Here is a 144179-nt window from a genome sequence, read left to right as displayed (position 1 = left end):
TAAAAACAATAGCACATCAACATAAAAACATATAAACATAAATCTGAAAGCGTTGCTCAAACTCCCGTAACAGTCCAGTTATTTTATCTTTGAACCGCTTCATGTCTGCCACATGTTGGGTCGCGCACACATTTTTCAGACAGGGGAAGTGAGCTGCATCACCACCGGCAGGTTGCGTCTCCCACAATGACAGCTTCAACTTGAAAGAACGTATGCTGTCATAATACTGCGTGACAACTTTGTTGCGCCCTTGCAGCTGTTTGTTCAAGTTATTCAGGTGCTCTGTAACATCCACCATAAATGCAAGGTCCGGCATCCATTCTGCGGAATGAAATTCTAACACTGGTTTGCCCTTTTCTTCCATGAACTGTTCAATTTCTTCTCGTAAATCAAAGAAACGCCTCAGCACAGCACCTCGGCTTAACCATCTTACCTCAGTGTGGTATGGCAGGCCATAGATGTGGTCTTTCTCTCTGAGAAGGCTGTCAAACTGACGGTGATTCAGGCTTCTGGATCGGATGAAATTAACAGTTTGGATGACCACCTTCATGACGTTATCCATCTTTAATGACTTGCAACACAAAGCCTCCTGGTGCAAAATACAGTGAAAAGTAAAAAAATCACGTCCTCCATTTGCAGATTGCACTTTCTCTCTGAACTTTGTCACAACGCCTGCTTTTTTCCCGATCATTGAGGACGCACCATCTGTAGCCAGGCTGACAGCGCGGGACCAGTCCACTCCGACCCTGTCCAGCGCGCCGACGAGTGCGGTAAAAATATCAGCTGCTGTCGTTGTATCTGTCATCGGCACCTACTCCACGAACTCCTCGGTGACGGTCAATGTGTCATCAACTCCGCGGATGAAAAAATTGCCAGTTGTGCAACATCTGTAATGTCCGTGCTTTCATCAATTGCAACCGAAAACGCAATAAATGACTTTACTTTTTGCTTCAACTGGCTGTCCAAATCCACTGAAAGATCGGAAATCCTGTCTGCAACTGTGTTTCTTGTCAGGCTGATATTTGCAAAAGCCTGCCGCTTTTCAGGGCACACAATCTCCGCTGCCTTCATCATGCATGTTTTTACAAATTCACCCTCACTAAATGGTTTTGAAGCCACTGCGATTTCATTAGCAATGAGGTAGCTAGCTTTCACTGCAGCGTCACTGATGTCTCGGCTGTGAGTAAACACAGACTGCTGTTTCTTCAGACCCGCCAACAGTTCATTCACCTTCTCTCATCTCCGCTGTCCTTGAAAGTTGTCATATTTGTCGGCATGAAGACTCACATAGTGGCGACGAAGGTTATATTCTTTCAGCACTGCAACATGCTCTGAACACACCAAACATACAGCTTTCCCATTCAATTCCGTGATTAAATAGGATGACCATTTTTCTTGGAACACTCTGCACTCTGCGTCCACTTTTCTCTTTTTTGACAGAGACATATTGGGGCAATGAGGGTGCCAAAGCACATAATGTTAAAAGTAGAAGCCGTAATAAATATCGCGGGCAAAACAAAGTAGCTCATTGGCTGCACGTGCTTGACCTACTTGCTCTGCCCCGGTATAAACAGTTTTGCCAGTGGACGCAATTGGAACAGCAGTTTATTTTATTGAAAAATTGCCGCGCATTTTTATACTTAAATAAAATATATATATATATATATTTTTTTTTTTTTTATCATCTCGCGGGCCGGATTAAACCCGTTTGCGGGCCTGATCCGGCCCGCGGGCCGTACGTTTGACACCCCTGTTCTAGACGATTCTGTGCTTCCAACTTTGTGGCAACAGTTTGGGGAAGGCCCTTTCCTAATTCAGCATGACAATGCCTCTGTGCACAAGCGAGATCCATACAGAAATGGTTTGTTGAGATTGGTGTGGAAGAATTTGACTGACCTGCACAGAGCCCTGATCCCATCGAACACCTTTGGGATGAATTGGAACGCCGACTGCGAGCCAGGCCTAATCGCCCAACATCAGTGCGTGACCTCACTAATGCTCTTCTGGCTGAATGGAAGCAAGTCCCCGCAGCAATGTTCCAACTTCTAGTGGAAAACCTTCCCAGAAGAGTGGAGGCTGTTATAGCAGCAAAGTGGGGACCAACTCCATATTAATGCCCATGATTTTGGAACAAGATATTTTCACTACCAAGCTCTGTACAGTCTGCCTCTTTAGGTTACAACAAGCTGTTAAAGGTTAAAAATGACACCTGTGAAAACTTGAGAATTGTGGCAAAGGGATTTATTTACGCCTTGAGATAGATCAGAAGACAAGGTTTTATATTAGTTCAGATATTGGGCAAACTGCCAGAGAAGACAAGGGAAAAGGTATACACGTGTTTCATAGATTTTATTTCACTTCCCTAAGGTTACATAGGATGGGATTTGTGTGTGTTGGCAATGTGAAGGGGCAAAAGGAACCCTCCTACATGCACTGTGGGTTAGCCTGGTTGTGCACCCCCTATGGGACAAAGCCTTACAGTGCATGGCAGATGGCGTGTGATCCCAGGTACCTAGGTCACCAAGACTGTGTCTGTTGAGTGACAAGTCTGAAATAAGAGGGATTAACCAGACAGAATGTAAAATATAATGTTGAGGTATTGTGTTAAGGCTGGTCTGAAACATTGTGTCTGTGTTAAGGCTGGTCTGAAACATTGTGTCTGTGTTAAGGCGGGTCTGAAACATTGTGTCTGTGTTAAGGCTGGTCTGAAACATTGTGTCTGTGTTAAGGCGGGTCTGAAACATTGTGTCTGTGTTAAGGCTGGTCCTGAAACATTGTGTCAGTGTTAAGGCTGGTCTGAAACATTGTGTCTGTGTTAAGGCTGGTCTGAAACATTGTGTCTGTGTTAAGGCTGGTCTGAAACATTGTGTCAGTGTTAAGGCTGGTCTGAAACATTGTGTCTGTGTTAAGGCTGGTCTGAAACATTGTGTCTGTGTTAAGGCTGGTCTGAAACATTGTGTCAGTGTTAAGGCTGGTCTGAAACATTGTGTATGTGTTAAGGCTGGTCTGAAACATTGTGTCTGTGTTAAGGCTGGTCCTGAAACATTGTGTCTGTGTTAAGGCTGGTCTGAAACATTGTGTCAGTGTTAAGGCTGGTCTGAAACATTGTGTCTGTGTTAAGGCTGGTCTGAAACATTGTGTCTGTGTTAAGGCTGGTCTGAAACATTGTGTCAGTGTTAAGGCTGGTCTGAAACATTGTGTCAGTGTTAAGACTGGTCTGAAACATTGTGTCTGTGTTAAGGCTGGTCTGAAACATTGTGTCTGTGTTAAGGCTGGTCTGAAACATTGTGTCTGTGTTAAGGCTGGTCCTGAAACATTGTGTCTGTGTTAAGGCTGGTCCTGAAACATTGTGTCTGTGTTAAGGCTGGTCCTGAAACATTGTGTCTGTGTTAAGGCTGGTCTGAAACATTGTGTCAGTGTTAAGGCTGGTCTGAAACATTGTGTCTGTGTTAAGGCTGGTCTGAAACATTGTGTCTGTGTTAAGGCTGGTCTGAAACATTGTGTCAGTGTTAAGGCTGGTCTGAAACATTGTGTCAGTGTTAAGGCTGGTCTGAAACATTGTGTCTGTGTTAAGGCTGGTCTGAAACATTGTGTCTGTGTTAAGGCTGGTCTGAAACATTGTGTCTGTGTTAAGGCTGGTCTGAAACATTGTGTCAGTGTTAAGGCTGGTCTGAAACATTGTGTATGTGTTAAGGCTGGTCTGAAACATTGTGTCTGTGTTAAGGCTGGTCCTGAAACATTGTGTCTGTGTTAAGGCTGGTCCTGAAACATTGTGTCTGTGTTAAGGCTGGTCTGAAACATTGTGTCAGTGTTAAGGCTGGTCTGAAACATTGTGTCTGTGTTAAGGCTGGTCTGAAACATTGTGTCTGTGTTAAGGCTGGTCTGAAACATTGTGTCAGTGTTAAGGCTGGTCTGAAACATTGTGTCAGTGTTAAGACTGGTCTGAAACATTGTGTCTGTGTTAAGGCTGGTCTGAAACATTGTGTCTGTGTTAAGGCTGGTCTGAAACATTGTGTCTGTGTTAAGGCTGGTCCTGAAACATTGTGTCTGTGTTAAGGCTGGTCCTGAAACATTGTGTCTGTGTTAAGGCTGGTCCTGAAACATTGTGTCTGTGTTAAGGCTGGTCTGAAACATTGTGTCAGTGTTAAGGCTGGTCTGAAACATTGTGTCTGTGTTAAGGCTGGTCTGAAACATTGTGTCTGTGTTAAGGCTGGTCTGAAACATTGTGTCAGTGTTAAGGCTGGTCTGAAACATTGTGTCAGTGTTAAGGCTGGTCTGAAACATTGTGTCTGTGTTAAGGCTGGTCTGAAACATTGTGTCTGTGTTAAGGCTGGTCTGAAACATTGTGTCTGTGTTAAGGCTGGTCCTGAAACGTTGTGTCTGTGTTAAGGCTGGTCTGAAACATTGGAATAGCTCTAATGATGCCAGTGTTCACGGAGTGGATGAATATGTTGACAAAAACAACATTGTATGAAATCATGTTAGCGAAGAGGCAGGAGAAAGATAATAGAGACTCCAAAAAGATTGTGTTTCCTTAAGGGCACATTAAAGAATATCAATGCCATGAAATAGCAGATCATTTATCTGGAAAACATCTCTGTATGTATTCCTGTGTTTTGTATTTGTGTTTTTTTTTGTTTGATATGTTGGTAGTTGTTTTGTGTTAAAGATGAAAAAATTAAATTAATTGTCTACCCATTTAAAAAATATGTATTCCCCCCCCCCACACACACACCTCTCTCCTGATTGGTTCTAACCTTTTCTCCCTCTACTGATTGGTTGTAACCTTTTCCCCCACTCTCCTGATTGGTTCTAACCTTTTCGCCCTCTCTCCTGATTGGCTCTAACCTTTCCCCCCTCTACTGATTCACAGGTGCTGAATCTGGTCCAATCGTACGTGACTCTGCGTGTTCCACTGCACGTGTCATACGTGTTCCACTCCCCGGTGGGTGTGGGGGGGTGGCAGCATTTTGACCTGCAGTCGGAGCTCCGCCTCACCTTCGTGTATGATACAGCTCTACTGTGGAAGGACGGCATCGGGAGCCCACCGCAGGCTGAGTTACAGGGTGAGAGGAGACACAGGGGGAGTGGTAGAGGGGGAGGGAGGGAGGGAGGGAGGGAGGGAGGGAGGGAGGGAGGGAGTGAATGAGTGAATGAGTGAGTGAGTGACTGAGTGAGTGAGTGAGTGAGTGAGTGAGTGAGTGAGTGAGTGAGTGAGTGAGTGACTGAGTGAGTGAGTGAGTGAGTGAGTGAGTGAGTGAGTGACTGAGTGAGTGAGTGAGTGACTGAGTGACTGAGTGAGTGACTGAGTGAGTGACTGAGTGAGTGACTGAGTGACTGAGTGAGTGAGTGAGTGACTGAGTGACTGAGTGAGTGAGTGAGTGAGTGAGTGACTGAGTGAGTGAGTGACTGACTGACTGACTGACTGACTGAGTGACTGAGTGAGTGACTGAGTGACTGAGTGAGTGGAGGAGGGAGGGAGTGAGTGAGTGAGGGAGTGAGTGAGACAGAGAGAGAAAATAAAAGGGATAGATTATTATTATTATTATTCCAACATCAAAGAAAGTATTAATAACAAATCTAAAAGAAGTGTGTCATTCTGCATTCTACAGGTGCCCTGTACCCCACCAGTATGCGTATCAATGAGCAGGGTCGTCTGGTGGTGAACTTCAGAACCAAGGCTCACTTCAGAGGTCTGTTTGTAGAGGCCCACTCTGGACACAGGATCGAGAACACAGGTGACACACACACACACACACACACACACACACACACACACACACACACACACATACACACATACACAAACACACACACACACAACATATGCATGTCCATAATATTGTATCAGTCAGTCTATATAATGATTTGTATCAGTCAGTCTATATAATAATATGTGTCAGTCAGTGTATATAATAATATGTGTCAGTCAGTCTATATAATAATATGTGTCAGTCAGTGTATATAATAATATGTATCAGTCAGTCTATATAGTAATATGTATCAGTCAGTCTATAGAATAATATGTATCAGTCAGTCTATATAATAATATGTATCAGTCAGTCTATATAATAATATGTATCATTCAGTCTATATAATAATATGTATCAGTCAGTCTATATAATAATATGTATCAGTCAGTCTATAGAATAATATGTATCATTCAATCTATATAATAATATGTATCAGTCAGTCTACATAATAATATGTATCAGTCAGTCTATAGAATAATATGTATCATTCAATCTATATAATAATATGTATCATTCAGTCTACATAATAATATGTATCAGTCAGTCTATAGAATAATATGTATCATTCAATCTATATAATAATATGTATCAGTCAGTCTACATAATAATATGTATCAGTCAGTCTACATAATAATATGTATCAGTCAGTCTACATAATAATATGTGTCATTCAGTCTATATAATAATATGTATCATTCAGTCTATATAATAATATGTATCATTCAGTCTATATAATAATATGTATCATTCAGTCTATATAATAATATGTATCATTCAGTATATATAATAATATGTATCATTCAGTCTATATAATAATATGTATCATTCAGTCTATATAATAATATGTATCATTCAGTCTATATGATAATATGTATCATAGTCTATATAATAATATGTATCATTCAGTCTGTATAATACTATGTATCATTCAGTCTATATAATAATATGTATCATTCAGTCCATTTAATAATATGTATCAGTAAGTCTATATAATAATATGTATCAGTCAGTCTATATAATAATATGTATCATTCAGTATATATAATAATATGTATCATTCAGTATACAGTGGGGGAAAAAAGTATTTAGTCAGCCACCAATTGTGCAAGTTCTCCCACTTAAAAGGATGAGAGAGGCCTGTAATTTTCATCATAGGTACACGTCAACTATGACAGACAAAATGAGAAAAAATTATACAGAAAATCACATTGTAGGATTTTTTATGAATTTATTTGCAAATTATGGTGGAAAATAAGTATTTGGTCAATAACAAAAGTTTCTCAATACTTTGTTATATACCCTTTGTTGGCAATGACACAGGTCAAACGTTTTCTGTAAGTCTTCACAAGGTTTTCACACACTGTTGCTGATATTTTGGCCCATTCCTCCATGCAGATCTCCTCTAGAGCAGTGATGTTTTGGGGCTGTCGCTGGGCAACACGGACTGTCAACTCCCTCCAAAGATTTTCTATGGGGTTGAGATCTGGAGACTGGCTAGGCCACTCCAGGACCTTGAAATGCTTCTTACGAAGCCACTCCTTCGTGCTTTTGGGATCATTGTCATGCTGAAAGACCCAGCCACGTTTCATCTTCAATGCCCTTGCTGATGGAAGGAGGTTTTCACTCAAAATCTCACGATACATGGCCCCATTCATTCTTTCCTTTACATGGATCAGTCGTCCTGGTCCCTTTGCAGAAAAACAGCCCCAAAGCATGATGTTTCCACCCCCATGCTTCACAGTAGGTATGGTGTTCTTTGGATGCAACTCAGCATTCTTTGTCTTCCAAACACGACGAGTTGAGTTTTTACCAAAAAGTTCTATTTTGGTTTCATCTGACCATATGACATTCTCCCAATCCTCTTCTGGATCATCCAAATGCACTCTAGCAAACTTCAGACGGGCCTGGACATGTACTGGCTTAAGCAGGGGGACACGTCTTGCACTGCAGGATTTGAGTCCCTGGCGGCGTAGTGTGTTACTGATGGTAGGCTTTGTTACTTTGGTCCCAGCTCTCTGCAGGTCATTCACTAGGTCCCCCCGTGTGGTTCTGGGACTTTTGCTCACCGTTCTTGTGATCATTTTGACCCCACGGGGTGAGATCTTGCGTGGAGCCCCAGATCGAGGGAGATTATCAGTGGTCTTGTATGTCTTCCATTTCCTAATAATTGCTCCCACAGTTGATTTCTTCAAACCAAGCTGCTTACCTATTGCAGATTCAGTCTTCCCAGCCTGGTGCAGGTCTACAATTTTGTTTCTGGTGTCCTTTGACAGCTCTTTGGTCTTGGCCATAGTGGAGTTTGGAGTGTGACTGTTTGAGGTTGTGGACAGGTGTCTTTTATACTGATAACAAGTTCAAACAGGTGCCATTAATACAGGTAACGAGTTGAGGACAGAGGAGCCTCTTAAAGAAGAAGTTACAGGTCTGTGAGAGCCAGAAATCTTGCTTGTTTGTAGGTGACCAAATACTTATTTTCCACCATAATTTGCAAATAAATTCATTAAAAATCCTACAATGTGATTTTCTGGAATTCTTTTCCTCAATTTGTCTGTCATAGTTGACGTGTACCTATGATGAAAATTACAGGCCTCTCTCATCTTTTTAAGTGGGAGAACTTGCTGTCAACGGGTGCTGAAGGTGGGTGTGGTGTATGAATCATGCGCAGGACGCAGAGGCTCAGTCCAAAGGCTTTAGTGCAATATTCACAAAAGACAAAAGTACAATAAGCCCGAAGGCGAATACACGGCACACACAGGCGACAAAACAAACGGCGCACAAACATGTGCAAAATAACCTCTCCAAAACACTGGAGGGAAAATGTAGCTCCAACACGAAACAGAAGCGCAATCACACACAAACACAGACACACACAACGAGAACTAAATAGAACACTAACGAGGACTAACTAGACACAGGTGTACAACATCAAGACCAAACCAAACGAACATGAAACATAGATCGGTGGCAGCTAGTACTCCGGGGACGACGACCGCCGAAGCCTGCCCGAACCAGGAGGAGGAGCAGCCTCGGCCGAAACCGTGACAGTACCCCCCCCTTGACGCCGACCCCGGCCTCGGGGACGACCAGGAGGACGCGGAGCAGGGCGCGTGGGATGGTCCCGGTGGAACTCCGACAGGAGAGATGGGTCTAGGATGTCCCTCCGCGGCACCCAGCACCGCTCCTCCGGGCCGTACCCCTCCCACTCCACGAGATACTGGAGACCCCCCATCCGGCGTCTGGAGTCCAAGATGGACCGAACAGTGTACGCCGGAGCCCCCTCGATGTCCAATGGGGGCGGAGGAGTCTCTCCTATCTCATTGTCCTGGAGTGGACCAGCTACCACCGGCCTGAGAAGAGACACATGGAACGAGGGGTTAATATTCTTATATTCAACAGGTAGATGTAACCTATAACACACCTCGTTCAATCTTCTCAGGACTTTAAAGGGCCCCACAAACCGCCGACCCAGCTTCCGGCAGGGCAGGCGGAGGGGTAGGTTTCTGGTAGAGAGCCAGACTCGATCTCCGGGTGCGTACACCGGCCCCTCACTGCGGTGGAGATCGGCGCTCGCCTTGTGACGAAGGACGGCCCGCTGCAGGTGGACGTGGGCAGCGTTCCACGTCTCTTCCGAGCGCCTCATCCAATCATCCACCGCAGGGGCCTCGATCTGGCTCTGCTGCCACGGTGCCAGAACCGGCTGGTAACCTAATACACATTGGAAAGGGGTTAGGTTGGTAGAGGAGTGGCGGAGAGAGTTCTGGGCCATCTCGGCCCATGGAATGTAACGCGCCCACTCCTCAGGCCGGTCCTGGCAATACGACCTCAGAAACCTACCCACATCCTGGTTGACACGTTCTACCTGCCCGTTACTCTCCGGGTGGTACCCCAAGGTAAGGCTTACCGAGACCCCCAAACGCTCCATAAACGCTCTCCACACACGGGAGGTAAACTGGGGGCCTCGATCAGACACTATATCCTCGGGGACCCCGTAATGCCGGAAGACGTGGGTAAATAGGGCCTCAGCGGTCTGTAGGGCAGTAGGAAGACCCGACATAGGGAGAAGACGACAGGCCTTAGAGAACCGGTCCACAACGACCAGGATGGTGGTATGGTATTCCCCTGAGAGAGGGGAAGGTCTGTTACAAAATCCACCGAGAGGTGGGACCATGGTTGTTGTGGAACGGGTAGGGGCTGTAACTTACCCCTGGGCAGATGTCGGGGCGCCTTACACTGGGCGCACACCGAGCAGGAGGAGACGTAAACCCTCACATCCCTAGCCAAAGTAGGCCACCAGTATTTAGTGCTAAGGCAATGCACTGTCCGGCCAATACCCGGATGTCCAGAGGAGGGTGACGTGTGAGCCCAGTAGATGAGTCGATCCCGAATCTCGAGCGGAACGTACCTCCGACCCTCAGGACATTGTGGAGGGCTGGGGTCGGTACGCAACGCTCGCTCGATCTCGGCATCGACCTCCCACACCACCGGTGCCACAAGGCAAGACTCTGGTAGTATGGGAGTAGGCTCAACGGACCTCTCCTCCGTGTCATATCGCCGGGACAGTGCATCTGCCTTACCATTCTGGGACCCAGGGATGTACGTGATTTTAAATACGAACCTGGTGAGAAACATACTCCATCGAGCCTGGCGAGGGTTCAGTCTCCTCGCTGCCCGGATGTACTCCAGGTTCCGATGGTCAGTCAAAATGAGGAAAGGGTGTTGAGCCCCCTCAAGCCAATGCCTCCACACCTTAAGGGCTTGAACTACAGCTAACAACTCCCTGTCCCCAACGTCATAGTTACGCTCCGCCGGGCTGAGCTTTTTGGAGTAAAAAGCACAGGGGCGGAGTTTAGGTGGCGAGCCGGACCGTTGAGAGAGAACGGCCCCTATACCAGCCTCAGACGCGTCCACCTCAACCTGAAAGGGAATTGTGGGATCCGGATGCGCCAGCACCGGAGCCGACGTAAACAGGTCCTTCAGTCTCCCAAAGGCCCTGTCCGCATCAGCTGACCACTGCAGGCGCACCGGACCCCCCTTCAGAAGGGACGTGATGGGAGCTGCCACCTGTCCAAAACCCCGGATAAACCTCCGGTAGTAATTTGCAAAGCCCAAGAACTGCTGCACCTCTTTTACAGTGGTTGGAGTTTGCCAATTACGCACAGCGGACACACGATCCACCTCCATTCTCACCCCTGACGCGGACAACCGATAACCCAAAAAGGAGACCGACTCCTGGAAAAACAGACATTTCTCTGCCTTGACATATAGGTCGTGCTCCAACAGCCTCCTCAATACACGTCGCACCAGGGTTACATGCTCGGCTCGGGTAGACGAGTACACCAGAATATCATCAATGTACACGACCACCCCTTGTCCCTGCATATCCCGGAAAATGTCATCTACGAAGGATTGGAAGACTGATGGAGCATTCATCAACCCATATGGCATGACAAGATACTCGAAATGACCTGACGTGGTACTAAACGCTGTTTTCCATTCATCGCCCTCCCTAATGCGCACCAAGTTATACGCGCTCCTGAGATCCAATTTTGTGAAAAACCGCGCCCCATGCAATGACTCCGTCATGGTCGCAATCAGAGGGAGTGGATAACTGTATTTCACAGTAATCTGATTGAGACCACGGTAATCAATGCACGGGCGCAACCCTCCATCTTTCTTTTTCACAAAAAAGAAACTCGAAGAGGCGGAGGAAGTGGAAGGCCGAATGTATCCCTGTCTCAAAGATTCGGCTATGTAAGGCTCCATAGCTTTTCTCTCCTCTTGAGACAAAGGATACACATGGCTCCGTGGGAGCGCTGCTCCTGCCTGGAGATCAATCGCACAATCCCCCTGTCTATGGGGAGGCAACTGCGTCGCCCTAGTTTTGCTAAACACAAGAGCTAAATCCCCATATTCAGGCGGAATGTGCAGTGCGGGCACTTGGTTTGGACTTTCCACCGAAGTCGCCCCCACGGAAACACCCAGACATCGCCCCTCACACTGAGCAGACCACCCATCGAGAGCCCTCTGTTGCCACGAAATAGCAGGGTTATGGGTGCTTAACCAGGGAATTCCCAGCACCACTGGGTACGCAGGAGAGTCGATCAGATACAGCTGTATAGTCTCTTCATGACCCCCCTGCGCACACATCCTAAGTGGCGCTGTGACCTCCCTGATCAACCCCGATCCCAACGGGCGGCTATCTAAGGCATGAACGGGAAAAGGTTTGTCAACAGGTAGGAGAGGGATCCCTAACTCTAAACAAAACTTTCGATCAACAAAATTCCCAGCTGCGCCTGAATCTACGAGCGCCTTATGCTGGGAATGAGGTGCAACCTGTGGAAAACCAACAGGTATACAAAAGTGCGCAACAGAAAGCTCTGGGTAAGTGGGGCGTCTACTCACCTGGGAGGCCCCCCCAGTGCGTGGCCTGTTGTCTTCTCCCCCGGAGAACCCTCCCCAGCACCTGGCCGCAGTGTGCCCTCCACGACCGCACTTGGTGCAGGAGACAGGCCCCCTCGGGCTCTTCCTCCTCCGTTCTCTAGCGCCGGCACCCCCGAGCTCCATAGGGCTCGGCTCGGAGGTGCCGGAGGGCGGAATGGACGGACCCCCCTCGGGACGTCCACGGGTGGCCAGCAGGGTGTCTAAACGGATGGACATATCGACCAACTGGTCGAAAGTCAGATGGGTATCCCTGCAGGCCAACTCCTGTTGAACGTCCTCCCGGAGGCTACACCGAAAATGGTCGATGAGAGCCCGTTCACTCCACCCTGCATCCGCCGCTAGAGTCCGGTACTCTAGAGCGAACACCTGAGCGCTCCTCCTCCCCTGTCTCAAATGGACTAGACGCTCCCCCGCCGCTTTGCCCTCAGGTGGATGGTCGAACACGGCCTTGAAGCGGCGGGAGAACTCGGCGTAGGTGATGGTGTTGGCGTCCATCCTCCTCCACTCGGCGTTAGCCCACTCCAACGCCTTGCCCGTGAGACAGGAGATGAGGGCGGAAACGCTCTCGTATCCCGAGGGCACCGGGTGTACAGTGGCCAGGTAGAGCTCCACCTGCAGGAGGAACCCCTGACACCCGGCAGCTGTTCCGTCATACGCCCTCGGGAGCGAGAGCCGAATCCCCCTGGGTTCCGAACCTGGGACTGGTGGACCGACCGATGGGGTGGGCAGGGTAGGTGGAGGTGTGGGTACCCTGCTGGCCTCCCATCGGTGCAAGGTGTTGATTACCTCCTGTAGAGCGGTCTCCAGTTGTCTTATCTGGCCCTCTTGCCCACGGAGATGCTCCTCGAGCGACACAGGCGTCTCTGCCGATCCTGCTGATTCCATTATGGTGTGTGATTCTGTCAACGGGTGCTGAAGGTGGGTGTGGTGTATGAATCATGCGCAGGACGCAGAGGCTCAGTCCAAAGGCTTTAGTGCAATATTCATAAAAGACACAAGCACAATAAGCCAGAAGGCGAATACACGGCGCACACAGGCGACAAAACAAACGGTGCACAAACATGTGCAAAATAACCTCTCCAAAACACTGGAGGGAAAATGTAGCTCCAACACGAAACAGAAGCGCAATCACACACAAACACAGACACACACAACGAGAACTAAATAGAACACTAACGAGGACTAACTAGACACAGGTGTACAACATCAAGACCAAACCAAACGAACATGAAACATAGATCGGTGGCAGCTAGTACTCCGGGGACGACGACCGCCGAAGCCTGCCCGAACCAGGAGGAGGAGCAGCCTCGGCCGAAACCGTGACACTTGCACAATTGGTGGCTGACTAAATACTTTTTTCCCCCACTGTATATAATAATATGTATCATTCAGTCCATATAATAATATGTATCATTCAGTCTATATAATAATATGTATCATTCAGTCCATATAATAATATGTATCATTCAGTCTATATAATAATATGTATCAGTCAGTCTATATAATAATATGTATCATTCAGTCTATATAATAATATGTATCATTCAGTCTATATAATAATATGTATCATTCAGTCTATATAATAATATGTATCAGTCAGTCTATATAATAATATGTGTCATTCAGTCTATATAATAATATGTGTCAGTGTCTATATAATAATATGTGTCAGTAAGTCTATATAATAATATGTATCATTCAGTCTATATAATAATATGTATCATTCAGTCTATATAATGATATGTATCAGTCAGTCTATATAATAATATGTATCAGTCAGTCTATATAATAATATGTATCAGTCAGTCTATATAATAATATGTATCATTCAGTCCCCACTACTTTACTTATTCCCTTTCTATTTCCCCTCCCTCCCTACCCAGCATCCTCTCTGTCATCCATGGTGATGTGTGAAGACCACCCTGGCCTGACCTTTAACCTCAGCCTGGTGAGGAGTGAACCCATCTACAACCAGCCTGTCCAGCAGTGGACATTCACATCAGACTTTGCAGTGAGTATATAGCCCAAACCCAAACCCTAACCCTGTCCTTAACCTTAACCCTAGCCCAACCCTATTTTGACCCAGTTAGTTGGGTTGTTGGGATTACCCACAACATGGGTTAATCAGTTGGGTATTTTTTACTCTCATGCTAGGATGACCTAGCCGCTGGGTCTTTTTTAACGTAATCCTTACTTTATTTTCAGGAGGCGGGGTTTATCAGGGGTGTGGCTTTCAGCTAGATCTTTTTGTTCACCCGTGAGAGTAAATGTCATTCCTGTTCATCGTGTTTAATTTACATACTCCAAACGTTTATTTAAAAATAATATTAAGATTATTACATATTATAATAAGGTATAGGCTTTTAGGGAACTCATACACTTCTGTAAGCCTCCCTGTAGCTACAAAAATGTAAATGTTCAAACATAACGTGTTAACTATAGAACAGAACAACAGAACAGATGAACAGGAATGACATTTACTCTCACAGGTTACGAAAAATAACTATCTAAAACCCACGCCCCTATTAAACTACGACTCCAGTCTTCTGATCTCAGCTTGTTACCTGTATAAAAGACACCTGTCCACAGAAGCAATCAATCAATCAGATTCCAAACTCTCCACCATGGCCAAGACCAAAGAGCTCTCCAAGGATGTCAGGGACAAGATTGTAGACCTACACAAGGCTGGAATGGGCTACAAGACCATCGCCAAGCAGCTTGGTGAGAAGGTGACAACAGTTGGTGCGATTATTCTCAAATGGAAGAAACACAAAATAACTGTCAATCTCCCTCGGCCTGGGTCTCCATGCAAGATCTCACCTCGTGGAGTTGCAATGATCATGAGAACGGTGAGGAATCGGCCCAGAACTACACGGGAGGATCTTGTCAATGATCTCAAGGCAGCTGGGACCATAGTCACCAAGAAAACAATTGGTAACACACTATGCCGTGAAGGACTGAAATCCTGCAGTGCCCGCAAAGTCCCCCTGCTCAAGAAAGCACATATACATGCCCGTCTGAAGTTTGCCAATGAACATCTGAATGATTCAGAGGAGAACTGGGAGAAAGTGTTGTGGTCAGATGAGACCAAAATCGAGCTCTTTGGCATCAACTCAACTCGCCGTGTTTGGAGGATGAGGAATGCTGCCTATGACCCCAAGAACACCATCCCCACCGTCAAACATGGAGGTGGAAACATTATGCTTTGGGGGTGTTTTTCTGCTAAGGGGACAGGACAACTTCACCGCATCAAAGGGACGATGGACAGGGCCATGTACCGTCAAATCTTGGGTGAGAACCTCCTTCCCTCAGCCAGGGCATTGAAAATGGGTCGTGGATGGGTATTCCAGCATGACAATGACCCAAAACACACGGCCAAGGCAACAAAGGAGTGGCTCAAGAAGAAGCACATTAAGGTCCTGGAGTGGCCTAGCCAGTCTCCAGACCTTAATCCCATAGAAAATCTGTGGAGGGAGCTGAAGGTTCGAGTTGCCAAACGTCAACCTCAAAACCTTAATGACTTGGAGAAGATCTGCAAAGAGGAGTGGGACAAAATCCCTCCTGAGATGTGTGCAAACCTGGTGGCCAACTACAAGAAACGTCTGACCTCTGTGATTGCCAACAAGGGTTTTGCCACCAAGTACTAAGTCATGATTTGCAGAGGGGTCAAATAGATATTTCCCTCATTAAAATGCAAATGAATTTATAACATTTTTGACATGCGTTTGTCTGGATTTTTTTGTTGTTATTCTGTCTCTCACTGTTCAAATAAACCTACCATTAAAATTATAGACTGATTATGTCTTTGTCAGTGGGCAAACGTACAAAATCAGCAGGGGATCAAATACTTTTTTCCCTCACTGTATCAATGATGACAGTAAATGTCCCACTGTATCAATGATGATAGTAAATGTCTCAATGTATCAATGATGATAGTAAATGTCCCAATGTATCAATCCAAGATGGCGTAGCAGTGCGGTCGTGTTTTTTTCTGTGTCCTTTTGTAAATAGCCCGTTTATTTTTTATTTTTGGTCTATTTTATATATATATCTCAATTTTTACTTTTCATTCTTTAACTAAATATACTTTCCTGCAACCCGCCTCACCCAACATGGAAAGGATTCTATTATTTCTTTATAACTTTTATCAAGAACCTTAAGCTGAAACTAGTCTAGCTGCAACCGAATGCTGTGGTAGCCAGCTAGCTAGCTACTTGCTATTAGCCACCGTTAGCGTCTTCACCATTGTCCGTGGCCTGCACTACCCACCAGCCAGCTCTAGCTCTAGCCTGGACAATTTGTCGGCCAGTCTGCACAGCGTGCACAGCGTGCTATCGACCCAGAGCATACCGGAATCACTGGACCCTAGCGCCGGATCATCGCAACCAGCTAGCTGCAACCAAATGGCTGTTGTTGTTGGCTAATTACCATTACCCCTTAGCAAGCACCAGTTAGCCTTGAGCTAGCCTCGAGCCAGGCCCATCTCCCGGCTATCTACCTCTCTGTCAACCGGACGGGACCTCCTAGTGTTGACACGGAGCCCCGCCGATCCAACACGACTGGTTTGCAGACGAAATCGTCTGATGTGGTTTCAACAGGCTTCCCCTTACGACGTCGACCACGAAGATCCATCTGCTAGCCCCGGCCCACTAGCACACGGAAGCCAGGCCTCTTGCTCGCCAGTGCTGTAGCAGCCCCCGAACTACCTCCGAACTCTCCTATTGCTGTTCACCGGACCTTATGATAACTCAGCTATACAGCTGATGCCTGCTGGACTGTTCCTTTATACGGTACCACATCCTGTTTATGTTTAGCCTCAGCTCAAACTTTGTTGCCATTACCAGCTGTTGTCTTAGCTCTCTCGAATAACACCTATGATTGCTTTATGCCTCTCTCCCATGTCAATATGCCTTGCCTATTGCTGTTTCGGTTATTTCTTATTGTACCATTTCACTGTAGAGCCCCCAGCCCAGCTCAACCTGCCTTAGACAGCTCCTTTGTCCCACCCCCCATACACGCGGAGACCGACTCAATCGGTGCCTCCAGTGATGCTATCTCTTTCATCGTTACCCAACGCTTAGGTTTACCTCCACTGTACTCATATCCTTCCATATCCTTGTCCGTACATAATGCCCTGAATCTATTCTACAACGCCCGGAAATCTGCCCTTTTTATTCTCTGTACCCAATGCACTAGAAGACCAGTTCTTAAAGCCTTTAGCCGTATCCTTATTCTATTCCTCCTCTGTTCCTTTGGTGATGTAGAGGTTAACCCAGGCCCTGTAGCCCCCAGTATCACTCCTACTCCCCAGGCGCTATCATTTGTTGACTTCTGTAACCGTAAAAGCCTTGGTTTCTTGCACATTAACATCCGAAGCCTCCTCCCTAAGTTTGAGTTATTCACTGCGTTAGCATACTCCGCCAACCCTGATGTTCTAGCAGTGTCTTAATCCTGGCTTAGGAAGGCCACCAAAAATTCAGACATTTCCATCCCCAACTACAACATTTTTCGTCTCGATAGAACTGCCAAAGTGGGTGGGGTTGCAATCTACTGTAGAGATATCCTGCAGAGCTCTATCATACTATCCAGGTCTGTGCCCAAACAGTTTGAGCTTCTACTTCTAAAAATCCACCTTTCCAGAAATAAGTCTCTCACTGTTGCCGCTTGCTACAGACCTCCCTCAGCCCCCAGCTGTGCCCTGGACACCATATGTGAACTGATCGCCCCCCATCTATCCTCAGAGTTCGTACTGCTTGGTGACCTAAACTGGGATATGCTTAACACCCCAGCCAACCTACAATCTTAACTAGATGCCCTCAATCACACACAAATTATCAACGAACCTACCAGGTACAACCCAAAATCTGTAAACATGGGCACCCTCATAGATATCATCCTGACAAATTTACCCTCTAAATATACCTCCGTTATCTTCAACCAGGATCTCAGCGATCACTGCCTTATTGCCTGCGTCCGTAATGGGTCCACGGTCAAACGACCACCCCTCATCACTGTCAAACGCTCCCTAAAACACTTTAGCGAGCAGGTCTTTCTAATTGACCTGGCCCGGGTATCCTGGATGGATATTGACCTCATTCCGTCAGTAGAGGATGCCTGGTTGTTCTTTAAAAATGCTTTCCTCTCAATCTTAAATAAGCATGCCCCATTCAAAAAATGCAGAACTAAGAACAGATATAGCCCCTGGTTCTCCTCAGACTTGACTGCCCTTGACCAGCACAAAAACATCCTGTGGCGTACTGCATTAGCATCGAACAGCCCCCGCGATATGCAACTTTTCAGGGAAGTCAGGAACCAATATACACAATCAGTTAGGAAAGCAAAGGCTAGCTTTTTCAAACAGAAATGTGCATCCTGTAGCACAAACTCCAAAAAGTGTTGGGACACTGTAAAGTCCATGGAGAATAAGAGCACTTCCTCCCAGCTGCCCACTGCACTGAGGCTAGGAAACACTGTCACCACCGATAAATCTACAATAATCGAGAATTTCAACAAGCATTTTGCTACGGCTGGCCATGCTTTCCACCTGGCTACCACTACCCCGGCCACCAGCTCTGCACCCTCCGCTGCAACTTGCCCATGCCCCCCCCCGCTTCTCCTTTACACAAATTCAGACACCTGCTGCTCTGAAAGAGCTGAAAAATCTGGACCCCTACAAATCAGCTGGGCTAGACAATCTGGACCCTTTCTTTCTAAAATTAGCCGCCGAAATTGTTGCAACCCCTATTACTAGCCTGTTCAACCTCTCTTTCGTAACGTCTGAGATCCCCAGAGATTGGAAAGCTGCCGCGGTCATCCCCCTCTTCAAAGGGGGTGACACTCTAGATCCAAACGGTTACAGACCTATATCCATCCTGCCCTTCAAAAGTTTTTGAAAGCCAAGTTAACAAACAGATCACCGACCATTTCGAATCCCACGTACCTTCTCCGCTATACAATCCGGTTTCCGAGCTGGTCATGAGTGCACCTCAGCCACGCTCAAGGTCCTAAACAATATTATAACCGCGATCGATAAAAGACAGTACTGCGCAGCCGTCTTCATCGACCTGGCCAAGGCTTTCGACTCTGTCAACCACCGCATTCTTATTGGCAGACTAAATAGCCTTGGTTTCTCAAATGACTGCCTCGCCTGGTTCACCAACTACTTCTCAGATAGAGTTCAATGTGTCAAATCGGAGGGCCTGTTGTCTGGACCTCTGGCAGTCTCTATGGGGGTGCCACAGGGTTCAAATCTCGGGCCGACTCTATTCTCTGTGTATATCAATGATGTTGCTCTTGCTGCTGGTGACGCTCGGATCCACCTCTACGCAGACGACACCATTTTGTATACATCTGGCCCTTCATTGGACACTGTGTTAACAAACCTCCAAACGAGCTTTAACGCCATACAACACTCCTTCCGTAGCCTCCAACTGCTCTTAAACACTAGTAAAACTAAATGCATGCTCTTGCGCTGCTTGCACCCGCCCACCCGACTAGAATCACTACTCTCGGCGGGTCTGACCTAGACTATGTGGACAACTACAAATACCTAGGTGTCTGGTTAGACTGTAAACTCTCCTTCCAGACTCACATTAAGCATCTCCAATCAAAAGTTAGATCTATAATCGGCTTCCTATTTCGCAACAAAGCCTCCTTCACTCATGCTGCCAAACATGCCCTCGTAAATCTGACTATCCTCCCGATCCTTGACTTCGGCGATGTCATTTACAAAATAGCCTCCAACGCTCTACTCAGCAAATTGGATGTAGTCTATCACAGTGCCATCCATTTTGTCACCAAAGCTCCATATACTACCCACCATTGTCACCTGTACGCTCTTGTTGGCTGGCCCTCACTACATATTGGTCGCCAAATCCACTGGCTCCAGGTCATCTATAAATCACTGCTAGGCAAATCCCTGTCTTATCTTAGCTCACTGGTCACCATAGCAACACCCACCCATAGTCTGCGCTCCAGCAGGTATATCTTACTGGTCATCCCCAAAGCCAACACCTCCTTTGGCCGCCATTCCTTCCAGTTCTCTGCTGCCAATGACTGGAACGAACTGCAAAAATCTCTGAAGCTGGAGACTCTTATCTCCCTCATTAACTTTAGGCGTCAGTTGTCAGAGCAGCTTACCGATCACTGCACCTGTACACAGCCCATCTGAAATTAGCCCACCCAACTACCTTATCCCCATATTGTTATTTATTTTGCTCATTTGCACCCCAGTATCTCTAGTTGCACATAATATTTTGCACATCTATCATTCCAGTGTTAATACGAAATTGTAACTATTTTGCACTATGGCATATTTATTGCCTTACCTCCATAATTTACTACATTCGCACACACTGTATATATATTTTCTGTTGTATTTTTGACTTTATGTTTTGTTTTACCCCATATGTAACTCTGTGTTGCTGTTTTTATCGCACTGCTTTGCTTTATCTTGGCCAGGTCGCAGTTGTAAATGAGAACTTGTTCTCAACTGGCTTCTTACCTGGTTAAATAAAGGTGAAATAAAAAATAAAATAAAAAAATGATAGTAAAGTCCCAATGTATCAATGATGATAGTAAATGCTAATGCTGAGAGGATGGTGGCATCAGTGAGAAAACACAGGTCCTGACAGGTCCCCCCCCAAAATATGTTATTTCTCAAGAAAAGAAAATAACTGTTTAACTTTCCCTCCCTCCCTCCCTCCCTCCCTCCCCCTCTCCCTCCCTCTCCCTCTCCCTCTCCCTCTCCCTCTCCCTCCTTCCCTCCCTCCCTCCCTCCCTCCCTCCCTCCCTCTCCTCTCCTCTCCTCTCCTCTCCTCTCCTCTCCTCTCCCTCCCCTCCCTCCCTCCCTCCCTCCCTCCCTCCCTCCCTCCCTCCCTCCCTCCCTCCCTCCCTCCCTCCCTCCCTCTCCCCCCCTCCCTCCCTCCCTCCCTCTCCTCCCCCCTCCCTCCTTCCCTCCCTCTCCTCTCCTCTCCCTCCTCCCTCCTCCCCCCTCCCTCCCTCCCTCCCTCCCTCCCTCCCTTTCCTCTCCTCTCCCTCCTCCCTCCTCCCCCCTCCCTCCTTCCCTCCCTCCCTCCCTCCCTCTCCCCCCCTCCCTCCCTCCCTCCCTCTCCTCCCCCCTCCCTCCCTCCCTCCCTCCCTCTCCTCTCCTCTCCCTCCTCCCCCCTCCCTCCCTCCCTCCCTCCCTCCCTCCCTCCCTCCCTCCCTCCCTCTCCTCTCCTCTCCCTCCCTCCCTCCCTCCCTCCCTCCCTCCCTCCCTCCCTCCCTCCCTCCCTCCCTCCTCCTCCCTCCCTCCCTCTCCCCCCCTCCCTCCCTCCCTCCCTCTCCTCCCCCCTCCCTCCTTCCCTCCCTCCCTCTCCTCTCCTCTCCCTCCTCCCTCCCTCCCTCCCTCCTTCCCTCCCTCCCTCCCTCCCTCCCTCCCTCCCTCCTTCCTCCCTCCCTCCCTCTCCTCTCCCTCCTCCCTCCCTCCCTCCCTCTCCCTCCCTCCCTCCCTCTCCTCTCCTAGGTGCGTGACTACTCTGGTACCTACTCAGTGAAGCTGATTCCCTGTAGTACATCCCAGAACATGGAGTACACCATCCCCCCTGTCTGTAACCCCAGAGAGCATGTCACGTTCCATCTGGACATACGCTTCCAACAGGTAAGATATTGATTGTGAATCACAATATTGTGATCATATATAACAGTATATTTAACCCTCCCTCTCTACCTCCCCCCTCCCTCCACTCTCCCTCCCTCCCCCCTTTCCCTTTCCCTCTCCCTCTCTACCCCTCCCTCTCTCCCTCCCTCCCTCCACCCTCCTCTCTCCCTCTCCCCTCCCTCCCCCATCTCTCCTCCCTCTCCCTCTCTACCCCTCCCTCTCTCCCCCCCCCCCTCGCTCCTTTCTCCCTCTCCCCTCCCTCCCCCATCTCTCCTGCCTCTCCCTCTCTCCCTCCCTCCCTCCACCCCCCCCTCTCCCTCTCCCCTCCCTCCCCCATCTCTCCTGCCTCTCCCTCTCTCCCTCCCTCCCTCCACCCCCCCCTCTCCCTCTCCCCTCCCTCCCCATCTCTCCTCCCTCTCCCTCTCTACCCCTCCCTCTCTCCCCCCCCCTCGCTCCTTTCTCCCTCTCCCCTCCCTCCCCCATCTCTCCTGCCTCTCCCTCTCTCCCTCCCTCCCTCCACCCCCCCCTCTCCCCTCCCTCCCCCATCTCTCCTGCCTCTCCCTCCCTCCCTCCCTCCACCCCCCTCTCTCCCTCTCCCCTCCCTCCCCCCCCCCCCCCCCCCCCCCCCCTCCCCCGCTCCTCTCTCCAGGTCAGTGACCCAGTAGCAGTAGAGTTCAGTCTCAACACCCAGATATTCCTGCTGTCCGAGAGGAACCTGTGGCTGTCTGATGGATCCATGGGCTTCGGACAGAAGAGCGACGTGGCCTTCTCAGAGGGTAGGTTACAGCAGACAGCATCCCCTATAGGCAAGGAGGGAGATTACACACAAACTGATCTACCAACAGATAATTAACAGAGGGCAGCTTTAGGCAAACACACACACACACACACACACACACACACACACACGCCTTTTACAGTGGGTAGATTACAGAAGACAGCAGCACCTATAGACAGGAAGGGAGATGACACCTACCAACTAATTCACACCTGATGCGTCAGGAAAATCAAATGAGCCTCGTCAGTGGCTAAAGAATAGCAGTTCTCTTTCTCTCCATGTGGGGGCAGTGGAGTCATTGGGATCAGGGCTCGCTATCTAAAATAATGTTCTCGCTCGCCCAAACGCTACAGGCCTAGGACCTATTACTGCATTCAAGGAGCCCTTCCCTTTATCTAGCGCCGGCCAGGAGCAAGGAGACGGAGTGGACATCGAAAGTCTTGGTGGGGTAAAGGCTATGCCTATTCCAACTATCGACACATCAAGAACACAGAGACTTCCCAGTATGGAGCTGCCAGACGTGACCTCCCCCCTCCCCCAGCAGTAACCACCAGCGGGTGGCACTGCCGAGTGGCGCAGTGTACAAAAATCATACACATCAACAACCATTGTATTGTATAGCTTAATAACACAAGATAGATATTGGTCTCCACTAGAATACGACATACACATGTTTTATATAGCTTAATAACACAAGATACACTGAACAAAAATATTAACGCAACATGCAAAAATGTCAAAGATTCTACTGAGTTACAGTTCATATAAGGAAATCAGTCAATTGAATTAAATTCATTAGGCCCTAATCTATGGATTTCACATGACTGGGGAATAGAGATGTACATCTGTTGGACACAGATACCTTAAAAAAAAAAAGGTATGGCCGTGGATCAGAAAACCAGTCAGTATCTGGTGTGACCACCATTTGCCTCATGCAGCGCGACACATCTCCTTCACATAGAGTTGATCAGGCTGTTGATTGTGGCCTGTGGAATGTTGTCCCACTCCTCTTAAATGGCTGCGTGAAGTTGCTGGATATTGGCGGGCACTGGAACACGCTGTCGTATGCGTTGATCCAGAGCATCCCAAACATGCTCAATGGGTGACATGTCTGGTAAGTATGCAGGCCATGGAAGAACTGGGACATTTTCAGCTTCCAGGAATTGTGTACAGATCCTTGCGACATGGGGCTGTGCATTATCATACTGAGAAACCGTCTCATGGAAGCTCATTATTTAAGATACTCTTTGAAGAAGTAGGGTTTCAGGTGCTTTCGGAAGATGGGCAGGGACTCTGCTCTCCTAGCTTCAGGGGGAAGCTGGTACCACCACTGGGGTGACAGGACAGAGAAGAGCTTGGAATGGGCTGAGCGGGAGCTGCCCTCCCGTATCGGTCAGGGTGGGAGGGCCAAGAGACCAGAGGTGGTAGAACGGAGGGCTCGGGTTGGGGTGTAGGGTTTGAGCATAGCCTGAAGGTAGGGAGGGGCAGTTCCTCTTGCTGCTCCGTAGGTAAGCACCATGGTCTTGTAGTGGATGTGAGCTTCGACTGGAAGCCAGTGGAGTGTGCGGAGGAGCGGGGTGACATGTGAGAACTTGGGAAGGTTGAAAACCAGGCGGGCTGCAGCGTTCTGGATAAGTTGCAGGGGTTTGATGGCGCAATTTCTTTTCTGAGGTCTTGGCTAATTTATTTTGATTTTCCCATGATGTCAAGCAAACAGGCACTGAGTTTGAAGGTAGGCCTTGAAATACATCCACAGGTACACCTCCAATTGACTCAAATTATGTCAATTAGCCTATCAGAAGCTGCTAAAGCCATGACATCATTTTCTGGAATTTTCCAAGCTGTTTAAAGGCACAGTCAACTTAGTGTATGTAAACTTCTGACCCACTGGAATTGTGATACAGTGAATTATAAGTGAAATAATCTGTCTGTAAACAATTGTTGGAAAAATTACTTGTGTCATGCACAAAGTAGATGTCCTAACCAACTTGCCAAAACTATAGTTTGTTAACAAGAAATGTGTGTAGTGGTTTTAAAAACTAGTTTTAATGACTCGTAAACTTCCGACTTCAACTGTAGGTATTCAGTTATGAATCATGTAAGTAATAAATAATCAAACAGTACAGATATCAATTGCCAAAGTCAACTCAATCATCTTTATCCTGAAGAGAACCTCTCCTTTCCAGTTTGAAGGATATTTTATTTTCTTGGCTGGCGCATTCTCCTCCACCTCGGTTGTGCCGCTACAAGCTGGAAATAAAAAAAGAAACACACACACAAAATCTTTGATTTCTAGTATATGACAGATGTGCTTATAGGTCATAAAAAAAACAGAATGACGTTTAGACACACACAGAGTGAGAGAGAACAGTGGGAGGATGCTAACAGCGGACTGACCGGTTGATCTAGCTAACAGCTAGCTGCTAGCTTGGCCAGCTTACCTAATGTGATCAGTAGCAGTGCATGGGTAAAATCACCGGGGGAAGCCATATTACAACCTATGTGTTGTGATAGTTGCGTTGTTTTGCTCTATGACCTGTCCACCCCCAGTGGACCTGCAGTCTTAAGTTATTGTATAGCCTACAGACACCGCTTCCAGCTGCCCCCTGGCGTCGATTCTAAATATGAAATACCCATTCAAAATCCTCCTGTTGCAGGATTATTTTCCTCCTGTGACGAAATGGATCATATTAAGAGCCTGTATCTGTATCTGCTGTGAACCACCTAAAGCTTTTTACATATTTCTATATAAATAATGATGCTAATGTGTATCTATAATGATGCTAATGTGTATCTGGATAGCTGGTGTTATAAAACGGGTTGTTTGGATCCTGAACGCTGATTGTTTGATTGGCGGGAATTATTCAACACATTCCCCAGGTAATGCCTGTTAACGGTTCCACACTTTCCCGCTGTCCCACAACCCAGTTCCATTTGATTTATCGATGCGCATCCACCGTCCCACGGGCAATTTATAAACTTCATCTCCCCTGGAAAAGTGTGTGTCTAGACAATATTTCCCCATGAGACTAGCCTAGCATTTGGCTTGCAACAGAGATGGGGTTTGTCTAAATCCCACCTGCCCTCGAACCCAGGAAATCTAGCAAATCACACCCTCCTAAGGGATGTTTCCCCGGCTCTCCGCTCCGCCCCCAATAGTTCCAGGGTTCTCATTCCTTATTGCTTAAACCCTTTACACTTGTGGGAATTGGCCTATATGGATAGGGCTACATTTTAATGTTTTTTACAGAAGAAATATTTTTTTTTTTTAAAGCATTTGCATTAGCATGGTAGCAATTGAAAGGGAACAGTTTGGATATTATGGAAAAATCATTAGACCGAAGTTCACCAGACACAAGACATTACACTGCTGATTTTATGTGCATTATATTTACTGTACTTTTCACCGCATTTTTTTGATAATAACGAAATCCGAAAACACTGTATACATTAAAGTAACATGATAAGAATATTCCTGGAAAATGTGGGGTACGTGCAACATAAGACAACAAGTTTTCTAAATCATTTATATGATTTATTTTAAAATAATTTCAATGCACTTTTATGACTCAAAGAAGTCAACTACAGTGAGGGGAAAAAAGTATCTGATCCCCTGCTGATTTGGTACGTTTGCCCACTGACAAAGAAATGATCAGTCTACAATTTTAATGGTAGGTTTATTTGAACAGTGAGAGACAGAATAACAACAACAAAAAAATCCAGAAAAACGCATGTCAAAAATTTTATGAATTGATTTGCATTTTAATGAGGGAAATAAGTATTTGACCCCTCTGCAAAACATGACTTAGTACTTGGTGGCAAAACCCTTGTTGGCAATCACAGAGGTCAGACGTTTCTTGTAGTTGGCCACTGGGTTTGCACACATCTCAGGAGGGATTTTGTCCCACTCCTCTTTGCAGATCTTCTCCAAGTCATTAAGGTTTCGAGGCTGACGTTTGGTAACTCGAACCTTCAGCTCCCTCCACAGATTTTCTATGGGGTTAAGGTCTGGAGACTGGCTAGGCCACTCCAGGACCTTAATGTGCTTCTTCTTGATCCACTCCTTTGTTGCCTTGGCTGTGTGTTTTGGGTCATTGTCATGCTGGAATACCCATCCACGACCCATTTTCAATGCCCTGGCTGAGGGAAGGAGGTTCTCACCCAAGATAAAGACGGTACATGGCCCCGCCCATCGCCCCTTTGATGCGGTGAAGTTGTCCTGTCCCCTTAGCAGAAAAACACCCCCAAAGCATAATGTTTCCACCTCCATGTTTGACGGTGGGGATGGTGTTCTTGGGGTCATAGGCAGCATTCCTCCTCCTCCAAACACGGCGAGTTGAGTTGATGCTAAAGAGCTCCATTTTGGTCTCATCTGACCACAACACTTTCACCCAGTTTTTTTTAGCTCTCTTAGCTGTGCCTTCAGGATCTAGAGCAACAGTTGTAGTTGTTTTGTTTGGAACACAGCCCTGCATCCCCGCCTTCACATAATTACTGTCGGCTGTTTACGCAATCCAAAAACGGGACATTATAAATCTCAATCTGGTTCAGGGAGGCATCATTTGAAGGGCATCATTTGAAGGCTTGTTCTATTGCCAACGTGACTAGCTAAGTTACAAAATACAATCTTACAGTGTTAGGCTTTCACAAGGCAATTCAGAGAAACAGATCGTAATTTTGTTGCCCATAGAAAGGAGTTCTGAGTGAATTCAGGTGCGTGTTCTGTGGCAAATTTTCTTCACAATTGTCACGATCGTTATAAACAGCGGACCAAGGCGCAGCGTGATATGCGTACATCTTTTATTTCGTACACAACACTAACAAAACAACAAACCAAACGATACGTGAAGTCCTAGGTTAACACACCAAAACAAACCTTACGGAACAAGATCCCACAATAAACAGTGCCAAACAAGCTGCCTAAGTATGGTCCCCAATCAGAGACAACGAGAATCAGCTGCCTCTGATTGGGAACCACCCTGGCCAACATAGAAAACACGAACTAGAACAAAACATAGAAAATCACACATAGAAAATCCACACCCTGGCTCAACATATAAGAGTCCCCAGAGCCAGGGCGTGACAGTACCCCCCCCCCAAAGGCGCGGACTGCGACCTCGCCAACCAAACACAAGAGGGTAGGGGCCGGGTGGGCATTCCACCTCGGAGGCGGATCCGGCTCTGGGCGTGACCACCACTCTCTCCCTACCCCCCCGTAGCGCCCCTGGTCTGGTCCCGCTGGCTGGAGCTGGACTGGACATCGGTGGAGCGGATTGTTTTGGCTCCGGTGTGGAGCAGCTGACCGGTGCCGGACCAGGCACCGGTCCAACAGGCACAGACCGTGCCGGACTGACGACGCGCACCACTGGCTTGGTGCGGGGAGCAGGAATGGGCCGGACCGGGCTGACGACGCGCACCACTGGCTTGGTGCGGGGAGCAGGAACGGGCCGGACCGGGCTGACGACGCGCACCACTGGCTTGGTGCGGGGAGCAGGAACGGGCCGGACCGGGCTGACGACGCGCACCACTGGCTTGGTGCGGGGAGCAGGAACAGGCCGAACCGGGCTGGCGACGCGCACCACTGGCTTGGTGCGGGGAGCAGGAACAGGCCGAACCGGGCTGACGACGCGCACCACTGGCTTAGTGCGGGGAGCAGGAACAGGCCGGACCGGGCTGGGAACACACCCCACTGGCCTTGTGCGGGAATCAGGAACGGGCCGGACCGGACTGGTGACACACACCACTTGCTTGGTGCGAGGAGCGGGACTGGGTTTCCTCATAAACCTCCGCTCCCTCTGCTGCCTACTCAGTTCCTCTCGCCGTGCCTCCACACTCTCCTTCTCCCTCATGACCAGTGACCCCCGTAACCTAGCGGCCTCCTCTGCTAACCGGCTGAACCGCTCTATCGCGGCCTCCTGCTGCCTTGTCGTCCACGGCGTGAGCCCCCCCCTAAATTTTTTTGGGGCTTGTCTCTCCCCCGTGCTCATGGCCTCCATCCCTCTTGCCAGACTCTCACTCATCTCCTCCCAGGTCCATCCTCTCTCCTCGTCACGCTGTTTGATCCAGTCGAGGTGGGATCTTCTGTCACAATCGTTATAAACAGCGGACCAAGGCGCAGCGTGATATGCGTACCTCTTTTATTTCGTACACAACACTAACAAAACAACAAACCAAACGATACGTGAAGTCCTAGGTTAACACACCAAAACAAACCTTACGGAACAAGATCCCACAATAAACAGTGCCAAACAAGCTGCCTAAGTATGGTCCCCAATCAGAGACAACAAGAATCAGCTGCCTCTGATTGGGAACCACCCTGGCCAACATAGAAAACAAGAACTAGAACAAAACATAGAAAATCACACATAGAAAATCCACACCCTGGCTCAACATATAAGAGTCCCCAGAGCCAGGGCGTGACAACAATAGACAAACACAAGCTCGTGCTGTTCAGAACAACCCAGGGTGTGATGCCATGGCATCTTGTAACTGTACATCAGATGGGGGCAACTTCTTGTCACGTGCAGTGCTCGAGTTCAGAACGGCTGTCAGTCAAAACCCACCCAACGCTGTGAAGCACAGAGCCTGAGCTCTGTATAGCATGTTACTGTACAGCCACTGCATTACAATTTAGAAGCTTATCCGTGCCAAAATCTGCCATCTTCCACCCTATACGGGTACGAGTAAAGGGCTACCCGGTACATGATTGTTGTTAATTATAAATCACTATTAAAACAGACCTTTGCTTCTCTCTTCTCTCTTGCCCCCTCCCCCTTTCTCCCTTTCTCCCTCCCCCCTTTCCCCCTCCTTCCCCCCTCCCCCCTCCACCTCCCTCCCCCTCCCCTCCCCTCCACCTCCCTCCCCTCCATCTCCCTCCGCACTCCCTCACCCCTCCACCTCCCTCCCCCTCCCCTCCACCTCCCTCCCTCCCCTCCACCTCCCTCCCTCCCCACTCCCTCCCTCCCCCTCCCCCTCCCCTCCCTCCCCTCTCTCTCCCTCCTTTCCTACCTCCCCTCCAGGTGATACTATCTATGGTCGTGTGATGGTGGACCCTGTTCAGAACCTGGGGGACTCTTTCTTCTGCAACATAGAGAAGGTGTACCTGTGCGCTGGCGCGGATGGATACGTGCCAAAGTACAACCCCACTAACTTTGAGTTTGGCTGTCTTGCCGACTCTCCCTCTCTGCTCTACCGCTTCAAGATCATAGTGAGTATAGCAAACTGTAGTTAGTTAGTTAGTTAGTTAGTTAGTTAGTTAGTTAGTTAGTTAGTTAGTTAGTTAGTTAGTTAGTTAGTTAGTTAGTTAGTTAGTTAGTCAGACAGTCAGACAGACTCCCTCTCTGGTCTACCTAATAAACATCTATAAACAACTTAAAATCACATCCATAATAAACATCTATAAACAACTTAAAATCACATCCTAATAAACACCTACAGTGAGGGAAAAAAGTATTTGATCCCCTGCTGATTTTGTAGGTTTGCCCACTGACAAAGAAATTATCAGTCTATAATTTTAATGGTAGGTTAATTTGAACAGTGAGAGACAGAATAACAACAACAAAAATCCAGAAAAACACATGTCAAAAATTTTATAAATTGATGAGGGAAATAAGTATTTGACCCCTCTGCAAAACATGACTTAGTACTTGGTGGCAAAACCCTTGTTGGCAATCACAGAGGTCAAACGTTTCTTGTAGTTGGCCACCAGGTTTGCACACATCTCAGGAGGGATTTTGTCACACTCCTCTTTGCAGATCTTCTCGAAGTCATTAAGGTTTCAAGGCTGACATTTGGCAACTCGAACCTTCAGCTCCCTCCACAGATTTTCTATGGGATTAAGGTCTGGAGACTGGCTAGGCCACTCCAGGACCTTAATGTGCTTCTTCTTGAGCCACTCCTTTGTTGCCTTGGCCGTTGTCTTGAGTCATTGTCATGCTGGAATACCCATCCACGACCCATTTTCAATGCCCTGGCTGAGGGAAGGAGTTTCTCACCCAAGATAAAGACGGTACATGGCCCCGTCCATCGTCCCTTTGATGCGGTGAAGTTGTCCTGTCCCCTTAGCAGAAAAACACCCCCAAAGCATAATGTTTCCACCTCCATGTTTGACGGTGGGGATGGTGTTCTTGGGGTCATAGGCAGCATTCCTCCTCCTCCAAACACGCCGAGTTGAGTTGATGCCAAAGAGCTCCATTTTGGTTTCGTCTGACCACAACGCTTTCACCCAGTTCTCCTCTGAATCATTCAGATGTTCATTGGCAAACTTCAGACGGGCATGTATATGTGCTTTCTTAAGCAGGGGGACCTTGCGGGCGCTGCAGGATTTCAGTCCTTCACGGCGTAGTGTGTTACCAATTGTTTTCTTGGTGACTATGGTCCCAGCTGCCTTGAGATCATTGACAAGATCCTCCCGTGTAGTTCTGGGCTGATTCCTCACCGTTCTCATGATCATTGCAACTCCACGAGGTGAGATCTTGCATGGAGCCCCAGGCCGAGGGAGATTGACAGTTATTTTGTGTTTCTTCCATTTGCGAATAATCGCACCAACTGTTGTCACCTTCTCACCAAGCGGCTTGGCGATGGTCTTGTAGCCCATTCCAGCCTTGTGTAGGTCTACAATCTTGTCCCTGACATCATTGGAGAGCTCTTTGGTCTTGGCCATGGTGGAGAGTTTGGAATCTGATTGATTGATTGCTTCTGTGGACAGGTTTCTTTTATACAGGTAACAAACTGAGATTAGGAGCACTCCCTTTAAGAGTGTGCGCCTAATCTCAGCTCGTTACCTGTATAAAAGACACCTGGGAGCCAGAAATCTTTCTGATTGAGAGGGGGTCAAATACTTATTTCCCTCATTAAAATGCAAATCAATTTATAACATTTTTGACATGCGTTTTTCTGGATTGTTTTGTTGTTATTCTGTCTCTCACTGTTCAAATAAACCTACCATTAAAATTATAGACTGATAATTTCTTTGTCAGTGGGCAAACGTACAAAATCAGCAGGGGATCAAATACTTTTTTCCCTCACTGAATAAACAACTTAAAATCACATCCTAATGAACATCTATAAACAACTTAAAATCAAGCTATGTATCACATCAGTACAACGTCTAAATCTCCTAATGTAGAGGGCACATTATGCATCTGTTTTTTCTTTTAATAAATCATGAGGAAGAATACCAAATGAATGTTATGTAGCGACGACAAGTGTGTTGAATTATGAATGTAAGCATTAACCCTAATCAGAGAGTCCTGTAGAACAGAAAGGACCTGAGAAAGCTTTTTGATGCTGAATTCACCAAAAAAAAAATAGATATAACCCAAGATGACATTACGTCAACAACGCTCTTCTACCTCTCAATGTTAGCGGTGCTGTCTGGTGTTACCAATGCATTTCACTACAGTCAATCTTTATTTTACCATGCTGTCTGTGTATTCTCTTTGGTGATAATAAATACTCTACTCTCTACTCTCCCCCCATCTCCCCCCTCTCTCCCCTCCTCTTCCTCTCCCCTCCTCCTCCTCTTCCCCCCCTCACTCCCCTCCTCCCCCCTCCAGGACAAGGCGCAGCCCGAGACTCAGGCCCGTGGGTTTGGTGACGTGGATTTTAATGCAATGTTGGCTGTAGACGACCCCTCTGCTCTCTCTCTGGTCAGACAGCCTGGGACAGATGGATTCAGATTGGACTCTACGGCCATGTTCCAGGTAATGTTCTCTACTATAGTATACTGTAATGTGTTCTACTATAGTATACTGTACTGTTCTCTACTATAGTATACTGTACTGTTCTCTACTATAGTATACTGTACTGTTCTCTACTATAGTATACTGTACTGTTCTCTACTATAGTATACTGTACTGTTCTCTACTATAGTATACTGTACTGTTCTCTACTATAGTATACTCTACTGTTCTCTACTATAGTATACTGTACTGTTCTCTACTACAGTATACTGTACTGTTCTCTACTATAGTATACTGTACTGTTCTCTACTACAGTATACTGTACTGTTCTCTACTATAGTATACTGTAATGTTCTCTACTATAGTATACTGTACTGTTCTCTACTATAGGATACTGTACTGTTCTCTACTATAGTATACTGTACTGTTCTCTACTATAGGATACTGTACTGTTCTCTACTATAGTATACTGTACTGTTCTCTACTATAGGATACTGTACTGTTCTCTACTATAGTATACTGTACTGTTCTCTACTATAGTATACTGTACTGTTCTCTACTATAGTATACTGTACTGTTCTCTACTATAGGATACTGTACTGTTCTCTACTATAGTATACTGTACTGTTCTCTACTATAGTATACTGTACTGTTCTCTACTATAGTATACTGTACTGTTCTCTACTATAGGATACTGTACTGTTCTCTACTATAGTGTACTGTACTGTGCTCTACTATAGGATACTGTACTGTTCTCTACTATAGTATACTGTACTGTTCTCTACTATAGTATACTGTACTGTTCTCTACTACAGTATACTGTACTGTTCTCTACTATAGTATACTGTACTGTTCTCTACTACAGTATACTGTACTGTTCTCTACTATAGTATACTGTACTGTTCTCTACTATAGTATACTGTACTGTTCTCTACTATAGTATACTGTACTGTTCTCTACTACAGTATACTGTACTGTTCTCTACTACAGTATACTGTACTGTTCTCTACTATAGTATACTGTAATGTGTTCTACTATAGTATACTGTACTGTTCTCTACTATAGTATAGTGTACTGTGTTCTACTATAGTATACTGTACTGTGTTCTACTATAGTATACTGTACTGTTCTCTACTATAGTATACTGTACTGTTCTCTACTACAGTATACTGTACTGTTCTCTACTATAGTATACTGTACTGTTCTCTACTACAGTATACTGTACTGTTCTCTACTATAGTATACTGTACTGTTCTCTACTACAGTATACTGTACTGTTCTCTACTATAGTATACTGTACTGTTCTCTACTACAGTATACTGTACTGTTCTCTACTATAGTATACTGTACTGTTCTCTACTATAGTATACTGTACTGTTCTCTACTATAGTATACTGTACTGTTCTCTACTACAGTATACTGTACTGTTCTCTACTACAGTATACTGTACTGTTCTCTACTATAGTATACTGTAATGTGTTCTACTATAGTATACTGTACTGTTCTCTACTATAGTATACTGTACTGTTCTCTACTATAGTATACTGTACTGTTCTCTACTATAGTATACTGTACTGTTCTCTACTATAGTATACTGTACTGTGCTCTACTATAGTATACTGTACTGTTCTCTACTATAGTATACTGTACTGTTCTCTACTATAGTATAATATACAGTGCTCTAGTATAGTATAATGTACTGTTATCTACTATAGTATACTGTACTGTTCTCTACTATAGTATAGTGTACTGTGTTCTACTATAGTGTACTGTACTGTGATCTACTATAGTATACTGTACTGTGCTCTACTATAGTATACTGTACTGTTCTCTACTATAGTATACTGTACTGTGCTCTACTATAGTATACTGTACTGTTCTCTACTATAGTATACTGTACTGTTCTCTACTATAGTATAATATACAGTGCTCTAGTATAGTATAATGTACTGTTATCTACTATAGTATACTGTACTGTTCTCTACTATAGTATAGTGTACTGTTCTCTACTATAGTATACTGTACTGTTCTCTACTATAGTATACTGTACTGTTCTCTACTATAGTATACTGTACTGTTCTCTACTATAGTATACTGTACTGTTCTCTACTATAGTATACTGTAATGTGCTCTACTATAGTATACTGTACTGTTCTCTACTATAGTATAATATACAGTGCTCTAGTATAGTATAATGTACTGTTATCTACTATAGTATACTGTACTGTTCTCTACTATAGTATAGTGTACTGTGTTCTACTATAGTGTACTGTACTGTGATCTACTATAGTATACTGTACTGTGCTCTACTATAGTATACTGTACTGTTCTCTACTATAGTATACTGTACTGTGCTCTACTATAGTATACTGTACTGTTCTCTACTATAGTATACTGTACTGTTCTCTACTATAGTATACTCTACTGTTCTCTACTATAGTATACTGTACTGTTCTCTACTACAGTATACTGTACTGTTCTCTACTATAGTATACTGTACTGTTCTCTACTACAGTATACTGTACTGTTCTCTACTATAGTATACTGTAATGTTCTCTACTATAGTATACTGTACTGTTCTCTACTATAGGATACTGTACTGTTCTCTACTATAGTATACTGTACTGTTCTCTACTATAGGATACTGTACTGTTCTCTACTATAGTATACTGTACTGTTCTCTACTATAGGATACTGTACTGTTCTCTACTATAGTATACTGTACTGTTCTCTACTATAGTATACTGTACTGTTCTCTACTATAGTATACTGTACTGTTCTCTACTATAGGATACTGTACTGTTCTCTACTATAGTATACTGTACTGTTCTCTACTATAGTATACTGTACTGTTCTCTACTATAGTATACTGTACTGTTCTCTACTATAGGATACTGTACTGTTCTCTACTATAGTGTACTGTACTGTGCTCTACTATAGGATACTGTACTGTTCTCTACTATAGTATACTGTACTGTTCTCTACTATAGTATACTGTACTGTTCTCTACTACAGTATACTGTACTGTTCTCTACTATAGTATACTGTACTGTTCTCTACTACAGTATACTGTACTGTTCTCTACTATAGTATACTGTACTGTTCTCTACTATAGTATACTGTACTGTTCTCTACTATAGTATACTGTACTGTTCTCTACTACAGTATACTGTACTGTTCTCTACTACAGTATACTGTACTGTTCTCTACTATAGTATACTTTAATGTGTTCTACTATAGTATACTGTACTGTTCTCTACTATAGTATAGTGTACTGTGTTCTACTATAGTATACTGTACTGTGTTCTACTATAGTATACTGTACTGTTCTCTACTATAGTATACTGTACTGTTCTCTACTACAGTATACTGTACTGTTCTCTACTATAGTATACTGTACTGTTCTCTACTACAGTATACTGTACTGTTCTCTACTATAGTATACTGTACTGTTCTCTACTACAGTATACTGTACTGTTCTCTACTATAGTATACTGTACTGTTCTCTACTACAGTATACTGTACTGTTCTCTACTATAGTATACTGTACTGTTCTCTACTATAGTATACTGTACTGTTCTCTACTATAGTATACTGTACTGTTCTCTACTACAGTATACTGTACTGTTCTCTACTACAGTATACTGTACTGTTCTCTACTATAGTATACTGTAATGTGTTCTACTATAGTATACTGTACTGTTCTCTACTATAGTATACTGTACTGTTCTCTACTATAGTATACTGTACTGTTCTCTACTATAGTATACTGTAATGTGCTCTACTATAGTATACTGTACTGTTCTCTACTATAGTATAATATACAGTGCTCTAGTATAGTATAATGTACTGTTATCTACTATAGTATACTGTACTGTTCTCTACTATAGTATAGTGTACTGTGTTCTACTATAGTGTACTGTACTGTGATCTACTATAGTATACTGTACTGTGCTCTACTATAGTATACTGTACTGTTCTCTACTATAGTATACTGTACTGTGCTCTACTATAGTATACTGTACTGTTCTCTACTATAGTATACTGTACTGTTCTCTACTATAGTATAATATACAGTGCTCTAGTATAGTATAATGTACTGTTATCTACTATAGTATACTGTACTGTTCTCTACTATAGTATAGTGTACTGTTCTCTACTATAGTATACTGTACTGTTCTCTACTATAGTATACTGTACTGTTCTCTACTATAGTATACTGTACTGTTCTCTACTATAGGATACTGTACTGTTCTCTACTATAGTGTACTGTACTGTGCTCTACTATAGGATACTGTACTGTTCTCTACTATAGTATACTGTACTGTTCTCTACTATAGTATACTGTACTGTTCTCTACTACAGTATACTGTACTGTTCTCTACTATAGTATACTGTACTGTTCTCTACTACAGTATACTGTACTGTTCTCTACTATAGTATACTGTACTGTTCTCTACTATAGTATACTGTACTGTTCTCTACTATAGTATACTGTACTGTTCTCTACTACAGTATACTGTACTGTTCTCTACTACAGTATACTGTACTGTTCTCTACTATAGTATACTGTAATGTGTTCTACTATAGTATACTGTACTGTTCTCTACTATAGTATAGTGTACTGTGTTCTACTATAGTATACTGTACTGTGTTCTACTATAGTATACTGTACTGTTCTCTACTATAGTATACTGTACTGTTCTCTACTACAGTATACTGTACTGTTCTCTACTATAGTATACTGTACTGTTCTCTACTACAGTATACTGTACTGTTCTCTACTATAGTATACTGTACTGTTCTCTACTACAGTATACTGTACTGTTCTCTACTATAGTATACTGTACTGTTCTCTACTACAGTATACTGTACTGTTCTCTACTATAGTATACTGTACTGTTCTCTACTATAGTATACTGTACTGTTCTCTACTATAGTATACTGTACTGTTCTCTACTACAGTATACTGTACTGTTCTCTACTACAGTATACTGTACTGTTCTCTACTATAGTATACTGTAATGTGTTCTACTATAGTATACTGTACTGTTCTCTACTATAGTATACTGTACTGTTCTCTACTATAGTATACTGTACTGTTCTCTACTATAGTATACTGTAATGTGCTCTACTATAGTATACTGTACTGTTCTCTACTATAGTATAATATACAGTGCTCTAGTATAGTATAATGTACTGTTATCTACTATAGTATACTGTACTGTTCTCTACTATAGTATAGTGTACTGTGTTCTACTATAGTGTACTGTACTGTGATCTACTATAGTATACTGTACTGTGCTCTACTATAGTATACTGTACTGTTCTCTACTATAGTATACTGTACTGTGCTCTACTATAGTATACTGTACTGTTCTCTACTATAGTATACTGTACTGTTCTCTACTATAGTATAATATACAGTGCTCTAGTATAGTATAATGTACTGTTATCTACTATAGTATACTGTACTGTTCTCTACTATAGTATAGTGTACTGTTCTCTACTATAGTATACTGTACTGTTCTCTACTATAGTATACTGTACTGTTCTCTACTATAGTATACTGTACTGTTCTCTACTATAGTATACTGTACTGTTCTCTACTATAGTATACTGTAATGTGCTCTACTATAGTATACTGTACTGTTCTCTACTATAGTATAATATACAGTGCTCTAGTATAGTATAATGTACTGTTATCTACTATAGTATACTGTACTGTTCTCTACTATAGTATAGTGTACTGTGTTCTACTATAGTGTACTGTACTGTGATCTACTATAGTATACTGTACTGTGCTCTACTATAGTATACTGTACTGTTCTCTACTATAGTATACTGTACTGTGCTCTACTATAGTATACTGTACTGTTCTCTACTATAGTATACTGTACTGTTCTCTACTATAGTATAATATACAGTGCTCTAGTATAGTATAATGTACTGTTATCTACTATAGTATACTGTACTGTTCTCTACTATAGTATAGTGTACTGTGTTCTACTATAGTATACTGTACTGTTCTCTACTATAGTATACTGTACTGTTCTCTACTATAGTATAATATACAGTGCTCTAGTATAGTATAATGTACTGTTATCTACTATAGTATACTGTACTGTTCTCTACTATAGTATAGTGTACTGTTCTCTACTATAGTATACTGTACTGTTCTCTACTATAGTATACTGTACTGTTCTCTACTATAGTATACTGTACTGTTCTCTACTATAGGATACTGTACTGTTCTCTACTATAGTGTACTGTACTGTGCTCTACTATAGGATACTGTACTGTTCTCTACTATAGTATACTGTACTGTTCTCTACTATAGTATACTGTACTGTTCTCTACTACAGTATACTGTACTGTTCTCTACTATAGTATACTGTACTGTTCTCTACTACAGTATACTGTACTGTTCTCTACTATAGTATACTGTACTGTTCTCTACTATAGTATACTGTACTGTTCTCTACTATAGTATACTGTACTGTTCTCTACTACAGTATACTGTACTGTTCTCTACTACAGTATACTGTACTGTTCTCTACTATAGTATACTGTAATGTGTTCTACTATAGTATACTGTACTGTTCTCTACTATAGTATAGTGTACTGTGTTCTACTATAGTATACTGTACTGTGTTCTACTATAGTATACTGTACTGTTCTCTACTATAGTATACTGTACTGTTCTCTACTACAGTATACTGTACTGTTCTCTACTATAGTATACTGTACTGTTCTCTACTACAGTATACTGTACTGTTCTCTACTATAGTATACTGTACTGTTCTCTACTACAGTATACTGTACTGTTCTCTACTATAGTATACTGTACTGTTCTCTACTACAGTATACTGTACTGTTCTCTACTATAGTATACTGTACTGTTCTCTACTATAGTATACTGTACTGTTCTCTACTATAGTATACTGTACTGTTCTCTACTACAGTATACTGTACTGTTCTCTACTACAGTATACTGTACTGTTCTCTACTATAGTATACTGTAATGTGTTCTACTATAGTATACTGTACTGTTCTCTACTATAGTATACTGTACTGTTCTCTACTATAGTATACTGTACTGTTCTCTACTATAGTATACTGTAATGTGCTCTACTATAGTATACTGTACTGTTCTCTACTATAGTATAATATACAGTGCTCTAGTATAGTATAATGTACTGTTATCTACTATAGTATACTGTACTGTTCTCTACTATAGTATAGTGTACTGTGTTCTACTATAGTGTACTGTACTGTGATCTACTATAGTATACTGTACTGTGCTCTACTATAGTATACTGTACTGTTCTCTACTATAGTATACTGTACTGTGCTCTACTATAGTATACTGTACTGTTCTCTACTATAGTATACTGTACTGTTCTCTACTATAGTATAATATACAGTGCTCTAGTATAGTATAATGTACTGTTATCTACTATAGTATACTGTACTGTTCTCTACTATAGTATAGTGTACTGTTCTCTACTATAGTATACTGTACTGTTCTCTACTATAGTATACTGTACTGTTCTCTACTATAGTATACTGTACTGTTCTCTACTATAGTATACTGTACTGTTCTCTACTATAGTATACTGTAATGTGCTCTACTATAGTATACTGTACTGTTCTCTACTATAGTATAATATACAGTGCTCTAGTATAGTATAATGTACTGTTATCTACTATAGTATACTGTACTGTTCTCTACTATAGTATAGTGTACTGTGTTCTACTATAGTGTACTGTACTGTGATCTACTATAGTATACTGTACTGTGCTCTACTATAGTATACTGTACTGTTCTCTACTATAGTATACTGTACTGTGCTCTACTATAGTATACTGTACTGTTCTCTACTATAGTATACTGTACTGTTCTCTACTATAGTATAATATACAGTGCTCTAGTATAGTATAATGTACTGTTATCTACTATAGTATACTGTACTGTTCTCTACTATAGTATAGTGTACTGTGTTCTACTATAGTGTACTGTACTGTGATCTACTATAGTATACTGTACTGTGCTCTACTATAGTATAGTGTACTGTGTTCTACTATAGTATACTGTACTGTTATCTACTATAGTATACTGTACTGTTCTCTACTATAGTATAGTGTACTGTGTTCTACTATAGTGTACTGTACTGTGATCTACTATAGTATACTGTACTGTGCTCTACTATAGTATAGTGTACTGTGTTCTACTATAGTATACTGTACTGTGCTCTACTATAGTATACTGTACTGTGATCTACTATAGTATACTGTACTGTGCTCTACTATAGTATAGTGTACTGTGCTCTACTATAGTATACTGTACTGTTCTCTACTATAGTATACTGTACTGTTCTCTACTATAGTATACTGTACTGTTCTCTACTATAGTATACTGTACTGTTCTCTACAATAGTATACTGTACTGTTCTCTACTATAGTATACTGTAATGTGCTCTACTATAGTATACTGTACTGTTCTCTACTATAGTATAATATACAGTGCTCTACTATAGTATACTGTACTGTGCTCTACTATAGTACACTGTACTGTGCTCTACTATAGTATAGTGTACTGTGTTCTACTATAGTGTACTGTACTGTGATCTACTATAGTATACTGTACTGTGCTCTACTATAGTATACTGTACTGTTCTCTACTATAGTATACTGTACTGTTCTCTACTATAGTATACTGTACTGTGCTCTACTATAGTATAGTGTACTGTGCTCTACTATAGTATACTGTACTGTTCTCTACTATAGTATACTGTACTGTGATCTACTATAGTATACTGTACTGTTCTCTACTATAGTATACTGTACTGTGCTCTACTATAGTATAGTGTACTGTGCTCTACTATAGTATACTGTACTGTGATCTACTATAGTATACTGTACTGTTCTCTACTATAGTATACTGTACTATGCTCTACTATAGTATCATTGACTGTTCTACTATAGTGTACTGTGTTCTACTATAGTGTACTGTACTATACACTTTTGGAAACTTGTCTTTGACTTTACACATTGGGAGCACGTTGTCATCATGAACAAGATTCTACAGAGGACCTACAATTACAGCATACACTTTTGTGTACCAGACATAATGATACACTTGAAGAGTTTCGTTCCAAAACGCTATATACTCAGAATCTTTATTCATAGATTTTTTATTTAAATGGGTTTTGTTGCAAACCGTTATATACAGTATCCATTGTTTAGCGGGAATGGAATGTCCGTATCCTGTATATTTGATTGTGATACGTGGTTGTCTCACCTAGCTATTTTAAGATGAATACATTAAATGTAAGTCGCTCTGGATAAGAGCATCCGCTAAATGACTAAAATGCAAATATTCTACATACAGATCTTATACTATATATATCTTTTTTTTATATATTTATGTCACAAATGTATCATTTGTACAGTTCTTTATTGAAATGTAGTTATTTATCAAATTTTACTGTGTAAAACTTAGCAGTACTACTTATTCCTCAGAGTGAGGCGGATATAAAGCATTCTGAAATTAAACAAATAAGTGATAGATTTCAAACAAATACATGTCGGTCATTGAACAACCCCATGCCATAATTAGATGGTGAAAAAACACACCTATCTCTTTCATAAGTTCTTAAAGGGGACTGGAAACACTTTAGGAAGTACATGGGTGGTCCTCTGTAGCTCAGCTGGTAGAGCACGGCGCTTGTAACGCCAAGGTAGTGGGTTCGATCCCCGGGACCACCCATACACAAAAATATATATATAATGTATGCACGCATGACTGTAAGTCGCTTTGGATAAAAGCATCTGCTAAATGGCATATTATATTATATTATACAGCTAAACAATGAGATGTATTCCATCCACTAATACTAAACATGTGCATTTAACATAGAAATATCTCAATTTTTTTAGGATTTTGATATTGAACAACGTTTATTAGAGGTATGGGTATTGCCATCTTGAATTGCCATAGTAACGACGGATGTCAAAGCGTAATTGGCAGAATTGAGCAAATTGTGAGTTTTGGTGCGGGGACTGAAAGTGAATGCTGCTACCAGGAGGTCCCTCGCCTCCACTGGACCTCACAACTTTGACAGCTGTCATTGAGATCAGGACAACAATATTAAGGTAAGAAACTGTATACAATTCGTTTTTATGTTGGTAATTATAATATGTAAATGTTTTGAGTATTCTTTCCGATTGATAAGATGAGTCTGTGAAATGAACTTCTGATAACAAGCTGAGTAATGTTAGACAGTCAGCCTAGGTAAGCTAGCTAGCTAGCTAGTTATCTAGCCTACTTGATTTAACTCTTCTCTTGTCTTGTCTTTTTTATGTTAATTTAGTCTTTCATAACTGTACAAAATAAAAATGCTCATGTTGACAATTTGAAGAGTATTTGTCATTGGTATTAGCTAAGAGCTAAAATGAACTGGCTAGTGTCTGATTCGATTTGTAGCTAGCTAGCTAACCAGCCACAACTAACAGAGGGCTGCTGCAGGATTGCTATTTTACCAGTAAAATGTATGATCATTAGCTAGCTAGCTACATAGCTAGATATCTCAATAGGTGTCTGTTTATATGTGATATGATTTCGTAAAAATAGCAAGCCTGCTGACTGTTGATTGCAATAATGAATGTAGCCTAAGCCTGAAGCTTAACCCTTATGATGATAGTTAGCTAATAGCTATGACTTTTGAAAGCAGGCTGGTAGTCAGCTTGGTAACGATTAGTTACCGGAGTGTAACTCCAGTTCTATGAGTGGAGCGGAGCCCCATAGGGGAGCTCTGCTCCTAGTGGTTTACCCTCTGCCCTAAGGCAGCAACAGCCTGAAGCAAAATTATGCACACACCTGCAGCCAATGGGAGCACAGGTGTCCCTATAAGAGGGGACGCCTCCCCTCAATCAGCCTCCCGAGATATTATCTTCAGCGAGACTAGAGAGGGTCAGCAGGGCCTTAAGTCCTATGGGGCTCCGCTCCACTCATAGAACTGGAGTTACACTCCGGTAACTAATCGTTCTATATCGTGGAGCTCCGCCCCATAGGGGAGCTCTGCTCCTAGTGGTTTAAGGCGGAGCGTAGCGCTCCAAAATGTACTCCCTGCCGAGCCTAACACTTCCCATTAAAAAATGAAAAGGTCAAGCCTAGCAATGGCCGCAACCAATTGCCGCAGTACTGCAACTAAAAACCCCTACGGGCGTCACAATATACCGCGTCAACGGTTAAAGACCCGCCCCACCTAGTTCAATGGCAATGCCAATGACTAGTGGGCAGATCACCAGAATAGAAGCTACACTAATCTGTACTAGCAGATAGATGTGCCTCAATATCCTGTGAAAACACCACCGACCACTAATGGAATGACACCAAGTGTCACTCTACATTATGTGCACAGTAGACCGCCTCACTCACTCAATGGAATCCCAGAAATTAGTAGGCAGGAACAAAATATAAGTCATACTAAACTGAACAATCAGATAGATGACCTCACATTCTGTCAATTCAATACATGTCTCTACTATACTGACCCTGTCAGTCAAGAGTCATGCCACAAGATATGCTTTCCATCCAAAGCGGACCTGATAGAAACCTGTGTCCATTGTCCTGCTTTTCTCTCTTCTAGCTCAAGATTCCCCTTCAGCTATGCTGAGTACAATCGAGCCAGAGAGATAGAAAGCCTATCTATCAAAAAACATGTTTTCCTAACCAAAGCGGACCTGATGGGAACCTGCCCATAGTCCTGCTTTATCCTCTCTTCCTGGCTCAAAATCTCCTTTCAGCTTTGCTGAGTACAGACCGAGCCAAAGAGTTAGAAGGCATATCTAATAGATAGAAACAGAATATGTCTTCCTAACCAAAGCGGACCTGATGGACACCCATGTCCACAGTCCTGCTTTTTTTCTCTCTTTCTTGCTCAAGATCTCCCTTCAGCCACGCTGAGTACAGATCGAGCCAAAGAGTTAGAAGACATATCTAATAGATAGAAACTGATAAATGGAGACGGTGTCGACCATGACGCTGCTCTACAAATATCCTCTACCCCTGTTCCTCTGAAGAGGGCAGTAGAAGCTGCTACTCCACAAGTGGAGTGAGCTCTGATACCCTGAGGCAGTTGTCGCCCCGCTGCCTCGTAAGCTGTCTCAATACCTTCACAAAGCCAATGAGACAATCGCTGTTTTGAAAGTGGTCTACCTAATGCAGCCGCACCGTGACACACAAACAGCTGAGGCGATGACCTAATCGCTGCTGTGCGCTCAACGTAACACGCCAAAGCGCGCACTGGGCACAGACAATGAAGCTTTTCCTCACTCCTCTCCCCATGAGGAGGGGGAGAAAAAGCCCACAACTCCACGGTCTGTGATCTATATGCACTGCTAATAACCTTCGGCACAAACGCCGGGTTAGGATGTAACACCGCTCTGCTCAGATCGCCATTAATGGCAAGGCAGTCGGGTCTCGTCGACAGGGCACACAAATCACTGACACGCTTAGCGGTAGTCAAGGCGAGCAACAGTGCCGTCTTGATAGACAACATCTTGAGGGGTATTTGATTCAATGGCTCGAACGGCGACTTACATAGCGCTTCGAGTACCAAAGCCAAATCCCACTGGGGCAGCGTGGCTCTAGGCATTGGCCTAAGCCGCCGCGTTCCCAATAAGAAACGTTTCACTAAAGGGTGGCTGAACACGTTCGTTCCGCCAAACCCCTCATGACCAGCTGAAATTGCCGCTGCAAACACTCTAATGGTGGAGGGCGATTTCTGCTTATCAAACATAAACTGCAGAAAAGAGAGCACACTCTCAACCTGACAGTTCATGGGGTCCACACCTTGTGTGTCACACCATCGTGAAAAAACGTTCCATCTGCTGGTATACATCCTAGAAGTGGAACCGGCTCGTGCACCTTGTATGGTTCTGATCACTGCATCAGATAACCCACGGCGCTTCAACCTGTCCCATTCAGGAACCAAGCCTTCAGTGGTTGGCCGATTATGGGCCACTGCCCTATCGAGCCTCCCGCCTGGGTCAACGCGTCCCGTCGATGTGGAATTGGCCAAGGTGGCGCAATCAACATCTGACTCATCTCCGCAAACCACGGAGCCCCCGGGCGATCGGGCGCTATCAGTATCACTGACAGCCCCTCTGACCTCACCCTGGCTAGCAGTGGGAGAATGCAAGACAGCGGAGGGAATGCATACAGGAGAACTTTCGGCCACGGGTAGTGCGCGAATGCGTCTCTTCCCAGTGGTGGCTCGTCCTGTTCCCTCAGAGAGAACCATAGGGGACATTGCGCGTTCACGCGTGACGCGAACAGATCCACCTCGGCTCTCCCGAACTGTTCCCAAATTCGGAGAACAATGTCCGGATGCAGACACCACTCGTCGTCTCGAGGACCCCCTCTTGACATGAGGTCTGCCCCTACGTTCAAGTAGCCCGGAATGTGTGCTGCTCTCAATGAGCGAAGGTGCTCGTGAGCCCACAGCCACAATTCCTCTGCCGCCCGATGGAGAGCAGGAGACCTGACTCCACCCTGGCGATTTATGTGGGCTACTGTGGTCTGGTTGTCTGACCAGACCAGCACATCGCGACCCCGAAGGGTAGGCACGAAGTGGGTCAGAACCAGTCGAACCGTTTCCAACTCCAAGAGGTTTATGTGACGACCTGATTGAGGCCATGCACCTCCTATCGCTTGAGTCTGACATGTCCCTCCCCATCCAGTCAGAGAAGCATCTGTAAATACTGGAATGTAGGATGACACCTTGCCCATCGGGACTCCGTGCGTGAGAACGCTCGGATTCCTCCAATAGTCCAGGTCTGCTCTTAGCGAGAGAGGAACCACCACCAACCGATGACGTTGACGCACTGGGTCTAGTCTTAGTTGGGCGAACCATCGCTGTATTCTGCGCATGTGCAGGAGTCCCAGCGGTACCACAGAGTGGGCTGACGACATGAGACCCAAAAGTGACATGATCGACAGCGCCGTCACTGTGTGATTCGGACAACACTTCCTCAGGGCTAGCAACAATGCTACCCTTCGAGGGTCCGAAATTCGAGCCCTCATCATTACAGTGTCTAGCTGTAGCCCCAGGTAGACAATCTGATGACTGGGCCAGGGTGCGCTCTTTTTCCAATTCACAGCGAACCCCAGACGCGTGAGATGAATCACTGTCTGTGTTGTGTGAATGAACGCCAGCTCTGCTGACGGGGCGAGAACCAGTAGGTCGTCTAGGTAGGCTAATAGCCTTATCCCTTGACGACGCAGCGGTTCCAATGCCGCCTCCACACATTTGGAAAACGTTTGAGGTGCCAGGGCGTACCCGAATGGCATCCTCGTGAACTCGTACGCCACCCCTTGAAAGGCGAACTGCAGAAACTTCCTGTGACGCGATTGTATTGGCACATGGAAGTACGCGTCCTTTAGGTCTATGCTTGTACAAAAGTCTCCTTTCTGGACACATTCCAGTAGACGTTTTGTCATCAGCATTCGGAAGGGTCGTTTGGTTATGCTCTCGTTGAGAGTGCGTAAATCCAAAATCGGCCTCACTCCCCCCGTCTTTTTGGGCACTAGGAAATAAGGCGAATACAGCCCTTTGTTCCTTTGCTCCCGGGGAACTACTGTGACCGCCTCCTTCGCCAAAAGTTCCGTAATCTCTGACATCAGAGCGGCTACTTTGTCCGGCGTTTTCATCACCGTCTCCACCACTCCCCTGAACGGGGGTGGGGTTCGATGGAATTGGAGGGCATAACCCTTCTGCAACGTCTGTTCTAGCCAGCGTGAGAGGGTACAGCTTCGTTGCCACTGCCAGCAATGCAGAGAAAGCGGGCGCGCACGAAGCTGTGGTGCATCCAGTAGGAAGGACCTGTATTCCTCTATGGCCCTCGCCGCCGCTATTCCCCAGCACTGGGTTGGTGCAATAGCCCAAGGCGGGCCCCCCTCGAAAGGGAGAGGAAACATCAGCTCGTTCTGAGGGAATCGGAGGCCTTGATACGTCAGTTACATCCGTAACTCTAGTATTCCGGCCCTCCGTGAACGCAGCACGGTTTTGAGCTGCCCTGACTGAGGTGTTAACCTGAGGCAGAGCGCCCTCCCCGGATAGCAATTGCGTCATCATGTCATTGTCTGACTGAGACTGCTGCTTGTCATGAGATCCGTCCACTGCAGTACTCAACAGAGTCTGGAAAGTGTGGTCTCTAACTGGTACCACAAGGTGGCGCCACAATACCTCTTTTTCACTGGTCTCATGAAGCTGCTCAACAGCACACTCTGGGTGTGGTGAGCTGCACTCAGAGTAATGGGTATTGTTACGTTCTGAATTAGCCGGGGGCGCCCATACATTGGTTACACCTGTAACTCTAGTATTCCCGCCCTCCGTGAACATCGCACGGGTCTGAACTGCGCTGGCTGAGGCGTTAGCCTGAAGCAAGGCGTCATTCCCAGCTAGCGGCTGCGTCTTCATGTCATATTTAGACTGAGACGGCTGCCTGCTATGTGAGACCTTTACTACAGAGCTCCTAGGAGTCTGCAGTAAAATATCTTTATTAGGTGAGCTAAGGCTACGCCTTGCTACCTTTTTCTCTTTCCTCTCCTGAGTGTGTTCAACTACGCACCCTTAGTCCGAACGCAGAGAGGCCGCTGCGAAGGACAGGGCTGCTGACGTAACAGAGCCCGTGTCGTCATCGCATAAGGAGCCTTCAGACCTCGTACTCCCCATAGGGAAGGGGGTCTTGAAGGTTGGCGCCAGAGGGTCGGATTGTTCCATTGGAACATCCATCTCTGCGTCTCTCTCTTTGTCATCCCCTGAGCCAGCACTGTCCGACGACGCCTCTGAAGCAGAGGCGAGAAGAGACAGTACATCCTCTAGGGGGATATCCTCCCTAAAGAACGCCCCAACGCTGCTTCCTCACCTTCATAGGAAGGAGGGCGCAGGAGGCGCAATTAGGGGGATTGCCGGTCCCTTCCTTGGCATGCTGCGGCCCCAAACACACGAAACAAAGGTCGTGGGGGTCCGCAGATGCCATGGAGGAGCATCGGCACTGAGCCCTGAAAAGGGCTTTTGGGGGTGGAAAATCTCCTGGCGTGCTCATTTTAGAAGATTTCTTCCTGAGTCTTCTCTTCTCTTCTTGGCTTCTTCAGTCTAGTCGTCCAGTCGCTGAAGATAATGGGAGGCTGATTGAGGGGAGGCGTCCCCTCTTATAGGGACACCTGTGCTCCCATTGGCTGCAGGTGTGTGCATAATTTTGCTTCAGGCTGTTACTGCCTTAGGGCAGAGGGTAAACCACTAGGAGCAGAGCTCCCCTATGGGGCGGAGCTCCACGATATAGAACTTAGTCCTGCGAGTCAAGCGGCTAACTGTCAATGATATATTATTGTTGTGTACTATAAGACCTATATATACAGTAAATTAGGTCTGTTTAAAAAAAATAATACTCTCTCTGTCTGTAGGACACTGGTGGACTGTCAGCTCTCAGATCTTCGTGAGGAGGACAACAGACATGTCACCTGTGCACCAGGCAGTCAATAGAAGCTGTCCCCCCATGGTGTCAAAGACAGACAGGGGCTGGAGAGACAGGACCACATGCTGCCGAGGGACAATCACGTCCTCATCCTCACAGCCTAGGTGAACGTCAATGTACTGGAGGACTACTCTAGAAATTGTTGGCTTTTTTTTTTTTTTTACAGGAAGGATAGAAAGGAGTATATGACGTGATTTGTTTGTGTTGCACCAGAATGCAAGATCGTAGGGGAGCAAAATGGTGTTAGGTTGTGGTACTCCAGTGGGTGACCCATTGCAGACACAGGCACTAGTAAAGGGACTCCTAGTCTTCACCCAGTAGCTCAGATTGTCACTGGTCATAGTAAAGGGACTCCTAGTCGTCACCCAGTAACTCAGATTGTCACTGGGGTCATTTAGCCCCCCCTTGCATGCTTTTCATTTGTTCCAATTCTGACTCATCATGTAATAGGCTATAGGCCTAGTCGAATGTATGCACAGAATAAATTGAAGTTGTTAAAAGCCAATTATTGTTGTCATATGCCTTATTATCAGATTTTGTAATTCAGATGTTCTATGTGACTTGCACTGTGTTTTCAGGTTTGAATGAGACGATGTATTGCTCTCAATAAAGTTATTTCAATAACGCTCTTGATGTACTCATGCTTTATTACTTGTTTATGTATTTCCTTATCATATGTAAGACTAATTGCTATTTGTAATGTGTTTTGGTGCAGATATGTGTTTAATGTACTATCCAGATAGGAAATAGTCTGATAACGAAACATTCCATAGAATCCTAGAAAAATACCACCCTTCTCTAAAAACGGCTGTAACTCATTCACAGTAAAATGTATTGCTATTCTGATTTTAGTTCTTCAATCTCCTTACACAAGAAGGACATTATCTTCATTAGGAAGCTGTGTAAATGGCAGTTGGTTGGGGAAAAAAGCCTTGATTTTCGTATAAGATTTTTTTTTAAATCACAGGTGTTTTTTCTTGACTGATTGCCATTTGTTTGATGTGGTGCTATTGTATGTCGTATCATTTGATAGGGCTGTTTCTCAGCTTTCGCAATATGTACAGTGCATTCGGAAAGTATTCAGACCCCTTGACATTTTCCACATTTTGTTACTTTACAGCCTTATTCTAAAAATGGGATTAAACCGTTTTTTTCCCCCTCATCAATCTACACACAATACCCCGTAATGACAAAGAAAAAACAGGTTTTTAGAAATGTTTGCACATTTATTTATTTTCAGACCCTTTACTCAGTACTTTGTTGAAGCACCTTTGGCAGCGATTACAGCCTCGAGTCTTCTTGGGTGTGACGCTACAAGCTTGGTACACCTGTATTTGGGGAGTTTCTCCCATTCTTCTCTGATGATCCTCTCAAGCTCTATCAGGTTGGATGGGGAGCGTCGCTGCACAGCTATTTTCAGGTCTTTCCAGAGATGTTCGATCGAGTTCAAGTCCAGGCTCTGGCTGGGCCACTCAAGGACATTCAGAGACTTGTCCTGAAGCATCAGTGAAAAGCACTATGCTGTTCATTCAGAAATGTGTTCTGGGAATTGATGAGGGGGGTAAATTAATAACAAATGTTGTACTAATAGCAACCTTTTTGCTGTAGAGAGGGATAAGGGAGACCAGAGATTTCTGTGACTTTTAAAGTCAATAAAATTAATTTGTGACTTTACAAGTTTGCTACTCAATGTTATTTGTATTATTCGTTGTCCTGGTGGAAGGTGAACCTTCATCCCAGTCGGAGGTTCTGAGCACTCTGGAGCAGGTTTTCATCAAGGATCTCTCTGTACTTTGCTCCGTTCATCTTTCCCTCGATCCTGACTAGTTTCCCAGTCCCTGCCGCTGAAAAACATCCCCACAGCATGATGCTGCCACCACCATGCTTCACCATAGGGATGGTACCAGGTTTCCTCCAGACATGACGCTTGGCATTCAGGCTAAATAGTTGAATCTTGGTTTCATCAGACCAGAGAATCTTGTTTCTCATGGTCTGAGAGTCCGTTAGGTGCCTTTTGGCAAACTCCAAGCGGGCTGTCATTTGCCTTTTACTGAGGAGTGGCTTCCGTATGGCCACTCTACCATAAAGGCCTGATTGGTGGAGTGCTGCAGAGATTGTTGTCCTTCTGGAAGGTTCTCCCATCTCCACAGAGGAACTCTGGAGCTCTGTCAGAGTGACCATCGGGCTCTTGGTCACCTCCCTGACCAAGGCCCTTCTCCCCCAATTGTTCAGTTTGGCCGGGCAGCCAGCTCTAGGAAGAGGCCACTGTGTTCTTGGGGACCTTCAATGCTGCAGAAATGTTTTGGTACCCTTCCCCAGATCTGTGCCTAAACACAATCCTGTCTCGGAGCTCTACGGACAATTCATTCGATCTCATGGCTTGGTTTTTGCTCTGACATGCACTGTCAACTGTGGGACCTTATATACACACCGGTGTGTGCCTTTCCAAATCATGTCCAATCAATTGAATTTACCACAGGTGGACTCCAATCAAGTTGTAGAAACATCTCAAGGATGATCAATGGAAACAGGATGCACATGCGCTCAATTGAGTCTCATAGCAAAGGGTCTGAATACTTTTGTAAATAAGGTATTTTTTATTTTATTTTATTTTTTATAAATGTGCAAACATTTCTAAAAACCTGTTTTCGCTTTGTCATTATGGGCTATTGTGTGTAGATTGATGAGAAGAAAAAAACATTTAATCAATTCTAGAATAAGGCTGTAATTTAACAAAATGTGGGAAAAGGGAAGGGGTCTGAATACTTTCCGAATGCACTGTATCATGTTTTCATATATGGTTAGACACCAGCACCTTTTGCTCATTAATGACACAGAGTTCATGGTCTTTCAGACAGTTTTGGGACTCAGCCATTTATTTGAAATCCTGCCAGTGATGCAACAATGCCAATATGGTGAGTTACAGTTATGGTTAGCTGGTGTTCTAAAGCCTAGTGTTTCCATTCCCCTTTAAACAATAAAAGCTCATTTGCCAACATTTCTCAAAATTGATATACAGTGGGGAAAAAAAGTATTTAGTCAGCCACCAATTGTGCAAGTTCTCCCACTTAAAAAGATGAGAGAGGCCTGTAATTTTCATCATAGGTACACGTCAACTATGACAGACAAATTAAGGGAAAAAAATCCAGAAAATCACATTGTAGGATTTTTAATGAATTTATTTGCAAATTATGGTGGAAAATTAGTATTTGGTCACCTACAAACAAGCAAGATTTCTGGCTCTCACAGACCTGTAACTTCTTCTTTAAGAGGCTCCTCTGTCCTCCACTCGTTACCTGTATTAATGGCACCTGTTTGAACTTGTTATCAGTATAAAAGACACCTGTCCACAACCTCAAACAGTCACACTCCAAACCCCACTATGGCCAAGACCAAAGAGCTGTCAAAGGACACCAGAAACAAAATTGTAGACCTGCACCAGGCTGGGAAGACTGAATCTGCAATAGGTAAGCAGCTTGGTTTGAAGAAATCAACTGTGGGAGCAATTATTAGGAAATGGAAGACATACAAGACCACTGATAATCTCCCTCGATCTGGGGCTCCACGCAAGATCTCACCCCGTGGGGTCAAAATGATCACAAGAACGGTGAGCAAAAATCCCAGAACCACACGGGGGGACCTAGTGAATGACCTGCAGAGAGCTGGGACCAAAGTAACAAAGCCTACCATCAGTAACACACTACGCCGCCAGGGACTCAAATCCTGCAGTGCGAGACGTGTCCCCCTGCTTAAGCCAGTACATGTCCAGGCCCGTCTGAAGTTTGCTAGAGTGCATTTGGATGATCCAGAAGAGGATTGGGAGAATGTCATATGGTCAGATGAAACCAAAATATAACATTTTGGTAAAAACTCAACTCGTCGTGTTTGGAGGACAAAGAATGCTGAGTAGCATCCAAAGAACACCATACCTACTGTGAAGCATGGGGGTGGAAACATCATGCTTTGGGGCTGTTTTTCTGCAAAGGGACCAGGACGACTGATCCGTGTAAAGGAAAGAATGAATGGGGCCATGTATCGTGAGATTTTGAGTGAAAACCTCCTTCCATCAGCAAGGGCATTGAAGATGAAACGTGGCTGCGTCTTTCAGCATGACAATGATCCCAAACACACCGCCCGGGCAACGAAGGAGTGGCTTCGTAAGAAGCATTTCAAGGTCCTGGAGTGGCCTAGCCAGTCTCCAGATCTCAACCCCATAGACAATCTTTGGAGGGAGTTGAAAGTCCGTGTTGCCCAGCGACAGCCCCAAAACATCACTGCTCTAGAGGAGATCTGCATGGAGGAATGGGCCAAAATACCAGCAACAGTGTGTGAAGACCTTGTGAAGACTTACAGAAAACGTTTGACCTGTGTCATTGCCAACAAAGGGTATATAACAAAGTATTGAGAAACTTTTGTTATTGACCAAATACTTATTTTCCACCATAATTTGCAAATAGTTTCATTAAAAATCCTACAATGTGATTTTCTGGATTTTTTTCTTCTAATTTTGTCTGTCATAGTTGACGTGTACCTATGATGAAAATTACAGGCCTCTCTCATCTTTTTAAGTGGGAGAACTTGCACAATTGGTGGCTGACTAAATACTTTTTTTCCCCACTGTATAGCATTTTGGACTGAAACCTTTCACTTATTCTGTGTACCACACAACAAGATAGTTATGTTGTGTACCAGACAGCAAGATACACTTCCTCAAATACTGTGGGCCTCTGTAGCTCAATTGGTAGAGCATGGTGCTTGTAATGCCATAGTAGTGGGTTCGATCCCCGGGACCACCCATACGTAAAAATGTATGCGCACATGACTGTAAGTCGCTTTGGATAAAAGCGTCTGCTAAATGGCATATTATTATTATTATTATTACTAAAATATGCAGAAAATAATTATTTATATAACAAATAATCAGAAATGCTTTTATTTGAACCCAGGTCTGCAGACAACACACTCTAACCTCTGACCTCTAACCTCTAACCTCTAACCTCCTGTCCCAGGTGGCTGCGGGTCGTGAGTGGTTCATCCACACCATCTACACCGTCCGCTCCAAAGACAACGCCAACCACGGCATCGGCAAGAGGAGCCTCGAGTACCACCACTCCCTGGTCGCCACGGGCAACGACCTCTCCATTACCTCAGAGGTCAAAGGTCAAGGTCACCGTGTGAGGAGGTCAGCCAGTGGATCGTTCGGAGCGGCGGTCCCCGACGTGGCCGAGGACATCGGAGCAGACGACAACCATGGCACCAACATCATGCACATCGCCCTGGACCGTACCAAGAGGAGGGCGGCGGGGGGGGGGGAGCTGTACGCCGACGGGCTGGAACCAAGGGAGCTGAACAGGGGGGATGGGGAGGAGGAACTGCTGACGGTGGTGGGTGGGCTGGTGGGAATGCTGCTCACCTTCCTCCTCATCATCATCCTCGTCCTGGCGGTCCGGTCCAGACAGAAGGGGCAGAGGGAAGAGGAGGTGAGGGGGTCGGCGAGCACGGAAGCGATGATGGTCGCGAGGATGGACGACTGCAGCAACAGCTCAGAGGTCTGAGAGAGATGGACGGACGGACGACTGCAGCAACAGCTCAGAGGTCTGAGAGAAATGGACGGATGGATGGACGGAAAAAGATTTGACAGAGTATTGAGGAGTATTTGGGCTTTTGTAATGTGTTTTTTTTTAATGTTTTTTCTACACTGTTTCTGGAGTACTTTTAAAGCCTCCATCTTGTGGCTTCTCAGTAAGTCAAGTGATTGAAAAGCTTCATCCTTGTATATTGAAACTCTCCAATTTAAAACACCTATAGAAATGTTCACTTATATATAAAAATAAAAATAAAAAACTGCTGCAACCAGTTTTGGGGTTTTAAATACATCTCTTCCTTTTGATAAATGTCATGGTTTTCCTTTTCCTTAGCTGTTGTGTTGCAAGTGCCTCAAGCAGCTACACATATACCAATTGGAGCTCTCCTTTAACAGATATCTAGTGTCTTGACCAATGGGAGCTCTCCTTCAACAGATAGCTAGTGTATTGACCAATGGGAGCTCTCCTTCAACAGATAGCTAGAGTATTGACCAATGGGAGCTCTCCTTCAACAGATAGCTAGAGTCTTGACCAATGGGGATCTCTCCTTCAACAGATAGCCAGTGTCTTGACCAATGGGGAGTTCTCATACAACAGAAAGCTATTGTCTTGACCAATGGGAGCTCTCCTTCAACAGATAGCTAGTGTATTGACCAATGGGAGCTCTCCTTCAACAGATAGCTAGTGTATTGACCAATGGGAGCTCTCCTTCAACAGATAGCTAGAGTATTGACCAATGGGAGCTCTCCTTCAACAGATAGCTAGAGTCTTGACCAATGGGGATCTCTCCTTCAACAGATAGCCAGTGTCTTGACCAATGGGGAGTTCTCATACAACAGAAAGCTATTGTCTTGACCAATGGGGAGTTCTCATACAACAGATAGCTAGTGTCTCAACCAATGGGGAACTCTCGTTCAACAGAGCGCACTACGCAGATCTCCCCATAATCCAGGCTTCACTGTATTACTGAAAGTGGCATACCTTCACCAGTCCCCAAATTCACTGTATTACTGATAGTGGAATACCTTCACCAGTCCCCAAATCAAGGTCTGTGTGTTGCTAACTGTATCACTGACTGACTGCGTCACATGCTCCTGTTGGTCACATGCTCCTATTGCTCCTGTTGGTCACATGCTCCTATTGCTCCTGTTGGTCACATGCTCCTATTGCTCCTGTTGGTCACATGCTCCTGTTGCTCCTGTTGGTCACATGCTCCTGTTGCTCCTGTTGGTCACATGCTCCTGTTGCTCCTGTTGGTCACATGCTCCTGTTGGTCACATGCTCCTGTTGGTCACATGCTCCTATTGCTCCTGTTGGTCACACGCTCCAATTGCTCCTGTTGGTCACATGCTCCTATTGCTCCTGTTGGTCACATGCTCCTATTGCTCCTGTTGGTCACATGCTCCTATTGCTCCTGTTGGTCACATGCTCCTATTGCTCATGTTGGTCACATGCTCCTGTTGCTCCTGTTGGTCACATGCTCCTGTTGCTCCTGTTGGTCACATGCTCCTGTTGGTCACATGCTCCTGTTGCTCCTGTTGGTCACATGCTCCTGTTGGTCACATGCTCCTGTTGCTCCTGTTGGTCACATGCTCCTGTTGGTCACATGCTCCTGTTGGTCACACGCTCCTGTTGCTCCTGTTGGTCAATGCTCCTGTTGGTCACACGCTCCTGTTGGTCACACGCTCCTGTTGGTCACACGCTCCTGTTGGTCACACGCTCCTGTTGGTCCTGTTGGTCACATGCTCCTGTTGTTCACACGCTCCTGTTGCTCCTGTTGGTCACACGCTCCTGTTGGTCACACGCTCCTGTTGGTCACACGCTCCTGTTGCTCCTGTTGGTCACATGCTCCTGTTGGTCACATGCTCCTGTTGGTCACATGCTCCTGTTGGTCACATGCTCCTGTTGCTCCTGTTGGTCACATTCTCCTGTTGGTCACACGCTCCTGTTGGTCACACGCTCCTGTTGGTCACACGCTCCTGTTGGTCACACGCTCCTGTTGGTCACACGCTCCTGTTGGTCACATGCTCCTGTTGGTCACACGCTCCTGTTGGTCACATGCTCCTGTTGGTCACATGCTCCTGTTGGTCACATGCTCCTGTTGCTCCTGTTGGTCACACGCTCCTGTTGGTCACACGCTCCTGTTGGTCACATGCTCCTGTTGCTCCTGTTGGTCACATGCTCCTGTCAATTAGAATTCTAATGACGTGCTCTATAGGCCCTTCCTATAGGTAATCAATTAAACTTAATTTGTGTAGCAATACAATGCCCTTCACAGGATGAAATGCACAGGGGATAAAGACATATTTTAAAAGGTCCAGAGTTCGTAGAGATGACAGGTTTGTTGCTGGGTTGTTTATTATGTAATAGAAATGTATGTGTAGAATATTTACTGTGTATTGGAAGGGTTAACATCCTCACTTCTGTCACGTTTACTACTGTGGGGACTTCGCTTAGCATTTTATTTCACTGCCTGTATCTGTTTTCATTTTCATATTGTTCAAAATACACTGGATGTTGTTTAGAAATTTTTTAACTGTGAAGTCAACACCGGATAAGTCAAGAGAGATACATTTCTTAAAGCCACAAATCTGGAATTCGTACTTGTTTTGATATTCAGCTGAGGGACGTGGCATACAGGGGACGTGAGATTTCTCAAGACTGACTTTGTGAACAGTTGGCTAGAACACAGGAGTGGTATCCTTAGACACAATACAGTATTTAATCACTCTCTACATCTGCACCTGAAGAGATTCACCACTTGTCTTCACCATGTCTGCATCACATAGGGAATAGGGTGCCATTTAGGGAATAGGGTGCCATTTAGGGAATAGGGTGCCATTTAGGGAATAGGGTGCCATTTAGGGAATAGCGTGCCATTTAGGGAATAGGGAGCCATTTAGGGAATAGGGAGCCATTTAGGGAATAGGGTGCCATTTAGGGAATAGGGTGCCATTTAGGGAATAGGGAGCCATTTAGGGAATAGGGTGCCATTTAGGGAATAGGGTGCCATTTAGGGAATAGGGTGCCATTTAGGGAATAGGGAGCCATTTAGGGAATAGGGAGCCATTTAGGGAATAGGGTGCCATTTAGGGAATAGGGAGCCATTTAGGGAATAGGGTGCCATTTAGGGAATAGGGAGCCATTTAGGGAATAGGGAGCCATTTAGGGAATAGGGTGCCATTTAGGGAATAGGGAGCCATTTAGGGAATAGGGTGCCATTTAGGGAATAGGGAGCCATTTAGGGAATAGGGAGCCATTTAGGGAATAGGGTGCCATTTAGGGAATAGGGAGCCATTTAGGGAATAGGGTGCCATTTAGGGAATAGGGTGCCATTTAGGGAATAGGGAGCCATTTAAGATGCAACCCGTTACCTTTTTCAAAACATGATATCATACCCACTATAGTGCTGTGAACGTGATGACATCATACCCACTATAGTGCTGTGAACGTGATGACATCATACCCACTATAGTGCTGTGAACGTGATGACATCATACCCACTATAGTGCTGTGAACGTGATGACATCATACCCACTATAGTGCTGTGAACGTGATGACATCATACCCACTATAGTGCTGTGAACGTGATGACATCATACCCACTATAGTGCTGTGAACGTGATGACATCATACCCACTATAGTGCTGTGAACGTGATGACATCATACCCACTATAGTGCTGTGAACGTGATGACATCATACCCACTATAGTGCTGTGAACGTGATGACATCATACCCACTATAGTGCTGTGAACGTGATGACATCGTACCCACTATAGTGCTGTGAACGTGATGACATCATACCCACTATAGTGCTGTGAACATGATGACATCATACCCACTATAGTGCTGTGAACGTGATGACATCATACCCACTATAGTGCTGTGATGACATCATACCCACTATAGTGCTGTGAACGTGATGACATCATACCCACTATAGTGCTGTGAACGTGATGACATCATACCCACTATAGTGCTGTGAACGTGATGACATCATACCCACTATAGTGCTGTGAACGTGATGACATCATACCCACTATAGTGCTGTGAACGTGTACAATACTTTTTAAACTTTTTTACACAATCGTTTTTTTCCTACATAGTGTTTGCTGTTCCACAGTATTTATCCGCTGTGTTGGTGGTGGTGCGACGGGGTCTGTGCCCTTTGTCTTGTTAAGATAAAAACAAACAACGAATCAATCAAAGTAGTGTTGCGCCGTAAACAACAGCATTTACTTTACATAAAAACAACAGTATTTACTTTATCTGGGCTTGAGTCCCAAATGGCACCCTATTCCCTATTGGCTCTGGTCTAAAGTAGTGCACTATATAGGGAACAGGGTGCCATTTGGGATGCAACCTCAACCTGAGAGTATTCTTTTGATATAGCTCACTGTAGCTGGGTCCAGTCGAATGTTTGGAGGACCGGTAATCATATCTTTCAAGTATTTGTCCATCCTTGTTGTTATCAAGGATATCTGCCAATGGATTTGTTCTGGGATTGAGGCATACTGATATTTTTTGAGTTCTCATTATTGACCAATCACAAATAGGTGTGGAAGTTAGCGATGTACCATTCTGAACCTCGGATTAGGGATAGTCAAGTCCTTTATTCACCAGACGTAGCTCTGATGCCCGTAGTCATAAAGCCTCAGAGGGTACTCATCTAGCATCAGTTTGGCCATTTAGATCGCAACGAATAAGATTACTGTCACGACTCCCTCCGAAGCTGCCTCCTCTCCTTGTTCGGTCAGGCTTCGGCGTTCGTCGTCACCGGCCTTCTAGCCACTGCCGCTCCTGTTTTCATCATTCCATTTGTTTTGTCTTGTTTTTCCACAAACATCTGGTTCATATCCCCCTCATCAGTCTCTGTATAATTATTCCCTCCGCTCCCCCCCATGTCTTTGTGTGTTATTGTTCCATGTGGAGGTGTCGCTAGCTCGTGTTGAGCATTATGTTACTTTTATCGCCGGGATATTCACCAAGTGTGTTTTGTTTTCCCCAGTGCGCATTTAAGTCGCACTGTATTTGGTTTACGCATTGCTGCGGACTGCTGTATTGGCCGAATAAACCATTATTCTTTGATTCACACGTCCTGCGCCTGGCTCTGTCACCTCCTACTCTAAGAGGCTTTATGAATATGGGCCCGGATATAGACTACATACCTGTGGGCTTGGTTCTATCACACACCTCAAATATAATTAACCAAATGCACCTTTTTTTTTTTTTTTTTATAAAAGGCACATTTCTCACATGTTTATCAATCCAAGCTATGCAATGCAATGTAATCTAGGGAGAAACACAGAATACACACCCTTAGGGGTCTGACGTGAGAGATGCTGATGTAATATAATGTTACTCCGAGTGTACGGACGACTTCAGCACCAAGGTTTAAACTTGATTTTCTATGTATATCTTTTATGAATGAGTATTTATGGTCGTATTTATGAATAACAATGTGTCTGGGAGTGGTGTGTGTGATGTCAACACGTTACTTTTTTTGTAACAACGTTTGAATCCCCAAAAATAAATATGTTCTGCAAAATGAGTAGGCTATGTTTTTTTCTTCTTTTTACAGTTCAGAATCAGTTGTGTTCTTATAGCTCTCAGGCGTGAGCAACTCCAGTCCTCGGGGACCTGATTGGTATCACACGTTTGCCCCAGCCTCAGCTGACACACCTGACTCCAACATTACACTAATCATGGTCTTCAGTTTCGAACGCAATATAGTTCCATCTGGTGTGTTAGCTAAAAGGCTGGGGGGAAAAGTGCGACACCAATCAGGCCCTGAGCACTGGAGTTGCCCAACCCTGTTCCTGGATAGCTACCCTACTGTAGGTTTTCACTCCAACCCTGTTCCTGGAGAGTTACCGTCCTGTAGGTTTCCGCTCCAACCCTGTTCCTGGAGAGCTACCGTCCTGTAGGTTTTCGCTCCAACCCTGTTCCTGGAGAGCTACCGTCCTGTAGGTTTTCGCTCCAACCCTGTTCCTGGAGAGTTACCGTCCTGTAGGTTTCCGCTCCAACCCTGTTCCTGGATAGCTACTCTCCTGTAGGTTTTAACACCAACCCTGTTCCTGGAGAGCTACCCTCCTGTAGGTTTTCGCTCCAACCCTGTTCCTGGAGAGCTACCGTCCTGTAGGTTTTAGCTCCAACCCTGTTCCTAGAGAGCTACCCTCCTGTAGGTTTTCACTCCAACCCCAGGTGCTACTAACCTGATTCATCTTATCAACCTGCTAATTACTAGAATCAGGTGTGCTAGATTAGGGTTGGAGCAAAAACCTACAGGACGGTAGCTCTCCAGGAACAGGGTTGGAGCAAAAACCTACAGGACGGTAGCTCTCCAGGAACAGGGTTGGAGCAAAAACCTACAGGACGGTAGCTCTCCAGGAACAGGGTTGGGCAGTCCTGGCCTAGGCCTACCAGTCTAGTACAACATTTAATGAATTTTACAGATCAGCAGAGAAGCCTACAACGACTTATCTATAACACTAGGTCCAATTTTTAAGACAAAAATATAAAAGTTTTTCAAATTAGCCTACATCACTGCAGTTTACAGCCTATAGACCAGGGGTATTAAACTTTACCCTACGAGGTTCGGAGCCTGCTGGTTTTCTGTTCTACCTGATAATGAATTGCACCCACCTGGTGTCCCAGGTCTAAATCAGTCCCTGATTAGAGGGGAACAATGAAAAAAATGCAGTGGAACTGGCTTTGTGGTCCAGAGTTGAGTTTGAGGGCTATAGACAATAATTGTGGACTATCTTGATAAAAAATAATACATTCCTCATTGCACTGTGTTGTTGTAGCTTAGGTAGAATGATTTTCTTAAACACAGGCCTAATCAATTGGGGAGCTTTGGTGCCTGGGATCGTAGACTGCAGCCTAGGAACACACAGATCTGCCATTTCATAATCTATTAAAAAATATATATATTGCACTGACAGGTAAATATTTGTAGCCCTAATATTTAGCTTCTTACTTCAGCTACACATATCTAGCCTCTCTCTTCCAGCTGTTCCCGTGAGCAATAGCATATTCCTCTTCACGTGAAATCCCCCAAAAAGCTATAACAAAAGCTATGATATTTTTTTTTTATATACTAGGCCTAATAGCCTATTCGAGGAAAGAAGCAAGCTTGCTCTTGCTTATTGCTGTATGTAAAACAGGCCTACAGCATAGGCCAAATTAACGGTTGGGGAAAGTTGAGGAGAAAAAGTGCATTAGTGTGATCACTTTTGGCCAGTTATGATAACATTGTTGCACTGATGCATTACAAATAGTTGCACAGGACATACAGAGAGATGAGCACTGTGAAAAAGCAGGCCCAAAGGAATTGACAACCATTACAAAAATGGAAATCACTTGCAAACCACTTGAGCAACAAGACAATTACACGCTGGGTGGGTTCTAAATTGACATATGGAATTGTTTTAAGACGGTCATACTAATTATGGGTCACTTAACTATTTGATTGTGAATTTTAGGGCCCTTTTAGGTATAAAAATATATATATACAAAAATTATTTCATAGAATATAGAATTTGGCTTTTACTACTATAGCCCAGAGAAATGTATTGAATAACACATTCATAAATGGCAATAAAAAAATACAGTCAAAAAATAAATCCTACGAAACAAGGCTTTGAAGAGTCTCCCCTTTCCATAGAGTGGTCATACGTTTGTAGCTCAAACCGTTTGGACGCTACGGACTTTTTCGTGAGAAGACCGATATCCGGGATGTCTCATGGTCTGACAAACACCGCTGTAGCTCTGCCACTTTTCAACGCAGATGCGCGTGCGACAACCATTTAGACTCTAAAATGTTCTATAGATAATATGCTTGTGTACACCATTTACCTGTTTAACAGAACGAAGAAAAATGAGACCGGAGGAGAAACTGTTAGACTTGTCACAGAAATCTTCTTCCAGTGTTGTTGATTGGAGGGGAGACGCTCATACCTCGCCCCCTGCTGGTGGCAATAGGCATAAATGATTCCCAATGGAAATCCTTGGCATGGATTCTACAAGGTTTCGAATGCATTCCATAGGGATGCTGGCCCATGTTGACTCTAATGCTTCCCACAGTTGTGTCAAGTTGGCTGGATGTCCTTTGGGTGGTGGACCATTGTTGATACACACGGAAAACTGTTGAGCGTGTGATATGATGTTTTTATGGTATAATGATGTCATGCCATAGTGTTGTGAGGACAGAGGAAGAGTTAAGAGATTAGTGGTTTGGGGCCATGAAGTCTACATTCCATTATGTCAAGGTAGATTAGTGATGTTTAGGATAGCATGAGTGATGGACAGGATACTGACTTGGGGTAAAAAGTGATGAACATCAAAGACAGGGAGTGCCCATGGAGACTTGCCAGATGTATGCCAGGAAGATGGCAATAAAGGCTATATAAGGTAGAGTGTCTTCTTTGTTAGGTAGTTCAACTGACGAAGGGCAAAGCCATGTCCGTTTGTTAGATGAACCCACGAGCTCGTGATTCAATAAATACTTGTTATGAAATCTCCACAGAATGTCTAAGTAAATTCTTGCATCCTTGATTCTTTGATACCTGAGAAACTCATCATAACAGCGTGAAAAACCCAGCAGCGTTGTAGTTCTTGACACAAACCGGTGTGCCTGGCACCTACTACCATACCCCGTTCATAGGCACTTAAATATTTTTGTCTTGCCTATCTGATTAAAGGTTTTTTATTCAAAACCATACATCACATTACACACACCATTAATTCCCAACCCCAACATCACTAAAAAGAACAATACAAAACCACCCAACACAATATATATCAAACACCAACAAAACCGAACAATAACAGCAATTACACCCCAGGGGAGCACCTTCCCTCCCCCTTTATACCCAGCTAAAAACACACACACAAATCCTAAACCCCCCTTCCACCTCTCCCGAGCAGCATGCTGCCCCCACTTCCTCTCCTCCCTCTTCATTCTCCATCCTCCTCACTATCCCCTCCACACCCCCTTCTCTCCCTGTCCTTTCCATATTCTGCCTGGCTTCCCACAACCCCTGTTTAAAGAGGCTTATGAGAAGCCAGAGCAGAAACCTGTCCCTAACCGTCCCCCTCGCTCTCCCTACACCTCTCTCTACCCTAGCCCACGTCACAACAAAATCCCCCCTCACCCTGCCTATCAACCCTCTGAATGGCACACTTACACTATCCATGTCTCAATTGTCTCAAGGCTTAAAAATCCTTCTTTAACCATTTTCCTCCCCCTTTCATCTACACTGATTGAAGTGGATTTAACAGGTGACATCAATAAGGGATCATAGCGTTCACCTGGATTCACCTGGTCAGTCAATGTCATGGAAAGAGCAGGTGTTCTTAATGTTTGTATACTCAGTGTAAACCTGCAATAGTTGTCTACGCCATCTCAATCTAATCTCAAAATGAGATGGCAAGTATCATCTACAGTAGCTACAAGAAACAATAAAGTAGTCGTATTGTTGCCTAACACCAAATGCAATTACTAAATAATTCATCGTTTGAGATTTATGTATGGTTTTTAAATATATGCCATGTAAAAATGTTTAAATAAATCTGGAATACATTTCAAAGCAATAAATGCATTAAACAAAAAACAAATGTTCTGAGTACATTTTGCATGATGAAAATACTGTACATATGCATATTGTAACGTTTTGTATGGGGGTGTGAGATTTATATATGTTTATTAAGATATTATTATTAAAATATATGATCCTATATTTTAAAATGTATGTCACTTTATATATGGGTTTTAAACATATGATCATATACTTTTAAATATATGTAATGTTCTTTGATATATATGGCCATATATAGCCATACAGTTCCTTCAGAAAGTATTCATACCCCTTGACTTGTTCCACATTTTGTTGTGTTACAGCCTGAATTCAAAATTGATTAAATTAACAATAAAATAATCAATCTACACACAATACCCCATAATGACAAAGTGAAAACATGTTTTTAGAAATGTTTGCAAATTTATTGCAAATGAAATACAGAAATGTCTCATTTACATAGGTATTCACATCCCTGAGTCAATACTTTGTAGAAGCAAGCACCTTTCGCAGTGATTACAGCTGTGAGTCTTTCTGGGTAAGTCTCTAAGAGCTTTTCACACATGGATTGTGCAACAATTGCTCATTATTATTTTAACAATTCTTCAAGCTCTGTCAAATTGGTTGTTGATCATTGCTAGACAACCATTTTCAGGTCTTGCCATAGATTTTCAAGTAGATTTAAGTCAAAACTGTAACTCGGCCACTCAAGAACATTCTCTGTCTTCTTGGTAAGCAACTCCAGTGTCTATTTGGCCTTGTGTTTGAGGTTATTGTCCTGCTGTTAATAAAAGTAAATGGAGCCGAATATATTGATAAAAGTCACCTTGTCCTAGAGAGATTTACACGTTTATCAAAACGTCACACCAGGGTAAGCCTACACGAAACACAGCCCTTATTTTAAGTGTTTCCAAAATCCCCTATGGGAAAAATGAATGGTGGAAAAACGATTGGAACCGTTTCCCTGTTTGACCGCTAGGTTTTATGGGTATTATGACTCATACTGTGGTACTCTATGGAAATCTGCCTAGTGACTACCATACAACAATTCCTCACTTCTTGGGTTTATTTTCGTGGACAGATTTTGGGCGGAGTAAAAGCTTTCGCTTCGCCTCTTCCTCCGCCCAGACCACAGGTTGCCATCCACGTCATCAATCCCAGGATGCAAGATGAGCCAACACTTCCGCTTTCTTCTTCGCTCCGGAAACGTGTGTCGGTAGCTAGGGAAACAACATGGCTGCGGGATCCAGCCGTGCGGACAGCGAGCTACAGAAAGAGTTAATTTGTGCCATCTGCCTTGACTACTTCAACGACCCCGTCATTCTGAAATGCGGACACAATTTCTGCAAGTTCTGCATCCTGATGCACTGGGAGGAGAACGGAGGAGAGGACGTCGGTTATCAATGCCCCGAGTGCCGAATGGTTTGTTGTGGTTCAACGCCAGCTACCGTTCTATCTTATCAGCTGTTGGCTAGCTAGACAATTTTCTTTGTCGTCTTTTGAATGCTCGAGTTAATCGTAGCAAGTGTAATTTACAATGCAGTTTCCGTACCTAATTTAGGCGTTGCCACTGGAATTGGAATAACGTTAGAGATGAGTTAAAACGCTGACAATGCTGAAAACGCGGAGCCTTTGTGTTGTAAATTAGCTTGGTAGCTAACTAGGCAGTGTGGCGTTTATTCAAGCCAACATGTAATCACGGCCGAATCTCAACATGCCATGCATCTCTGTGATGAACTAGCTACTGTACTGTCTCCTTTCTCTTGAAAGGAAGAACCGCACACTGCTCTTGTCAGTATCACAAAGTATAAACGAAGTTTATACCGGAAAGAGTAGTGTGCGGGTCTTTATTTTGATCTTTAAGGTATCGTTTAATTTTTCCCGCGCACCTACAACGGGCACACTCAGATGCAGGAGTGCTTTTCCTGTTTTTAGTCTCCCATGTCAAAAATGTCTTCGACACTATGTATTACCTGTGATAAGGCGAGGGCTGGGCTGGCCCATTCAGACGCTAACTACTTTTAGCACCTATTGATGAAGGTATCTTCTTTTAAGAGCCCGATGTTTGTTCTTAATGTAAACACGCATCGAGCCGACCGTGGGCGAAGGTAACCCGGAGGATACATTTTTTTTTCCAGAACTAGGGCTGGGCGTTATATAGTTTTAAGGTATACGTGTATGGATCCACATACCTGTATGGATTTTTACAATACCATCTATATAGGTATTTTGATATAACTGCAAAAATAAATGAACAGTTCTATTACATGTAATTGGACTACTTCTGTCAGTTTTGTCCTAGGTTGGTTGAGTATAAAACCACCAGAAGGGAGAAAACCCATTTAGAATGTATTAGTTGTCATCGTAGTGCAGCGTTTCCCAATCTCTGTCCTCGGGACCCATGCACTACTCATAAAACATATTTAGAACTTTAATTATTTTGAAATGTAAAATATAGTCAAATACCACCATACCGTCAAAAATATTGTGATATATATATATATATATATATATATATATATATATATATATATATATATATATATATATATATATATACACACAAAAGTATGTGGACACCCTTCAAATTAGTGGATTCCTCTATTTCAGCCACACCCGTTGCTGACAAGTGTATAGAATCGCGCACACAGCCATGCAATCTCCATAAACAAACGTTGGCAGTAGAATGGCCTTACTGAAGAGCTCAGTGACTTTCAACGTGGCACCGTCATAGGATGCCACCTTTCCAACAAGTCAGTTCGGCAAATTTCTGCCCTGCTAGAGCTGCCCCCGGTCAACTGTAAGTGCTGTTATTGTGAAGTGGAAACGTCTAGGAGCAACAACAGCTCAGCCACAAAGTGGTAGGCCAAACAAACTCACAGAACGAGACCGCTGAAGTGCAACACTCATTACAGAGTTCCATACTGCCTCTGGAAGCAACGTCAGCACAAGAACTGTTCGTCGGGAGCTTCATGAAATGGGTTTCCATGGCCGAGCAGCCACACACAAGCCTATGATCACCATGCGCAATGCCAAGCGTCGGCTGGAGTGGTGTAAAGCTCGCTGCCATTGGACTCTGGAGCAGTGGAAACGCGCTCTCTGGAGTGATGAATCACGCTTCACCATCTGGCAGTCCGACAGACGTATCTGGGTTTGGCGGATGCCAGGAGAACGCTACATGCCCCAATGCATAGTGCCAACTGTAAAGTTTGGTGGAGGAGAAATAATGGTCTGGGACTGTTTTTCATGGTTCGGGCTAGGCCTCTTAGTTCCAGTGAAGGGAAATCTTAACGTTACAGCATACAATTACATTCTAGACGATTCTGTGCTTCCAACTTAGTGGAAAAAGTTTTGGGAAGGCCCTTTCCTGTTTCAGCATGACAATACCCCCGTGCACAAAGCAAGGTCCATACAGAAATGGTTTGTCGAGGTCGGTGTGGAAGAACTTGACTGGCCTGCACAGAGCCCTGACCTCAACCCCACCGAACACCTTTAGGATGAATTGGAACGCCGACTCCATGCCAGGCCTAATCGCCCAACATCGGTGCCCGACCTCACTAATGCTCTTGTGGCTGAATAGAAGCAAGTCCCCACAGCGATGTTCCAACATCTAGTGGAATGCCTTCCCAGAAGAGTGGAGGCTGTTGTAGCAGAAAAGGGGGACCAACTCTATTTTAATGCCCATGATTTTGGAATGAGATGTTCGGTGTGCAGGTGTCCACATACCTTTGGTCATGTAGTGTATTTTGGTCATATCGCCCAGCCCTACCTATGGTTGTAGCAAGCTAACAGCGTTTGCCTAACTGTCTCAACTAATTCAGTACCTTTTTTCATAGTGATAATAGAAAAACTAAAAGTTGTGTGTTCTGAACTTTGTCTTTCTCTGTAGATATTTAACAAGATCAGCTTCACCAAGAACTACCTGGTTAAGAACCTTGTTGATAAGCTGAGTGATTTGGAGTGTCTGAATCCCTGCAAGCAGCCGGCTCCATCCAAACACGTCAAACTGGACGGGAAATGCGACAGGCATGGAGAGGAGCTGAAGCTGTACTGCCACTCCGACAGCAAACCCATCTGTGTGGTGTGTAGGGAGTCCCGGGCACACAGGTAACAAATGTTCCAGGGTGAAGTTTCCCCTGATACCTACAGATCTAGGATCAGCTTTCCCTACCCTAAATTCAGAAACCCACAACAAAACATTTTGTGTAATTGCGTCAGCTGCTTGATTTCAGTTCTGAAGGACATTTTTATCATGTGAAGAGACAGCCTTGAAAATGTTCATCTTGTCTTTGGTGTCATAAACAATCCTTTGTTCCTGCCTGTGCCTGGTAAAGATATGAGGGGGGCGGGGGGGGGGCGTCATGACCTCCTCCTTAAGATAGGAGACGGTGCCAGACACATGCCGTAACCAACCCTATGAACTAGGCCTATGTAACGCGTCTGTAAGCAGTATATAAGAGATCTAACGGGACTGCCACGACAGAGGTCATGACCGACGTTCACTATGGTGCATCAAGTTTGTTGGAACCTCTCCAGCTAACTGTTAATAAACAATGATTCATTTAAGATTGACATCGAGAGTCCAGGGTCCTTAATGTCTTAAATTCATTTATCTGATTAGTTAGATTAGAGTTTAGATTAGATTAGCTTTAAGTCTTAAAATGTCTTAAGTTCAGTTTTTAAAGGTCGGAGGTGACGGAGATGACTACAGTGTTTCCTGTGTATTGAGTCGCTGGTTAACTGTTGCCACGCAGCAAAACAATGGCACATCAAATAATACTGGAGGCCACTTTCAAGATGTTGGAGAGCTATCCAACCACATGTGCACCTTTGTGTGTGTGTGCACATCATGCTTCCTGCAATGAAAGTATCTGCCCTGTCCCTGTTTCGCTGCTGGCTCTCACTCCCTCTCCTGCCTTTGCACACGGAGTGAAAGGAGAGATGCGTTCTGATAAGCGGAAGCATACTGACAGTTGAGCAACATTTCTAAATGTAATTGCAGGAAAGACACCGTTTTTAAAACAACTACTCTTACTGTTAAAAAAAGAGGAGTCTTAGCTTTATGTGAGTATAATTAATTATTTCTCAACTGTCAATATAGAGGAAATAACACCGCTTGACAGAGTATGTCATTGAGATCAAAAGTCTGCATGCACACCCAGTGGCCTAGCTCTCCAGGTGAGAGAGTTGACCACGTGTTTTTTTATACATTAACAGTGCTGTATATTTGACTGTAAGGCATTTCTTCACAGTGGTATCATTATGGTATTGTGTCATTATTCTGAACACTTAGTTTGTGGTCTAGCTAATGAGAAGCAGGGCAACCCCATGTTTCAGCCATCTATAGCCTAGCCACTATGCTACTATGTCTGTCAGGCTACAGGAGAATGCTCATGGCTAAAATGGCACACCTGCCTCATATGAGCCATGTAGGCTGTAGCCTTTGGTGACAGACAGTCCTAAAAATACTACTAATGCCAACATGGGCGTATTTCTGGAGAGGGATATTAGCAGGTGTGTGGCGGACGCAGACCTCAGAATTGGTATTAAATTGCATTCCAAGTTGCAGTGCTAGCTGTGCCACTAGAGATCCTGGTTCGAATCCAGGCTCTGTCGTAGCCGGCCGCGACCGGGAGACCCATGGGGCGGCGCACAATTGGCCCAGTGTCGTCCAGGGTAGGGGAGGGAATGGCCGGCAGGGATGTAGCTCAGTTGGTAGAGCATGGCGTTTGCAACACCAGGGTTGTGGGTTCGATTCCCACAGGGGCCAGTATAAAAAATTAAAATAATGTATGCACTCACTTACTGTAAGAAGCTGTTCAGGGGTTGGTTCCAGACTTGGTGCACTGGGACCACTTGCCGTGCGGCAGCAGAGAGAACAGTCGTATGGCTTGGGGGGTAGAAGCTGTTGGTATATCTCTTGTGTTACTGGGTGATTCTCATGAAACCAGTTTTAAGATGTCTGTAGCACATTGACTTACAAAACCATGATGCATCTGAAAAAATCAACTATCATTCTGAGGACTAAGATGTCTAAGTGTCTTATTTTAAATACATTTGACTGAATTTTGTATTTTGAAAAAATCTAATTTACACTGAACAAAAATATATAAGGGTAACATGTAAAGTGTTGGTCCCATGTTTCATGAGCTGAATATTTCTTCCCCCCCAGAAAAGTTACGTACACACAAATACTATTTATCTCAAATTTTGTCCACTTTTGTTTACATTTTTTTACATTTACATTTTAGTCATTTAGTAGACGCTCTTATCCAGAGCGACTTACAGTTAGTGCATACATTTATTGTGGTCCTCTGTAGCTCAGCTGGTAGAGCACGGCGCTTGTAACGCCAAGGTAGTGGGTTCGATCCCCGGGACCACCCATACACAAAAATGTATGCACGCACGACTGTAAGTCGCTTTGGATAAAAGCGTCTGCTAAATGGCATATTATTATTATTATTATTATTATTTTATTTTTTTAACCCACAACCCTTGGTGTTGCAAACGCCATGCTCTACCAACTGAGCTACATCCCTTGCCGGCCATTCCCCTACCCTGGACGACGCTGGGCCAATTGTGCGCCGCCGCCCCCCATGGGAGTAAACATCCCTGTTAGTCAGCATTTCTCCTTTGGCCAAGATCATCTATCCAGCGGACGGGTGTGGCATATCAATATGCTGATCGAACAGCATGGGGGCAGTAAAAGGCCACGCTGAGGGCCTAATGAATTCATTTCAAGTGACTGATTTCCTTTATATGAACTGTAGCTCCAGTAAAATCTTAGAAGTTGATGCATGTTTTTGTTCAGTTTATTTTAATAAGACACAAGTTGCTGTAGTTTGTCCATAAATCATGAAAATGGTATACTAGTTTTAAGTTTTTCATTAAACTATAATATTTATTACTTACAAACAGTGTCTGTGGACATGTCTCATTATCGTAACACTTTTTCAAGTTCCTGTAAAAAACTCCCAATTTTAGTTTTAAACGTTTTATTTACCCATAATGCATCATCTAGAGGAGTAGTCCTTAGATGAGCACAAGTTAATTTATTAGCTTATATGCCTTCAGAATGAGGTTCTAATTCTCCAACACCCCCTTTACCCCACTTGGACTTCTCATTACTGAAATGGCTAAAGATCTCAAATTGGGGAAAGAAAGTCTGATTTAATTGTATAATTTAATTTGAAATATTTTTTTATTTTCAGTTTTTTTAAAGTCAGGCCTTTTCATTAGGGGAGCAGTGTTAAAAAAATATTAGAAATATTGATTTGTTTATTACTTTTTTGGACTTAAACTCTTACAGTGTTGGTAAAATGCATAATATCTGATCAAACATTTGTTTCCACACTATCACTGGTTTGATCAGAGTTTACCCTCCTATTATTTACATTACATTTACGTCATTTAGCAGACGCTCTTATCCAGAGCGACTTACAAATTGGTGCATTCACCTTATAGCCAGTGGGACAACCACTTTACAATGTGTTTTTTTAAATATTTTTTTTTTGGGGGGGGGGGGGTTGGGGTAAGGGAGGGGTAGAAGGATTACTTTATCCTATCCCAGGTATTCCTTAAAGAGGTGGGGTTTCAAATGTCTATTTCACCACTATCACTGGTTTGATCAGAGTTTACCCTCCTATTATTTCACCACTATCACTGGTTTGCAGTAGAAGTTGACAGTTAATCACTGATCTGGGGACACATTATCCTACCCTCCCTCAAAATCTTCTCTCTGCGCAATAGGGTAGATATCACCAAACTGACGGTCCCAAGGCAAACCAAGTCCTTAATAACATCACCAAACTGACGGTCCCAAGGCAAACCAAGTCCTTAATAACATCACCATGCTCCCCTGTCCTTTCAGACACCATGATGTGGCTCCTGTACCAGAGGTCCTCGAGGATATGAAGGTGAGGTCAAAGAGTTGAGGCACGAGGACACAACATGCTGTTGTTGCTGTAAAAATATTTGTTGTTATGGTTCTTTTTAAAGGAATAATCTGCGATTTGCTACATCCAGTTTGGGATATTTCAATTAATTATGATTCTTGACGAATATAACTTCTGAATGTCTCATGAGCTTAGTTCGACTGTCGTACCCCATCAGAACCCCAAATAGAAGCTTGTTTTACTACATTGTTTGTAAACAATGCAGTTGTATATAAAACTGTAGAGCCTCAAAACATGGTTAAAACTATAATTTTTGATATCATAGATGATCAGTCCTTGAATCTATAGCTCTGTCTATGAATTTGAGTGGTTACGTTTCTCCAGCCCCGTCCCTCAGGTGTTTACTAAAACAGCGACGGGGTGTCTGCTTTGTTATTGTTTGAACTGCAGATTGCCCTTTTTAAGATTGATTGAGTGGTTGAACACACTAAAGTGTGTGTGTGTGTGTTTCTCTCAGAGCGAGCTGCGTCTCAGGCTGGTGGAATTAACATGGCAGAAGACTGTGTGTACCAGAGTGAAAGCTATGGACGAGCAAACCAAGAATGAAGCCAAGGTACACAGCTGTGCTCTGGATATACATAGATATATTGTTGGAATGCCAGTGAACTCATATATATATATATATATATATATATATATATATATATATATATATATATATATATATATATATATATATATATATATATATATATATATATATATATATATATATATATATATATATATATATATATATATATATATATACACACACACAGTTAAAGTCGGAAGTTTACATACACTTAGGTTGGAGTCATTAAAACTCTTTTTCAACCACTCCACAAATTTCTTGTTAACAAACTATAGTTTTGGCAAGTCGGTTAGGACATCTACTTTGTGCATAACACAAGTAATTTTTCCAACAATTGTTTACAGACCTAAGACAGGGTATTTTTACTAGGATTAAATGTCAGGAATTGTGAAAAACTGAGTTTAAATGTATTTGGCTAAGGTGTATGTAAACTTCTGACTTCAACTGTATGTGTATATATATATATATATATATATATATATATACTGCTCAAAAAAATTAAGGGAATTTTAATTTTAATTTATTTCACTTTTATTTAACCAGGTAAGCCAGTTGAGAACAAGTTCTCATTTACAACTGCGACCTGGCCAAGATAAAGCAAAGCAGTGCGATAAAAACAACAACACAGAGTTACATATGGGGTAAAACAAAACATAAAGTCAAAAATACAACAGAAAATATATATACAGTGTGTGCAGATGTAGCAAGTTATGGAGGTAAGGCAATAAAATAGGCTATAGTGCAAAATAATTACAATTAGTATTAACACTGGAATGATAGATGTGCAAGAGATGATGTGCAAATAGAGATACTGGGGTGCAAATGAGCAAAATAAATAACAATATAGGGATGAGGTAGTTGGGTGGGCTAATTTCAGATGGGCTGTGTACAGGTGCAGTGATCGGTAAGGTGCTCTGACAACTGATGCTTAAAGTTAGTGAGGGAGATAAGTGTCTCCAGCTTCAGAGATTTTTGCAATTTGTTCCAGTCATTGGCAGCAGAGAACTGGAAGGAATGGCGGCCAAAGGAGGTGTTGGCTTTGGGAATGACCAGAGAGATATACCTGCTGGAGCGCATACTACGGGTGGGTGTTGCTATGGTGACCAATGAGCTAAGATAAGGCGGGGATTTGCCTAGCAGTGATTTATAGATGGCCTGGAGCCAGTGGGTTTGGCGACGAATATGTAGTGAGGACCAGCCAGCAAGAGCGTACAGGTCACAGTGGTGGGTAGTATATGGGGCTTTGGAGACAAAACGGATGGCACTGTGATAGACTACATCCAATTTGCTGAGTAGAGTGTTGGAGGCTATTTTGTAAATGACATCGCCGAAGTCAAGGATCGGTAGGATAGTCCGTTTTACGAGGGCATGTTTGGCAGCATGAGTGAAGGAGGCTTTGTTGCGAAATAGGAAACTGATTCTAGATTTAATTTTGGATTGGAGATTCTTAATGTGAGTCTGGAAGGAGAGTTTACAGTCTAACCAGACACCTAGGTATTTGTAGTTGTCCACATACTCTAGGTCAGACCCGTCGAGAGTAGTGATTCTAGTCGGGTGGGCGGGTGCCAGCAGCGTTCGATTGAAGAGCATGCATTTAGTTTTACTAGTGTTTAAGAGCAGTTGGAGGCTACTGAAGGAGTGTTGTATGGCATTGAAGCTTGTTTGGAGGTTTGTTAACACAGTGTCCAATGAAGGGCCAGATGTATACAAAATAGTGTCGTCTGCGTAGAGGTGGATCTGAGAGTCACCAGCAGCAAGAGCGACATCATTGATATACACGGAGAAAAGAGTCGGCTCAAGAATTGAACCCTGTGGCACCCCCATAGAGACTGCCATAGGTCCAGACAACAGGCCCTCCGATTTGACACATTGAACTCTATCTGAGAAGTAGTTGGTGAACCAGGCGAGGCAGTCATTTGAGAAACCAAGGCTATTTCGTCTGCCAATAAGAATGCGGTGGTTGACAGAGTCGAAAGCCTTGGCCAGGTCGATGAAGACGGCTGCACAGTACTGTCTATTATCGATTGCGGTTATAATATCGTTTAGGACCTTGAGCGTGGCTGAAGTGCACCCATGACCAGCTCGGAAACCGGATTGCATAGCGGAGAAGGTACGGTGGGATTCGAAATGGTCTCGGTGATCTGTTTGTTAACTTGGCTTTCAAAAACTTTCGAAAGGCAGGGCAGGATGGATATAGGTCTGTAACAGTTTGGATCTAGAGTGTCACCCCCTTTGAAGAGGGGGATGACCGCGGCAGCTTTCCAATCTCTGGGGATCTCAGACGTTACGAAAGAGAGGTTGAACAGGCTAGTAATAGGGGTTGCGACAATTTCGGCGGCTAGTTTTAGAAAGAAAGGGTCCAGATTGTCTAGCCCAGATGATTTGTAGGGGTCCAGATTTTGCAGCTCTTTCAGAACATCAGCTGTCTGGATTTGTGTGAAGGAGAAGCGGGGGGGGCATGGGCAAGTTGCAGCGGAGGGTGCAGAGCTGGTGGCCGGGGTAGTGGTAGCCAGATGGAAAGCATGGCCAGCCGTAGCAAAATGCTTGTTGAAATTCTCGATTATTGTAGATTTATCGGTGGTGATAGTGTTTCCTAGCCTCAGTGCAGTGGGCAGCTGGGAGGAAGTGCTCTTATTCTCCATGGACTTTACAGTGTCCCAAAACTTTTTGGAGTTAGTGCTACAGGATGCACATTTCTGTTTGAAAAAGTTAGCCTTTGCTGGAATACTTAAACAACACAATGTAACTCCAAGTCAATCACACTTCTGTGAAATCAAACTGTCCACTTAGGAAGCAACACTGATTGACAATAAATGTCACATGCTGTTGTGCAAATGGAATAGACAACAGGTGGAAATTATAGGCAATTAGCAAGACACCCCCAATAAAGGACTGGTTTTGCAGGTGGTGACCACAGACCACTTCTCAGTTCCTATGCTTCCTGGCTGATGTTTTGGTCACTTTTGAATGCTGGCGGTGCTTTCACTCTAGTGGTAGCATGAGACGGAGTCTACAACCCACACAAGTGGCTCAGGTAGTGCAGCTCATCCAGGATGGCACATCAATGCGAGCTGTGGCAAGAAGGTTTGCTGTGTCTGTCAGCGTAGTGTCCAGAGCATGGAGGCGCTACCAGGAGACAGGCCAGTACATCAGGAGACGTGGAGGAGGCCGTAGGAGGGCAACAACCCAGCAGCAGGACCGCTACCTCCGCCTTTGTGCAAGGAGGAGCAGGAGGAGCACTGCCAGAGCCCTGCAAAATGACCTCCAGCAGGCCACAAATGTGCATGTGTCTGCTCAAACGGTCAGAAACAGACTCCATGAGGGTGGTATGAGGGCCCGACGTCCACAGGTGGGGGTTGTGCTTACAGCCCAACACCGTGCAGGACGTTTGGCATTTGCCAGAGAACACCACGATTGGCAAATTCGCCACTGGTGCCCTGTGCTCTTCACAGATGAAAGCAGGTTCACACTGAGCACATGTGACAGACGTGACAGAGTCTGGAGATGCCATGGAGAATGTTCTGCTGCCTGCAACATCCTCCAGCATGACCGGTTTGGCGGTGGGTCAGTCATGGTGTGGGGTGGCATTTCTTTGGGGGGCCGCACTGCCCTCCATTCGCTCGCCAGAGGTAGCCTGACTGCCATTAGGTACCGAGATGAGATCCTCAGACCCCGTGAGACCATATGCTGGTGCGGTTGGCCCTGGGTTCCTCCTAATGCAAGACAATGCTAGACCTCATGTGGCTGGAGTGTGTCAGCAGTTCCTGCAAGAGGAAGGCATTGATGCTATGGACTGGCCCGCCCGTTCCCCAGACCTGAATCCAATTGAGCACATCTGGGACATCATGTCTCGCTCCATCCACCAACGCCACGTTGCACCACAGACTGTCCAGGAGTTGGCGGATGCTTTAGTCCAGGTCTGGGAGGAGATCCCTCAGGAGACCATCCGCCACCTCAACAAGAGCATGCCCAGGCGTTGTAGGGAGGTCATACAGGCACATGGAGGCCACACACACTACTGAGCCTCATTTTGACTTGTTTTAAGGACATTACATCAAAGTTGGATCAGCCTGTAGTGTGGTGTTCCACTTTAATTTTGAGGGTGACTCCAAATCCAGACCTCCATGGGTTGATACATTTGATTTCCATTGATACTTTTTGTGTGATTTTGTTGTCAGCACATTCAACTATGTAAAGAAAAAAGTATTTAATAAGATTATTTAATTCATTCAGATCTAGGATGTGTTATTTTAGTGGTCCCTTTATTTTTTTGAGCAGTGTATATACACACATACATACAGTCGTGTTTATACAGTACATCCTCCAGTTATACTGACAGTCATGTGTTCATATATCCTCCAGTTATACTGACAGTCATGTGTTCATATATCCTCCAGTTATACTGACAGTCATGTGTTCATATATCCTCCAGTTATACTGACAGTCATGTGTTCATACATCCTCCAGTTATACTGACAGTCATGTGTTCATATATCCTCCAGTTATACTGACAGTCATGTGTTCATATATCCTCCAGTTATACTGACAGTCATGTGTTCATATATCCTCCAGTTATACTGACAGTCATGTGTTCATATATCCTCCAGTTATACTGACAGTCATGTGTTCATATATCCTCCAGTTAGACTGACAGTCATGTGTTCATATATCCTCCAGTTATACTGACAGTCATGTGTTCATATATCCTCCAGTTATACTGACAGTCATGTGTTCATATATCCTCCACTTATACTGACAGTCATGTGTTCATTTATCCTCCAGTTATACTGACAGTCATGTGTTCATATATCCTCCAGTTATACTGACAGTCATGTGTTCATATATCCTCCAGTTATACTGACAGTCATGTGTTCATATATCCTCCAGTTATACTGACAGTCATGTGTTGCAGATGACCATTAGGTGATGCCAGTATCTTTTCCCCATGTTATCATGTCTTCCAGTTAAAGAAGCTGAAGCTGAAGGAGAAGATTGAGGAGGATGTAGGCTCTCTGGTCCAGTTCCTGCTGGATGAGAAGGACGACTTGCTGGAGGTAATTTATATATACATTATATTATCTCTCACACTACTAATATTATAATAATAACAATAATATGCCATTTCGCTGTCACCTTTATCCAGAGGGAGTTAGTCATGCATGCGTACTTTTGTTTGTATGGGTGGCCTCAGCGGGAATCAAACCAACAATCCTGGCGTTGCAAACGCTGCTTTACCAACCGAGCCACAGAGGACCCTGTTTCAGTATTACTAGTGTTAGTATTCAAACATTTATTCACAGTAAACTTTTTGCATGCTGATGGTTTCGTTAGGTACCGTACAATAGTGTTCTCAAATTTCATCTGCTTTTTTATTTAATCAACTAAGAGATGGCAAACCATATCAAATAGTATACTCTGTGTAGCCTAATGGTTAATTTGTATACTCTGTGTAGGCTAATGGTTAATTGGTATACTCTGTGTAGGCTAATGGTTAATTGGTATACTCTGTGTAGCCTAATGGTTAATTGGTATACTCTGTGTAGGATAATGGTTAATTGGTATACTCTGTGTAGCCTAATGGTTAATTGGTATACTCTGTGTAGCCTAATGGTTAATTGGTATACTCTGTGTAGCCTAATGGTTAATTGGTATACTCTGTGTAGCCTAATGGTTAATTGGTATACTCTGTGTAGCCTAATGGTTAATTGGTATACTCTGTGTAGCCTAATGGTTAATTGGTATACTCTGTGTAGCCTAATGGTTAATTGGTATACTCTGTGTAGCCTAATGGTTAATTGGTATACTCTGTGTAGGCTAATGGTTAATTGGTATACTCTGTGTAGCCTAATGGTTAATTGGTATACTCTGTGTAGCCTAATGGTTAATTGGTATACTCTGTGTAGCCTAATGGTTAATTGGTATACTGAATACTTTGATTCACATTGGGCTAATTTGCATATAGCAGCAGCAAAATAATAATTAGATTATTCAGAAAATTGTCATGAGAGTTCCAACTATGTAATAATGTTGAATTGTCCATCCTTAGGCTCTGGATGCTGAGGAGGGGGCTGTCTTAGGGGTGATAGATGAGAACCTGAGGTGGGTGGAGACTGAGGTGGTAGCTGTGGACAAACACATGGCCCAGATACACAACCACATCAGAGGAAACACCAGCTTCGAGGTTAGTTTGTCTCACACACACACACACACACACACACACACACACACACACACACAGAGAGTTGGATACACACACACACACACAGTTAGATACACAACCACATCAGAGGAAACACCAGCTTCGAGGTTAGTTTGTCTCACACACACACACACACACACACACACACACACACACACACACACACACACACACACACAGAGAGTTGGATACACACACACACACAGTTAGATACACAGATACTGTGGCAGGCAGGTCCTGCACCAGGGTGGAGTACACCAAGCACGCCAGTTGGGGGAGCTCCTACGCAACACCAGAGGACTGATAGCCCCACACACACACACACACACACACACACACACACACACACACACACACACACACACACACACACACACACACACACACACACACACACACACACACACACACTCTCTCTCTCTCACAGTTTCTGTCCTGTCTGAGATGGTTGATAGAAAATGTGCTACAGTGTTTACGGGGTTTTCTGAAGTGTTCATGTAAAGTTAACCAGGAAAATGTTTACTGAGAAGGGTTCATGTAAAGTTAACCAGGAAAATTTTTACTGAGAAGGGTTCATGTAAAGTTAACCAGGAAAAGGTTTACTGAGAAGGGTTCATGTAAAGTTAACCAGGAAAAGGTTTACTGAGAAGGGTTCATGTAAAGTTAACCAGGAAAAGGTTTACTGAGAAGGGTTCATGTAAAGTTAACCAGGAAAATGTTTACTGAGAAGGGTTCATGTAAAGTTAACCAGGAAAATGTTTACTGAGAAGGGTTCATGTAAAGTTAACCAGGAAAATTTTTACTGAGAAGGGTTCATGTAAAGTTAACCAGGAAAAGGTTTACTGAGAAGGGTTCATGTAAAGTTAACCAGGAAAAGGTTTACTGAGAAGGGTTCATGTAAAGTTAACCAGGAAACATTTTACTGAGAAGGGTTCATGTAAAGTTAACCAGGAAAAGGTTTACTGAGAAGGGTTCATGTAAAGTTAACCAGGAAAAGGTTTACTGAGAAGCCCCAGACATTTTGTCTTCTAGTTTCATGTTACTGAGGTCTTGATGAATGTAGCATGTCAAGCCTCCCCACTTTTTCTATGGTCAGACTCATAGAGTTGGCTAGAAGTCTAAAAACCTGTTTTAGCATGGGCAGCGCCGTCGAGGGCTTTCACAATGAGTCAACTGGATGGGACTTGCTATTTAAGTTAAGAAAAGGTCTCAGAATTCTCTCCAGGCCTATTGTCAAATGACTACACATGGTGGTGTTAGCTTAGCCCTGTGCAGAAGCTGTGGTAGACTGCACACAAGACGCGCTTCCCCATAGCCTACCACAGTCTACCACCGCCGGGATATAGGTGCCGGTTTGGAGAATCCACTCCATTATACAGTCCGGATGGAAGGACAATGAGTTACGGATTACAGACATGCCTTCAGTAACAGAATTTTCAGAAACGTATAGGCTGTTTTATTTTCCTGCCTTCTAGGACATTCTATATAGGGCTTGTTTTCGCTGTGTGAAAGAGTTTGTGTCTTATCTTCTGTCTGTCTCTCCACAGAGCATCACTGAGACGTACAAAAAGTAAGTTTTCCGTTTTCTTTTGATTCATCGTGTTTTCTCGTGTTCGGTAGTCTGCGTCTGGTTTTCACATGTTCGGCCTGTTGTCTGCGTCTGGTTTTCCCATGTTCGGCCTGTAATCTGCGTCTGGTTTTCTCATGTTCGGCCTGTAATCTGCGTCTGGTTTTCCCATGTTCGGCCTGTAGTCTGCGTCTGGTTTTCCCATGTTCGGCCTGTTGTCTGCGTCTGGTTTTCTCATGTTCGGCCTGTAGTCTGCGTCTGGTTTTCCCATGTTCAGCCTGTAATCTGCGTCTGGTTTTCCCATGTTCGGCCTGTAGTCTTGAGAAAAGGCCTTTTACTGAACACTCCACTATATCCCATGTTTAAAGGCCTTTTACTGAACACTCCACTATACCCCATGTTTAAAGGCCTTTTACTGAACACTCCACTATATCCCATGTTTAAAGGCCTTTTACTGAACACTCCACTATATCCCATGTTTAAAGGCCTTTTACTGAACACTCCACTATATCCCATGTTTAAAGGCCTTTTACTGAACACTCCACTATATCCCATGTTTAAAGGCCTTTTACTGAACACTCCACTATACCCCATGTTTAAAGGCCTTTTACTGAACACTCCACTATATCCCATGTTTAAAGGCCTTTTACTAAACACTCCACTATATCCCATGTTTAAAGGCCTTTTACTGAACACTCCACTATATCCCATGTTTAAAGGCCTTTTACTGAACACTCCACTATATCCCATGTTTAAAGGCCTTTTACTGAACACTCCACTATATCCCATGTTTAAAGGCCTTTTACTGAACACTCCACTATACCCCATGTTTAAAGGCCTTTTACTGAACACTCCACTATACCCCATGTTTAAAGGCCTTTTACTGAACACTCCACTATACCCCATGTTTAAAGGCCTTTTACTGAACACTCCACTATACCCCATGTTTAAAGGCCTTTTACTGAACACTCCACTATACCCCATGTTTAAAGGCCTTTTACTGAACACTCCACTATACCCCATGTTTAAAGGCCTTTTACTAAACACTCCACTATACCCCATGTTTAAAGGCCTTCTACTGAACACTCCACTATATCCCATGTTTAAAGGCCTTTTACTGAACACTCCACTATATCCCATGTTTAAAGGCCTTTTACTGAACACTCCACTATATCCCATGTTTAAAGGCCTTTGACTGAACACTCCACTATATCCCATGTTTAAAGGCCTTTTACTGAACACTCCACTATATCCCATGTTGTTTTAGTTCCTATAACAGTTGACGGCCGTCTCCCCTCCTCCCTGTTACAGCCCAGTGAGGTAACATGGCCAGTATGACATCATAAGACTCCTGAACAGCTAATCATGGCTACCCGGACTATTTGCACTGCCCCCCCACCCCATCTTTTTACGCTGCTGCTACTCTGTTAATTATTTATGCATAGTCACTTTAACTATACCCACATGTACATATTACCTCAACTAGCTATATATGTATATGTTTCACCTTTTTAGCTACATGTAGTTATAAGGTTAATTTGGTCGATTGTATTGTAGCAGTTGTCATCATGAAATTTACAATTTAGCTAGTTAGCTCGCTAGCATTGAGGGGAAACGTTTGCACAGCATGTAAAAACAAGGATATTGGAAATTATTACTAATAAGGTGTCACATCACATGTCACAAAGTAATGCTTGGTTTTACTGTCTAGCTTTTGCTATCGAATAATGATGCTAGCTAATGTAATGTCTATCTTGTTCAGTTGGCTAGCTAGCTACCGAAATGTTAGCTATGTTAGCCAGCTAACGCGTTAGCTAGCTATTATTTTCTAATTCGCTAACTGCATGCTTAATTTCTTATCACTTTTAAGATAGACAGTTCAGACGATGTTTCATAGCTAACGTTAGTGCTAACAAACACAAATCCAGTTGGATATTTTGACCTGTCGTTCATTTGAAATGGCATGAAAGGTTTGTTTTGTAGCCTCCTGTAGCTCAGTTGGTAGAGCATGGCGCTTGCAGCGCCAGGGTTGTGGGTTCGATTCCCATGGGGGGGGGCCAGTATGAAAAATGTATGTACTCACTAACTGTAATTCGCTCTGGATAAGAGCGTCTGCTAAGTGACTAAAATGTAATTAGCCGGTGCCCCTGCACATTGACTCTGCACCGGTACCCCCCTGTATATATAGCCTCCCTACTGTTATTTTATTTTACTTCTGCTCTTTTTTTTCTCAACACTTTTTTGTTTTATTTTACTTTTTTATTAAGAAATAAATGCATTGTTGGTTAAGGGCTGTAAGTAAGCATTTCACGGTATTGTCTACACCTGTTGTATTCGGCGCATGTGGTTTGATTTGATCATATATAACATGTGTGATACATATAATGTTAAGCTACAGTGAGGGAAAAAAGTATTTGATCCCCTGCTGATATTGTACGTTTGCCCACTGACAAAGACATGATTAGTCTATAATTTTAATGGTAGGTTTATTTGAACAGTGAAAGACAGAATAACAACAAAACAATCCAGAAAAACGCATGTCAAAATGTTATGAATTGATTTGCATTTTAATGAGCAAAATAAGTATTTGACCCCTCTGCAAAACATGACTTAGTACTTGGTGGCAAAACCCTTGTTGGCAATCACAGAGGTCAGACGTTTCTTGTAGTTGGCCACCAGGTTTGCACACATCTCAGGATGGATTTTGTCCCACTCCTCTTTGCAGATCTTCTCCAAGTCATTAAGGTTTCGAGGCTGACGTTTGGCAACTCGAACCTTCAGCTCGCTCCACAGATTTTCTATGGTATTAAAGGTCTGGAGACTGGCTAGGCCACTCCAGGACCTTAATGTGCTTCTTCTTGAGCCACTCCTTTGTTGCCTTGGCCGTGTGTTTTGGGTCATTGTCATGCTGGAATACCCATCCACGACCCATTTTCAATGCCCTGGCTGAGGGAAGGAGCTTCTCACCCAAGATTTGACGGTACATGGCCACGTCCATTGTCCCTTTGATACGGTGAAGTTGTCCTGTCCCCTTATCAGAAAAACACCCCCAAAGCATAATGTTTCCACCTCCATGTTTGACGGTGGGGATGGTGTTCTTGGGGTCATAGGCAGCATTCCTCCTCTTCCAAACACGGCGAGTTGAGTTGATGCCAAAGAGCTCCATTTTGGTCTCATCTGACCACAACACTTTCACCCAGTTCTCCTCTGAATCATTCAGATGTTCATTGGCAAACTTCAGACGGGCATGTATATGTGCTTTCTTAAGCAGGGGGACCTTACGGGCGCTGCAGGATTTCAGTCCTTCACGGCGTAGTGTGTTACCAATTGTTTTCTTGGTGACTGTGGTCCCAGCTTCCTTGAGATCATTGACAAGATCCTCCCGTGTAGTTCTGGGATGATTCCTCACTGTTCTCATGATCATTGCAACTCCACGAGGTGAGATCTTGCATGGAGCCCCAGGCCGAGGGAGATTGACAGTTATTTTGTGTTTCTTCCATTTGCGAATAATCGCACCAACTGTTGTCACCTTCTCACCAAGCTGCTTGGCGATGGTCTTGTAGCCTATTCCAGCCTTGTGTAGGTCTACAATCTTGTCCCTGACATCCTTGGAGAGCTCTTTGGTCTTGTGCATGGTGGAGAGTTTGGAATCTGATTGATTGCTTCTGTGGACAGGTGTCTTTTATACAGGTAACAAGCTGAGATTAGGAGCACTCCATTTGAGTGTGCTCCTAATTTCATCTCATTACCTGTATAAAAGACACCTGGGAGCCAGAAATCTTTCTGATTGAGAGGGGGTCAAATACTTATTTCCCTCATTAAAATGCAAATCAATTTATAACATTTTTGACATGGGTTTTTCTGGATTTGTTTGTTGTTATTCTGTCTCTCACTGTTCAAATAAACCTACCATTAAAATTATAGACTGATCATTTCTTTGTCAGTGGGCAAACGTACAAAATCAGCAGGGGATCAAATACTTTTTTCCCTCACTGTATGTCTCTCCTCCTCCCTGTTACAGCCCAGTGAGGTAACATGGCCAGTATGACATCATATATATATAATCCAACCTCTCCCCTCCTCTCCTCTCCTCTCCTCTCCTCTCCTCTCCTCTCCTCTCCTCTCCTCTCCTCTCCTCTCCTCTCCTCTCCTCTCCTCTCCTCTCCTCTCCTCTCCTCTCCTCTCCTCTCCTCTCCTCTCCTCTCCTCTCCTCTTCTCTCCCCTCCTCTTCTCTCCCCTCCTCTTCTCTCCTCTTTCCTCCTCTTCTCTCCCTTCCTCTTCTCTTCTCTCCCCTCCTCTCATCTTCTCTCCTCTTCCCTCTTCTCTCCTCTCCTCTCCCTTCCTCCTCTCCCTTCCTCTTCTCTTCTCTCCCCTCCTCTCATCTTCTCTCCTCTTCCCTCTCCCTTCCTCTTCTCTCCCTTCCTCTTCTCTCCCTTCCTCTTCTCTCCCTTCCTCTTCTCTCCTCTCCCTTCCTCTTCTCTCCCTTCCTCTTCTCTCCCTTCCTCTTCTCTCCCTTCCTCTTCTCTCCTCTCCTCTCCCTTCCTCTTCTCTCCCCTCCTCTCCCTTCCTCTCCTCTCCTCTTCTCTCCCTTCCTCTCCTCTTCTCTCCCTTCCTCTCCTCTTCTCTCCCCTCCTCTCCCTTCCTCTCCTCTCCTCTACTCTTCTCTCCCTTCCTCTCTTCTCTCCCTTCCTCTCCTCTCCTCTCCCCTCCTCTCTCCAGTCCTCTAAAGGTGAGCCCTCTCATATCATCTGTTAACTGTCCGGGGGACTGGATGAATGAGTTCTCTGGACCCCATCAGCTGATCTTGTGGAAAAGGATGATGCATGTGCTGCACACCAGTGAGTTGACCTGGACACACACACAGACACAGACCCTCTCTTGACTGTTCTATTAACACGTCTACGTGCTGCACAGATGAGCTTCCCATCAAATCTACCTCTCCTTGTCTCCTCCCTCTCTCTCCCCCCTCTCTCTGACTTTGTCTCTCGCTATCCCGCTCTGTCTCCCCCTTTCTCTCTCTCTCCTTTCTCTCTCTCTCTCTCTGGCCACCCCTCTCTCCCACACCCCCTCTACCTTTTCTCTCTCTCTCCCACACCCCCTCTACCTTTCTCTCTCTCCCCCCCCTCTCTCTGTCTCTGTCTCCCTCTTTCTCTCTCTCCTTTCTCTTTCTCTCTCTCCTTTTTCTCTCTCTGGCCACCCCTCTCTCCCACACCCCCTCTACCTTTTCTCTCTCTCTCTCCTCCCCACTCTCTCTGTCTCGGTTCTCCCTCTTCCACCTCCTTCTCTCGTTCCCTCCATCTCTCTCTCTCTCTCCCCTCCTGCTCCCAGTGCCCCAGAACCTGACCCTGGACCCAGACACGGCCCACCCTAACCTGGCCATCACAGACTTCGACACCAAGGTAGAGGAGGTGCGTACCCGTAGCCAGGAACCAGACCTGCCTCAGCGCTTCACCCGCTTCTGTGGCATCCTGGCCACCGCACAATACTCCAGCGGGCAACACTACTGGGAGGTACATATCTTTACATGTACTGTGTATTACATGTTATGATGTCTGATGACACTGTGTGTACAAGACACGTGTAGTATGTCATATTTTAGCAGACACTCTTATCCAGAGCTACTTATAGTCAGTGCATTCAACTTAAGCTAGCTAAGTCTTTTTTAATTTGGAGCTTTACTGCAGCATTTTGGATTTTGAGATCAAATGTTTCATATGAGACGACAGTACAGAATGTCACCTTTTTTTTATTTGAGGTTATTTTAATACTTACCCTCCGATAACAAAGTTACAGAGGCATAGATGTCATGCTAAATTCCCCTGTTATTGGTAATGGTGAGAGATAAGCATGTTTTGGGGATATGATCTGTTCCTCTACCTTTCTCACTCATAATTTTTCACTATTCATTCATGACTATCTGTAATCATTAGGCTTGGGTGGTATCCAGATTTTCATACCGTCATAGTGTTCTTCTGCCGTCCCAGGATTTACGGTATTACCGGTACAGCACACAAGGGGGCGCAATTGTTAAAAAAGCCAATGAATGATTACCAGAATGCTAACACAATTAGCACAAGTAATAGTGAAATCACATAGACGCTGTTAGCTAAATGCTAACGAGTGAAAACGAACAAACTAATTGCAAAGCCAGGCAAATCCAGCTCATAAAGTTATACAAGCATAGCTAGTAGCTACCGTATGTCATGTTCGGTGAGTGTGGACATTTACAGGCGAAAGTGAACGAGAGAAATTGTGCAAATGAACAAATCTGTGATGCATGCTTTTCTGAAGGAAGAGCACCATGTGTACAGGAAGCAGAGGGGAGAAGAACAGAGGAGGGAAAACAACGCTCGTAGGAAGCACAGGGACAAAATGGCCGCTGTACTATCTCATCCAGACCTCTGACTTCTGGCAGAAAGCCATTATAAGGAGATAATAATAATAATAATAATATGCCATTTAGCAGACGCTTTTATCCAAAGCCACTTTCAGTCATGCGTGCATACATTTAACGTATGGTTAGTCCAGGGAATCAAACCCACTATCCTGGCGTTGCAAGCACCATGCTCTACCAACGGAGCTCCAGAGGACCACCAGATATCTGATGGCAAACATTTTTAGTAATGAATTGTATACAAGTGTAACTTCATCACCTCATGTGCGCTGCGCAACAGAGACTCGCCGATAGATCTAGAACGCTGCGGACTCACCAGCTCCCGCCGTCTCACGGTGTGCTATTTACAAACAAACACGTGACTGGCTCAACTGTTCTGGGGAACTACGGTAAGCTGCATAATGTAAAATAATGTGACGGGTGAAATGAAGAACGCGATCTGCTTTACCTCCTAACGTATTGCACAAGTTGACTAGAGGTATTATCTTTAAAAGTATCTACAAAATTTCAAATTTATTTGAAAAACATCAAATAATTAGCATTGACGGTATTGAAAAACCGTCCCGTGGCTTTTTCCAAATACCCCGGTATACGATATACCGCCCAAGCGTAGTAATCATGGTAGCATCCACATTTAATGTAGAAGTGTTCAGAAACGTATTATATTCTTATTTACAATAAAAGTGACACAATACATTATTTACCAATCATTTCTATTGGGCACAGAATCATCTGAAACGCAACCAAAACAAACTGCAAATGCATCCCAAAAACTTTGTAGAGTCATTGTATGCTAGGAATATGGAACCACATACTAAACTTGAGTTCTTTAATACACTAGAAGAGAATTTGTCCATATACTTATGACACCTTCAAATGGGGGGGGACTTGATACATAAAGTCACTTTCATTTCTGAATGGTAAAACGTATGTATGAAAATAGCTTCAAATAAAACCTTGACATTCTGTACTGTAGCCTCGTATGAAACATTTGATCTCCAATCCAAAATGGAGCCTAATTTAAAAGATCTGTCTTCACTGTTTCCATCCACAGTTTCTATCACGACGGCTGTGATGGAAACCGGGAAGTTTCGCTACATGCTTATAAATGCCTACAGATAATTTGTTTGTTTGACATGGTGGGATCTTTTTGTGTCTGTAAAATTAATGATGTGAGAAATGGCGGCGGGAACAACTTTATGGGCACGTGCCAAGACCAGTGTAGGCACATTTGCTATTTAAACGCAGAGTGGAAAATGCAATGGAAACGCGTAGAACTTGAACATGAAATCTTAAGGTAAAAAGTCACTTTTGTGTCGTCACGTACTGATTTTTTATTTATTTATCTGCAACAAGTCTGTTTGGTGGAAACACCACTGGTGGCACATATTTTCTTCATGCGGATTTTAGAATATTCGCATGAAAATCTGTCGCCAATTCGATGGAAACCTAGCTAGTTTCCAAATGAATATGGCAGGTAGTGTACATCCTGATTTGAAAAAAATGACGATATTTGATCAGTTTCTAGACTGAAAGTTTTCCTGACCAAGATGCTTGATTTTTTATTTTTATTTATTATTTTTTTATTTTTAGGCATGTTGCTAGCATCCTAGTGTAAATTCTAAGGGGTTGGGATAAAGCAGAAGCCACATTTTTATATCATTGGGCCTCGTGTACATGTGGAGAATTTAAAGGAATCTTAATGAAGAAAGGCAACAACAGTAATTGTTTTTGGTGGTGGTTTCTTATTTCAGGTGGATGTGAAGGACAAGGGTGTGTGGTACCTGGGAGTGACGGGGGAGTACAGTCCCAGGAAGGGTTTCGTAAACCTGTGCCCGTCGTCCGGCTACTGGAGCCTGAGTCTGCAGGACAGGCTGTACGCTAACGAGGAGGACGCCAAGATACCTCTGGCCGATTACTGGAACTCTCCGCGGGTGGGCGTGTACCTGGACTACGACGCAGGCCGCGTGTCCTTCTACGACGCAGTCACCATGAAGAAGTTGTACATGTTCGACGCGTACTTCGAAGAGCCGGTGTCTCCGTTCTTCAGCCCGGGGAAGAACGATCCTGGGAGCAGACTGCAGATCTGTCATTACTACTGAGACGGTGGGTGTGTGTGTGTGCCTGGGTAGACGATTAGGTCTACAGCAAACTCTCAGAGAGCGAGTGTGTGTGTGTGTGTGTGTGTGTGTGTGTGTGCCTGGGTAGAAGATTAGGCCTACAGCAAACTCTCAGAGAGCGTGTGTGTGTGTGTTAGGCTACTCATTCCAGAGTCACTGTTGATGATGTATGATCAACCATTCCAGCTGTGGGCTTTATGCCAGAACCCCTGGAGTGTTCTAGAATGGGACTGATTCTACTGTGGGCTTTATGCCAGAACCCCTGGAGTGTTCTAGAATGGGACTGATTCTACTGTGGGCTTTATGCCAGAACCCCTGGAGTGTTCTAGAATGGGACTGATTCTACTGTGGCTTTGGTGGGGGTTCCAAATGTTGTGATTGTAGTTTGAACAAGACCCCCCCCCCCCCCTTCCCCATAGAATCCAATTTGAAATACATGTAGCGATGTGGAACTTAATACGTACTTACCACCTCCCTCTGGGTTTTAATGAAGTTATTTTTCCCCTTAACCATGATCTGGAATAATTCCTGGGTGGTTCTGTGGCACCACAGGGACACGTTGTGACTAATACATAACATCACGTTGCAAAGCAAAGGTTGCTTTGCTCCTAAAGGACACCAAGACGCACCTTAACTAACATTGGGCCGTGCGTAGTTAGTCACCCGCTGGGTATTGATGAATTGTGGCCGTTTCAACATGTAGAATCGTCGGGGAAATGAACAAAAAACGACAGCTGATATTCTGGTCAGAAGAGATACCACCCTCTGGTTCTAACCACTGGACTTCACGGTGTAGTCTCTACCACTGGACTTCACGGTGTAGTCTCTACCGCTGGACTTCACGGTGTAGTCTCTACCGCTGGACTTCACGGTGTAGTCTCTACCGCTGGACTTCACGGTGTAGTCTCTACCGCTGGACTTCACGGTGTAGTCTCTACCGCTGGACTTCACGGTGTAGTCTCTACCGCTGGACTTCACGGTGTAGTCTCTACCGCTGGACTTCACGGTGTAGTCTCTACCGCTGGACTTCACGGTGTAGTCTCTACCGCTGGACTTCACGGTGTAGTCTCTACCGCTGGACTTCACGGTGTAGTCTCTACCGCTGGACTTCACGGTGTAGTCTCTACCGCTGGACTTCACGGTGTAGTCTCTACCGCTGGACTTCACGGTGTAGTCTCTACCGCTGGACTTCACGGTGTAGTCTCTACCGCTGGACTTCACGGTGTAGTCTCTACCGCTGGACTTCACGGTGTAGTCTCTACCGCTGGACTTCACGGTGTAGTCTCTACCGCTGGACTTCACGGTGTAGTCTCTACCGCTGGACTTCACGGTGTAGTCTCTACCGCTGGACTTCACGGTGTAGTCTCTACCGCTGGACTTCACGGTGTAGTCTCTACCGCTGGACTTCACGGTGTGGTCTGCCCTCTAAAAGCTGTGACGGGGAGTGTCTGCGTCCCAAATCTACCACAATGGTACCCTATTTCCTATATAGTGCACTGATTTTGACCAAAGTGGTTCACTACATAGGGTACAGAGTGCCATTCGGTACACATGCCGTGTCTGTAGTAGGATCCAAAACCCTCGAATGCCTGTCTGTGTGAACGGGCGTGTCTGAGACCACACACCCTATACCCTATACCCTATATAGTACACTACGTTTTACCAGAGCCCAATGGACCCTGGTCGTTCACTATAGAGGGAATAGGGTGCCATTTGAGATGCAGAAACGGAGGACTACTCTACTACTCCTGAGTTTCCTAAAACACCAAGTACGCACATACAGGGAACTGCCAAAATAAAGGAAACGCCAACATAGAGTGTATTTTTAATAGAGTGTTGGGCCAATCAGAGAGCCAGAACAGCTTCAGTGTGTCTTGGCATAGATTCTACAAGTGTCTGGAACTCTATTGGAGGGTTGCGACACCATTCTTTCCATGAGAAATTCCATCATGTTGTGTTTTGTTGATGGTGGTGGAAAATGCTGTCTCAGGGCGCCGCTCCAGAATCTCCCATAAGTGTTCAATTGGGTTGAGATCTGGTGACTGAGACACACACACACACACACACACACACACACACACACACACACACACACACACACACACACACTTTTTCTAGCCACGGTAGCCAAAGTAACTGGCCATTTTTATACATGACCCTGATGGGATGTTAATTGCTTAACTCAGGAACCACACCTGTGTGGAAGCACCTGCTTTCACTAGACTTCATATCCCTCATTTCCTCAAGTGGTTCCTTTATTTTGGCAGTTACCTGTACAGGACATACGCTGTACCATTATATTGACTATTAATGGGTCCTGTTCTTTGTTGTCAATAACATTTACGTCCTGTTCTTTGTTGTCAATAACATTACATTACATCCAGTTTTTTTGACGGTTGTGAATAACCTTGTTTGTATTTTATTTGAATAGTCCATTTTAGATTTCAAGTTAACCTGTGTGTAGTTTTTAAACATAACATTTGGTTCATCTTCATTTCGTAAAGGTTAAAATGTTGGTTTCTCAAGGATAAACCAATCATCATTTCATGGAAAGGTTTAACCAATCCCATTGCAGATAGAAAATTCCATGAATAGAGCTGATGTGATTCCTTATTCTACACAGGCTATTTCTATCTGAACTTTCCAAAACGTTGCGTCCTGCTGAGCGCGATCCGGCTAGTGTTGTTTATTTTGGTGCTTTTAACATGTGGAGAACGCTGTTTACGGGTTAGAATGTTTTCCTATTGGCTGTGTCCGTTCAGGTCACATTGCTCTGGTTGCTGATTGGTCCATTTGAGCATGGTTGTCTTGACCATCTGCGGTCCAACCAGAATGTTCCACTGGGGTTGTGTTCAAATACAGGGCTGCGTTCAGTATGAAAACTTAGTGGAACGTTCGATTTAAACGGAAACGGTGCTGTACTGAACGACCGGTTGAAAAATGGAGAGAGGTTGTGGGTTCAAAATGTACAGCTGTCCTTTTTAAATACTTCACTTATTGATTCAAGCCACACCCACCAAACGGAGCAAATGTACCTTAGTCTGTTCAAGAACGTACAAGAACGTTTTGGGGAAAGGTGTCGTTCAGTACAAACCGTTCCGCAATGTAGCAAATGTTAAATCAAACTGAACGCACCCCAAGAATACACGAGGTCAGGTGTCTTTTTATGTTTTTTTTTTATATCCTGTTATTCATTTACCCTTAAATATCAATGTATTTATTTTTGTTTTACCTTTTTGAATTTAGCATTTTACTTCATTTTAATGAATTATGATTGTTTTTATGAAATGATTGCAATGCATATTGGGTGTTTTGGAAAGAATGGCTCAGTTTGAATCGTGTTTGTTCATGTTATCATTGGTACAAATTACAAATGCAATACTGTATGTAAGCCTACCATCCTTGTGTTACTAATGAGCATTTGGAAAATTAAAATGTAAATGGACAATGTTTTGTGTTGTATTTACTAAATTGTTTTATTTAGGATATCAGAGTGCTCTAGAAATGAATGTCATTTAGGCTGAGAATTGTTCAAAAATATTATTTTATATGATAATGTATTGTTCTAGGACAACGGGAGGATCAGTTGTTGTAAGAATGGGTATTAGAGAGGGGAGAAAAGGCGGTGCACATTTAATCACATTTTCATCGAAATTTCAATAGTGATGTGGAATATCCATATCACCAAGAGGCTGCAGTTTTTTTTATTTTACCACCATGAACGTAGCATTCAAAGGTATTAAGGATCCTCTGGGAAACAGTTTTCCTACCCAGTCACAACCGCTTTTACAGCACCTGGCCCAAGGCAGCTAGATCGCCTGTTTTTATATATTTTAAGAGTCTATTGACGCACCCATGCGCAATCTAAGTAACATAATAAAATAAAAAATCGGTCAATTTTAAGATGGCGATATCAGCATGGGCTGTCTCTCAATCCACTGCATCCCTCTATGTCCGAGCTACTGTTGTTTGTCAGACCATGAGACATCTAAAAAAAAAAATGTTTTAAATAAAATCGGTATTCTCATAAAACCGTCTAGCTTCCGAATAGTTTGGCCCTACCCAACTATTATGACCACTATGGTCACATGACTCGTCTGAAGGTAACACATACAAACAAATGGAAGTATGGAGGTAGTTTTGCGGTTAAAACCCCCTGGAGTCGACGTCAGCTCCCCTGCCGAAATCTAATTAGCATCATAAAAAACAAATTCCCATTAAAAACCTGTCAGTTTAAGCTAGAGATATCTTTTTTTTTTTTTGCATTGGATGCGTAGCAATCCGCCGATGTCGCACTTGCGGTGAAAGGTGACAGAGCTTGGTCTCCTCACAAAATCGTCTGTAGCGTCCGAACGGTTTGGCTACAAACTATTACGCTCTACGACCACAAGAGTCTTGGGACTCGTCTGAAGTCGGTACCGCCGATCTACCAACTTCTGTCTGTAGCGTCCGGATGGTTTGGGGTACACACTAATACCCCTCTGTGGAAAGGTGAGACTCACAAACACGTACATGTTTTGCCACAAGGTTCTCCCATCTCCACAGAGGAACTCCCGAGCTCTGTCAGAGTGACCTCTGACCAAGGCCCTTCTCCCCTGATTGCTCAGTTTGGCCGGGCGGCCAGCTCTAGGAAGAGTGTTGGTGGTTCCAAACTTCTTCCATTTTAAGAATGATGGAGGCCACTGTGTTCTTGGGGACCTTCAATGCTGCAGACATTTTTTGGTACCCTTCCCCAGATCTGTTCCTCAACACAATCTTGTCTCGAGAGCTCTACAGACAATTCCTTCGACCTCATGGCTTGGTTTTTGCTCTGACATGCATGGTCAACTTTGGGACCTTATATAGACAGTTGTGTGCCTTTCCTAATAATGTCCAATCAATTGAATTTACCACAGGTGGACTCCAATCAAGTTGTAGAAACATCTCAAGGATGATCAACGGCAACAGTATAAAAATGTATGCACTCACTAACTGTAAGTCGCTCTGGATAAGAGTGTCTGCTGAATGACAAAAAAATGTAAAATGTAAATGCTCATAGCAAAGGGTCTTTTGAATACTTATGTAAATAAGGTGATTTTGTTTCTAATACATTTGCACAAAAAATCTGAACCTGTTTTTCGCTTTGTCATTATGGGGGTATTGTGTGTGTAGATTGCTGAGGATTATTATTTGTTAAATCAATTTTTTTGAATAAGGCTGTAACGTAACAAAATGTGGAGAACGTCGAGGGGTCTGAATACTTTCCGAAGGCGCTGTAGCTAATGAAACGCTAGCTAGTTTCCTGAGCAGACGCATTAACTTTCACTGTATTATGCTGGCTAGCTTTCAATAAATTGGTCAACAGAGTTACCTCTTCACATGATCAAGACCATTCGAATTGCATGCTGCAATTCCAGAGTGGCGCAGTGGTCTAAGGCACTGCATCGCAGTGCTAACTGTGCCACTAGAGATCCTGGTTTGAATCCAGGCTCTGTCGTAGCCGGCCGCGACCGGGAGACATGGGGCGGCGCACAATTGGCCCAGCGTCGTCCAAGGTAGGGGAGGGTTTGGCCGGCAGGGATGGCGTTTGCAATGCCAGGGTTGTGGGTTCGATTCCCATGGGGGGCCGGTATGAAAAAAAAAATGTATGCACTCACTAACTGTAAGTCGCTCTGGATAAGAGCGTCTGCTAAATGACTAAAATGTTTTTTAAAAATATTTCAAGTGCACTCAAACGGATATCTATCTTATTTCAGTCGTTGGGCGCTAACGTTCGTTCGTCTTAACACACTGACAGCAGATTAGAGGCTGTGTTTACATCTTAGAAGCAGGCCATTGGCTGCCTTCATCACAAGGGTATGGGAGTTCTGATTTGGTTCCAATTTAGCAGTTCGAAATATACTTTTTTCTTAAGTAATCATAAGAATATTTTATTTTCATGTACAAAAAACCAAGTCCTCCCTCGACGTAGATCGATCAACGTCACTGTTTTCGGCTTCAGCCCGCCACCTTTATCCTACACCACACAAACAAAGCACCCAGATAACCATGACTGTGTTGTGTCTTTTAATATTTAATACATACCTTTTGTAATCATATCGTTATGATCTGAACAAAATACAAAAAACGATTTTAAATGTATATTATACAGGATCTTTGTGAAAGTAATGTCATATTTCTGGTGATTTTATTTCAGTGTCGTCTTACTTACTAGCTTATTTTAGTCCAACCACTAGGTCATGCATTGGAGAGAGTCCGTGAGACGTATTTTAGTCCAAGCACTAGGTCATGCATTGGAGGGAGTCAGTGAGACGTATTTTAGTCCAAGCACTGGGTCATGCATTGGAGGGAGTCAGCGAGGATATCACTCAAGGTAGGAGATTACTCAAAACAAATACAATATTTGCTGAATAGTTTTAGAGAGAGATACAACAGTACTAATCAGTAACATGAGTGAAGTCTTGCACAGAGTATTTCTTCACTCCCGTTCCAATAAATGATGTATATGATTAGAACAGGGTTGGCCATCCGTCATATTGGAGAGCTACTGGGTGTGCAGGCTTTTGCGCCAGCCCTATACCCTACTCAGCTAAACAAGATCCTGAGGGGCAACTGATTAGTAGAACCAGGTGTGTTCTGAGTAGGGCTGGAACAAAACCCTGCAGGAGGTTATAGCTCTCCAGGAAGAGGGTTGGCCACCCCTGATTTAGAATAGAACTCCACATGCCCTTGTCTGTTAGCTGGTGATGTGCTTCTCATTTACCACAAAGAAACCCTTCTGAACAGTGAAAGACAGAACAAATGCGAATACTGGCAAACCCGCACGGAGAAGGTGCTTTCATCAGCCACAACAACAATAAGGTATTAATATACACTTTTACAATATGATATATGATAGCAATATTTGAATATACACAGAGGCATATATATTATTCCTTTAACAGTAATCATCTTTGTGTAATGTCCAACAACAACGTACAATGATGTATTTTATCAGTCTGGATGTGGTGTTTCCCCCCACTAGAGGGAGCTGAAGAGCAGTCTGGATGTGATGTTGCCCCCACTAGAGGGAGCTGAAGAGCAGTCTGGATGTGATGTTTCCCCCCACTAGAGGGTGCTGAAGAGCAGTCTGAATGTGCTGTTTCCCCCACTAGAGGGTGCTGAAGAGCAGTGCTACAGTATCACCAATAATCTCTCCTTTCTCCAGAAGTGTGCACTTGTTCACTTCCCTTCATGGGGAGAGTCACAATTTGTTTAGCTAACTCCTCCTTCCTCGTCCTGGAGAGGAAATGTGGAAACAAATGTGCTTGTTTTGAAATGAGGGTGACACTTTATTTGGCTCAACCGACTACCAGTAACATTTCAACTAACTATCTACTAACCCTAGCTCGAACCTTAATCCTTATCCTAATCCTAAGCTTAACCCTAACCTTATCCTAACCCTAAACTTAACCTTTACCCTAACCCTTATACTAAACCTAACCGTAGCAAGCAGTTGCTTATCAACAGATAGATTATTGATAGTCCGGACTATCCAAATTAAATGCAACCGAAATGAGACTCTCCTTGTCCATCAGGTGTGAAATGGCTAGCTAGTTAGCGGTGCGCACTAGTAGAGTTTCAATCGGTGACGTCACTTGCTCTGAGACCTTGAAGTAGTTGTTCCCCTTTGCTCTGCAAGGGCCGCGGCTTTTGTGGAGCGACGGGTAACGGTGCTTCGAGGGTGACTGTTGTCGATGTGTGCAGAGGGTCCCTGGTTCAAGCCCAGGTAGAGGCAAGGAGAGGGACGGAAGCAACACTTACACAGGCAAATGCCGTTTACAGAGGAGGAATCTCAAAATATATGTGTAAAAATAAAAATGTTGCTAGTTGTGGCAGATATATTATAGATAAAACGATGTTGCATCTAGTTTATAAAGGTTTGCTTTTCTACTCCGACAAAGCAAACGTTGATTCAAAGGGGGTGTGGCAGATATTTAAACCCCTTCCATAAAGCACTGTCCTCGGTGAAAGGAGGCTATCTGGGAGGGGAGGACACTCTTCCATTCCCCTACTAACGAATTGACACTCTCCTCGACCACTTATCAGTTTCCGGGTCACGGAGGAGAGAGGACGGAGGAGTCGAGGAGAGGAAGGTATTTTTCCCAAATGGCTATCAGCCCATATAAATGCATCGAATAAGATATTCATACATGTCAAAACAGTTAGTCAAAAGGAATAAGGTTTTGAAGTGTCTGTTCTATATCTGAGATACAGTATAAGAAAGATCAGGAAATTCATGTTTTTTTAATTACCCATATTTCCCCCCTATTCTTGGGCACTGAAGTACTTCCATGTATAAACTGGCACCTTCAGACTAGTCTTGTGAGGCTTGTGGGCATCCTAGAGCAAAACAACTGACATGTACGTGTTCGTGAGAGTCGTTTTGATGGTGGGGTCATATTAGTGTGTAGCCCAAACTGTTTGGACGCTACAGACAGAGGTTGGCAGATCAGCGGTACCGACTTCAGACGAGTCCTTGACGCTTGTGGGGGTCGTAGCGCAAAACGGAGAACACACGTGTTTGTGAGAGTCTCATCTTTCAAAAACCGTGTGGACGGACACTACAGGCCTTTTTTCGTGAGAAGACCGATTTTCCGGGATGTCTCCTGGTCTGACAAACACCACTGTAGCTCTGCCACTTTTCCACCGCAGATGCGGAAGGACGACACGTTGGCGGATGCCGGTGGATTGAGACGCAGCCCAGATCTCTCTAGCTTAAACAGACTAATTAGATTTCCGTGGGGGCGCGGACATCGACTCTATCAAAAGGAAATGACTGGTATATGGAAACTCACTTTAGCCCGAACAAGTGCAGGAGGAAGGAGGAATTATTGGGACACACCCAAGGCCAGGAAGAGGAGGACGTCTAAACAGCAGGGCCAATTAGAACTAATGATTTGTTTAAAGATTAAAATCATGTAGAAACAATCTACAAATAAAAAAAAACAAGTCCTTTGCTTGTTAAAGTTCACAACTAGAAATGTGTTTAACTTCGTACAGTTCTACCTCACATACTGTATCTTGTGAAGTGGTCGACAGTGCATTGATCTGAAGTCTATAGTTTAACATGTACAGGAGGAAAATATTCAGATACTGCTACACACAAAATATGCATTATGTACATCTATATATGGTTATGGATCACACAAGATGGCGGATGTGACGCTCCTTTTAGATTTATTGGTAAAAGATGGCTGACTATAACCCAGGGGATAAAACGCTAAAGCGATTCCACTTGTTTCCAACGTGGTCCCCGATGGAATAGACACAGAGTATGGACATATTATCTCTGTTTCATGGAGTATGGACATATTATCTCTGTTTCATGGAGTATGGACATATTATCTCTGTTTCATGGAGTATGGACATATTATCTCTGTTTCATGGAGTATGGACATATTATCTCTGTTTCATGGAGTATGGACATATTATCTCTGTTTCATGGAGTATGGACATATTAACCCCGTTTCCTGATAAGGTCGTTGTCGAGTATTTATCTGATTCACCTATGATAACGTCCTCTTTTCCATTCCACTCCAGCCTCCTAAAGGGGAGTTCAGTTCTGTGTTTGTCCCTTGTCTGGCTGGAGAGTTTGGCAGAATGGTAGGCGCAGAAACACAGGCATGACGGTAAAGCTGCAGGGGCGAGTCCCAACTCTACTGTAGGTAGTAGTTTAAGAACTGTGGTTCTGTCTGTCCACCTCTCCGTCCCTCCATCTCTCCATCCATCCATCCTACTGTAGGAAGCAGTAGGCCTTGAAGCAGTTGTTCTGTCGGTCCATGTCTCCACCTCTCCGTCCCTCCATCTCTCCATCCATCCCTCAATCCTTTGAAGAGTCGACCATGGCTACATGTCCCTCTCTCTCTCTCTCTCCATCCAAATCCATCCATCCCTCCATCCCTCCCTCCATCCCTCCCTCCCTCCCTCCATCCCTCCCTCCATCTCCCGATCACTGTAGGTAGCGGTAGATCTTGAAGCAGTGGTTCCCAGAGTCGGCTACGGCCACGTGTCCATCCGAGGTGAGGGTCAGACCCTGGGGGCCGTAGAGAGGGTCAGCTGATGTGTTGATGTAGGACAGGAAGGAACCAGTGCTGTCAAAAACCTGGGGAAAGAAGAAGGGGTTTCAGTTGTAGTTTTTGGGTTCAATTATGTTCTTGCAGACCTTTTTTTACATCTGACTTTGTATTGTATTGTAAATTGTCTGAACCCCAGGCTCCCGCTTGGGAAAACAACGTCTTAGATGAAGAGGACATTTCCTCTTCAACGGCTCAGACACCAGGCGTATGTGGCTGGGACTCCAGACAATCACTGATTATAAAGGGAAAACCAGCCACGTCGTGGACACCGCCGCCTCGCTCCCGGACAAGCTAAAGACCTTTTGCGCTCGCTTCGAGAAAAACACAGAGCTGCCGATGCGGGCCACTGCCAACGTGAGTAAGACATTTAAGCGTGTTAACCCTTGCAAGGCTGCCGGCCCAGAAGGCATCCAAAGCTGCGTTCTCAGAGCATGTGCAGACTAGCTGGCTGGAGTGTTTATGGACATATTCAATCTCTCCCTATCCCAGTCTGCTGTCCCCACTTGCTTCAAGATGTCCACCATTGTTCCTGTACCCAAGAAAGCAAAGGTAACTGAACTAAATGACTATCGCCCTGTAGCACTCATGTCTGTCATTATGAAGTGCTTTGAGAGGCTAGTTAAGAATCATATCACCTCTACCTGACCTGATACCCTAGACCCACTTCAATTTGCATACCGCCCCAATAGATCCATGGATAATGCAGTCGCCATCACACTGCTCACTGCCCTATCCCATCTGGACAAGAGGAATACCTATGTAAGAATGCTGTTCATTGACTACAGCTCAGCCTTCAACACCATAGTACCCTCCAAGATCATCATTAAGCTCAGGGCCCTGGGTCTGAACCCCGCCCTGTGCAACTGGGTCCTGGACTTCCTGACGGGCCGCCCCCAGGTGGTGAAGGTAGGAAACAACATCTCCACCTGTATTAGGTGCTGTGGGTGTGGCTTCACCTGTATTAGGTGCTGTGGGTGTGGCCTCACCTGTATTAGGTGCTGTGGGTGTGGCCTCACCTGTATTAGGTGCTGTGGGTGTGGCCTCACCTGTATGCGGCTGTTGCCCCAGTCGGCCACGATGATGTTCCCGTTGGTGTCCACGGCAACTCCGGTGGGGGCATTGAACTGGCCGTTCCCTTCGCCATGGGAACCAAATTTAAACAGGAACTCACCATCCGCACTGTACACCTGGGGACAGGAAATAGACACACACACACCTATGTGATGTCCAGCTGGGAGAGGTGGACAGATGGAGGACAGAGATTCAGTAGAATATGCAGCGCAGAGATCTTCTTAAGGGCAGAGATTCAGTAGAGAACTATAAACGGTATGTTACTGCTAACTAAGAACTATAAACGGTATGTTACTGCTAACTAAGAACTATAAACTGTATGTTACTGCTAACTAAGAACTATAAACGGTATGTTACTGCTAACTAAGAACTATAAACGGTATGTTACTGCTAACTAAGAACTATAAACTGTATGTTACTGCTAACTAAGAACTATAAACTGTATGTTACTGCTAACTAAGAACTATAAACTGTGTGTTACTGCTAACTAAGAACTATAAACGGTATGTTACTGCTAACTAAGAACTATAAACGGTATGTTACTGCTAACTAAGAACTATAAACGGTATGTTACTGCTAACTAAGAACTATAAACGGTATGTTACTGCTAACTAAGAACTATAAACTGTGTGTTACTGCTAACTAAGAACTATAAACGGTATGTTACTGCTAACTAAGAACTATAAACGGTATGTTACTGCTAACTAAGAACTATAAACTGTATGTTACTGCTAACTAAGAACTATAAACTGTATGTTACTGCTAACTAAGAACTATAAACGGTATGTTACTGCTAACTAAGAACTATAAACGGTATGTTACTGCTAACTAAGAACTATAAACGGTATGTTACTGCTAACTAAGAACTATAAACGGTATGTTACTGCTAACTAAGAACTATAAACGGTATGTTACTGCTAACTAAGAACTATAAACTGTGTGTTACTGCTAACTAAGAACTATAAACGGTATGTTACTGCTAACTAAGAACTATAAACGGTATGTTACTGCTAACTAAGAACTATAAACTGTATGTTACTGCTAACTAAGAACTATAAACTGTATGTTACTGCTAACTAAGAACTATAAACTGTATGTTACTGCTAACTAAGAACTATAAACGGTATGTTACTGCTAACTAAGAACTATAAACTGTATGTTACTGCTAACTAAGAACTATAAACTGTATGTTACTGCTAACTAAGAACTATAAACGGTATGTTACTGCTAACTAAGAACTATAAACGGTATGTTACTGCTAACTAAGAACTATAAACTGTATGTTACTGCTAACTAAGAACTATAAACTGTATGTTACTGCTAACTAAGAACTATAAACTGTATGTTACTGCTAACTAAGAACTATAAACTGTAAGTTACTGCTAACTAAGAACTATAAACTGTATGTTACTGCTAACTAAGAACTATAAACTGTGTGTTACTGCTAACTAAGAACTATAAACTGTGTGTTACTGCTAACTAAGAACTATAAACTGTAAGTTACTGCTAACTAAGAACTATAAACTGTATGTTACTGCTAACTAAGAACTATAAACTGTGTGTTACTGCTAACTAAGAACTATAAACTGTAAGTTACTGCTAACTAAGAACTATAAACTGTGTGTTACTGCTAACTAAGAACTATAAACTGTAAGTTACTGCTAACTAAGAACTATAAACTGTATGTTACTGCTAACTAAGAACTATAAACTGTATGTTACTGCTAACTAAGAACTATAAACGGTATGTTACTGCTAACTAAGAACTATAAACTGTATGTTACTGCTAACTAAGAACTATAAACTGTATGTTACTGCTAACTAAGAACTATAAACGGTATGTTACTGCTAACTAAGAACTATAAACGGTATGTTACTGCTAACTAAGAACTATAAACTGTGTGTTACTGCTAACTAAGAACTATAAACGGTATGTTACTGCTAACTAAGAACTATAAACGGTATGTTACTGCTAACTAAGAACTATAAACTGTATGTTACTGCTAACTAAGAACTATAAACTGTATGTTACTGCTAACTAAGAACTATAAACTGTATGTTACTGCTAACTAAGAACTATAAACGGTATGTTACTGCTAACTAAGAACTATAAACTGTATGTTACTGCTAACTAAGAACTATAAACTGTATGTTACTGCTAACTAAGAACTATAAACTGTATGTTACTGCTAACTAAGAACTATAAACTGTATGTTACTGCTAACTAAGAACTATAAACGGTATGTTACTGCTAACTAAGAACTATAAACTGTATGTTACTGCTAACTAAGAACTATAAACTGTATGTTACTGCTAACTAAGAACTATAAACTGTATGTTACTGCTAACTAAGAACTATAAACTGTAAGTTACTGCTAACTAAGAACTATAAACTGTATGTTACTGCTAACTAAGAACTATAAACTGTGTGTTACTGCTAACTAAGAACTATAAACTGTGTGTTACTGCTAACTAAGAACTATAAACTGTAAGTTACTGCTAACTAAGAACTATAAACTGTATGTTACTGCTAACTAAGAACTATAAACTGTGTGTTACTGCTAACTAAGAACTATAAACTGTAAGTTACTGCTAACTAAGAACTATAAACTGTGTGTTACTGCTAACTAAGAACTATAAACTGTAAGTTACTGCTAACTAAGAACTATAAACTGTATGTTACTGCTAACTAAGAACTATAAACTGTGTGTTACTGCTAACTAAGAACTATAAACTGTGTGTTACTGCTAACTAAGAACTATAAACTGTGTGTTACTGCTAACTAAGAACTATAAACTGTAAGTTACTGCTAACTAAGAACTATAAACTGTATGTTACTGCTAACTAAGAACTATAAACTGTGTGTTACTGCTAACTAAGAACTATAAACTGTAAGTTACTGCTAACTAAGAACTATAAACTGTGTGTTACTGCTAACTAAGAACTATAAACTGTAAGTTACTGCTAACTAAGAACTATATAAACTGTATGTTACTGCTAACTAAGAACTATAAACTGTGTGTTACTGCTAACTAAGAACTATAAACTGTGTGTTACTGCTAACTAAGAACTATAAACTGTAAGTTACTGCTAACTAAGAACTATAAACTGTATGTTACTGCTAACTAAGAACTATAAACTGTGTGTTACTGCTAACTAAGAACTATAAACTGTAAGTTACTGCTAACTAAGAACTATAAACTGTATGTTACTGCTAACTAAGAACTATAAACGGTATGTTACTGCTAACTAAGAACTATAAACTGTTGGTTACTGCTAACTAAGAACTATAAACTGTAAGTTACTGCTGAGGGAGCAGTCGAAATGTAAACAATTGTTACCCAGAGGAAAATGGGGGAGGGTCGTGCTTTTTCAATTTCAGTCCTGGGAAGGGTCATGTAATTTCTAATCGATTAAATGTCATATTGCTCAGAATTAGTATCTTATTGTGTATATCTCGATGTTGGCGCTCGTCCCTTATTCTCTGCAGGGCGCGCCAAGAGCATGCTGGGAGAAGCACGGGGCAAAGTTATATTTCTAAGAAAATGTATTTCCTTCCCGAGTTTTTGCGCTGCTGGGATGGTGTATATTACCTAGGCTACACTGCAATGGATAGGCGTTCCCAATCATAAGCCCCGGCCTGCTCTTGCTGATGTAAACCCTTTTGTGCTGCCTAACCAATGGCTGTATGTGGCACTTCAAAGGCTTCTTCCGAAAATAATGTTTTATTTGACAAAAAAATGCAATATCTGTGGGCGCGGATTAGACCTACTGATGTCCTGTTCAGTTAGAGGGAGAGCTTGAAGATGAGGACTGCAGGTAAGCTTGCTACTGCTATAATAGATTTGAATAAAAACAATATGTTTCGTTGCCCATAATGAAGCTATTTATCAGCATTATTGACCTCACAATAAGCCATATTCGAGTAATTTACATAATTTACATTACTATGAAGCAGCAGCTGCGGAGATGGACAGCCCATTGGTGCTGAAGGTAGGCTGCCGCGGAGATGGACAGCCCATTGGTGCTGAAAGTAGGCAGCCGCGGAGATGGACAGCCCATTGGTGCTGAAGGTAGGCTGCCGCGGAGATGGACAGCCCATTGGTGCTGAAAGTAGGCTAATTCGAAAAGGCCTAATTCATATAAACAGTCTTCATTTTAATTTGACTTTAGGTTACTAACAACAAGAGGGATTTGTGTTGGAGCCTATTTCTTCCTATTCCAGAAATAAGAGGTAGGCCTACCTGTTCGACGCTTGCGCTCTATTTTCGGCTGGCATTAAAGCGGTCAAATGCACAGTAGTTGGCCATTTCGACCTGTTAAAGCCAGCACTCTGCTATTCTCAAACAGTTGCACAAGGATTGGTCATTTACCTTTCTTATATCCGCTCACTTGTGCTCAGATGGGAGTGGTGGAAATATTTGAGGTGTGTCCTTAAAAACACGATCCAAAGTGCAGTTGGTTATGGCATGACTTTTGACAACGGAAAACACAGCCTATGCAGCCGTGACGCACACTGCCCATATGCACATGGAACAAGAGTACTGTGCTTTTGGTGCTTGTGTACTTCATATGTAGATTTTTTTTATTTTATTTTTTCTTCCAAGCATAGCCTCCCCTCCTCTCAATGAAGACTGTTTTATTTTTGTCCTGCCCATTGCAATCGCGAAGTAGTGAAGGCTGTCGATAAAGGGTTTGGCTCCAGAGACCATTTGGAAATAAGACTGGTTCAACAAAGGCTGGTTCAACAACAACCCAAGCCCTTCCTCAGGTCTACTATAATGAAGGCTGGTTCAACAGCAACCCAAGCCCTCCTTCAGGTCTACTATAATGACGGCTGGTTCAACAACAAGCCAAGCCCTCCCTTAGGTCTACTATAATGAAGGCTGGTTCAACAACAACCCAAGCCCTCCCTCAGGTCTACTATAATGAAGGCTGGTTCAACAACAACCCAAGCCCTCCCTCAGATCTACTATAATGAAGGCTGGTTCAACAACAAGCCCTCCCTCAGGTCTACTATAATGAAGGCTGGTTCAACAACAACCCAAGCCCTCCCTCAGGTCTACTATAATGAAGGCTGGTTCAACAACAACCCAAGCCCTCCCTCAGGTCTACTATAATGAAGGCTGGTTCAACAACAAGCCCTCCCTCAGGTCTACTATAATGAAGGCTGGTTCAACAACAACCCAACCCCTCCCTCAGGTCTACTATAATGAAGGCTGGTTCAACAACAAGCCCTCCCTCAGGTCTACTATAATGAAGGCTGGTTCAACAACAACCCTCCCTCAGGTCTACTATAATGAAGGCTGGTTCAACAACAAGCCCTCCCTCAGGTCTACTATAATGAAGGCTGGTTCAACAACAAGCCCTCCCTCAGGTCTACTATAATGAAGGCTGGTTCAACAACAAGCCCTCCCTCAGGTCTACTATAATGAAGGCTGGTTCAACAACAAGCCCTCCCTCAGGTCTACTATAATGAAGGCTGGTTCAACAACAACCCAAGCCCTCCCTCAGGTCTACTATAATGAAGGCTGGTTCAACAACAACCCAAGCCCTCCCTCAGGTCTACTATAATGAAGGCTGGTTCAACAACAAGCCCTCCCTCAGGTCTACTATAATGAAGGCTGGTTCAACAACAACCCAAGCCCTCCCTCAGGTCTACTATAATGAAGGCTGGTTCAACAACAACCCAAGCCCTCCCTCAGGTCTACTATAATGAAGACTGGTTCAACAACAAGCCCTCCCTCAGGTCTACTATAATGAAGGCTGGTTTAACAACAACCCAAGCCCTCCCTCAGGTCTACTATAATGAAGGCTGGTTCAACAACAACCCAACCCCTCCCTCAGGTCTACTATAATGAAGGCTGGTTCAACAACAACCCAAGCCCTCCCTCAGGTCTACTATAATGAAGGCTGGTTCAACAACAAGCCCTCCCTTAGGTCTACTATAATGAAGGCTGGTTCAACAACAACCCAAGCCCTCCCTCAGGTCTACTATAATGAAGGCTGGTTTAACAACAACCCAAGCCCTCCCTCAGGTCTACTATAATGAAGGCTGGTTCAACAACAAGCCCTCCCTCAGGTCTACTATAATGAAGGCTGGTTCAACAACAACCCAACCCCTCCCTCAGGTCTACTATAATGAAGGCTGGTTCAACAACAAGCCCTCCCTCAGGTCTACTATAATGAAGACTGGTTCAACAACAAGCCCTCCCTCAGGTCTACTATAATGAAGACTGGTTCAACAACAACCCAAGCCCTCCCTCAGGTCTACTATAATGAAGGCTGGTTCAACAGCAACCCAAGCCCTCCTTCAGGTCTACTATAATGAAGGCTGGTTCAACAACAACCCAAGCCCTCCCTCAGGTCTACTATAATGAAGGCTGGTTTAACAACAACCCAAGCCCTCCCTCAGGTCTACTATAATGAAGGCTGGTTCAACAGCAACCCAAGCCCTCCAACAGGTCTACTATAATGAAGGCTGGTTCAACAACAACCCAAGCCCTCCTTCAGGTCTACTATAATGAAGGCTGGTTCAACAGCAACCCAAGCCCTCCTTCAGGTATACTATAATGAAGGCTGGTTCAACAACAACCCAACCCCTCCCTCAGGTCTACTATAATGAAGGCTGGTTCAACAACAAGCCCTCCCTCAGGTCTACTATAATGAAGACTGGTTCAACAACAACCCAAGCCCTCCCTCAGGTCTACTATAATGAAGGCTGGTTCAACAACAAGCCCTCCCTCAGGTCTACTATAATGAAGGCTGGTTCAACAACAAGCCCTCCCTCAGGTCTACTATAATGAAGGCTGGTTCAACAACAAGCCCTCCCTCAGGTCTACTATAATGAAGGCTGGTTCAACAACAAGCCCTCCCTCAGGTCTACTATAATGAAGGCTGGTTCAACAACAAGCCCTCCCTCAGGTCTACTATAATGAAGGCTGGTTCAACAACAACCCAACCCCTCCCTCAGGTCTACTATAATGAAGGCTGGTTCAACAACAACCCAAGCCCTCCCTCAGGTCTACTATAATGAAGGCTGGTTCAACAACAAGCCCTCCCTTAGGTCTACTATAATGAAGGCTGGTTCAACAACAACCCAAGCCCTCCCTCAGGTCTACTATAATGAAGGCTGGTTTAACAACAACCCAAGCCCTCCCTCAGGTCTACTATAATGAAGGCTGGTTCAACAACAACCCAAGCCCTCCCTCAGGTCTACTATAATGAAGGCTGGTTCAACAACAACCCAAGCCCTCCCTCAGGTCTACTATAATGAAGGCTGGTTCAACAACAACCCAAGCCCTCCCTCAGGTCTACTATAATGAAGGCTGGTTCAACAACAACCCAACCCCTCCCTCAGGTCTACTATAATGAAGGCTGGTTCAACAACAACCCAAGCCCTCCCTTAGGTCTACTATAATGAAGGCTGGTTCAACAGCAACCCAAGCCCTCCCTCAGGTCTACTATAATGAAGGCTGGTTCAACAACAACCCAAGCCCTCCCTCAGGTCTACTATAATGAAGGCTGGTTCAACAACAAGCCCTCCCTCAGGTCTACTATAATGAAGGCTGGTTCAACAACAAGCCCTCCCTCAGGTCTACTATAATGAAGGCTGGTTCAACAACAAGCCCTCCCTCAGGTCTACTATAATGAAGGCTGGTTCAACAACAACCCAAGCCCTCCCTCAGGTCTACTATAATGAAGGCTGGTTCAACAACAAGCCCTCCCTCAGGTCTACTATAATGAAGGCTGGTTCAACAACAACCCAAGCCCTCCCTCAGGTCTACTATAATGAAGGCTGGTTCAACAACAACCCAACCCCTCCCTCAGGTCTACTATAATGAAGGCTGGTTCAACAACAACCCAAGCCCTCCCTCAGGTCTACTATAATGAAGGCTGGTTCAACAACAACCCAAGCCCTCCCTCAGGTCTACTATAATGAAGGCTGGTTCAACAGCAACCCAAGCCCTCCCTCAGGTCTACTATAATGAAGGCTGGTTCAACAACAACCCAAGCCCTCCCTCAGGTCTACTATAATGAAGGCTGGTTCAACAACAACCCAAGCCCTCCCTCAGGTCTACTATAATGAAGGCTGGTTCAACAACAAGCCCTCCCTCAGGTCTACTATAATGAAGGCTGGTTCAACAACAACCCTCCCTCAGGTCTACTATAATGAAGGCTGGTTCAACAGCAACCCAAGCCCTCCCTCAGGTCTACTATAATGAAGGCTGGTTCAACAACAAGCCCCTCCCTCAGGTCTACTATAATGAAGGCTGGTTCAACAACAAGCCCCTCCCTCAGGTCTACTATAATGAAGGCTGGTTCAACAACAACCCAAGCCCTCCCTCAGGTCTACTATAATGAAGGCTGGTTCAACAACAACCCTCCCTCAGGTCTACTATAATGAAGGCTGGTTCAACAACAAGCCCTCCCTCAGGTCTACTATAATGAAGGCTGGTTCAACAACAAGCCCTCCCTCAGGTCTACTATAATGAAGGCTGGTTCAACAACAACCCAAGCCCTCCCTCAGGTCTACTATAATGAAGGCTGGTTCAACAACAACCCTCCCTCAGGTCTACTATAATGAAGGCTGGTTCAACAACAAGCCCTCCCTCAGGTCTACTATAATGAAGGCTGGTTCAACAACAAGCCCTCCCTCAGGTCTACTATAATGAAGGCTGGTTCAACAACAACCCAACCCCTCCCTCAGGTCTACTATAATGAAGGCTGGTTCAACAACAAGCCCCTCCCTCTGGTCTACTATAATGAAGGCTGGTTCAACAACAACCCAAGCCCTCCGTCAGGTCTACTATAATGAAGGCTGGTTCAACAACAACCCTCCCTCAGGTCTACTATAATGAAGGCTGGTTCAACAACAAGCCCTCCCTCAGGTCTACTATAATGAAGGCTGGTTCAACAACAACCCAACCCCTCCCTCAGGTCTACTATAATGAAGGCTGGTTCAACAACAAGCCCTCCCTCAGGTCTACTATAATGAAGGCTGGTTCAACAACAACCCAAGCCCTCCCTCAGGTCTACTATAATGAAGGCTGGTTCAACAGCAACCCAAGCCCTCCCTCAGGTCTACTATAATGAAGGCTGGTTCAACAACAACCCAAGCCCTCCCTCAGGTCTACTATAATGAAGGCTGGTTCAACAACCCAAGCCCTCCCTCAGGTCTACTATAATGAAGGCTGGTTCAACAACAACCCAAGCCCTCCCTCAGGTCTACTATAATGAAGGCTTGTTCAACAACAACCCAAGCCCTCCCTCAGGTCTACTATAATGAAGGCTGGTTCAACAACAACCCAAGCCCTCCCTCAGGTCTACTATAATGAAGGCTGGTTCAACAACAACCCAAGCCCTCCCTCAGGTCTACTATAATGAAGGCTGGTTCAACAACAAGCCCCTCCCTCAGGTCTACTATAATGAAGGCTGGTTCAACAACAAGCCCTCCCTCAGGTCTACTATAATGAAGGCTGGTTCAACAACAACCCAAGCCCTCCCTCAGGTCTACTATAATGAAGGCTGGTTCAACAACAACCCAAGCCCTCCCTCAGGTCTACTATAATGAAGGCTGGTTCAACAACAACCCAAGCCCTCCCTCAGGTCTACTATAATGAAGGCTGGTTCAACAACAACCCAAGCCCTCCCTCAGGTCTACTATAATGAAGGCTGGTTCAACAACAAGCCCTCCCTCAGGTCTACTATAATGAAGGCTGGTTCAACAACAACCCAACCCCTCCCTCAGGTCTACTATAATGAAGGCTGGTTCAACAACAACCCAAGCCCTCCCTCAGGTCTACTATAATGAAGGCTGGTTCAACAACAACCCAAGCCCTCCCTCAGGTCTACTATAATGAAGGCTGGTTCAACAACAAGCCCCTCCCTCAGGTCTACTATAATGAAGGCTGGTTCAACAACAAGCCCTCCCTCAGGTCTACTATAATGAAGGCTGGTTCAACAGCAACCCAAGCCCTCCCTCAGGTCTACTATAATGAAGGCTGGTTCAACAACAACCCAAACCCTCCCTCAGGTCTACTATAATGAAGGCTGGTTCAACAACAACCCAAGCCCTCCCTCAGGTCTACTATAATGAAGGCTGGTTCAACAACAAGCCCTCCCTCAGGTCTACTATAATGAAGGCTGGTTCAACAACAATGCCTGTCTTTTTTATCCTGGTGGTTTTATGACATCATTACATGTAACCTTTATTTATTGTTGTTGTTGTTTAAAAAAACGAACAGATTGCTTGTTTTTTGTTGAATTTTATTAAAACCAAACTTATTAGAAGGATTCATTGTCCTGGTTTTATGGTGAGAACGTCCATGGCGCATGCAATGCACCTTCTGGAGAAGTGTGAATGTGATCTGCAAGATGGTTCCAATATGTATATAAAACATTATATTTGTGAGCAGTAAAAGGGATTGGACACTCTCTTTCTCTTTACATTGGATCTTTGTCCAGCTACTGTTTAAAGTTTGGATGTGCATAAAACCCTCCATAGTCTGCGTTGTTTTAATATTATAAGTATATTTAGACATAGCCTATTTAAAACCAGTTGTTGTTTCTTTTTGTTTAGAATTAGACAATAATTATTTGCTCTCATTTTAGGCCTTATCAATAATGAATTTAATCTTGCTTATTGACAATGTTTGGCATGTCCATGCTCAGCCATAATGCAATTTACAGTAGGCCTAGCCCTTATATCAGTGTGAATGATATGTACACTACCGGTCAAAAGTTTTAGAATACCTACTCATTCAAAGGTTTTTCTTTATTTTTTACTATTTTCTACATTGTAGAATAATAGTGAAGACATCACAACTATGAAATAACACATATGGAATCATGTAGTAACCAAAAAAGTGTTAAACAAATCAAAATATATTTTATATTTGGGATTCTTCAAATAGCCACCCTTTGCCTTGATGACAGCAATCTATATCTGCACTTTAATTCGCAAAGCTTTATGCTAGAAACAAGCTGTAAAATGCTGACCATGACACATACGGGATATCTTTGGTTTGTCTCTATGACATTCAGAGTCTGCGTTACAACCTTTTATAGCCGAGGAGACAAAATATTGACTTTGCTTGGGAATAAACTGTAGCTTACCACTGCTAACGAAGAACTATAAACTGTAGCTAACCGCTAACAAATAACTATAAACTGTAGCTAACTGCTAACAAATAACTATAAACTATAGCTAACTGCTAACAAATAACTATAAACTGTAGCTTACCACTGCTAACGAAGAACTATAAACTGTAGCTAACTGCTAACAAATAACTATAAACTGTAGCTAACTGCTAACAAATAACTATAAACTGTAGCTAGCTGCTAACAAATAACTATAAACTGTAGCTAACTGCTAACAAATAACTATAAACTGTAGCTAGCTGCTAACAAATAACTATAAACTGTAGCTAACTGCTAACAAATAACTATAAACTATAGCTAACTGCTAACAAATAACTATAAACTGTAGCTTACCACTGCTAACGAAGAACTATAAACTGTAGCTAACCGCTAACAAATAACTATAAACTGTAGCTAACCGCTAACAAATAACTATAAACTGTAGCTAACTGCTAACGAAGAACTATAAACTGTAGCTAACTGCTAACAAATAACTATAAACTGTAGCTAACTGCTAACAAATAACTATAAACTGTAGCTAACTGCTAACAAATAACTATAAACTGTAGCTAACTGCTAACAAATAACTATAAACTGTAGCTAACTGCTAACAAATAACTATAAACTGTAGCTAACTGCTAACAAATAACTATAAACTGTAGCTAGCTGCTAACAAATAACTATAAACTGTAGCTAACTGCTAACAAATAACTATAAACTGTAGCTAACTGCTAACAAATAACTATAAACTGTAGCTAGCTGCTAACAAATAACTATAAACTGTAGCTAGCTGCTAACAAATAACTATAAACTGTAGCTAACTGCTAACAAATAACTATAAACTATAGCTAACTGCTAACAAATAACTATAAACTGTAGCTTACCACTGCTAACGAAGAACTATAAACTGTAGCTAACCGCTAACAAATAACTATAAACTGTAGCTAACCGCTAACAAATAACTATAAACTGTAGCTAACTGCTAACGAAGAACTATAAACTGTAGCTAACTGCTAACAAATAACTATAAACTGTAGCTAACTGCTAACAAATAACTATAAACTGTAGCTAACTGCTAACAAATAACTATAAACTGTAGCTAACTGCTAACAAATAACTATAAACTGTAGCTAACTGCTAACAAATAACTATAAACTGTAGCTAACTGCTATCAAGGAACTATAAACTGTAGCTAACTGCTAACAAATAACTATAAACTGTAGCTAACTGCTAACAAATAACTATAAACTGTAGCTAACTGCTAACAAATAACTATAAACTGTAGCTAACTGCTAACAAATAACTATAAACTGTAGCTAACTGCTAACAAATAAATATAAACTGTAGCTAACTGCTAACAAAGGAGCTAAAGGATAATATAGTAATGGACAATGTAATGCTTTCAGAAAGAAATGGCAAATGCATATGGGCAATAGAATGCTCTTTTAATATAATGGCAGATTAGACTGTGTGCGTGTTCGTGACGAGTGGGGATAGATCTACTTCGTCACACAACTATATATTTTCAAATGAAGAAAGCATTTTTCTTTTATTCCCTCTTTCCTTGATCACAGCATAAGGTTTGACTTACCTTTACAGAATGATTGTGGAAATCTGTCACAATGATTTCATTCTTGTTGTTCACTGCAACAAAGTGTGGACCTGGGGGAGAGAGAGAGAGAGAGAGAGAAAGAGAGAGACAGAGAGAGAGAGACAGAAAGAAAGTGATGCATGTTAGCATGACTAATGTCCTCTACAATACTGGTTTGATTACTTACATTTACTTTTAGGTTTAATTTATTTGCACCAAAGAAAATAAGTGAAAAACAAACAATACATATAAATAAATATAAAATAAACAGTCTGCAGGTGGTTGGAAGCCCAAGGGCTTATATGAAAACCACACCACAAAAAAACTATATACAATACATAAGTACAAAAAATAAAAAAGGTTTGTTAAAACAGATAACAAAACCCACTAATCATAAATGTACAAATGAACCGATCAGGTTGATTACATACATTTGATCCAGAGATCGATAGAGATCTCTAGATGGTTATAACTGGTTTTAGCATGGACATTGCCATTGAGGGCTTCTACCATTTTAAAGTCGTCAACTGGGTGGGGATTCCTATTGGTTGGGAGCAATCAGCCAATGATCAGAAACCATTGTCTTCTTCTTTAAATTGGGTTGCCTATAGTTTGTAAATGGCTTGGGTTGCCTATGGTTTGTAAATGGCTTAAAGCTATATCACTGCCATCTAGAGGCCACAATAGATGAATGACACAAGATTTGGTTCAGGACTCAAACACTTCACCAATATTAGCTTAACACTTTTTTTAAAACACAAAAGAAGAAGACAATTGACTACTTTGAAATGGAGATGCCATAATGGCACAAATACAAAGATAAGATCTCTATCTATCTCTATGGTTTAATCATACTCATTTTCAGTACTACCGATTATTTTAATTTAACTCATTGTTCAGGTGTTTTGAAATGTCTATGGATGTAATATTTATTCACAAATGGGTTCGTTTCTAATCAATTTCACTAAATTCCTGCTCATTCATCTTATACATTACATTAAACACAGTTAGAACAACAATGATTGTAACGATCATGATATTATGATGACATATGTATCAATCTTTTGTTATGTTTGACATATATCAGGCACAGAGTGATCTGGGAAGATTTCAGATACAATTTCAAGGGCCTACAACGTCAGGGCAGGAGATGCAGGTTAGACAGAATAGTGCAGTCTGGGTAAGGGGCGGGGCCACACTCAATACTTACTGAACACTGGGCCAGATCTATTTAAGTTTGCACCACTTTTTTCTAAAACAGAAACAAAGGGAGAAAAAAACAACAAAAAAAAAAAGACAGAAACAAACAAACAAAGGTAGAGTCAGAGATGAAAAGACAAAACAACCTAAATAACAGAGAGGTTTTTCTCCTTCTGCAGGAAGACATGGTTTCCAATGGCAACCAGGGCCATGGCAGCCATCTTGTATCCCGCAGGTGTCAGATAGGTCAATCTGAACGTGGGTCGTGTTCAGGAGGAACGTTTCATAACGATCAGATACAAAATGGGTTGTGTAGAACAGTCTCAGAGTAGGATTGCTTGATCTAGGATCAGTTTTTAGATCCCAATTAATAAGAGTACGTGGACGGGGAGGACCTGGGCCCATATCCACAAAGCGTCTCAAAGTAAGAGTGCTGATTCAGGATCTGTCCGTCTTATTCATTATGATCTAAAAGGCGAAACCGATCTTAGATCAGCACTGCTACTCTGAAAGGCTTTGTGGATACTGGCCCTGATCCTATATCAGCACTGCTACTCTGAAAGGCTTTGATACATACAGTATATCCCCAGATAATATAAAGAATAGGAAATAGTGTCAGCTGTACTCATCACATCGCTGTCTGAACGTTTCACATCACTGAACATTCTAGGCTCCAACCCCTTACCTGCAAACTGTCTCTCGGACGTCCCCCTGGCGCCAAACTTGGTGACCAGCTTCCCGTTGGACTGGAAGATGAAGACGCAGCACGCCTTGTTGTCCACGGCAATGATGTGTCCGTTCCTGTCCACCGCCACGCCCTTGGGACCCAACAGGCGCCCCGCCCCGATCTTATTCTGAGTAAAGTAACAGAAAATTACAGCCAATGTTTTGTGGTTAGAGTCGATAGGACGGCTGTCGTTCATTAAAGCTGTGTCTTACCCTTAAGGCTGGAATCCTTAGTAAAAAAAATAAAAAAATAACAACGCGTCGGCCAGCCTCTGTTTTGGTAAGTAGCTGAGGGATGGGCCTGGAATAATGTAACCACTCTCAAATTCATAGACAGAGCAATAGATTCAAGGACTGACCATCCATGATATCAACGTTATAGTATTAACCATGTTTTCAGGCTATACAGGGTTTGTTTACATTAGTTTTTTTTACAAAGATTGGAGTAAAACAAGTTTCTATTTGGGGTTCTGATGGGGAACGACAGTTGAACTAAGCTCATGAGGCATTTATAAGTGATATTCTTCAAGAATCAATGGGTACATATCGTTCATTCATAAGTCAGAAAATGTATGTAGCAACTAATGATTCTAGCTTTAAAACTGGAGAGGGAGTCTCACGACCTCTGATGACCTCATGACCTCTGACCTCTTACCTTGAACTTCCCATCGGAGGAGAAGATGCTGACCCATCGGTTGTCGTAGTCGGCCACGATGATGTCACCGTTCATATCCACGGTAACGCCTGTGGGTCGCTGCAGTTGCCCCGGCGACCGACCTCTGACCCCAAACCTCATCTTGAATTGCCCTTCATTGGAGAACACCTGTCGAGGTGGCGGGACAACAGACAGCAGTGAGACTTAAATATCTTAAATAAACAAATAAGTGTTTACAGTAAAGCTTCATTATGGGTCTACCAGTACTGCGTGCTCTTAGTATGCCCTCTGTAGTTGTATACCACATTAGTTTCCCCTCTCCTGTGTTCTATAGATGGTCTCCTACCTGTATACACTGGTTGTTACTGTCTGGTCCTACCTGTATACACTGGTTGTTACTATCTGGTCTCTCCTACCTGTATACACTGGTTGTTACTATCTGGTCATCCTACCTGTATACACTGGTTGTTACTGTCTGGTCCTACCTGTATACACTGGTTGTTACTATCTGGTCATCCTACCTGTATACACTGGTTGTTACTGTCTGGTCCTACCTGTATACACTGGTTGTTACTATCTGGTCCTACCTGTATACACTGGTTGTTACTGTCTGGTCCTACCTGTATACACTGGTTGTTACTATCTGGTCATCCTACCTGTATACACTGGTTGTTACTGTCTGGTCCTACCTGTATACACTGGTTGTTACTATCTGGTCATCCTACCTGTATACACTGGTTGTTACTGTCTGGTCCTACCTGTATACACTGGTTGTTACTATCTGGTCATCCTACCTGTATACACTGGTTGTTACTATCTGGTCATCCTACCTGTATACACTGGTTGTTACTATCTGGTCATCCTACCTGTATACACTGGTTGTTACTATCTGGTCTCCTACCTGTATACACTGGTTGTTACTATCTGGTCATCCTACCTGTATACACTGGTTGTTACTATCTGGTCCTACCTGTATACACTGGTTGTTACTATCTGCTACCACCACTCTGCCGTTGCTGGAGGCCGAGATCCCTTGCAGGTTGGTGAACTCTCCCTTCTCCCTCCCCCGCGTACCTAGACCACAGGTAAACACACACACGCACACACACACACACACACACACACACACACACACACACACACACACACACACACAGTCACGTCTCTACCATCACTTTATATATGCTTCATTATTGTACCTGGAGAGAATAATGTAGACTCCTCCTTCCATCTGGGCTGTTTTTCTGTCTCTCACAGACAGCTCTCAAGTTACACAACAACAACAACAACAACAATCAGATGACCAGGTGGTGGCTGTGGCAGTGTTGTGATGTTGTTGTCTCACCGACTCTGTGGATGAGTTCATCCTCGATGGGGTTTTCCTTCTTTCTGGTGCTGTACATGCTGGAGGGTCTCCTCACAGCCTTCTGTCTGACATGACCCCCTGTCCCTCCAGGACTCTTCAGCCTCCTCTTCACGTCATCCGGAGACCGCAGCGCGTCCGAGGGCTTGACCGCCCGCAGCCGGAAGGGACTGCCCCGTACCGGCTGGCCGTAGAGGGACAGAGCGACGGAGAACTCCCCCTCAGACCGTAGCGTGTATCCCACCTCGTACGTCCCGTTCTTGTTGTCCGTCACCTCCGGTTCCGTGACAACGCGGCTTCCGTCGGCCACCGCCGTGATCTCGGCCCTCAGCGCCGCGTTCCCTGTTCGCACCAGCTCGCCGTCCTTGTCTTTGGTCGTCACGGTGATGCTGACGTGTTGTCCGGTTGCTGCGTGGCGTAGTCCCTCTCCTGTGGCGACGGAGGTGTGGCCTACGGCTGCCGTGGTGATGAGGACGCCCAGGTTCTGGATGGAGCGACGCAGGCCCTCTGTCTCCACCTGAAGGGGGGGGTAGGTTAATTAACCACACACTTCCTGTTTATGCTGACCTCATTTCCTGTCCCAGGCTTCCCCAGCTGGTTTGCGGACTATCATTTATTCTATGAACCCTGAAACCCGTTCCTAGCCTTAACATTAACCATACACGTTTTAGTTTAACAAAATGTTTTAGCAACATTCCGGTTGGATGAACCACGGCTCAAGACAGGAATAAGAAGAATACACCGTGGCCCATAGTGTGGGACTGTATCCGGTATCCTACCTGACAGTCCAGGTGTGTATCCGGTATCCTACCTGACAGTCCAGGTGTGTATCCTGTATCCTACCTGACAGTCCAGGTGTGTATCCTGTATCCTACCTGACAGTCCAGGTGTGTATCCTGTATCCTACCTGACAGTCCAGGTGTGTATCCTGTATCCTACCTGACAGTCCAGGTGTGTATCCGGTATCCTACCTGACAGTCCAGGTGTGTATCCTGTATCCTACCTGACAGTCCAGGTGTGTATCCTGTATGTCCTACCTGACAGTCCAGGTGTGTATCCTGTATGTCCTACCTGTCAGTCCAGGTGTGTATCCTGTATGTCCTACCTGACAGTCCAGGTGTGCGTTCTGGTGAGGGCGTTCAGGGAAGTCGTGACGAGCCATGGCAGAAACCCGCTCACTCATTTGTTTCTGCACCATCAGTACCTACAACACAACAACAGGAAAATAATGCTGCATTCATAACCAAGTGGGAATTACCAGTTTTGAAGTCGTAAATATAATTTGGGTGCATTCATGTTTTGAACTGGTTCTTACGGAAAAAACACATGATTTCACATATACTGTAAGGGGGGGAAATACCACCCAACATGGAGGTAATTGGAGGCTGGTGATTGGTTTGTTCTTTTTTGCCCATAGAAAGTACATCTAGAACTGCTTTCTGTTTGACATTTTATTTATTTAGCAGACACTCTTATCCAGAACGACTTACAGTAGTGAGTGCATACATCTTCATTCATACTGGTCCCCTGTGGGAATCGAACCCACAACTCTGGTATTGCCATGCTCTATCAACTGGGCCACACGGGACCAATACATCAAATGGAAGATGAACAGAATACATTTTGCATCAATAATTTGTATTTATAAACAATAACTGCTGAAGATGCCGCTGTGCTTGCTGTCCTTTTTGTTGACAAATGACATCAGAAAGGTGCAAGTGGGGAACTCAGAGCTCAGGGATGACAGACGAGTTTCCCACTAGTAATTACCAGTTGGAGGGGAGTTCAAGTGGATTTTTCCAAGTCGTATACTGATACTTATTAAATTAAGCGATGTTGTGAATGCAGCTTGGAGCTGCGTCTCGAATGGCATCCTACACACTAAGGAAATAGGGTTCCTCAAGGGTTCTTTGGGAAGGGTGATGGTTCTATGTGGAACCATAATGACTCAAAGAACCCTCTGAGCCCTTCAATGGTTCTTTGCAGCTCACAAAGGGGTTCTTTCCTCTTTTAGTGATAATTAAATGGAGGGAATGGCGAATCATTAGAATATTTTGGGGGTGTGGTTTGCTCACAACTCTTGTTGTGCAACCTTGAGTGAGAGTGGCATTCCAGTTGATCTAATGTGTTGTATATTGCCATTATATATTATATATGACTATGGCCAGTGACAGTGTCTTGTGAGTGACTCATGTAAGGCCTTGTGTCAATAGAGAACAGCTGACTAAATCAGTGGTTCTCCATTCTCTCCTCCGGGACCCCCCAGCTGTTCCAGAGGTAGCATACCTGATTCAACTTCCAAATTAAAGGGAAAATCCACTCATAAACTATCTTTTGGTATTATTTTTTTTTAAATTAGTCCATGATGCATTTTGCATCATGATGATGATGTGGCCGGTGACACTTTGCTTCTTGAAAGTCCAATATCTTGAAAACTGCTGACATTTTGGGACTGTATCAACAGTGGACTAATGAAAAACATATCAAAAGATTGATTTGAAGTATAGTAATAGCAGCTAAGAAATTGAAACAATATAATATTATATATAATATTATATTATATATATATATATATATATATATATATATATATATATATATATATATATATATATATATATATTGTATTATATATATATTATATATTATATAATATAATATGGCTGACCAGAATAACAAACCCTGTATGGTTCTTCAAAATGATTTACAAAGAACCTTTATGATTGAGAAAGGTTCTTTATAGAACCATTCTCCATAAAGGTTATATAAAGAACCATACAAAATGGTTCTATATAGTCCCCTAAAGGGTTGTAACCATAGCAGAACCCTTTTTTTCTGGTGTTTATATAGAACCTTAAAAAAAAAAAAAAAAAAAAGGTTATAGCACCATACAGGTTCCATTTAGAACCTTCTGAACATGGTTCTTTATAGAACCTTCAAAAAAGGTTCTATATAGCACCAAAAAGGGATCCGCTATGGTTACAAGACAAATAACTATTTTTTTGTAATATATAGAACCAGTTGTTTTTAGTGTGTAGGCTATTCCCTATATAGTGCACTACTTTATACAGGGAATAGGGAAGCTATTTGGGATGCATCCTGGGACTTTACCGTGTTCAGCCACAACAGTGTAAAGCAGTTATGTTTTAACATAATGGTATTAGGACTTTATATGTACAACCAGGTACCATTTAAGGTGTAAAGTTGTGCTTATACCTGTGTAGTAACACTGTAATTAGTTGAGCAATACATTTGTAATAACATGTTATGTGATAGTCATTGCTTTGTAAGCGCATAGTAATGGAGTTGATGGTTAACCAGTCTACTAACCTCTGTGGCGCTGCCGTGGCTCAGGGCCTGTTCAGTAAAACTACAGCTGCTCTGGATGTGATCCTTCCCCTGGAGGAGAGAGGAGAGCTGGGCCTGGAGCACCTGGAGACAGGGAGGAGAGGTTGGAGAGGTTGGAGACAGGGAGGAGAGGTTGGAGAGGTTGGAGACAGGGAGGAGAGGTTGGAGACAGGGAGGAGAGGTTGGAGAGGTAGAGACAGGGAGGAGAGGTTGGAGAGGTAGAGACAGGGAGGAGAGGTTGGAGAGGTAGAGACAGGGAGGAGAGGTTGGAGAGGTTGGAGAGGTTGGAGAGGTAGAGACAGGGAGGAGAGGTTGGAGAGGTTGGAGAGGTTGGAGAGGTAGAGACAGGGAGGAGAGGTTGGAGAGATAGAGACAGGGAGGAGAGGTTGGAGAGGTAGAGACAGGGAGGAGAGGTTGGAGAGGTTGGAGAGGTAGAGACAGGGAGGAGAGGTTGGAGAGGTAGAGACAGGGAGGAGAGGTTGGAGAGGTAGAGACAGGGAGGAGAGGTTGGAGAGTTGGAGAGGTAGAGACAGGGAGGAGAGGTTGGAGAGTTGGAGACAGGGAGGAGAGGTTGGAGAGTTAGAGACAGGGAGGAGAGGTTGGAGAGGTAGAAACAGGGAGGAGAGGTTGGAGAGGTAGAAACAGGGAGGAGAGGTTGGAGAGTTGGAGACAGGGAGGAGAGGTTGGAGAGTTAGAGACAGGGAGGAGAGGTTGGAGAGGTAGAGACAGGGAGGAGAGGTTGGAGAGGTAGAGACAGGGAGGAGAGGTTGGAGAGGTAGAGACAGGGAGGAGAGGTTGGAGAGGTAGAGACAGGGAGGAGAGGTTGGAGAGGTTGGAGAGTTGGAGACAGGGAGGAGAGGTTGGAGAGGTAGAGACAGGGAGGAGAGGTTGGAGAGGTAGAGACAGGGAGGAGAGGTTGGAGAGGTTGGAGAGTTGGAGACAGGGAGGAGAGGTTGGAGAGTTGGAGACAGGGAGGAGAGGTTGGAGAGGTAACATATGGAATTGTTTTAAGATGTTCATACCAAGTATCGTTAAACTTTTTGATTTAGAATTGTAGGACCCATTTTATTTAATTTTTATGAAACATTGAATTTGGCCTTACTGCTATAAACCAATAGAAATGCATTGAATAACAGATTAATAAATGTAAACACAGATAGTCAACTCCAAACCAATTATCTAAAGGAAGTTTGTTTTGAAGTGTCTGAGAGATATAAGGAAGAGCAGGATTTTTGTATATATTTTTTTACAAATATTTAACCCCTTTTTTAGGCACTAAACTAATTCCATATATACTTCCATTCATTTTTTATACTGGTACTGAGTCCTGTGAGGCTTGTGGGCGTCCTAGAGCAAAACAACCAATAAGTTCGTGTTCGTGAGAACCTCATCTTACCATAGAGTGGTCACATTGTAGTCCAAACCATTCGGACGCTACAGACGTTTTTTTCCGGGAGAAGACTGATTTTTGGGATGTCTCATGGTCTGACAAACACCACTGTAGCTCGGCCACCTTCCACCACAGATGCCATTGGTGGATGCGGTAGATTGAGACCGAGCCCACGCAAAAAAAAGCAGATCTCTGGCTTAAACTGAAGGATTTTGATGGGGAAATGGACTCAAGAGGACTAAATGACTCAAATGTAAATGAAAATGTCTGGCTCAGAGTGGGTGTGTCTGACCCAGAGAGGGTGTGTCTGGCTCAGAGTGGGTGTGTCTAGCTTTGAGGCATGTGTCTAGCCTAAAGGGGGTGTGTCTGACCCATAGTGGGTGTGTCTGTAGCCTAGAGGGGGTGTGTCTAACCTTCTGCTTGGCGCAGTATATGTTCTCCAGGTCATTGATGAGGGCTGTCTTCCTGAGCTGTAGCGCCCTCTCCAGCTCCTCAAAGGTACTGCTTATCTCTGTCACCGCCTCGTTCTTCCTGTCTGTCAGCTGCTTGGAGATCTCTCCTACCAGCTCTATAGCTGCTGTTAGCTGGGGCAGTCTAAAGGGAGGAGGAGAGAAGAGAAGAGAGGATGAGAGAGGAGTGAGGAGGAGAGAAGAGAGAAGAGAAAGGAGGGAGAGTGGAGGGGAGAGGAGAAATGAGGGAGAGGGGAGGGAGAGGGGGGGGGAGGGAGGGAAGAGGAGGGAGAGAGGAGGAGGGGAGAGGAGAGGAGAGGAGAGGAGAGGAGAGGAGAGGAGAGGAGAGGAGAGGAGAGGAGAGGAGAGGAGAGGAGAGGAGAGGAGAGGAGAGGAGAGGAGAGGAGAGGAGGAGAGGAGAGGGGAGGAGAGAAAGGAGGGAGAGAGGAGCGAGATTGCAGTGCATTGCAGGAGAGAATCCAATGTCCCTTCCTGTGACCTCCTCCAGCTTTGTTAGGGAGGAAATGATGACGAGGAAGCAAGGGTTTAAAGTTATTAAAGTTTTCAGACATCTGAGTATATAGGTACATCTGAGCGTATACCGGTTGCGTATGGCATCTAGCTCGGTCTTCATGGTTAGGGTCTTGGTTAGAGTCAGGACTCGGGTCTGGGTTAGCGTCAGGGTCAGTGTTAAGGTTAGGGTCAGTGTTAAGGTTAGGGTCAGTGTTAAGGTTAGGGTCAAGGTCAGGGTTAGGGTCAGAGTTAAGGTTAGGGTCAGTGTTAAGTTTAGGGTCAGTGTTAAGGTTAGGGTCAGAGTTAAGGTTAGGGTCAGAGTTAAGGTTAGGGTCAGTGTTACGGTTAGGGTCAGAGTTAAGGTCAGGGTCAGAGTTAAGGTTAGGGTCAGAATTAAGGTTAGGGTCAGGGTTAGGGTCAGAGTTAAGGTCAGACTTAAGGTTAGGGTCAAGGTCAGGGTTAGGGTCAGAGTTAAGGTTAGGGTCAGAGTTAAGGTTAGGGTAAGACGCTCGGCAGACTTTACGAATCAGAATACAAAACGGAACGCAACGCAGTACGTGAATGTTTTTAGTCACAAAATGGGCAGCTCATTGTAGCACTTAGGCCTGCCTACGTTCGGTGCATGGTGTTGGCCTGCAATGGTCATGTGACTATGTGGCATGACATCTAACCATACACTAGCTGGAGTTTGAAAAAACGAAATTGGCACTTGGATTGGAGCCGTTGCTATGGTCAGACGACATGAAGATTGAGCTCTTTGGCCACCAGTAGAGTGTTTGGAGTATGCAGAAAATAACCTTATACCTGCTGTAAAATATGGTGGTGGATCTTTAATGTTATGGGGCTATTTTGCTTCCACTGGTCCTGGGGCCCTTGTTAATTATTGAGTCCCACGGTAAAATAATGATTCTGAGATAATTGGTTTTAAAGTTCTGTACCATAATTGGTTTGAATGGTGTCAGAAATTTATATATTGTGTTCTTTTCACCTTTACAACATGAATTGGGGTATTTGGAGTACTATATATTTACTATATAGGTAGTTATTTAGAGTACTATATATTTACTATATAGGTAGTTATTTAGAGTACTATATATTTACTATATAGGTAGTTATTTGGAGTACTATATATTTACTATATAGGTAGTTATTTAGAGTACTATATATTTACTATATAGGTAGTTATTTAGAGTACTATATATTTACTATATAGGTAGTTATTTAGAGTACTATATATTTACTATATAGGTAGGTATTTAGAGTACTATATATTGACTATATAGGTAGTTATTTAGAGTACTATATATTTACTATATAGGTAGTTATTTAGAGTACTATATATTGACTATATAGGTAGTTATTCAGAGTACTATATATTGACTATATAGGTAGTTATTTAGAGTACTATATATTTACTATATAGGTAGTTATTTAGAGTACTATATATTTACTATATAGGTAGGTATTTAGAGTACTATATATTTACTATATAGGTAGTTATTTAGAGTACTATATATTTACTATATAGGTAGTTATTTAGAGTACTATATATTTACTATATAGGTAGTTATTTAGAGTACTATATATTTACTATATAGGTAGTTATTTAGAGTACTATATATTTACTATATAGGTAGTTATTTAGAGTACTATATATTTACTATATAGGTAGTTATTTAGAGTACTATATATGTACTATATAGGTAGTTATTTAGAGTACTATATATTGACTATATAGGTAGAGAACATTGAACAGAACAAGGATGTGTCAATAACTACATTTTGACAAAAACACAGATAGAACCTTACAGTCCCAAGCTCTCGAAACAATACAGCTCATGGATGCAGCTGTTTATGTCAAATTGTTGTGTGTTCCACTTTTAGCCCTGGTTGTCCTAAAAAGAAAATGGTAAAACACTTCAATGTGAGCCTAAATACGAGGGCAGGGCAAGCAGATTAATAACAGTGTTGAATGTCAGCTTTGCTGTGGGAAGACTGGTTCCAATGGAGTTAAGGTCAACGGCATCGTGAATTCGAACCAGTAGTACCAATGACATAAACCTGGTTTGCCTCTGCCAGGAGGCTGAAACTTGGCCACAAGTGAATCTTCCAGCAAGACAATAACCCCAAGCACAAATCAAAATCCACAAAATAATGGTTAACTGACCACAAAATCAACATTTTGCAGTCTCCGGACTTGAACCCCATTGAAAACCTGTGGTTTGAATTGAAGAGGGCAGTCCGTAACCGCAGACGAAGGATATCAAGGATCTGGAAAGATTCTGTATGGAGGAATGGTCTAAGATCCCTCCCAATGTGTTTTTCCAATCTCATTAAACATGTTTAAAGTCTCAGTATTGTAATCCTGGATTTCCCTTATAAATCAGGATTAGCGTTAGGGTCAAGATAAGGCGCAGGGTTAGAGTGAGCGTACCTATTGCATATGGCATCTAGAGGGTTAGAGTGAGCGTACCTATTGCATACGGCATCTAGAGGGTTAGAGTGAGCGTACCTATTGCATATGGCATCTAGAGGGTTAGAGTGAGCGTACCTATTGCATATGGCATCTAGAGGGTTAGAGTGAGCGTACCTATTGCATATGGCATCTAGAGGGTTAGAGTGAGCGTACCTATTGCATATGGCATCTAGAGGGTTAGAGTGAGCGTACCTATTGCATATGGCATCTAGCTGTGTCTTTAGCTGTGTTTTGTGTTGCTCCAGGACATCCCTCAGAGGGACGGTCACATGCTCCCTGTGCTCTCCCTCGGTACACTCCAGACACATGGCGGTCTCACACGACTCGCAGTAGAACTCCATAACCTGCAGGGGGAGACAAACACCACGTTGCACCATTGGGTCCCAAGAGCTTTAGAGGTCCTGAACAGTCATTCTGATTCCCATGTAAAAAAGCCTTTTTGAACTACCAAAACATCACCCAAAATAGTTTTGTTCCACTGAGAAATGCTCAGAATTTGAGAAAATTACTTTTTCTCTCATGTCAAACTACCAGGAGCATAAAGCAACGTTTTATTCAAGCAAGCTAGCTAGTTCAAACCTTTGACAACAACCCTTCCCCTGTTTATGATCCGTACTGGCTGAAGACCTGGGCTAGCCAGTAACTAGGTAACCCCAGACACAGATGAAAGAGGAGACCTATAAGTATCTTTGCCTAAAGGCGCCTGCATACTAGGTTCGATTAGCAGGCGAAGCGAACGTCTGTGCCTCGCGTACCCCCTTTAAAAAAACGGAGAAAAAAAGGCAATATTACAATTTTTCCCCTCTTGAGACGCTGTAGCAACAACATAGCCAGTATACACTTCCTGAAAATAGTCCAAATTCATCTAAGATAAATCAAGAAATATGTAATGTTTTGTTTTGTTTTTGCGTCTTTTACATTCGGTTTTGTACACCGGCTTCAAACAGCTGAAAATACAATATTTTTGGTTATGGAAAATATATTTCACAGCAGTTTAGATGGTACAATGATTCTCTACACTATACATTAACTTGTTTTGTAACATAAACTGAAATTAGGCGAACTATAAGAATTTTAGTAACCAGGAAATGGCGGAGAGATTTCTGCATATTGCACCTTTAAATGAGGCAAGAGACTAAGACGTTACCATTGGTGTGTTAAAATAAGAGGCCCTTTGTGATGTCACAAAATGCCCTTGATAATCCCGCCTCCTTAATCCAAGTGTTTGACCTGGGGGAGGGGACCAGTAACTTTATGATCAAACTTGATCAGTGTAGAAGCAACAGCCATTTTATCATACTTTGGTTCACACTACTGTGATCTGGTTTCATCGAAATATCATCAGATTTCCCAGTATAACGTCTTAAAGGTCCCACACAGTCAAAATCATGGAAAAACATGATTCTGACTGTGTGGGACCTTTGAGACATTATACTGGGGTCAGACATGCTCATCATAATGAGCCTTAAAATGCATTATACCTGCATCATAATGCATTATAACTGCATCATAATGCATTATAACTGCATCATAATGCATTATACCTGCATCATAATGCATTATACCTGCATCATAATGCATTATACCTGCATCATAATGCATTATAACTGCATCATAATGCATTATAACTGCATCATAATGCATTATACCTGCATCATAATGCATTATACCTGCATCATAATGCATTATACCTGCATCATAATGCATTATAACTGCATCATAATGCATTATACCTGCATCATAATGCATTATACCTGCATCATAATGCATTATACCTGCATCATAATGCATTATAACTGCATCATAATGCATTATAACTGCATCATAATGCATTATACCTGCATCATAATGCATTACACCTGAATGTCTTCAGTAAAGTGTTACTACATGATTCAACAAGTAAACAAAATCAGTGTTTTGAGTCAGTTATCTTGCCCTGTGACCCAAATATGCATCCACCATGGCTCACCAGTGGGGCAGTAGGGTCAGGGGTAGATGGGGTGGTAGGGGGGTAATATAACGTACCTTGTCCTCATGGTTTGGGCAGCAGAGAGGTAGAAGAGGGATAGGAAATGAGTAGATGGGGCAGTAGAGGGCTGTATGGGGGTATTAGGGGTTGTAGAACCCTACCCTTCCCTTGTGGTTGGAGCAACAGAGAGGCGGTAAAGGGGTGGTTGAGGGGTAGATGGGGCGGTAGAGGGGGTAATAGAAGCGCACCTTGCCATGATGGTTGGGGAAGCAGAGGGGCAATAAGGGGATGTAGAGGGTGTTTTAGAGGGGTAGATGGGGTAGTAGAGGGGTATTAGTGGTAGTAAGGGCAGTAGAGGGGTATTAGTGGTAGTAAGGGGTAGTAGAGGGGTATTAGTGATAGTAAGGGGTAGTAGAGGGGTATTAGTGGTAGTAAGGGGTAGTAGAGGGGTATTAGTGGTAGTAGGGGGTAGTAGAGGGGTATTAGTGGTAGTAAGGGGTAGTAGAGGGGTATTAGTGGTAGTAAGGGCAGTAGAGGGGTATTAGTGGTAGTAAGGGGTAGTAGAGGGGTATTAGTGATAGTAAGGGGTAGTAGAGGGGTATTAGTGGTAGTAAGGGGTAGTAGAGGGATATTAGTGGTAGTAAGGCATAGTAGAGGGGTATTAGTGGTAGTAGGGGGTAGTAGAGGGGTATTAGTGGTAGTAGAGGGGTATTAGTGGTAGTAAGGGGCAGTAGAGGGGTATTAGTGATTGTAGGGGTAGTAGAGGGGTATTAGTGGTAGTAGGGGGTAGTAGAGGGGTATTAGTGAGTGTAGGGGTTAGTAGAGGGGTATTAGTGGTAGTAAGGGGTAGTAGAGGGGTATTAGTGGTAGTAGGGGGTAGTAGAGGGGTATTAGTGAGTGTAGGGGTTAGTAGAGGGGTATTAGTGAGTGTAGGGGTAGTAGAGGGGTATTAGTGGTAGTAAGGGGTAGTAGAGGGGTATTAGTGGTAGTAGGGGGTAGTAGAGGGGTATTAGTGATTGTAGGGGTAGTAGAGGGGTATTAGTCGTAGTAGGGGGTAGTAGAGGGGTATTAGTGAGTGTAGGGGTAGTAGAGGGGTATTAGTGGAAGGGGTAGTAGAGGGGTATTAGTGAAAGTAGGGGGCAGTAGAGGGGTATTAGTGGTAGTAAGGGGTAGTAGAGGGGTATTAGTGGTAGTAGGGGGTAGTAGAGGGGTATTAGTGAGTGTAGGGGTTAGTAGAGGGGTATTAGTGAGTGTAGGGGTAGTAGAGGGGTGTTAGTGGTAGTAAGGGGTAGTAGAGGGGTATTAGTGGTAGTAGGGGGTAGTAGAGGGGTATTAGTGATTGTAGGGGTAGTAGAGGGGTATTAGTGGTAGTAGGGGGTAGTAGAGGGGTATTAGTGAGTGTAGGGGTAGTAGAGGGGTATTAGTGGAAGGGGTAGTAGAGGGGTATTAGCGGTAGTAGGGGGTAGTAGAGGGGTATTAGTGGTAGTAGGGGGTAGTAGAGGGGTATTAGTGAGTGTAGGGGTAGGAGAGGGGTATTAGTGGTAGTAAGGGGTAGTAGAGGGGTATTAGTGGAAGGGGTAGTAGAGGGGTATTAGTGGTAGTAGGGGGTAGTAGAGGGGTATTAGTGAGTGTAGGGGGCAGTAGAGGGGTATTATTGGTAGTAGGGGGTAGTAGAGGGGTATTAGTGGTATTAAGGGGTAGTAGAGGGGTATTAGTGGTAGTAAGGGGTAGTAGAGGGGTATTAGTGGTAGTAGGGGTAGTAGAGGGGTATTAGTGGTAGTAGGGTGTAGTAGAGGGGTATTATTGATAGTAAGGGGTAGTAGAGGGGTATTAGTGGTAGTAAGGGGTAGTAAAGGGGTATTAGTGGTAGTAGGGGTAGTAGAGTGGTATTAGTGGTAGTATGGGGTAGTAGAGGGGTATTAGTGGTAGTAGGGGGTAGTAGAGGGGTATTAGTGGTAGTAGAGGGGTATTAGTGATAGTAGGGGGTAGTAAAGGGGTATTAGTGGTAGTAGGGGGTAGTAGAGTGGTATTAGTGGTAGTAGGGGGTAGTAGAGGGGTATTAGTGGTATTAAGGGGTAGTAGAGGGGTATTAGTGGTAGTAGGGGGTAGTAGAGGGGTATTAGTGGTAGTAAGGGGTAGTAGAGGGGTATTAGTGGTAGTAGGGGTAGTAGAGGGGTATTATTGGTAGTAGGGGGTAGTAGAGGGGTATTAGTGGTAGTAAGGGGTAGTAGAGGGGTATTAGTGGAAGTAAGGGGTAGTAGAGGGGTAGTAGTGGTAGTAGGGGGTAGTAGAGGGGTATTAGTGGTAGTAGGGGTAGTAGAGGGGTATTATTGGTAGTAGGGGGTAGTAGAGGGGTATTAGTGGTAGTAAGGGGTAGTAGAGGGGTATTAGTGGAAGTAAGGGGTAGTAGAGGGGTAGTAGTGGTAGTAGGGGGTAGTAGAGGGGTATTAGTGGAAGTAAGGGGTAGTAGAGGGGTATTAGTGGTAGTATTTGGTATTTTGTATTTTATTAGGAGCCCCATTAGCTGTTGCGAAAGCAGCAGCTACTCTTCCTGGGGTCCACACAAAACATGAAACATGACATAATAAAGAACATTAATAGACAAGAACAGTTCAAGGACAGAACGACATCAATGTAAAAAACGCTCATGTAGCCTACATATCAATACATACACACAAACGATCTAGTTCAAATAGGGGAGAGGCATTGCACCGTGAGGTGTTGCTTTATCTGTTTTTTGAAACCAGGTTTTCTGTTCACTTGAGTAATATGAGATGGAAGGGAGTTTCATGCAATAATGGCTCTATAAAATACTGTACGCTTTTTTGAATTAGTTCTGGATTTTGAGACTGTGAAAAGACCCCTGGTGGCATATCTGCTGGGGTAAGTGTATGTGTCAGAGCTGTGTGTAAGTTGACAATGCAAACAATTTGGAATTTTCAACACATTCATGTTTCTTATAAAAGTCAGTCTCTCCTCAACTCTTAGCCGAGAGACTGGCATGCATAGTATTTATATTAGCCCTCTGATTACAATGAAGAGCAAGACGTGCTGCTGTGTTTTGGGCCAGCTGCAGCTTAACTAGGTATTTCCTTGCACCACTCAACCACATGACTGAACAATAATCAAGATTAGACAAAACTGGAGCCTGCAGGACCTGCTTTTTGGAGTGTGGTGTCAAAAAAGCAGAGCATCTCTTTATTACGGACACAACTCTCCCCATCTTTACAACCATTGGATCAATATGTTTTGACCATGACAGTTTACAATCTAAGGTAACAACAAGTAATTTAGTATCCTCAACTTGTTCAACAGCCACACCATTCCTTACTAGATTCAGCTGAGGTCTAGAACTTAGGGAATGATTTGTACCAAATACAACGCTCTTAGTTTTAGAGATGTTCAGGACCTGTTTTTTAATGGCCACCCATTCCAAAACAGACTGCAACTCTTTTTTAAGGGTTTCAGTGACTTCATTAGCTGTGGTTGCTGATGGGTAAATGGTTGAATCATCAGCATACATGGACACACATGCTTTGTTTAATGCCAGTGGCAGGTCATTGGTAAAAATAGAAAAGAGTAGAGGGCCTGGAGAGCTGCCCTGCGGTACACCACACTTTACATGTTTGACATTAAAGAAGCTTCCATTAAAGAAAACCCTCTGAGTTATATTAGATAGATACCTCTGAATCCACAATATGGCAGAGGTTGAAAAGCCATATCACATACAGTAAGTTTTCTCAGCAACAGGTTATGGTCAATAATATCAAGGCTGCACTGACATCTAACAGTATAGCTCCCACAATCTTCTTATTATCAATTTCAGTCATTTGTATCAGTGCAGTGCATGTTGAGTGCCCTTCTCTATAATAATGTAGAATGTCTGTTGTTAATTGGTTTACAGAGAAATAGCATTGTATTTGGTAAAACCTTTTTTTTCCCCCAACAGTTTGGTAAGAGCTGGCAGCAAGCTGATAGGTCTGCTGTTAGAACCAGTAAAAGCCGGTTTACTACTCTTGGGTAGCGGAATGACTTTAGCTTCCCTCCAGGCCTGAGGACAAAGACTTTCCTCTAGGCTCAGATTAAAGATATGACAGATAGGAGTGGCTATAGAGTCAGCTACCATCCTCAGTAGCTTTCCGTCTGTTGTCAACGTCAGGAGGTTTGCTATCATTCATCAATAACAATGGTATTAGTAGGGGGCAGTAGAGGGGTATTAGTGGTAGTAGGGTGTAGTAGAGGGGTATTAGTGGTAGTAGGGGGTAGTAGAAGAGTATTAGTGGTAGTAGGGGGTAGTAGAGGGGTATTAGTGGTAGTAAGGGAAGTAGAGGGGTATTAGTGGTAGTAGGGGGTAGTAGAGGGGTATTAGTGGTAGTAGGGGGTAGTAGAGGGGTATTAGTGGTAGTAGGGGGTAGTAGAGTGGTATTAGTGGAATGGGTAGTAGAGGGGTATTAGTGGTAGTAGGGGATAGTAGAGGGGTATTAGTGGTAGGAAGCAGTAGTAGAGGGGTATTAGTGGTAGTAGGGGGTAGTAGAGGGGTATTAGTGGTAGTAGGGGGGTAGTAGATGGGTATTAATGGTAGTAGGGGGTAGTAGAGAGGTATTAGTGGTAGTAGGGGGTAGTAGAGGGGTATTAATGATAGTAGGGGGTAGTAGAGGGGTATTAGTGGTAGAAGGGGATAGTAGAGGGGTATTAGTGGTAGTAAGGGGCAGTAGAGGGGTATTAGTGGTAGTAAGGGGTAGTAGAGGGGTATTAGTGGTAGTAAGGGGTAGTAGAGGGGTATTAGTGGTAGTAGGGGGTAGTAGAGGGGTATTAGTGGTAGTAGGGGGTAGTAGAGGGGTATTAGTGGTAGTAAGGGGTAGTAGAGGGGTATTAGTGGTAGTAGGGGGTAGTAGAGGGTTATTAGTGGTAGTAGGGGGTAGTAGAGGGGTATTACTGGTAGTAAGGGGTAGTAGAGGGGTATTAGTGGTAGTAAGGGGTAGTAGAGGGGTATTAGTGGAAGGGGTAGTAGAGGGGTGATAGTGGTAGTAAGGGGTAGTAGAGGGGTATTAGTGGTAGTAAGGGGTAGTAGAGGGGTATTAGTGGTAGTAAGGGGTAGTAGAGGGGTATTAGTGGTAGTAAGGGGAAGTAGAGGGGTATTAGTGGTAGTAAGGGGTAGTAGAGGGGTATTAGTGGTAGTAAGGGGTAGTAGAGGGGTATTACTGGTAGTAAGGGGTAGTAGAGGGGTATTAGTGGTAGTAAGGGGTAGTAGAGGGGTATTAGTGGTAGTAAGGGGTAGTAGAGGGGTATTAGTGGTAGTAAGGGGTAGTAGAGGGGTATTAGTGGTAGTAAGGGGTAGTAGAGGGGTATTAGTGGTAGTAGGGGGTAGTAGAGGGGTATTAGTGGTAGTAAGGGGTAGTAGAGGGGTATTAGTGGAAGGGGTAGTAGAGGGTTATTAGTGGTAGTAGGGGGTAGTATAGGGGTATTAGTGGTAGTAGGGGGTAGTAGAGGGTATTAGTGGTAGAAGGGGGTAGTAGAGGGGTATTAGTGGTAGTAGGGGGTAGTAGAGGGGTATTAGTGGAAGGGGTAGTAGAGGGGTATTAGTGGTAGTAGGGGGTAGTAGAGGGGTATTAGTGGTAGTAGGGGGTAGTAGAGGGGTATTAGAGGTAGAAGGGGGTAGTAGAGGGGTATTAGTGGAAGTAGGGGGTAGTAGAGGGGTATTAGTGGTAGTAAGGGGTAGTAGGGGGGTATTAGTGGTAGTAAGGGGTAGTAGAGGGGTATTAGTGGTAGTAGGGGGTAGTAGAGGGGTATTAGTGATAGTAAGGGGTAGTAGAGGGGTATTAGTGGAAGGGGTAGTAGAGGGGTATTAGTGGTAGTAGGGGGTAGTAGAGGGGTATTAGTGGTAGTAGGGGGTAGTAGAGGGGTATTAGAGGTAGAAGGGGGTAGTAGAGGGGTAGTAGTGGTAGTAAGGGGTAGTAGAGGGGTATTAGAGGTAGAAGGGGGTAGTAGAGGGGTATTAGTGGTAGTAGGGGGTAGTAGAGGGGTATTAGAGGTAGAAGGGGGTAGTAGAGGGGTATTAGTGGTAGTAGGGGGTAGTAGAGGGGTATTAGTGGTAGTAAGGGGTAGTAGAGGGGTATTAGTGGTAGTAAGGGGTAGTAGAGGGGTATTAGTGGTAGTAAGGGGTAGTAGAGGGTATTAGTGGTAGTAGGGGTAGTAGAGGGGTATTAGTGGTAGTAGGGGGTAGTAGAGGGGTATTAGTGGTAGTAGGGGGTAGTAGAGGGGTATTAGTGGTAGTAAGGGGTAGTAGAGGGGTATTAGTGGTAGTAGGAGGTAGTAGAGGGGGTTATTAGTGGTAGTAGGGGTTGTAGAGGGGTATTACTGGTAGTAAGGGGTAGTAGAGGGGTATTAGTGGTAGTAAGGGGTAGTAGAGGGGTATTAGTGGAATGGGGTAGTAGAGGGGTGATGTGGTAGTAAGGGGTAGTAGAGGGGTATTAGTGGTAGTAAGGGGTAGTAGAGGGGTATTAGTGGTAGTAGGGGTAGTAGAGGGGTTTTAGTGGTAGTAAGGGGTAGTAGAGGGGTATTAGTGGTAGTAAGGGGTAGTAGAGGGGTATTAGTGGTAGTAGGGGTAGTAGAGGGGTTTTAGTGGTAGTAAGGGGTAGTAGAGGGGTATTAGTGGAAGGGGGTAGTAGAGGGGTATTAGTGGTAGTAGGGGGGTTGTTGAGGAGTATTAGTGGTAGTAAGGGGTAGTAGAGGGGTATTAGTGGTTGTAGGGGGTAGTAGAGGGGTATTAGTGGTAGAAGAGGGTAGTAGAGGGGTTTAGTGGTGTAGGGGGTAGTAGAGGGGTATTAGTGGAGGGTAGTTGAGGGGGTATTAGTGGTAGTAGGGGGTAGTAGAGGGGTATTAGTGGTAGTAGGGGGTAGTAGAGGGGGTATTAGAGGTAGAAGGGGGTAGTAGAGGGGTATTAGTGGTAGTAGGGGGTAGTAGAGGGGTATTAGTGGTAGTAAGGGGTAGTAGAGGGGTATTAGTGGTAGTAAGGGATAGTAGAGGGGTATTAGTGGTAGTAGGGGGTTGTAGAGGGGTATTAGTGGAAGGGGTAGTAGAGGGGTATTAGTGGTAGTAGGGGGTAGTAGAGGGGTATTAGTGGTAGAAGGGGGTAGTAGAGGGGTATTAGTGGTAGTAGTGGGTAGTAGAGGGGTATTAGTGGTAGTAAGGGGTAGTAGAGGGGTGATAGTGGTAGTAAGGGGTAGTAGAGGGGTATTAGTGGTAGTAGGGGGCAGTAGAGGGGTATTAGTGGTAGTAGGGGGCAGTAGATGGGTAAAAGTGGTAGTAGGGGGTAGTAGAGGGGTATTAGTGGTAGTAGGGTGTAGTAGAGGGGTATTAGTGGTAGTAGGGGGTAGTAGAAGGGGGTAGTAGATGGGTATTAGTGGTAGTAAGGGGTAGTAGAGGGTTATTAGTGGTAGTAGGGGGTAGTAGAGGGGTATTCGTGGTAGTAAGGGGTAGTAGAGGGTTATTAGTGGTAGTAAGGGGTAATAGAGGGGTATTAGTGGAAGGGGTAGTAGAGGGGTATTAGTGGTAGTAGGGGGTAGTAGAGGGGTATTACTGGTAGTAAGGGGTAGTAGAGGGGTATTAGTGGTAGTAAGGGGTAGTAGAGGGGTATTAGTGGTAGTAAGGGGTAGTAGAGGGTTATTAGTGGTAGTAGGGGGTAGTAGAGGGGTATTACTGGTAGTAAGGGGTAGTAGATGGGTAAAAGTGGTAGTAGGGGGTAGTAGAGGGGTATTAGTGGTAGTAGGGTGTAGTAGAGGGGTATTAGTGGTAGTAGGGGGTAGTAGAGGGGTATTAGTGGTAGTAGGGGGTAGTAGAGGGGTGGCAGTGGTAGTAGGGTGTAGTAGAGGGGTATTAGTAAAAGTAAGGGGTAGTAGAGGAGTATTAGTGGTAGTAAGGGGCAGTAGAGGGGTATTAGTGGTAGTAGAGGGCAGTAGAGGGGTATTAGTGATAGTAGGGGGTAGTAGAAGGGTATTAGTGGTAGTAAGGGGTAGTAGAGGGGTATTAGTGGTAGTAAGGGGCAGTAGAGGGGTATTAGTGGTAGTAGGGGGTAGTAGAGGGATATTAGTGGTAGTAGGGTGTAGTAGAGGGGTATTAGTAAAAGTAAGGGGTAGTAGAGGAGTATTAGTGGTAGTAAGGGGCAGTAGAGGGGTATTAGTGGTAGTAGGGGGTAGTAGAAGGGTATTAGTGGTAGTAAGGGGTAGTAGAGGGGTATTAGTGGTAGTAGGGGGTAGTAGAGGGGTATTAGTGGTAGTAGGGGGTAGTAGAGGGGTATTAGTGATAGTAGGGGGTAGTAGAGGGGTATTAGTGGTAGTAGGGGGTAGTAGAGGGGTATTAGTGGTAGTAAGGGGTAGTAGAGGGGTATTAGTGGTAGTAGGGGGTAGTAGAGGGGTATTAGTGGAAGGGGTAGTAGAGGGGTATTAGTGGTAGTAGGGGGTAGTAGAGGGGTATTAGTGGTAATAAGGGGTAGTTGAGGGGTGATAGTGGTAGTAAGGGGTAGTAGATGGTTATTAGTGGTAATAAGGGGTAGTAGAGGGGTGATAGTGGTAGTAAGGGGTAGTAGAGGGGTATTAGTGATAATAAGGGGTAGTAGAGGGGTATTAGTGGTAGTAGGGGGTAGTAGAGGGGCATTAGTGGTAGTAAGGGGCAGTAGAGGGGTGTTAGTGGTAGTAGGGGGTAGTAGAGGGGTATTAGTGGTAGTAAGGGGTAGTAGAGGGGTATTAGTGGTAATAAGGGGTAGTAGAGGGGTATTAGTGGTAGTAGGGGTAGTAGAGGGGTATTAGTGGTAGTAAGGGGTAGTAGAGGGGTATTAGTGGTAGTAGGGGGTAGTAGAGGGTTATTAGTGGTAGTAGGGGGTAGTAGAGGGGTATTAGTGGTAGTAAGGGGTAGTAGAGGGGTATTAGTGGTAGTAGGGGGTAGTAGAGGGGTATTAGTGGTAGTAAGGGGCAGTAGAGGGGTGTTAGTGGTAGTAGGGGGTAGTAGAGGGGTATTAGTGGTAGTAGGGGTAGTAGAGGGGTATTAGTGGTATTAAGGGGCAGTAGAGGGGTATTAGTGATAGTAAGGGGTAGTAGAGGGGTAGTAGAGGGGTATTAGTGGTAGTAGGGGTAGTAGAGGGGTATTAGTGGTAGTAGGGGGTAGTAGAGGGGTATTAGTGGTAGTAGGGGTAGTAGAGGTGTATTAGTGGTATTAAGGGGCAGTAGAGGGGTATTAGTGGTAGTAGGGGTTAGTAGAGGTGTATTAGTGGTAGTAGGGGGTAGTAGAGGGGTATTAGTGGTAGTAGGGGGTAGTAGAGGGGTATTAGTGGTAGTAAGGGGTAGTAGAGGGGTAGTAGAGGGGTGATAGTGGTACTAGAACCCTACCTTGCCCTCGTGGTTGGGGCAGTAGAGGGGTATTAGTGGTAGTAGGGGGTAGTAGAGGGGTATTAGTGGTAGTAGGGGGTAGTAGAGGGGTATTAGTGGTAGTAGGGGGTAGTAGAGGGGTATTAGTGGTAGTAGGGGGTAGTAGAGGGGTATTAGTGGTAGTAGGGGTTAGTAGAGGGGTGATAGTGGTAATAGAACCCTACCTTGCCCTCGTGGTTGGGGCAGTAGAGGGGTAGTAGAGGGGTGATAGTGGTAATAGAACCCTACCTTGCCCCCGTGGTTGGGGCAGTAGAGGGGTATTAGTGGTAGTAAGGGGTAGTAGAGGGGTAATAGAGGGGTGATAGTGGTAATAGAACCCTACCTTGCCCTCGTGGTTGGGGCAGTAGAGGGGTATTAGTGGTAGTAGGGGGTAGTAGAGGGGTATTAGTGGTAGTAGGGGGTAGTAGAGGGGTATTAGTGGTAGTAGGGGGTAGTAGAGGGGTATTAGTGGTAGTAGGGGTTAGTAGAGGGGTGATAGTGGTAATAGAACCCTACCTTGCCCCCGTGGTTGGGGCAGCACAGGGGTTTCCCTGCGGCAGCAGCATTAACTGACTCCAGGACACTACAGGCCTCAAGCCTCGAACACTCAGGATCCCTCTGGAGGACCTAACCACAACACAATCAGGACGAACATTTATTGTGACGGCATTTAAAACTTCTCAATATATTACAACAAAGGCTGTGTCTGAAATGACTTACAGTTAGTGAGTGCATACATTTATTTTTTTCATACTGGACCCATCGTGGGAATCGAACCCACAACCCTGGGGTTGCAAACGGCATGCTCTACCAATTGAGCTACACAGGACTGCTACTATGGTGAGATGCTGGAGTAAGCTTTGAATAGGTCAGTAACTTACAGAGTAATATGAGAAGAGTGCAATAGCTGAATTTGTGTAAATACCGTAAAAATTCAGTTAAACGGCGAGTCTCAAATAGCCGCCTGTCCCTTTTTAATAGCCGGTATGCTTGGGCGGTATAACATACAGTTGATGTCGGAAGTTTACATACACCTTAGCCAAATACATTTAAACTCAATTCCTGACATTTAATCCTAGTAAAAATTCCCTGTCTTAGATCAGTTAGGATTCACCACTTTATTTTAAGAATGTGAAATGTCAGAATAGTTGTAGAGAGAATGATTTATTTCATCATATTCCCAGTGGGTCAGAAGTTTACATACACTCAATTAGTATTTGGTAGCATTGCCTTTAAATTGTTTAACTTGGGTCAAACGTTTCGGGTAGCCTTCCACAAGCTTCCCACAATAAGTTGGGTGAATTTTGGCCCATTCCTCCTGACAGAGCTGGTGTAACTGAGTCAGGTTTGTAAGCCTCCTTGCTCGCACACGCTTTTTCAGTTCTGCTCACACATTTTCTATAGAATTGGGGTCAGAGCTTTGTGATGGCCACTCCAATACCTTGACTTTGAAGTATACTTGGTGTCATTGTCCATTTGGAAGATCCATTTGCGACCAAGCTTTAACTTCCTGACTGATGTCTTGAGATGTTGCTTCAATATATCCACATAATTTTCCTTCCTCATGATGCTATCTATTTTGTGAAGTGGACCAGTCCCTCCTGCAGCAAAGCACCCCCACAGCATGAGACTGCCACCCCCGTGCTTCACGGTTGGGATGGTGTTCTTCGGCTTGCAAGCCACCCCCTTTTCCTCCAAACATAATGATGGTCATTATGGCCAAACAGTTCTATTTTTGTTTAATCAGACCAGAGGACATTTCTCCTAAAAATACGATCTTTGTCCCCATGTGCAGTTGCAAACCGTAGTCTGGCTATGTAATGGCGGTTTTGGAGCAGTGGCTTCTTCCTTGCTGAGCAACCTTTCAAGTTATGTCGATATAGGACTTGTTTTACTGTGGATATAGATACTTTTGTACCTGTTTCCTCCAGCATCTTCACAAGGTCCTTTGCTGTTGTTCTGGGAATGATTTGCACTTTTTCGCACCAAAGTACGTTAATCTCTTGGAGACAGAATGCGTCTCCTTCCTGAGCGGTATGACTGCTGCGTGGTCCCATGGTGTTTATACTTGTGTACTATTGTTTGTTGTACAGATGAACGTGGTACCTTCAGGTGTTTGGAAATTGCTCCCAATGATGAACCAGACTTGTGGAGGTCTTGGCTGATTTCTTTTGATTTTCCCATGATGTCAAGCAAAGAGGTACTGAGTTTGAAGGTAGGCCTTGAAATACATCCACAGGTACACCTCCCATTGACTCAAATTATGTAAATTAGCCTATCAGGAGCTTCTAAAGCCATGACATAATTTTCTGGAATTTTCCAAGCTGTTTAAAGGCACAGTCAAGTTAGTGTATGTAAACTTCTCACCCACTGGAATTGTGATACAGTGAATTATAAGTTAAATAATCTGTCTGTAAACAATTGTTGGAAAAATTACTTGTGTCATGCACAAAGTAGATGTCCTAACCGACTTGCCAAAACTATAGTTTGTTAACAAGACATTTGTGGAGTGGTTGAAAAACGAGTTTTAATGACTCCAACCTAAGTGTATGTAAACTTCCGACTTCAACTGTGTCTCTGGTCAAAGGTAGTAAACTTAGTGGTTAAGTGGGGCGGCAGGTAGCTTAGTGGTTAAGAGCGTTGTGCCAGTAACCGAAAGGTCGCAGGTTCTAATCCCTGAGCCGACTAGGTGAAAAATCTGTCGATGTGCCCTTGAGCAAGGCACTTAACCCTAATTGCTCCTGTAAGTCGCTCTGGATAAGAGCGTCTGCTAAATGACGTAAATGTAAATGTAAATGTAAACTATACAGCAGGATTCCCCAACTGGCCTTCTGCTGGTGGTTATATTTGGCCCCCAAAGTTTTCTGAGTAAAAATAAATAAATATATGCAGTACCAGTCAAAAGTTTGGACACACCTACTCATTCAAGGGTTTTTCTTTATTTTTACTATTTTCTACATTGTAGAATAATAGTGAAGACATCAAAACTATAAAAATAACACATCTGGAATCATGTAGTAATCAAAAAAGTGTTAAACAAATAAAAATATATTTGAGATTTGAGATTCATCAAATAGCCACCCTTTGCCTTAATGACAGCACACTCTTGGCATTCTCTCAACCAGCTTCATGAGGTAGTCACCTGGAATGCATTTCAATTAACAGGTATGCTTTCTTAAAAGCTAATTTGTGGAATTTCTTTCCTTCTTAATGCGTTTGAGCCAATCAGTTGTGTTGTGACAAGGTAGGGGGGTATACAGAAGATAGCCCTATTTGGTAAAAGACCAAGTCCATATTATGGCAAGAACAGCTCAAATAAGCAAAGAGAAACGACAGTCCATCATTACTTTAAGACATGAAGGTCAGTCAATACGGAACATTTCAATAACTTTGAAAGTTTCTTCAAGTGCAGTCGCAAAACCCATCAAGCGCTATGATGAAACTGGCTCTCATGAGGACCGCCACAGGAATGGAAGACCCAGAGTTACCTCTGCTGCAGAGGATAAGTTCATTAGAGTTACCAGCCTCAGAAATTGCAGCCCAAATAAATGCTTCACAGAGTTCAAGTAACAGACACATCTCAACAGCAACTGTTCAGAGGAGACTGTGAATTAGGCCTTCATGGTCGAATTGCTGCAAAGAAGCCACTACTAAAGGAGACCAATAATAAGAAGAGACCTGCCAAGAAACACGAGCAATGGACATTAGACTGGTGGAAATTTGTCCTTTGGTCTAGAGACAAAATTTGAGATTTTTGGTTCCAACCGCCATGTCTTTGTGAGACATGGTGTGGGTGAACGGATGATTGCCACATGTGTATTTCCTACCATAAAGCATGGAGGAGGAGGCGTTATGGTGTGGGGGTTCTTCTGCTGGTGACACTGTCTGTGATTTATTTAGAATTCAAGGCACACTTAACCAGCATGGCTACCACTTCCGGCAGGGCAGGCGGAGGGGAAGATTCCGGGTCAAGAGCCAGACCCGATCACCCGGTACCAAGACCGGGGCCTCACTGCAGTGGCGGTCAGCGTTGGCCTTCTGGCGACGCATGGCGCGCTGGAGGTGGACGTGAGCAGCTTTCCACGTCTCCTCCGCGCGCCGAAACCAGTCATCCACCGCAGGAACTTCGGTCTGGCTCTGAACCGGCTGATAACCTAAAACACATTGAAATGGCGATAGGTTAGTGGAGGAGTGGTGGAGAGAGTTCTGGGCATATTCTGCCCATGGCAGGACCGACCACTCCCCCGGCCGGTCCTGGCAGTAGGACCGAAGGAACCTATCCACATCCTGATTTACCCGTTCCACCTGCCCATTAGACTCGGGGTGGAAACCAGAGGTCAGGCTGACCGAGACCCCCAGACGTTCCATGAATGCCTTCCAACCCCTGGATGTCAACTGGGGACCCCTGTCAGACACTATTTCCTCTGGCACCCCGTAGTGCCGGAAGACGTGAGTAAACAGGGCCTCCGCATTCTACATGGCCGTGGGGAGACCGGGCAGAGGAAGGAGGCGGCAGGCTTTTGAAAGCGGTCCACAGCGACCAGGATGGTGGTGTTACCCTGAGAGAGGGGAAGATCAGTGAGAATGTCAAAACACAGGTGGGACCATGGCCGTTGTGGAACTGGTAAGGGTTGTAAATTACACGCTGGGAGGTGCCTAGGTGCCTTATTTTGGGCGCACACCGAGCAGGAGGAGACATACACCCTCATGTCCTTAGCCAAGGTAGGCCACCAGTACTTTCCGGTCAGGCAGCGCACTGTGTGGACGATACCTGGGTGACCAGAGGAGGGGGACGTGTGTGCCCAATAGATCAGACGATCACGGACAAGAGATGGCAAGTACTGCAGCCCAGCTGGGCACTGAGGTGGAGATGGCTCTGTGCGTAACGCTGGCTCTATGTCCGCGTCCATCGCCCATACTACCGTAGCCACAATGCAGGAGGCCGGGAGTATGGGGGTGTTGTCTATGGGCCTCTCCTCTGTGTCGTACAGCCGCGACAGTGCGTCTGCCTTCACGTTCTTCGTACCTGGGATGTAAGACAGTGTAAAATCAAACCGGGTGAAGAATAGGGCCCACCTGGCCTGGCGAGGGTTCAGCCTCCTCGCTGCCCGGATGTACTCCAGGTTACGGTGGTCCGTCCAATCGAGGAAAGGGTGTTTTGCCCCCTTTAGCTAGTGCCTCCACACGGTTGGACAACAGCCAACAACTCCCGATCACCAACGTCGTAGTTCTGCTCCGTCGGGCTGAGCTTCTTGGAGAAGAAGGCACAGGGGCGGAGCTTGGGTGGCGTGCCTGAGCGTTGAGATAGGACAGCGCCTATCCCTACCTCGGACGCATCCACCTTCACTATGAACGGTAGTGATAGATCGGGATGGGCCAGTACTCAGGTTACTGAAGGCCCTGCCAGCCTCAGCAGACCAGCGGAGCCGGGACGGCCCACCCTTCAACAGAGAAGTGATGGGAGCGTCGACCTTGCCAAAGCCCCGGATAAACCTCCGATAGTAGTTGGCAAAGCCAATAAAGCGCTGCACCTCCTTTACCGTGGTTGGAGTCGGCCAATTACGCACGGCTGAAATGCGATCTCCCTCCATCTCCACACCTGAGGTGGTAATGCGGTATCCGAGGAAGGAGATGGACTGTTGGAAAAACAGACACTTTTCTGCCTTGGCATAAAGGTCATGTTCCAACAGTCTGCCCAACACTTTGCGAACCAGGGACACATGCTCGGCGCGCGTAGCGGAATACACCAGAATGTCATCAATGTAGACCACTACACCGCGACCAAGCATGTCCCGAAACACCTCGTTCACATATGTCCCTTAGTCGGGATATATGGATCCCTCTGGGTGCTGGGGTGTTGATGGCTGGATCCGGTCGCTCAGCTGGTCCCGAAAGATCCATTGCTTCTCCCAAGCTGACTAGCATCGTAGAATGCTCCCCGGACCCGCTCCACGACTCCAGGCATGTGCTCCTCTCCTGCTGACTCCATTTCTGGGTGTGTGATTCTGTGATGAGTGATTTCGAAGGAGTCAGGCGCAGGAGGGTAAATCACAGAATAACAGGATTTATTTCCGAAACACAGAGTTACGCAGTAATGCGTCAAAACACTCCGGTGCGCAAAACAGGCGCACTGGAAACAACAAGGCACACGGGGAATTATCCAGGCGACACAAAATACAAGGAGCTCCACCGAGCTTCTCTAACCTCTACAATAAACAAAGACAAGGGGGGCAAAGGGAACACTTATACAGGTACTGATGAGGGGATATGAACCAGGTGTGTGTGATAAACAAAACAAGACAAATGGAACGATGAAATTAGGAGCGGCAGTGGCTAGAAGGCCGGTGACGACGAATGCCGAAGCCTGCCCGAACAAGGAGAGGAGGCAGCTTCGGAGGAGGTCGTGACATGAATGAATAGGTGTGTCCAAACTTTTTGACTGGTAGTGTATACAGTGGGGAGAACAAGTATTTGATACACTGCCGATTTTGCAGGTTTTCCTACTTACAAAGCATGTAGAGGTCTGTAATTTTTATCATAGGTACACTTCAACTGTGAGAGACGGAATCTAAAACAAAAATCCAGAAAATCACATTGTATGATTTTGAAGTAATTATTTTGCATTTTATTTGCTTTTTAATTTTTATTGTTGGAAATAAAAGATGGTAAAAACCCCAGGAAATCAGCTCCAAATGATTATAATTTTGGAAATCTGTTCCCAACTATTCCCATGCATAATAGGGAGACAAGTGATCGTGTATATATGTATATATGTATATAATATTATATATGTTTTGGCTTCTTACGGTCATTTTGCAGTCTTTGAATTATTTATAATTATTTTCCGACCATCAGCGCGACCGAAAATCGGCCTGCGGCTGAATCTAGTTCATGATCCCTGCCATATAAGGAACGTGGTGTATTTTAAGGGTCTCTGGTCAAAGGAAGAGTCATATATAGAGAGTTTTGCCAAAGCGGTTTCTGTCTGAATGTTCCAAGAGCGCCACTTGCCATTGATAACGCTTCCATGTTGCGCTGTTTATTTCTGATAGTTTTCCTATGAACATGTCCAGTGAAAGCAGATTTGTTGACGCCACAACGCAGTAAAGATATGGACACGCATTATCCCGAATGCTAATCAATAAAAGTGTCTGTAAAATTCGCTGCTCCGTTCTGCTTGTTTACAGCGGGTCATTTCATAGGGGCGCTCTCGTTTTGTTACCAACATCGAGAATAACAAGGCGCTCGTTCTAAAACCTGGCGCAGCTCTCTTAATACATGGCTCTGCTCAAAGGTAGTGCACTATGGGGAACTAGCCTGGAATCCAGACCTGTTTTATACATATTTAACTTCTTGAACTCCATGTCATAGCCCAAATAGACTGGTACCCAGGCTACCCACAACATAACACACCACAATCAAACTTTAGACTACAACATCTCAAGTGACACCATGTTAGCTATCGATAAGCCCCTCCCTCTGACCATAACAATGACAGAAGCCATACCTCCATGAGGTTAGTGATGAAGAAGTTGTTCTGTAGAGCGGATACTCCTTTCTCTGGTAGGATGGACGTCTGTCGACACACAGGACACGACAACGTCAGAGACTCTGGGGGGATGTAGTTCTGTAGACAGCTGAAGAGAGAGAGAGAGAGAGAGATATGGGAGACAAAGGGGGAGAGAGAGAGAAAGAGAGAAAGAGAGGGGGAAAGAGAGAGAGAGAGTAAGAAAGAGAGTGAGTGAGAAAGAGAGTGAGTGAAAGGGAGAGAGAGCGAGAGAGAGAGAGGGGGGGAGAGAGTGAGAGTGAGAGAAAGAAGAGTGAGTGAAAGGGGAAAAAGAGAGAGAGAGATAGAGAGAGAGAGAGAGAGGGGGGGGTGAGAGGGGGAGAGAGTGAGAAGAGGAGAGAGAGAGAGAGAGAAAGGGGTAGAAAAAGAAATAACAGATTTCTGTTACAAATGATAATGCAATCTGCA

At 44.0% G+C, this 144179-nt stretch overlaps 2 protein-coding genes across 2 annotated transcripts; one reads left to right on the top strand and one right to left on the bottom strand.

The window, feature by feature from the left end:
• Positions 1–65241: 65241 nt before the first annotated feature.
• On the top strand, positions 65242–89143 carry LOC311126367 (zinc-binding protein A33-like; the record flags this gene model as incomplete). The annotated part of the gene is made up of 10 exons (XM_084200375.1): positions 65242–65430; positions 67898–68115; positions 71879–71924; positions 72421–72516; positions 77502–77591; positions 78584–78718; positions 80284–80306; positions 85023–85141; positions 85632–85813; positions 88452–89143. 10 exons carry the CDS (start codon positions 65242–65244, stop codon positions 88797–88799), a joined length of 1446 nt encoding a protein of 481 aa, XP_084056501.1. The 3' UTR covers positions 88800–89143.
• A 9644-nt stretch (positions 89144–98787) lies between these two features.
• Positions 98788–143841, bottom strand: LOC311126366 (tripartite motif-containing protein 3-like; the record flags this gene model as incomplete). Its single annotated transcript, XM_084200374.1, has 14 exons — positions 98788–98940; positions 99961–100101; positions 112718–112788; positions 113928–113969; positions 114603–114771; positions 115299–115466; positions 116269–116372; positions 116644–117178; positions 117767–117865; positions 119992–120093; positions 121813–121993; positions 125030–125181; positions 136721–136831; positions 143712–143841. Coding segments are annotated over 14 exons (2158 nt in total), but the record flags the coding sequence as incomplete, so codon positions are not given.
• Between the last annotated feature and the right edge of the window lie 338 nt (positions 143842–144179).

This window comes from Coregonus lavaretus (assembly GCF_964263955.1).
Source record: "Coregonus lavaretus genome assembly, contig: HAP1_SCAFFOLD_1208, whole genome shotgun sequence".
Classification (NCBI taxonomy): Eukaryota; Metazoa; Chordata; class Actinopteri; order Salmoniformes; family Salmonidae; genus Coregonus; species Coregonus lavaretus.
The sequence above is the reverse complement of the archived record's forward strand: the minus strand, read 5'-3'. Positions and strand labels throughout refer to the sequence as shown.